A 144,179-nucleotide genomic window follows, 5' to 3' on the forward strand; every position below is an offset into this window, starting at 1 on the left:
ATATTATACAGATATTTTGCATTTATGTTTATTTCAATTGTGGAATTAATTCACAATGTTCTGTTTTAAAATGTATTTTTGTTGCACATTTGATTATATATTAAGGTACACTCACACATAAACATAAACATCAGAAGCATATTGGTTATGTATATCAAATTATAAAGCAATACAAGTTAATTCTGGAAACCTTGCAGCATATGTTAATCCTATGCATGCATTTTGGTTATGCAGGGTAGGGATGCTTATATGTTGTTCCTAATTTCTGTGGTGAATAGCAGCTGGAGCTGGCAGGCATAGGTATACTTATAAAACAGGCAAATCATTGAGCCTAGCTCTCCATCCTCTTTGCTGTCATTGTTACTAACCCAGTCACTTGTTATAGTGTCATGAGTTTAAAAAATTACATCTTAACAAAATGCATATTTCAAACATTTCAACATGAGGATAATAATAATAGCAACTACCGTTAATTGCTACCTACCATTTCATAAGTATCTACTATAAATAGACACAAAGGCTATTGATTTAGCCTTCTTCATTTCCAATTCTCACAGCAACTCTAGTAAAAAGGCATCAAATCCTCCAGCTTACATATGAAGATGTTTGGGTCCAGTGAGCATACTGGGGTGCCCACGTCATATCACAAGACATGGTGGAGTGTGGAGTCAAGATTTAAGTGTGATGTTTGGTGATGTCAAACTGTTTTTCATGAGTACAGACTGCCTCACCAATTTCGCCAATTTGTTGCTTGACAAAATAATGAAAATCATGTGACTATAATAAAAATTGTGGTTTTATTTTCCAAATTCAAACTTGAATACATAAAATGCAAAAAGAACAATAAAGACAAACAAAACCAATGAAAATGACACCCAGCTCATTGCTAAATAAATTAATGAATCAATAGTATTTTAGGCAAACCAATGGTAACTTGAGCAGGCCAATCCCTAGCCATCAAGGAAATGCAAATCAGACCATGATGAGGTTTCAACTCACTCCAATTAGAATGGTGCTCATTCAGAAATCAATACACCTTTTTTAAAAAAAATTTATTTGAGAGGTAGAGTTATAGACAATGAGAGAGAAAGAGAGAAAGGTCTTCCTTCTGTTGGTTCACTCCCCAAATGGCCGCTACAGCTGGCGCTGTGCCGATCTGAAGCTAGGAGTCAGGTACTTCTTCCTGGTCTCCCACGTCAGTGCAGGGGCCCAAGCACTTGGGCCATCCTCCACTGCCCTCCCGGCCACAGCAGAGAGCTGGACTGGAAGAGGAGCAACCGGGACTAGAACCCACGGTGCCAGTGCCACAGGCAGAGGATTAACCAAGTGAGCCACGGCACCAGGCCCAATACATCTTTTTTTAAGAGAAGTTTTATTTTCACAAAAAAACTGAGTAAAAAGAGATTTCTCAATATACTCCCTGCTCCTAAACACACACAAACTCTTCTGCCATCAACACCCTGCACCAGAGTTGCACACTGAGTATTCATGTTTTATTCAATCATAAGATGTCTCCATTGTTTGTGTGTAACTTGTGAGTTCTGGATCCAGTTTCCTTAAAAGTGGTTAAAACACATGGAAACTCTCATTCATTTACATACATGTTACCCAAATGTAACATGTAAGTAACATGAAACACTAGCCCATTCCTAGTGATTCAGAATAACCATAATGAAAGGTGGCATTTCCTGAATGTGCTTTGTGTATCAGGGCTTTTCTAAGCACTTGACTTATATGAAGTCACTTAGTCCTCAGAACAAGTAGTGAGGATGGATGAGTACATGTATTTTAATAAGCTATGAGATGTCTCTTTGCTCTCTATGGAATGTGTGGCATCTAGCAGATTCAGATTATGTATGCCAGAGCCTGAACAACAAATGCATCCTTGAAAGGCAGGAAGTTTTAACACTTCTCGACATACAGCCATTGCAAAACACAATATTCCTGTCATCAGGGAATCCTAGGGCTCAGTCTGCATACTGCATGTACACATGAGTTTCATTCCAAATGATTTAGACAAATGGGGAGTAGAAATTATTTAAACAGATTATATAAAATCAACTGGAAATATTGTTCATACCAAAACACACACAATTATGAGGAATCTTGACTGTTTTCACGACATAAATTAAAAAATGAGAAGGAAGAATGCTAATGTCAGGATTTGTATTCTAAAAGTGATTTCTGAGAAATTGTAGTGCTTTAACAGATTCCACTTAATCAAAGTCAGTCCACTTAATGATGGACTTATGGCAAAATGATCATTAAAGTCTGTGATTATGAGTTTGTGATCTGGCAAAATTCTCAAGTGGCTCTGAGTTGTTCTGTAAAAAAGATAAAATAGTATTCAGTATCTGTATAGAATTAAGAATGGCCTATTGTGTGAGTAATTTTTTCAAACAGGAAATTAATGACACAATTTTTTTCAAAGTTCTATAGTGCCCTCTACACTTTTAAGGCTGTATTTGTTGTGTTTTCTTTATGAGCAAAAGTATAGTGACAAAATTCCTAAGACTTATATTTTGTTAATTACAACTCTATCTGCATGTATATCTATGTTGGATTGAATATGTATATATTAAGGAAATTTTTTAAAAGATTTCTTTATTTTTGAAAGTCAAAGTTACACAGAGAAAGGAGAAACAGAGAGAGAGAGAGAGAGAGAGAGAGAGAGAGAGGTCCTCCATCCGATGGTTCACTCCCCAGTTGGCCGCAATGGCCAGAGCTGCACCAAGCCAAAGCCAGGAGCCAGGAGCTTCCTCCCGGTCTCCCATGTGGGTATAGGGGCCCAAGGACTTGGGCCATTTTTTACTGCCTTTCCAGGCCACTGCAGAAAGCTGGATGGGAAGTGGAGCAGCTGAGACTTGAACCAGCACCCATTTGGGATGCTGGGACCTCAGGCCAGGGCATAAACCCACTGCACCACAGAGCCGGCCCCATATTAAGGAAATTTTTGGTAATATATTTGCATATGTGAGAGCAGAAGAAAGAGAGTAAGACAGATTGATTTCACCTTGTCAATGCTTACTGAACATTTATGCCCATAGTGATAATATGGCATGTTCAGGACTTTAATGTGTTCATAGTTCAGACTTTTCTTTTTTTAACTTTTATTTAGTAAATATAAATTTCCAAATTACAGTTTATGGATTACAATGGCTTCCCCCCCCCCATAATTTCCCTCCCACTCGCACCACTCCCATCTCCCTCTCCCTCTCCCATTCCATTCACATCAAGTATTTTTAATTATACTTTAGTTCCCCCCAAACCAGCTAATTGCACAGAAACTTTCATGTAGTCAACATGTAAGGTGAATCCAACTAGCCCATTTCTAATCATTTCTGATAAATTAAAATCATAATTGACAATTGTTGAGTGGGTTTTATGTGTCTATGCTCTCTACTTGTATTAATTTGTCTAATACTTATAACTCTGTGGGTGTGGCCTTCTATTACCCTCCATATTACAGATAAGGAGACAATAATCCAAGGTTAAAGAACTTGTCCAACGTCATAAGTCTCAAAATCGCAAAATGAAAATTCAAACCCAGATAATCTGTCCTCATAACCGTTACCTGGTCTTCCTCACTGGGGCACTATGGTCACTTAGGGTAATATCGTACCCGTACTTAATTAGATGGAGCTGCCTGCACACTGCAGAACACTGAGGTTTCCTTCCCTTGTCCCATTTAATGCCAGTCATATCCCTAAGGCAATGTGACAAACAAGATGATTTCCAGCACCCAACATTTCAAAAAATCTGCTTGAGATAGAACTCATTCAGGTTAAAGATACCGCAAGTCGCTGTTGCAATGGGTAGGGCCAGTTCCTACAACACTGACATCCCATATCAGAGTGCCTGTTAGAATCCAGTTGCTCTGCTCCCAGTCCACATCCCTACTAATGTGCCTGCAAAAGCAGCAGATGAAGGCTCAGCTACTTGGGCTCCTAATACACCCAGCCCCGGCTGTAGCAACCACCTGGGAGAGTAAAGATCTTTCTCTCTTTCCCTCACTCTCTGTTATTGTGCCAGCTAAGTCAACAAAATAAATCCTTTTTAAAAAATGCTGCATATCTTACTCTCTGGGCAATACCATGATTCACCAAGATTCTGCACATGCTCCCATACACACACAGATGCTATCTAGTATAAAGACACATATCATATATTCCTACACAGCAAAGATTTGAAGTGAAAACAAAAGATAACTGTATTAGTTTAATATCTTCTTCCTCATTCTTGTCTTCCTCATCAGTGCCTTCTGTTTTTTAGCAGAAAGACATTTTGTTGAGGTATACTTTTTATAAAATAAAATATACATATTTGAAAAATGAAACTAAGTGAATTCTGATAAATATATATGATGAATATACATAACTTCAAAAAGTTTGTGGAAAATGGAAATAAGTTCATTTGGATCCAAAAACATTTTGAAACCCGTGTATAGCATTTTTACAATGGATTCATTTTCCACTAACTCTCCCATGCATGTTATATATATATATAATATATCTGTTTTTTATGTCTGAGATAACATATTTTTAATTTACATTTTGCCTCATCCCTTGATTCTGAAGGGCTCAGCCTGAGTAAAGGAGAAAAAAAAAGGAAAGAGAACAGAAAATACACAAATTAAAGATGAGAAGAAGAGGTAGTGACAACAGAAATCAAGTAGCTGCTCATAAGTCACCAAATAATATCAGTCAGAAAACCAAAACCAACACTTGTCTTGCCTCAAAACTCACGTATTATAGAGAACAATTGAGTTTCAGAATCCCCGTACAGTGTTTGTGACAGATGGTCATTCAGCCTCTGCCACATGTCATTTCCAAGGGCAGGCAGATCGTTAACTCTGTGTAGAAGGAATCCAGGTCTCTTCTGTTTAGTGCTGATTAGAAAGACATTCTCTTTTAGAACAGAAACCTGCTTCTCCTTGGCCTCAGTTCTAGCCTATGGAACCATATGGAATGACTTAAACCTTCTTCTATGTGATAACCCTTCAAAATGTTGAAGCAGTTATTATATTGCCCCAGGCCCCTATGACTCAAAATAAAAATGTGTGAAGCTATTATCTGTCCTTCAATAAGCAGTACAACTCATAGTAGGGCCATGGTGCTCAAAAGCCCCGTTCCATTTCTTCCTTAGTAGTAATTATTTTCTTATGGGCTCAAAGTCAGCAAAACTAGAGTGTTTTGTGTGGGTGTGCTCTATGAACAATGTGTATACAAATATGTACACGCAAACATAAACTACACATTGCGTTTGTATGTCTGTAAATGAATGTATAGACACATGTGTGCACATATGTAAAATATGCACGTTGTTCATGTTTGTTTCTTTCCCAAATTGCTCCATACAGTCCCAATAGATGGAAATAGTTCATTTATTTTTAGACTTATATCATCTCTGGAAATAAGGTGGGTTTTTGGAGCAATATTTATATTTCTTAGCTCAAACAGAATAGATACCTGCACATCCTGTCTTTTATAGGTCCATCCCTGAATGGTTAATCCTTAGCTTCAAGAGTAAGGAAAACATTGAGGCACTTTGCATCAGAAGAGTGGAGTAACTCTGAAAATATGTGATAATGTAAACAAAAGTTAGGACCTCTGATCACTGCAAGCCTGACACTCATCTGATCCCATTTTTCTTTTCCTCTTAGTTTCATTTCCAGTTAGGTTTATCCCATGCCCACTTCATATCTTATTTTCAGAGAGGAGGGAAAACTCTCCCTTTGATATTGAGGGAAATGTCTAAAGGGCCCTGAGTTCAAGTCTCTTTTATATGTCTCATGCAATCTGAATTTCATGGTTCAGTATTTTAGCAGGCCTCAAATGAAAGGGTTGTTTCCAGGTTATGATAACATAATTGGATCCAAAGTCATTGTCATCATGTCATCCTACAGAAAGTTATTTTGAACCTTCCCCTGGGGGCAGGAATTGAGTTGATAGGGGACAGGTTTGTTGGGTGGGGGGTTGGATATGAAACAGCTCTTTTTGAAAGGCTTTCATTTCATCCCACTTCTTCATAACACATGAAAAGTGCCCTCAAATGCTCAGCACAGTGTCTGCTGTCTGTTCCACCTACCACATTTTTTTCTGTTTTTTATATCCTGTCTCTTCTCTTTGCTTTATTAAAATAGAGATCATGAAGAAAACAAAGTTGTTTCAATGTAGGATGGACAAGAATAGGAAAAAGAGTCAAGACTGGCTGACATGACCTGTTCTGAGGGCATTGTTGGGGTAACACCTAGGATGGGTGTCACTGGGGCACCAGCAAGTTGGCCAAGCAGAGCTTCTTGGATCAGGACAGATGGTGGAGCACCAATGTGTAGGGTACTCTACACAGTTTTGCTCCAGCCAAGCCCTAGAGAAACTCAAGTCTTTGTTCTTTTAACCCAAGCCTTACATATGAATCACTGAAACTTCTACATGACTGATGTGAGAAAGCAGCTGAAGATTAATCCAGTTTCTACCGAAGGAGACAGAAGAAGGATTTCATATCATTACTAGTAGATTTTCAAAAAGCAAAGCTCTCACATACCTGAGGTGATTAAAGAGTGTCTCTTTCCAGTTAAACAAGCAAAAAAACTCAAGTACCTACTTCCTCTCTGCCCGTAGAATTGCTGCAACTCCTTTAGGCTTTGACAATTCCACTTCCTATAAGAAATATTACATGAGATGCCTCCCCTTTCCTTGCTTGTCAGAACTCGTCACTCTTTCTGCCTCCCTATCACCCTTTGTCACTCTGCCTCGTTGATGTTGGGGGACTATTCACCCAACCACTTGGTACTATTGTCATCAAATTAATTTACCTGGATTATATGCATTGATTTAGATGCCAATGGAAATCTTAAAGCTCTCATACTGTACTTACTCTTATTTTAAAGCAGCAGCACTTCTTTCTCTTCACCAACAGATATTCCAGACTTTACCAAGTGAATCAACCCACCTCCATACTGTTAAATAAAATTTATAGGAGGCCACTGATTGGCAATGAGATATTGTAGTAAATGGAATCAACCAAACCAAAATAGAGTCACTCATGTTAAAATTCCATGGCACCAAACTGAAACTAAGTTGTGTATTGGACCTTCCAAGACAGAAACAACAGTCAAGTCCCCAAACAGGGGGACTGGTGTCCTAAGGAAGATCCCTCTAGTTTTACCCTACAAAGAAAGCAACCTGAATTAACCCAAATATAACACATCCACATTTGAACTACATAGTTTCTTTACTCCTTCTCAAGCCACCTGATAAGAACCCACTGCACTGCATGCCCACTGATGCACTGTTTCTACATTTTGAAGGGCTGCCACCCCAAATCACACAGTGCTAATAAAAGTCAATTTAATCTTTAAACTAAATTTGTATGATTTTGTATTTTGACACCAAACACCCCTAAACCTTCACTGTTTATGATTGATCTACCTTGTACCTCTTCTAATAAAATCAAATGCCATAAGGCAAAAACCTCTGAACTTTCCATTATTTCCAGTCATCTTTATCTGCCCTGAAACAGGTGCAATTTCAAATAAAAGGTAACCCCCTTTTTCATCTAAAATAAATGATATAATCTACATGTACTTTTAAGTTCATTTCCCACTCTTCTGGGGCCTCATTTTTATCTGTTAACACTCTATCCTCTCTTTATCTTCAGTCTTATCACCTTTATGCCTTATTCTTCAAAAACATGTAGATCTTCTCTATCCATAAATGAAAATTCTGTGAAACTACTAAGATCCTTTTCACTTCAAAGTAAATTTGACAGTAAATGTCTTTTCTATGAGACATAGCTTATAAGAAAAAATATTCATTTATTGATAAAATTTACTTATAACAAAATTTTATCACAAAATTCTATAAAAAGCACTATAATGGAGACCATGCATTTTTTTCTCAATGATTCTGATGTCATCCTCATGAATGCAGACATTAGTTCTTGAGGAGCAAAAATTATTTTTAAAAAATATTTATTTATTTATTCAGTTATTTATTTTACAGGCAGAGAGACAGTGGGAGACATAGGGATGGACAGATCCAGAGTGAGATATCTCCCATCTCCTGGTTCATTTTTCAAATGCTTGCAACAAAGCCAGGAGCCCAAACTCATTCTAAGTGTTCCATGTGAGTGGCAAGGACCCATGTAATTTCATCAACTATTGAGGGTGCAGATTGGCAGGAAGCTAGAAAAGGGAGCTAGAACTTGAACCTAGACACTCTATGGAGGATCTCTGTTATAGGATGAAGTTTTTCTAGGTAGCATCTTAACCACCCTGGCACAGCAAGCACCCCACCCCCAAATTCCTAAACGTGGTTACAGCTCTCCAAATTTTAACCCTACTCAGAAAAATTGTATTTCTTAGTATTTAATGCCTCTTGCTTTAGGGAGAAGAACAATTTAATTTTTTTATTAGGGAGTGAGGTCCAATAATGAAACAAGTGATTGGGATACATTGATATAGTGGAACCAGAACACCTGGGTTCACAACCAGGATCTGCCTTGACTTTGCTGCTATCATTTCGCAGGGTACTTAACTTTGCAGTGCCTCCATCTCCTTATATGTAAAGTGGAGATAGTAGGTAGTATCTACTTCACATGGCTGAGCTTTTAAAAAGGCTTCATTAGCTTCTTGGTGGGCACATGGTGCAACCCCAAGTGGACATCTGCTGTGGGCTGAATTGAGAGTCTGTTATGAAAAAGAATCCAGGGGCTGCAACTGGGCATTTGCAGCCAGGAGCATAACTACAGTATCACTGTCCACACATGGTCATTGTGGAAAGACATCACATCAATGAGGGAACCTCAAAACGTTTGTGAAAAAATAGAAATAAAAAATAAGTATTTGGAGGAGACTCCAAGATGACAGAATAGGGAGGAAACTTACTGCTCTAGTCTAGGGGAAGATAGTTAAAAAAGCATAGTGCATTCAATCTCAGGGAAGAGTTAGGGAGAAAACTGTAGTGTAAACTCCACACAAGTCAGAGGGACACTGTGGATCTACATGGAGAGTGTGGATGCACAGCATGAACACAGACATAACACAGGAACACAGCAGCTGAGAGCCTCAGCACCAGCTTTGGAAAGTGAGGTGAGACCAGACTGCAGCAGCCCAAGCCACTGGTGATAAAGCTTCAGGGAGAATATGGAGTGAGTCCAACTTGGAACCCTGTGGGGGATAGTGCACCTGCCAATCCAGAAGAATAAAAGGGGCACATTTCTTTTTCCCCAACTACCCAACAATAGTGTCCTGTAACTAGCTGGGAGTGGCTAGGCACCATTTTTGACATACACAACAGCTGCGCCAGCTTGTGTCTGTGCACCCAGAAACTAGTTGCAATAAGACACCTGAGTCTGGCTGGGAGAATTGACAGGGTGCTTGGCACTGGTGATTATGGGAGACTTGTGTGCTGGGACTGTAAAAACACTGTGGCTATATGGGAGGGTGTGGCTGGGTCACTGGGCAGCTTTTGTGGGCAGCTTCACATGGTTGGGGCTCCCTGCTTGTCTGTTGAGGGCCATTGTTGTGAGATCTATGCTCACACTGAGGACTGCACAGATCCATTGTGTGATTTTGAATGAATATTGTACCAACTGGGTCTAGCATCCAGGTATTGGTCATCTTGGAGGTGAGGACGTAAGTGTGAGACTGTGCAAATGGAGCTTATCAACCCTCCCATCCAATAAAATAAAAAGAGAGGAAGAGAGAGATTTACCATGCCCAAAGCAGGTGTCACCTTGGACACTCCCTTCACCCTGGAGCATTGAACAGAGTTCCCTGGCCATAACCAGCAAGTGCCTCTGGGTATTCATCAAGAGAACAGACACTCCACTAATCCACAGAGGAATAGTCCAAAGATAAATGCCATCACAGGGGGAAAAAAAAGTATCTCCACAATTTCCTAAAAATAAATGCAGAAATTCGCGATTGAAGAAATGCCAGAAACAGAATTCAAAAGATTGATTATAGGATTACATAGAAGTAATCAGAACCAAATCCACAAATTAAAGAAATCCATAAATGACATGAATAAAAAATTTTCCCGTGAAATTGAGTTTAAAGAGAAATCAAAAGGAAATGTTAGAAATAAACAATTCAGTAGATCATACTAAAAAATGTGGTGGAAAGCCTTAACAACAGACTCAGTGAGGCAAAAGAAAGAATATCCAAGTTAGAAGACAAAAAAAAAGAAATTAAAAAATTAAAAACAGTCTAGATTTATGGGATAATATCAAATGACTCAACTATAGGTCTTAGGAGTGCTAGAAAGCATGGAAAGAGAGAACAGGTTAGAATGCCATTTTAGTGAAATAATTATTTCCCCAGTTTGGAGAAAGAAAGGGACATCCAAGTTGAGGAAGCACATAGAACTCCTAATAGATATGGTAAGAAAAGATCTTCACCATAATACACTGAAGTCTAACATGCCACAGTGAAACAGAAAGGACAGATTCTAAAATGTACTACTTTTAAGGGAGCTCCAATTAGATAATAGCTAACTTCTTATCAGAAACCCTATAGACTAGAACTTAATGGCAAGATACATTCCAAGTCTTAAAAGAAAAAAAAAAAAAAGCTGTCACCCCAGAATGTTGTACCCTGTAAAGCTCTCATTTATGAATGAAGGTAAAATAAAGACCTTCAAACAGAAATTGAAAGAATCTGTCACCACTTGTCCAGCTTTACAAGAGATGCCCAAAGATGTTCTACAAACAGAAACACAAAAACATGGTCATCACTATGAAGAAGGTGAAGACAGAAAATCTCCCAGTAAAAGTATAAAAGAAATCCAAAGTAAACAATATAAATATTTATGAAAAAATGACAGGGCCAAGTCATTACTTATCAATAGTAACCTTGAATGTAAATGGCCTCAACTCTCTAGTTAATAGATGCAGACTGGCTGAATGAAATAAATAACAAAACCTATCTATTTTCTGCCTACAAGAACACATTTCATCGACAAAGATACACACAGACTGAAAGTGAAAGGATGGAAAAAGATATTTCATGCTAACAGAAACCATAAAAGAGCTGGTGTAGCCATCCTAACACAAGACAAAATAGACTTTAACACAGAAACTGTTAAAAGAGACAAAGAAGAGCACTATGTAATGACTAAGGTATCAATTCAACAGGAACATGTGACTATAATAAACATCCATACATCCAATTACAGAGAACCTAACTATTTAAAAGAAATATTAATAAATCTGAAGGGAGAAATAGACTCCAATATAAAAGTAAAGGGAGACTTCAATACCCCATGTTCAGCAATGGACAGATCAATCAAACAGAAAATCAGCAAGGAAACAACAGTTAATCGACACTTCAGACAAAATGAACCTAAGGGATATTTGCAGAAATTATCATCCTACAGTTGCAGAGTAGGCATTCTTCTCACCAGTGAATGAAACATTCTCTAGGAAAGACCACATGCTAGGCCGTATTCAAAAAAATCAAAAATCAAACCATGCATCTTCTCAGACCACAATGGAATGAATCTGGAAATCAACAATTCAAGAATCTCTAAAACAAATGCAAACACATGGAGACCAAACAACATACTACTGAATGAACAGCTGGCCATGGAAGAAATCAAAAGAGAAATAAAAAATTTCTGGAGGGGTCACAACAGTGGCACAGTGGGCTAAGATTCCACCTGCAGCGCCACCATCTCATATGGGTACTGGTTCACTTCCTGGCCTATCCTCTTTTACTCTAGTTCTCTGCTATGGCGTGGGAAATCAGCGGAAGATTGCCCAAGTGCTGGGTTCTTGAAACCAAATAGGAGACCCAGAAGAAACTCTTGGCTCTTGGCTTCAGATTGGCTCAGTTCTGGCCCATTTGGGGAGTCAACCAGTAGATGTAATACCTTTTTCTCTTTCTCTCCCTTTTCTGTCTATAACTCTACCTCTCAAATAAATAAATAAAATATTTTAAAAATTTTTTCCCAGAAACAATTAAAGATGACAACACCACATATCAAAACTTATGGGATACAGCAAAAGCAGTATTAAGAAGAAAGTTATCAGCAGTTGATGGCTACATCAAGAAATTGGAAAGACACCAAATAAATGAGCTATCAGTGAATCTCAGGGACCTAGAAAAACAACAAGAAACCAAACCCAAAACTAGTAGGAGGAAAGAAATAATTAAAATTAGAAAATAAATAAACAAAATAGAAATGAAAAAACAATACAAATGATCAGCAAAACAAAGAGCCAGGTTTTTGAAAAAAATAGGCAAAATTGGTACATCATTGGCCCAACTGACCAAAAATAATTGGGAGAAAACACAAATTAGGGATGAAAAAAGAAACATAACAACAGATAAATAAAAAGAAACATCAGGAATTACTACCAAGAGCCGCATGCTAACAAATTGGGAAACCTGGAAAAAATGGCTAGATTACTGGACACCACACATACCAAAATTGAGGAAATCCCAGTGGCCAACAGACACATGAAAAATGCTCAGGTTCACTAGCCATCAGGGAAAAGCAAATCAAAGCCACAGTGAGGTTTTACCTCATCCCAGTTAGAATGGCTTTTTAAAAGAAATAAACACCAAATGCTGGTGAAGATATGGGGGAAATACACCCTAATTCACTGTAGGGGAGAATGTAAATTGGCACAGCCACTGTGGAATACGGTATGAAGATACCTCAGAAATCTAAATATATACCTACTATGTGACCCAGCCATCCCACTCCTGGAAATTTACACAAAGGAAATGAAATCAGCACATGAGGCTCAATCACAGTAGCTAAGATATGGTATCAGCACAAATGCCTGTCAACTGAAGATTAGTTGAAGAAATCATGGGATATGTACACCACAGAATACTATCCAACAATTAAAAAGAATGGAATCCTGTCTTTTGCAATAAAATGGATGTCACTGAAAACTATTATACTTAGTGAAATAAGCCCGTCCCAAAAAGACAAATACCATACATTGTCCATGATCTGTTATAACTAATGGAATACCTAAGTGGTAATTTATAGAAATGAAATTGACACTTTGAGATGAGATGACTTTGAACAGCTTTTGTCTCAACTGTTGAGGAACTTTTTTTATACTATTTATTGAACTCTGTGCTTAATGTAGGGTTAATCTTATGTGTATAAAGTTAATCAAAATGTATCTTAGTAAAACGTAAGAATAAGAATAGGAGAAAGAGGAGAAAGAAGAGTGGAAGTGTGGGTGGGAGGGAAGAATCAATATGTTCCTGAATTTGTATTTGTGAAATGCATGATTTTTGCATACCTTAGATAAAAGGTTTCTGGGGAAAGAAAAAACTATGCAGAAAAATCAGGAAAAAAAGAATGTGCGTATTTTGTTCTAAAAAAAATAAGTATTTGATTTCATTTTTTTTCTTGAAAGCCATGCACATTTTCTTTCTGGAACATGCATTTCCATGACTTTTCAAGACCCCATTATATAAGCTGGTGGAGGGCATGACACACTGCTCCAAAGACAACCATTGGCTCCTCTTCAGCAATCTGTGGGAACTTGTAGTCTGTGGTGATTGGGTGCCAAAGAAAAAATTCCATGTGCAGTAATAGACTCCCACTTCAGAGATTGACTATATATGCTTCCTCTGGAAATGAGGAGCTGTTTTTGTTTTGTTTTGTTTTGTTTTGTTTTGTTTTGTTTTGACAGGCAGAGTGGACAGTGAGAGAGAGACAGAGAGAAAGGTCTTCCTTTTGCCGTTGGTTCACCCTCCAATGGCCACCGCGGTAGGCGCGCTGCGGCTGGCGCACCGCGCTGATCCGATGGCAGGAGCCAGGGGATTCTCCTGGTCTCCCATGGGGTACAGGGCCCAAGCACTTGGGCCATCCTCCACTGCACTCCCTGGCCACAGCAGAGAGCTGGCCTGGAAGAGGGGCAACTGGGACAGAATCCGGCGCCCCGACCGGGACTAGAACCCGGTGTGCCGGCGCCGCAAGGTGGAGGATTAGCCTAGTGAGCCGCGGAGCTGTTTTAAAGGGAGAAGTTGTTGAGACAATAAGGAAAATTAAAGAGACAAACAACAACATTTGAAGCAACAGTGAGTGCCCTGAGATGATCTTAGCTGGAAGTGTGGATGAAGAAGAACAGCAAATTAGGTCTGAATCCTAAAAATCTTGCCTGCCTCTTCAAAGATGTTGGTGCAGTGGAGACCCCCACATGCATTAGTTACCAGAAGATCTCAACACACGCTGTGGTGAGCACAGGTGTGATAAGATAGTAAATGCATTTCACACTATGAGATTGCTTGTGTCTTCAGTGCACTGGAGTGATCCAAAGCCAAAAGATTTAAATTGCCAAGGACATGATTCCTCAGGTGCTCCTGCACATCATGAAGCTGTTCTCTCCCCCTAAAGAGAAAAGTAGAATCAGAAAAGCAGTGGAGCAAAAAATCGACCTACACCCTGATCTGACAAAATATGGAATTCTAGATAATGCAAGGAGACACCAGACTGAACTGCATATACATATAGGAGTCTCCATATTTGCCATCTCCTTCTTTAACTATCATCATTTCCAGTCCTGCTGGGGAAGTTCTCTTTAGAATGACCAGGCTGTAGATTTCAGAATCTGGATGTTGAGGCACTGGAACCAGTTAAGCTTCTCCCTCCATTGGAGTTCATTGGAACAGATGGAAGAGCTAGCCATTGCCTGTAGTACTTGATTCATTCTCACAAATTCAGTAAAGAGGTATTCTTAAAAATGGAGAGAGGGGACTACATGAGGCAATATACATAATGGTAAGGATTTTTATTAATACAACCAATTCAACCACATATGGAATAAATCTGCTATGAAATCTGATCCCTGTATACCTCTCCCAATTCATCTCCATTCATTTTGATGTCACTTTCTTCACCCCAATCACACTTGTATTTCTACCATTCCCTAAAATACCAGACTTGTTTGTAATTCAATGTCTTGGCTCTGTTTTCTTCATCTGAGAATTTTCCCCCCAATTTGTCTCATGGATCACTACCATTTTCTTACCCTACCACTTTTATTTTGTTCCAGCATATATCCATCATTATCTAAAGAAACACTTTCTTCTATCTGATAAAAATTTGGGGGACTAGATGTGTTGTTTCACACCATTATGAATATATTAAATATCACTGAATATTTAAATATTTAATTTGGGGCAGGTATTTGGCACAGTGATTAAGTTGCTGCTTTAGATGTCTGCTTCTAAAGATTTAGAATAAGAATTAACAAGAATTAGAATGCCTAATTTGCATCCTGGATACTCTATACTTCTGATCCTGCTTCCTGTTAATGCACATTCAGGGAGATATCAGATGATGAATCAACTCCTTGGATTGCTTCCACCTAGTTGGGAGATTTGGATGGAGTTCTAGACTTGTAGCTTCAGCTTGGTCCAGCTGTGGATGTTTCCAGCATTTGAAAGGTGAACCATGGATAAAGATCTCTCTCTCTCTCTCCCCCTCTCTCTCGCACGTACGCATGCTCTCTTCGTGTGTGTGTGTGTGTGCATGTGTGTCTGTCTCTTTAACACTTTGCATGTTTATCAAATAAAATGAAAATATATAAATAAATACATAATAAATAAAATAATTACTGTTAATTTTATATCATACGCATTTTGCTTTAATACAAAAAAGATTCTCCTAAAAGCCACCAATACATTCTTAACAGGCAAATCTAAAATTCTATTTTTAGAATATATTTTGTTTCATCTCTTAGAAACATCTGATCCAGTTGACCACTTCCTACTTTCTTCTCCATAGAATTTTGGAGCATTATTCTCTTCTACTCTTCTCTTCACTCTGCCCTTTCTCAATCTGACTTATGATAAACTTCTGTTCACTCCATGAGTTTGCAAGCATTTTCATTTTTTTTAAATTTTATTAGAGGTATAAAAATTTCATGTATTTCATATATGCAGATTCAGGAACATAGTGATACCTCCCACCCTACCCTCCCTCCCGTTCACACTCTCAACATTCTTCCTCCTCCTTCTCCTCTTCCCATTCTTGTTTTGTACCATATATATTTTTAGTTAACTTTATACTCATAAGATTAGCCATAAACTAAGTAAAGAGTTCAACAAGTAGTATGAAGAAAAAAACACTATCACTCAACAGTCGAGTCAAGGACTGTTCAAAATCATCACATCTCAAAGTGCCAATTTCACTTCTATAGATTATCTTTTAGGTACTCCATTAGTTACCACAGATCAGAAAGAACATATGGTATTGTCTTTTAGGGACTCGCTTATTTCACTAAGCATAATGGTTTCCAGTAGCATCCATTTTGTTGCAAAAGACATAATTTCATTTTTTATTCTGCTGTGTAGTATTCTGTAATGTATATATACCATAATTCCTTCATCCAGTCAACAGTTGATGGGCATCTGTGTTGATTCCATATCTTTCTAAGCTCCAAGCTAAGTTTTTTGATAGGATATTTTAAATCAAATACTTCATTAGAATCTCAAACTCATTATAGTCACACAGTCATCATTACCTCCCTACCCCACTCCCAAGATATTACTTGTACAGGCTTCCCCATCTCAGCAAAAAAACAGTGTTTTCAACATGCAGTTTTCCAAATAGTATCATTAGACTCACAAAGACCATTGTAAATTCAAATTTTGTTCTCCATTCCAGACCCACTCAATCAGAAACATTGGAGGTGGAACCCAAAAGAACTCTTGGTGCATCTGGTGCATGCTAAAGATGGAGCACTACTGGATAAATACTCAATATCCATCCAGTCACAAAAGTAGAAACCTAGATATCATCCTGTATTTGCTTTCTCACTCACTAAGAAATTCTGCTTAACCACCAAATGCCCCCATGTATTTAGTTGTTCCTGTCCCTACTGTTTTTGTGCTGTAGAAGCCCTCACCATGTTCTTGAAATCCCTGGAAGTATTTTTTTATTTAATGAATGCATTTTACATAGATACAACTTTAGGAATACAGTGGTTCTTTCTCTCATGCCCCCCACCCCACTCCCTTCCTGCCTCCCATCCCCTCTCCCATATCCTTCTTCATTATGGATCACTTTTAGTATGACTTTATATATTGAGGATCATCCCTATGCTAATCATAGATTTCAACAATTTTCCCCCACGCCCACACACAACATATAGAGTACAGTTTGGGGAGAGAATTTGCAGTCGATTCTCATACTGCAATTAAATAGGGACAGAGGTCCTACCTGGGGAGCAAGTGCACAGTGACTACTGTTGTTCCTTTAACAATTAACACTCTTTTTTTTATGACGTCAGTGATCATCCAAGGCTCTTCTTGTGAGCTGCCAGGGCTATGGAGGCCTTTTGTGACCATAGACTCCACCGTTATTTGGACAAGGCCATAAGCAAACAGGATGTTCTCCTCTCCCTTCAGAGAAGAGTGTCTCCTTCTTTGATGACCCTTCCTTTCCTCTGAGTTCTCTCAGAGATCCTCCGTGTAGGTTTTTTTCCACAGAGTCTTGTCTTTCCATGCCTGAGATGCTCTTGCAGGCCTTTCAGCCTGACCAGGAAGCCTCATAGGTTGATTCTGAGGACAGAGTGTTATTTATTGCGAAAGTCATTCTAGGAGTCTACTGTGTGGACTGCTCTGAAAGTATTTTACTCTGAGTAAAATTAGACTGAATTGAAGAAGAGCAACAAATAGGTAGAATTTGGACTAATTGCTCTCCAGGCCTGCAGGTTATCTAACAATCTATCCTCTCTCCAACCACCTGTTCTTCATCTAGAAACCTGAGTATCATACTCTAACTTCAAGAAACTTGTACCCCTTGAAAAATGTAACCCTAAAATCTTCAGCCCAGGCAACAACCTGTGCCTCATTGCTGGTGAGTTTATGGTAAAATCTGGTCATATCAAACAAATCCCAATTGTCCATCCATGTAATGACAGTGTCATTCTTCCTCAGTACTCTCAGTCTACTCTTCTCTCTGCCTTGACTACACTTCCTAAATTCCTCTCTCAGCATTCACTGCCAGGGAACTTTCCAAACACCCACCCCTTAAAAATAGCTGTTTTAATTTTCCCATTTTTGACAGTAATATGTTTGTTTCTGCCACTGATGCAGTGAGTCTCAACATGTGGTTCATGGTCTAAATCTATTAGAATCATACTTTCATTAAAAATCCAGATTTCTGGGTTTTATATCCAACTTCAGAATCTCAGAAGGTTCTTGAGCTACAAAAATGTTTAAAACAACTACTGTAAACTATGAACTTCAGCATCTTAGTTTTCCTAGATATTAACACAGAGCCTATTCTAGGACATGGTTGGTACTCAACAAATACTATTAAATGTATATATGGTTATGTAATAGGCAAATATTTCAAACGCAACATGTTTACATTTGAACATCCCTTTGCTACCATTGTTCCTCCTGCCCTTCCTGCCTCAATTACAGAAGCCCTTTATAGAGTCACTCTGAGCTATTTCCTCTTTCTATCCCCAAATTTATAGTTAACCAATACAAATACTCTGTTAATTTTCAATATGAGTGGCTGTCCTCCAGGGATCTTCTTATGTTCTTTAATAACTAGCACAGTTCTTTGTCCAAGGAATATGGTCTACTGATGTTTTACTTTAAAATTGATTAATTTTTATGAATCAATCTGCTAGGTTTTCTTTTTTAAAAGAGAAATTAGTGGCTAGGAACCCATAATGTACAAATTTTGCTTGGCTATATTCCTCAAAAATCAATGAAAACTAGGGTCTAAATGCCATAGGTTGTCTTCCAATGGCAGATTCTTTGTTTTCTTTAAACATGGGTTTAATTGATTATGATTTCCATCTAATATGTGGCACACTTTTCAAGAGTAAATGACTGTAGCAGTCCTCATTGTCTGGGTGTTAGAGAACAGGTCATTTCTGAGGCAGTGTCTAAAGCTTATTTTAAAAAAGGAAACATACACCAGTGCTTAAATGGCTGTCAGAAGTTGTATTCATGCATCTTTATTAGAAAATGTGGTTTGAATGGAATAATATCTCCATTTGGACTTTTATGCCACACATAATTTTTGCCAATAGCTTTTTAGATAATGATTTTCAATCTTTTTGTTGTTGTTGTTACTGGGTTGTTTCACAAGACAATGTTCACTTGTTGATTACAATTTATCTTTTATTCTCTGAGAGAATTTTTGAGGGAAAGTAGTCACACTAAATAAGTATGGTCATATTAAAATAAGAAAGCAGACCAATGTTAAGAAGATTTTCCTTTATGTTTTCTTCTAGCAGTTTTACCGATTCAGGTGCTATGTTTGCTTTTAATCAATTGTAACTTGATTTTATTCCTAAAATAAACAAGTAATCCTATTTATAGCAATGTCAAAAAATTGTTAAGAATAACTTTAACCATGGGTGATCAAAGATCTGTACACTAAAAAAAACGAAACATTGATGAGAAAAATTGAAGGCACAAGCAGTTGGAAAGATATTTTGTGTTTATGGATCAGGAGAACTAATATGTTAAAATTTCTATACCACTTAAAGTGTTCTACAGATTCAGTATAATTTACATGAAAGTTTCAATAGTATTTTTTAACCAAAATAGAAAAAAAATCCTAAAATTCAAATCACAAAAGATTCCGGGTTCTTGAAAAAGAACAAAACTAAATACAACACACTACCTGATTTCAAAATATACTACAAAATTATCATAATCAAAATACTATAATGTTGTCATAAAAACTGACATACTGACTAGTGGAACAAAACTGAGAATCCAAAATAAATCCACGCATTTATAATCAGTTGATCTTTGATAAAGGTGCCAAGAACATGCGAAGGGTAAAGCATGGTTAGTCCGTAAACAGTCCATAAAACAGTCCATAACTGCAGGAAACTGGATATCTAATGCAGAAGAATGAATTTCATTTTATATTTTTAAAATATTTATTTGCTCATTTAGGCAGAGTGACAGAGAGAGAAAGGGAGGGAGGGAGAGATTTCTTATCCTCTGGCTCATTCCTCAAACAGCTACAACAGCTGGGGCCAGGTTGGGTCCAAGCCAGAAGCCAGGAGCTCCATCTTGGTCTCCCATCCCTATGGAAGGCACACAAGTACTTGGCCTATATTCTGTTGCTTTCCCAGTTGCATTTTCAGGAAGCTGCATTGGAAGTGTAGTAGAAAATACTCAAACTGGCACACAGATATGGATTGCTGGCATTTCAAGCTGTGAGTTAACTCACTGTGCTACAATACTTGACCCTTAGTCTCAATTTAAATTTTTACTTCTACTTTGCATTGGGTAGAGATGTGAAACATCAAATGTGTTCAGAAAAGAGATTTTTAAAAAAGAATTGTTTATAGCTGTGTATAGGTACTACATCCCTGAAGATCCATAGTGTTCAACCTATAGTGTTGCTTATAAGCAACTTCTCCTTGAAGAAGCTGGAAGATTCCCCTAGAAGATTTCATTCATAGGTGACATTCATGGTGACAGTCATCCATGCTCGTATGGCTATTAGTGACCAAGTCAGTATTTTAGAACAGGTCTGACTACCAATCTGCTTCTCCTTTCCTAGGGGACTTGGTCAAAGTTTCTTTTTCACTTTTATGTACTTTCCATGTCTCATTCTGAATCATATGTTAGATGGACTGAAGCCAGAGTTAATAAGTTGCTTTGCTCATGGTAGGTAGGCTAAGATTCCTGTTTAATTTTCCCAGCATTTTCTTTCCTTTTGTAAATAATTGTGTTTTGATTAGTAAGGACAAACCAGAGATAAATAAGTAAATTATTGACATTAAATAAAATGAATATACAAAAGTAAAAATATATGAGAGTACTTTCAAAAATTTATGGAAAGAAAAGTTTATTTTTTGCAAAAAGAATGAAATCCATGGATGTGAGGAGACTTAAAAAAATTCATGAAAATATATATTAATAAAAGTTTCACAAATTTCAAAAAAATTTTCCCACAAAATAAGCTCATCTTTGAATTTCATTATCAACAAATTTTGTGAAGCCTCTCACATTTCAAATAGTATTTTAAATCTGTCCAGTATATTAAGGATATAACAAGTATTGACTTACCAGGCCGGCGCTGTGGCTCACTTGGTTAATCCTCTGCCTGCCGTGCCAGCATCCCATATGGGTTCCGGGTTCTAGTCCTGGTTGCTCCTCTTCCAGTCCAGCTCTCTGCTGTGGCCCAGGAAGGCAGTGGAGGATATCCCAAGTACTTGGGCCCTGCACCCACATGGGAGACCAGGAAGAAGCACCTGGCTCCTGGCTTCAGATCGGCACAGCGCGCCAGCCATAGTGGTCATTTGGGGAGTGAATCAAAGGAAGGAAGACCTTTCCCTCTGTCTCTCTCTCTCACTGTCTAATTCTACCTGTCCAAAAAAAAAAAAAAAAGTATTGACTTATCTAGCAACAGTTTGAATAATTCCAATTGCCATTTCAGGTAGGAACACAGATAAGACTTGAAGCTTATCTAGTAAAATAAGGACTTAGACCATCTTCTGCTGATTTCCTAGGCACATTAGCAAGGAATTTGATCAGAAGTGGAGCCACCAGGACTGGAACTGGCACCCATTTGAGATGCCGGCACTGCAGGCACAGGCTTAACTTTCCACACCACAGTCAGCCACTTTTTATACCACAGTCAGCCCCAGTGTTTTGTCATGTCTAAAATAGTATTGGAGGGGGCTGACATTGTGGCACAGTAGGTTAAACCCCCTGTCTGTGACACCGGCATCCTATATGAACACTGATTCAAGTCATGGCTACTCTATTTCTTTTTTTTTTTTTAAGATTATTTATTTATTTGAAAGTCAAAGTTACGGAGAGAGAGAGAGAGAAAGAGAGAGAGAAAAATATTCCATCCGCTGGTTCACTCCCAAATTGGCCACGACTGAAGCTGTGCTCATCTGAAGCCAGGAGTCAGGAGCCAGGAGCCAGGAGCCAGGAGCTTGGGCCATCTTCTACTGCTTTCCCAGGCCACAGCAGAGAGCCGGATAGGAAGTGGAGCAGCCGGGACTCGAACCTGTGCCCATATGGGATGCTGGCACTGCAGGCGGTGGCTTTACTCACTACGCCACAGCACAGGCCCGTACTCTATTTCTAATCCAACTTCCTACTAATGTGCCTTGGAAAGCAGTAGGAGATGGTGTAAGTGTTTGAAACCCTGCCACCCATGTGGAGACCCAGATGGAGTTCCAGGCTCCTGGCTTTGGCTTGGCCAGTCCTCGCTGTTTGGACATTTGGGAAGTGAGCCAGAGGATGGAAGATTTCTTTCTCTCTCTCTCTCTCTCTCTCTCTCTGTAACTGTGTCTTTCAAAATAAATTTTAAGGGCCGGCGCCATGGCTTAACAGGCTAATCCTCCACCTTGCGGCACTGGCACATGGGGTTCTAGTCCCGGTTTGGGCGCCAGATTCTATCCCGGTTGCCCCTCTTCCAGGCCAGCTCTCTGCTATGGCCCGGGAAGGCAGTGGAGGATGGCCCAAGTCCTTGGGCCCTGCACCCGCATGGGAGACCAGGAGAAGCACCTGGCTCCTGGCTTCGGATCAGCGCGATGACTGGCAGCAGCGGCCATTGGAGGGTGAACCAACGGCAAAAAGGAAGACCTTTCTCTCTGTCTCTCTCTCTCTCACTATCCACTCTGCCTGTCAAAAAAATTTTTTTTAAAACAAATCTTAAAAAAACCCATCTTAAGTAGGATTGTAATGCAAACTATTTACTCTTGTTATTAGAAAAATTCTCATTTTTTTTCTGGAATATGAATCATAAATAGTTTTGCTATTTGTTATGTTGATGGTGTTCTACTAGTAGAATTACAGGGTCATATGGGAAGAGACAATGTCAACTACTTTGTTTTGGGCACATATGTTCTCAGTAAAGAAATATTATTGACTGAATCTGTAATCTGAGATATAGGGTTGCAAAGAATAAACTAAAATTTTCATATGTACTTCTTTCTCTACTGCCCAAATCAAGTTAGTCATGAGTTTTTTTATTTGATTTGGGGGAAGAACTGATATGTTGCCTCCCACATATACCCACACACTTATCACAACAAGGTATTAACACAAATATCAATGGTAGTAGCTATCATTTATAAGATATAATAAATATAAAAAGATCTTTACATTATTTTCTCTAATCTTCACATCAATCTTTAAGGATGAAATTATTTTCTTTTTTATTGCTCAGTAACCACATCAAATTCCCTAACCTGTAAGGTCATACAACTAGCCAGTGTTGTGCAATATTTAAGCATGTGGGTTATGATGTCATAGAGTTGTGTATTCAAAAATCCATCTTCAATTTTTACTGCAAGTTGCTCTGCCTTTCCAAGTCTTCATTTCCTGACTATAAAATGAGAATTATAATTTTTATCTTTTCATTGTATTACCATGTGAATTAAATGATATGCTCAATAAAAAATGCTTAGCAAAGCTTAATACATATTGGAAACATACACACACACACACACACACATACAGACATGCAAGCTAACACCAAGCTTGTGTTTCCAGTCATGCTGGTTCTTAAAAACTCAAGCTTCCCCTTAGGTACTATGCTCTGTCTTCATCTCTAGAGTTTTCCTCATTTATCTGCCTTTCATAATCTGATTAATGTTTGTTCCCTCAGACCACCATTTGAGCAAACACCATTGGATTCTGATTCATTCTTCAAGTCCATGGATCGCTGCTTTAAACATCATCTGTACCTCCCAAAACTAAGCTATATCCCTGTAGAGTCCTATATATTCTTTCTCTAGGGTTATTTGTTGCATATTATAATATACAATATATGCCTAACTATCCACGTCCACCAATAAAGCACAAAAGCTATGTTCTTTTACTCAATATCCCTCCATATTCAACACAGGGCCTGAGACATGGAACATGCTCAACAGATATTGGGGATAACAAATGAATTGAGGCAAGGATGCATGGAGGAAATTGCTGAGCCACCAGTTCTGTCATCCGAATGGATATTCCAAGTCATAGTATGCAGGCACTCTGTAGAAAGGAGAGTCAGGTACTCAAGAAACATACTACCATAGCTCTGTTTACCGGGGTTCTCTCTCATGAAACAATGTACGAACTTAAATGTTGAAAGTTGAAGAAAGCATTGAGTTGGAATAAAAAATTCCACATTTGCCCTTATTTTCCACCCAAGTCTTCAGGAGTCTCAGTTTATCCTAGGCTTTGTCAACAACAGACTCATAAATGGCAGCACAATCTGCAGATCACTCAAGGTTCCTCGAAGCACATTGCTCCTGAGGACAGTCTTTATCACTTGCAACATTATATTGTATGTTCTAATTCAGTAATCCTTGGAGTGTATCATTTTTACCAGGTTTTACTCCATATGGGAAATAATCCCACAAAATTTGTAGGTCGTATTAGAATCCTCCAGAAAAACAGAACCAAAAGGATGGATAGATAGATAGATAGATAGATAGATGAGAGGGGATACATTAGGGGAACTGGCTCTCATGATTATGAAGAATGAGAAGTCCTACAATATGCTGAAGAACTAGGAAGTCAATAGCACAGCTCAATCCAATTCCAAAGGCCTGAGAACCAGGAAACCAATAATGTGATTCTCAGTCTGAAGCCAAAGGTTTGAGAATCTGAGGCCACTGATACAAGTCACAGAGTCCAGAGGCCAGAGAACCTGGAGTCCAAATGGCCAAGGGCAGGAGAAGATGAATGTCTCAACTCTGGAAGACAGAGAGCAAATTCACCTTTCCTCTGTCTCTGTGTTCCATCTGGGCCCTCACACACACTGGGTAAAGGAGGACCTTCCTTACTTGGTGGACTAATTCAAATGCTAATCTCTCCAGGAAACCCTCACAGATGCACCCCATATCAGCTATCTGGGTACCCCTTCAGAAGTCAAGTTGATACCTAAAACTAACCATCAAATGGGCACTGTTTGAAAGTTCCCCTTCATCTCCCCAAGTAAAATGGACGACACATCTCATCCTAGACCAGTGTGTTTCAACTCTGGCCATCCTTTAGAAAGACCTGGAAAACTTTTAAAGCATACAAGAGCAGACAAACTGTCAATTCCACCTCCTCCATCAATTAATCAGAGCTCAAGGGGCCCTTCCATTAAGTGACTGTAATGTAAAGTCTGCATGGGAACCACTATGCTACCAGTTTACCAGCATCAGTCAAAAGTTGGTCCAAGTAATGCAGAAATGTTCAAACTGTTTGTTACAGGCCCATGCCGAGTTAAGTACTGAAACTGAGAGGAAGTACCTCTTACTTTGTTTGAAGAGCTGGAATAAACACTATAGTCTGAGGGATTTATAAAATACAGAAAGTCTATTCCTCACAGTCCTAGAGACTGGTATGCCAAGATCATGGTACTGGCAGGTTTGGCGTCTGGTGAGGGCCCTATCCTGGTTGATAGAAGGTGTTCCCCAGTGTGCCCTTAGTTGGTGGAAAGGACAAGCTAGCTCCTAGGTCCTCTTTTACAAGGACCATGAATCCCATCCCTCAGTAATCCATCCACATAATCTAATCACCTCTCAAATGCCTCCCACTGGTGATTACACCATTACACTGGTGATTGGATTTGCAAGCAATATGTTTGGAGGAGACACATTCAGACCACAGCAAAATGTATGGGAATTTTTACAGCAACGTGACAAGTAAGTTTATGTCTGTTGAATCTAGTTTTAAAAATAGATGAAGTAATGCCAAAAACATTCCAAAGAAACATTTTGATCTCCCCCCACCCCACAAAAAATACCTCTGAATAATTACGTGTCCACCTCGGGGAACAAGGGCACACTGGTCTCCTTCTTTGAGCCACTAGCTTTGCAAGCTGAACACCAAGGCCAGTAATTAATTGTTCAGGCAGAGCTTTCTGAGCACCAGGGCACAAGAGGGTTAATGAGTAGGAGTGGGGAAGGTGGGGTTACAAACCAGGAACACATGCCCTCCAAGTTAGATTTCTTTCTGTTTAATTGCCCTTAAAACACACCCACTCTCACATAACACGGAAGGTGAGAGCTGAATGAAGTTTTCTGGGTAATGGCTTGAAATGTTTTCCTTATGAGAAGTGGTGTTGAGTTACAGCGTGCAGACCGAGAACGGGGAGGAGAGAAGCATCAGCCCCAACCAGCCCCCCCTTTTCTTGGGCTTGTAGGAAGGTGGGCAAGGGTTCACGGAGAAAACACAAGTGATAGGTTGAACTATCTAGTGGCTGGAATCGACTGCTCTTGGAATGACCTAAGGGCAGTGTTTACCAGAGTTTAGCCAGGACCAGCTGAGCAGGCACAGATGCTCCACTGTGAAATGCCACGCAGGCAGAGACTGACAAGCAGTAGGAGCTGAGCTTTTCCCTCCGACTGCTGTTTCCTGCTGTGTTCAGGGGAGGGGGTGCTCTCTGGCAACTCTGCTGCTGCTACTTCTACTACTTCGGCTTCCTCTCCACTCAAGGTAAGCAGGCTCCAAGGGAGGGCAAGCTGCAAGGGAAGACTTTGCATCATGAACAAGATCCGAAAGTTTTTCCGAGGAAGTGGGCGAGTCTTGGCATTTATATTTGTAGCTTCTGTCATCTGGCTGCTCTTTGACATGGCAGCTCTCCGCCTCTCATTCAGTGAGATCAACACTCGGGTCCTCAAGGAAGACATTGTGAGGAGGGAGCAGATAGGATTCAGGGCTCAGCCCGACCAAATGAAGATCCTTTACAGCAGCCATAAAGAAGTAAAGCCTCCACTGAGAGGACACGGGAAGGGGGCGTGGGACAAAGAGCACTTCAGACAGACTGAGGAGAGAGTGCTCAAGGGTGAGAAGGACTTGCACCAAACCCAGCCAGAAAGGAAAATGCAAAATGCCCTGGAAGGGGGCAAAGTTTTGCCTTTGTGGCATCCTGCCCAACTGCAGACCCACCCAGTGACTCCTACCAATCAGAAGACAGAAGGGAGACTCATCAGACCTGAAGCCTCCTCCCGCCAGGTGGCAACAAAGGAAACCGCAGCTCAAGGGGCTCAGAAAACCCCATTCAGAGCAGCCGGAGGAGCTCCGTTGAACAGAACATCAGTACCCACAGGACCTGTTGATATAAAACAGGAGGACCTAAAGAGTCCCAGTCCCAGCAGTGACACATCAAAACAAGCAGCTGAAAAAGACCTGAATGGGACCATCGGCCTTGCAACTGACCTGTCAAAGCAGCAGTCACAGGCTGTGGCAAATGAGAGGACACACCCTGTCAGCCCACCCGTGCCAAAATCCAGTGAAGCCATAACCTTAAGGAAAACTGAGACTCAGAGTAAGGAACTAAAGGCAAATAAACACAAAGCCAGTAAGGGTCTTCCTTTTTCCAAGTTCCTTGCCAATTCCAATCTCCTAAAGAAACAATCTATTAATGAGACACAGTTGGGAATCTTGCCAAAGGATGATGGGACTGAAGTGGCTCGTGCAAAGAAACTCAATTTCTCTGAAAGCCGTGTTGTGATTATAACCAAGGAGGAGGAGCTGAAGACAGATACCAAACAAGTCCCCAACTCTAAAACCAAAATTTTGTTTCCTAAAGTCCTGGGTGCAATCCAAAGTAAACACATTCCCAGGAGTAGAAGTCAGGCATCTTTTCCTTTACTCGCTTCACAGAGAGCCACTGTGTCTCAAACCAACCAAGCCTTAGCTAAAGGGACAGCACCAGCAAAAATCAACTTCACTGCCCAGGCCCAGCCTGCAGGACACAATCAAAGTCGAATAGAAGCCCTTTCACCAGAGGACAGTGGGATGCACCAAGTGTTGAGAATTGATGTGACACTTTCTCCAAGGGACCCCAAAGCCCCAGGTCAGTTCGGACTGCCTGTAGTTGTTCCCCATGGAAAGGAGAAAGAGGCAAAAAGAAGATGGAAAGAAGGAAACTTCAACGTCTACCTTAGTGATTTGATCCCAGTGGACAGAGCCATTGAAGACACAAGACCAGCTGGGTAAGATCCATTTCTCTTCTTTCTTCAACCCCAAGTACTTTGGCTTTTTTGTAGAGAGGGTTTATTTCTAGATAATTAAGGATGGTTTTGGTCACTTAGACAATTAAAGCAATATTAATCACTAGATGCCTTTCCAATCTGACTTCAGCATACTCATTGCGTTCTTTCTGTAGTAATTTCTCTGAGACTTTGACCTTCACACTGTTTGGCTCCTTTTCCATTTCCTTCACTGTTTAAAACCTGTTGAAATGATTAGATGAATTTAATCCACAATAAGGTATATTGGAATGGTAGAACTTAAAGGGAAATTTTGTTATAACAGTGACAATGAAATGAATCCCCAGTTTTGGAACTTTTCATTTTTAGCAAGTTTGTATGAACATATTTGAGAACAGAGAAGGAGTCTTCTAGGCATCCCTGGAGTATCTTTTTGAGCAGAATTCTGCCTAGTGATAAGTAGTGATAGCCGTAACAACAAAGGAAGAAGCAACTATACTCCCTAAAATTTAGTGTGTATGTAGGAATGGAAATCATTTCAGAAATTTCTCATACACAGCAATAAGAACATTGGAAAAAAATCTGCCAATAACTAGCAAACACCTGCAGGAGGTCCAAGAGTACAATAATAATGACTTATATTTGTGGCATGTCACTATTTACAAAAAGTCTGAGTGCATTTGGAAAACTTCATAGGAGCCCTGAAAAGGAGGTGGCAGTTATGTTTCAAATTAACAGATGAGGGTGCTCAGAAATTTTGTCATTTTGCTAGAGGCAGGGCAGCTATAAATGGGCCTGCATTAATTAGTTCTTGAAAGAAGCAAATTCCTAGAACTCTATCACCAAAGGTGGATCAAATAATAGACAACTGTTTTGATCCAAAAACAACTGAGTTCCTGGCTCTTTTTGATCCACTTTTAAGTGTGGGTACTTTGTAGCCATATAAGGAGGGTTCAATAGGTTCACAGAAAAATAAAATTAAACAATAAGTTTATTATGTTACATTGGGAAAATATTCGAAGTACACACAAATGAAGTATCTTTTTAAAAATTCATGGAAATGCATATTATGTAAAAAAATTGCAAGAATTTCAATTTTTTTGCAAAAAAATGTTCAAATAGTAGTTATAGGAATCTAACTCTTTGAAGAGCTAATTCATAAAGGACCATTTAGAGTGGCACAACCTTAGGAAAGTTACGTAACTCCTGAGCATCCTCATCTTTCGATTCCAACCACAGTGCCAGCCACCAAACCTAAAATGACCTTATCTTTTAATTCCACCTTCCCAAGATTTTTTTGAAGTACCCTCATATATGCTCAGTATGTCTGAATGTGTATACAGCTTCAAGTGTGCCTTGATATTCAGTTCCATGAGCTGTACAATGTTATTCTGGGGCCTGGAATATAGGAATATCAAGGTTGAGACTTAACACATGTGGTATATAAACAGTGGCCTTGCTTGACTTCTGTAGAAAATTTTCCTTTGTAATCTAGGTAGCCAGTAGCGGTTTAGTCAGTATTGCCAGGAGGAAGGCAAATATGCATGTACCTTTATTCTTGTAAGACGAAACTCTTCATTGTGATGTCAACTACAATCAATCCCTTAGTCACTGGCAAATGACGATCACCCGGTTACTAACTGCCTGTTTATACCAAGCACTGTAGCATTTTTATTCCTCACTGTAGTGATACTGTTAGCCTTTAGGAGAATTCAAAATTATTCAAAGATGAGGAAACTGAGAAAAGTGGGCCTAGATGAATAAGTACTTTGAAGAATTCATTCCCTATAACTACATCACCTGGTGGATCAAATCAGATGTATTAATTTGATTCAAATACAATGAGGTTCCTGTGATCATGAAGCTAGTAATTGCATAGAAAGGATAAAAATCACTCCCCAAATTATGTTGTACTATCTTCCATCTCTTGCTGATTACCCCTGCCCCAAATCCTTAAAAATCATGCTGGACCCACTCTAACTGGAGAGCCTGTTTATTGGAATATCACATATGCCAACTTTGAATGCAAAATGCAGAGGCATGAAACAGCTGTGACACAGCTGCCTTTTCACAGGCCCTTAGTGTCACGGAAGACTGCTCTGGAATCAGACAGTGCACAGGAGCATGAGCTCCAGTTCTAAGCCAGAAAAAAGGAAGTGCGCAAGCATCATAAGCGAGTAATAATGATGTTATTGGCCGGCGCCGTGGCTCAACAGGCTAATCCTCTGCCTAGCGGCGCCGGCACACCAGGTTCTAGTCCCGGTGGGGGCGCCGGATTCTGTCCCAGTTGCCCTTCTTCCAGGCCAGCTCTCTGCTGTGGCCCGGGAAGGCAGTGGAGGATGGCCCAAGTCCTTGGGCCCTGTACCCGCATGGGAGACCAGGAGGAGCACCTGGCTCCTGGCTTCGGATCAGTGCGGTGCGCCGGCCACAGCGGGCCGGCCGCGGCGGCCATTGGAGGGTGAACCAACGGCAAAGGAAGACCTTTCTCTCTGTCTCTCTCTCTCACTGTCCACTCTGCCTGTCAAAAAAAAAAAAAAAAAAATGATGATGTTATCATCTATGTGATTTATGGAAGGTGTGGTGTCTCCTAGGGCTTGTTAGTTTCTGTAGTTCCTTCTGTGATGTTTAGCCTGGCAGTCCAGGAAAGTTAGAATCAGGCTATGTCTGCCTAAGGAGGCTATCCAACCGCACAAAAAACTGACACGTGTGCATGAATGATGAGTCAAAGGGCGTGTGACCTGGCCCCCTCCCTCTTATCACACAACCCACCTTGGCTAAATATAGGCGGCTCAGCAAGCTGCAGGACTGATCATCTGCTCCACAAACAGGATGGAGGAGACTGTCCAGCCATCAGAGAGCCTGCACTTGGGTCCTTACCCTTAGTATTTACAGCCCTTCTGTGCTACTACTCTTCCTTGAAAGAGGATCAATTAATCTGCTTTTTATCTACCCATTCTGACAATGAACATATGTAAATGATGTATTCTTTAAAGAAAACACCAATGAAAAGCATTTGATTCATAGGGTTGATAAGATTTGAAGTGACTTTTTTCAGTTTAATTTTATTTATTTTCACCTTTGCTCAAAAAGTATTTGCAATAGCATACAAGAATGCATCACATACTAAGATTTGCTTAAATAATCAATATTAAAAATCATCATAAAGGAACATCTGTTGTAAAATATAATAAGAAAATATGTGTGTTGGGGAGGGCAGATACACAGAGAGATCTTTCATAAGGACACAGGAGGTCTAGCCTTAAAATTAGCTATAGTACCAGTCCATTGGGGTCTTTAAATTTCAAACTTGATGGAGATCCCTCCCTTATTGCCTTTTCATTTCCCGCAATCCACTGCTATAAATTAACACAGTAGCTGACATCTCATAATTGCTCACTGAATAAAGTTGCACCACAAAAAGGATAAAGTCCATACATTTATTATATTCACTTACATTCAATTCCTCTCAGCAAAGATCATAAATAGTGGCTAATTATTATTGCCTTATGAATGAACAACTGATATACTAGGATAAGATTAAAATTAGGAAGTAGTGAAGTTATACATACTCTAACTCCATTTATATGAATTATAAAACAAGAAAAGGCAATCTTTCCTGGTAGCAATTAGAATGGTGATTTCTTATGTGAGATATAGAATCAGTGATAAAGAGTGTAAGGGAATTTTGGGGGTAATGAGAATGTCCAATAGTTTGACAACAATTGTGATTGCACAGCTGCATATATTTATCCCAATGAGTTGAGTTGTTCACTTCCAGTCTGTACATTACATTGTATATAAATATTACATCAATAAAATACCGTCACATTGCTCACTCAGACATAAAAAACAAAGCAACGGAGACAAGACAGTTTTCCAAGACAACTTTCCCTACTCCAGTTCTGCATCAGGCTCCTTTTTTTTCCAGACCTGTAATTCCATAGTTTCCCGTATGAGTCTCAAAGAACTATTCCATGATGCAGTCCCACCATGTTTTCCAAAAGCACATGAACTCCTTTCTGCGGTGTTGCTCACCATGTCGTTTTCAGAGCTACCTGTGTTTTCCATCCCTGTGTCATAGCCATAGACATAGTGTCCAAGGTGGCCCCTCTGCATAATGATCCTTTGCATACATTGTGCTAATTGCCAGGCTCTGGCATTTTATTAAATCGTTCCTTTTCAAGACTCCCTCTGTCCTTGCCTTGCCTGGTACCCACATTCAGATGCAACATTGCTCGACATCCAGCTGTAGCCTTCTTCCACCTGGACTGTGACAAAGCTGTGACCTCCAAGTTCCTGTGAGCTATAGTACATAGCCCTCTTTACTGAAACGTTCTTTGTTCTGAGCTCTTCAATATCTGGAGGCTTCAGCATCTGTTTTGCTTTCTTGTTGAAAGTATAAATTTCTGAAAGAAACTCTGTCTTGAGCTTTATTTCATATTCCCTTAGCACTGAGCATAGTGCTATGCACTCAGTGACACAGGTTACACGGTATGGGTTTTGAAGGTGTGCTTTCAGAAACTGATTTTACTTTAAAAAGTAAATGAGAAAAAAAAAGTAAATGAGAGGTAGCAATTCAAATGAAGTTTACAATAAATCTTCTGATGAAGATACAATATTCATTTTGAATACATGGAGTATATTCTATCTAGTAAATACATCTTGTTTAATACTATGATCCATTAATTAATTTTTATTTAATTCATTAGTCCAAATATTTATTGTTTTGATTTTTATTTTAATGTTTTGAATTTCAAGAGAGGAAATTTCATTATTTTATTTATAAGAATGTTTCATGTCAATTAATAAAATATAATTTCATTTTTCCCAGAATTTTTGTTTCTAAAATATACCTAAAATGCTCTTTTGTCAGTCATTTTAAAGTTCCATATACAAACTTTGTTTATAAAAAAGCTAACCCTGGGCTGGCACCATGGCTCATTTGGCTAATCCTCCACCTGCGGCACGGGCACCCAGGGTTCTAGTCCCGGTCAGGATGTTGGGTTCTAGTCCCAGTTGCTCCTCTTCCAATCCAGCTCTCTGCTGTGGCCTGAAAGGGCAGTGGAGGATGGTCCAAGTGCTTGGGTCCCTGCACCCGCATGGGGGACCAGGAGGAACCACCCAGCTCCTGGCTTTGGATCGGCGCAGCGCCTGCCGTAGCGGCCATTAGGGGAGTGAACCAACAGAAGGAAGACCTTTCTCTCTGTCTCTCTCTCACTGTCTATAACTCTCTCTGTCTCTCTCTCTCACTGTCTAACTCTGCCTGGCAAAAATAAATAAATAAATAAATAAATAATTTATAAAAAGAAGGCTAACCCTGGGATTTGTTACTTACAATCTTTGGAATTTGCCCATCAGCAGTAATCAATACACATGCACACCCATATGCAGATTTTGCTGAAATGTGGTCCAATCTGCTGAAAACTCAGGACAATTCTACTTGGAGAAATCTCTCTTTTGGCCCGCAGCTATAGTTAAGGTGAAACTCCAAAAGTGAACTCTTCCTGATCTGAATTTAGAGAAAAATGAGTCAGAGGGATATTTGCTGTTAGCATTCAGTTTTAACTTACAAAAAGAGTTACAGCATGCTTGTTTACCACCACTATGCCATCATAGCCCCACTCAATTGGTTAATTTAATGCTTTTCCTGTAGAATTCTGCCAAGCCTCTCAATGAAGCATTTAAAAAAAAATGGGTCTTTATTCTGTTACTCCAGAACAGGGAATGTCAACCAATAATTTGATTTCTTCCTACACAGCTAAAGAGAGTTTTCTTTGAACACATATGAAAAGCAAAAGATAGCACTGTGCATTTACCACAAACCCATCTAAATTACAGAGGGGAGAGGAAAACTGTCTGGAACCTTAATTTTGACTCTAGTAAGGTCAAAAACTATAACTGAGTTATGAGAGAATAAAGGAGGAAGATATGCATGGGGAGGAAGGAGAGAGCACCTATGCTATCAAACTTTGGTCTTCTAAAAGATGATCAGGCTGGGAGAAAGAGAAACTTTAAATGAAGCTTGAATTTTTATTTTTATGTGCTATGAGTATTTTAATTGATGTAATTAGAATGCTTTTGTGAGTAATAGTGACTGGAGAACACTATCTAAAATGGATTACATAAGTGGTTGGTTTCTCTCTGAAACACCAGCCAGGAGTGGGGACACATCTCACAAGATGAGTTTGAAAGGGCTGCTTCTTGCTTTCACTCTTCCAATGGATGACAACAACACAATGACATCTGTTACATAGTGTGTGTGTGTGTGTGTGTGTGTGTTTGCAGGTGTGCATCAGTGAGCTCATGCGTATTTGTGTGTCAGGGCACGATGCTCTATTTCACTGAAAAATCAGGTAAAAGAGCAGGAAATAAGAGGAAAATTTGTTTAAAAGGTCCAAGTTAGCCTACAAGAACAAAAGTTAAATATGTACAAGAGATGGTTACTGAGCCTTTGTATGTTTTTATTTAATACACTCTCCCCATAACTAGGGCAATAATAAGGAGAAAAATGATCATAGATGAAGGCGAAACACATTTCTACTACTAACTCAAGGAGAAGAAAACAGTTGCACAATGCCTAATTAATGTTAAACTGAGAAATGTTAAAGCAAATCAGTGACTTATTCTTCCTAAATACTGTCAAAGACCTAGAAATACTCCTGAAAGAGAGTAATTAGCAAATGTAGGAATTCAGCCTGTGTATACTGCTTTTTCACACCTAACCCAGGGCCCAATTTAACCACCAGCCTTATTTTACCTGGTTCCTTTTGTAATAATGCAATGGCTATTCCTGCCCAGAATGTCACTTCCTGTTTGGCTTTCCTAGTGACCCATTGAAAACAGAAATTCTGAATAGGGGAACATTTTTTTTTGTTTGTTTAAGGCTCAGAAAATTAAGGGCAAATAGCAAGGTTTAGAAGCTCTACTTTGTTTAGTTTGCTTTTTTTTTTTTTTTTTTTTTTTTTTTTTTTTTTTTTTGACAGGCAGAGTGGACAGTGAGAGAGAGACAGAGAGGAAGGTCTTCCTTTTGCCATTGGTTCACCCTCCAATGGCCGCCGCGGTAGCGCGCTGCGGCCAGCGCACCACGCTGTTCCGATGGCAGGAGCCAGGTGCTTCTCCTGGTCTCCCATGGGGTGCAGGGCCCAAGCACTTGGGCCATCCTCCACTGCACTCCCTGGCCACAGCAGAGAGCTGGCCTGGAAGAGGGGCAACCGGGACAGGATCGGTGCCCCGACCGGGACTAGAACCCGGTGTGCCGGCGCCGCAAGGCGGAGGATTAGCCTGTTGAGCTACGGCGCCGGCCTAGTTTGCTTTTAAGACAGAGTTCTTTAGAGTCCCTAAGAGGGGAAAAAATCTTTATTATTCCAAATTCAGGTACTTTATAAATGGGTCATGCTTTTAAATTGTTGGTATATGGACAGATGTGAGAAGTAATATTATATAGAAAATGAGCGCTTACAAAGGCCTTTACTACCTGCTTTCTCATTAAAACCAATCCCTGAAATGAATGCCATCATCATCCCAGGTTTACCCATAGAAGAGGCAAGACATACAGAAGAAGCTGAAGTTTCAGTTTGTGGCAGACAATGCAGCAGGTGGCAGCGTGTTTCATTCCATGTGGCATTTGCTCCCTGTTTATCTTGAGCCCACACACCATGCCAGGCAGCTGGGCCTTTCATCTTTCATGTATGTCATTGCCTTTGATCCCCGAAATAGCCTTGTCAGGTTGATCAAGTTCATAAAACAGATGAAAACAAAAACAAAAACAAAAACAAAAAAAAGGTGAGCAAGGAAAAGCAAAGTGACTTACCTAAGTGCCCACAGGACACAAGTGGCCAAATTTGTTCCAATAATGTCTTTTGATTCTTCTTCATCCAGAATCATTCTACTATACTGGACTGATGTCTCCCTGCCCCCTGCCACTCTCCCTTCATAGCAGCTATCACCACCTGTCACCTTGCCACAGCTCTCTGCACCTAGGGAAATCCACCCCTTGCTGAGCTTCACATGTACAACCATGCTTATTATGTTTTAGCAGTAATGTGTATCTGTGTTATATGCATGTGTATGTGTGTGTGTTTGTGTCTGTGAGCATTTTTATTCAAATCATCCTCACAATGGGACTATGAAACAGAACTCTCATGTGCTTTACAGATGAAAAAAGTGAGTCCGCTACAGGACAAATAATATATGTGCTGTCCCAGTAAGCTAATAGCAGATTTGGGATTCACAGGAAAACTTCCCAACTTCAAATTTCAATACTCTTTCCACAGGATACAGTTCCTTCTTCCTTTGTTTGCTTATAGTCATATGATTTTGGCATAACTTTCTTCCTGATACATAGCTCAGAGGTGCATGAGGGTAATTAGTTTTGCATGATATGTAAGTAGTCATAGAAAAATATATAGGAATAATTTTCTATACAGGAATAAGCAATGGATTTTCTTTAAAACTGCCCTATTACCAGAGTCCATGAATGAACAGATATCTCTGGGCTACTACTGCATGGTGCAGCATCAGAACATGGTCCCTGGCTTCAAGGTCCCATGGCTTCATGTATAGCAAAATGCCACACTGAAGCACAGGGTACTGCTAGAGGAAGGTAGGGAAAGGCTGGATTGGGCCTGCAAAAGAGAAGAAGCAACTGAGCTTTAACAAGAAAAGGAAGAAAGTTGGAGACGTTGGGGAAGGGAATAAAAAGGCAGATTGGGATCCTGAACGAAGTCTGCCATTTGGTGGAGGAGATTGATGAGAACATAAATAAAGCCATAGGAGTAAGCAGAGTCCAGATCACTCAGGACTTTGTTAAGGTTCTTCAAATGACCATGGGAGAAAAGTTAAAAGTTGTTTTTAAGGCTTCATTTATTTGAGAGGCAGAATGAGAGAGAGAGAAAGAGATCTTCCATCTGCTGGTACAGTGTTTCACTTCTAAAATAGCCACAAAGGCCAGGGATGAGCCATGCCAAACCCAGGAACCAGGAACCCCATTCTGGTCTCCTGCATGAGTGGCAGGTACCCATTCTGCTGCTTTTCCAGGTGCCTCAGCAGGGAGCCTGATCTGAGGCTGAGCACCCACTGAATGGTGCCCTGATTTGCTTTGATATTGATATGCTAAACTGTTGTATCACAAAGCTGGCCCCAAGTTAAAGATTTTAAAGACACAGAAGGAACTACTTAATTTGCCTTTTCTTGGTAATCACAAACCTAGATGACAGGGCTTACAGGAAAATACAGCTAAAGTTTGTGTAGAAAATCAACACGGTATGTTGATATCGCATGAAGACTCGAAAGTGCTATCACCGAGTCCTTTATATTACAGAGAAAATATGAAGAGAAAGCGACTTGCCCAAGGTCCCACACAGCAGGAGAGATAGAACTAGCCCAGGGTGCCCTATCTCTAGCCAGTAATATTTCTGCCAACACCCTCTTCTGAGCTTCTCCCTCCCATCTCAAGGTCACTCTGGCAGCTGCTTGCTCAAAATAGACTGTTCATGGGTAAGTGCTGATGGGGTGGTTCATATTTCCAAGCCCAAGTTCCATTGCTGTGATGGATCCAAGGGTACCTCAGGAAGCACACTTCTGGTGGACAAGGCCTCTGGAATAGAGGTGATTTGTGTGACTTAACACCTAGAAATTAGTAACCAGGTGATTCTGACTGAATGTCAGGGACATTCTTCTGCCCAAAGAAGAACAGAACAGAAAAATAAAGTGAATTTTTATAGCATTATAATCTTATCAGTGAGAGGAAAAAAAGCTCCAGTAATGCTAAGGTCCTGGGGAAAAGAATATAATTTCAGGCAGAGCTCCTCAGATGGATGCTTGATTCTCTTTCTGATGCTTCCAAAGATACCAGAGCTCAGGGACTGAAGGCCCCTGTAGGCTCACATGAAGACTGTAGTTGAATTGCAAATAGAAGCTGAGAAAATATTCTCCTCGACCTTCTGTTCAAAGCCGTGAAGATTGAGACTTGGCCCACATAGTGCATTTTGACTCTCTTGAAATGAAATGAAAAATTCATAGAGATGAGAGAATGTTATCGTTCCTTCAATCTCCAGATCCGAGACTGTCTTTATTTGATAGACTACACTAAGTTCCAGTTAGAGGAAGGGCATTCAGCACACGGAAGCCCAAAGGGCAAAACACATCACTTTCTGAGTCTCCTGATAGAGGACTGAGCACCTGATAGATTCAAACTAAAGGACGGTCTGGGAAGAGGGTAGAATGCCCAGCCAAGATGTGTGTATTTGCATTGTGGATAATCACAGGTTCTCACAGGGGTTGTTCATCACAAAACTTACCAAGTGTTCAAATTACCTCAACAAATCTTCACAGTCATTCTGTGATGAGGACCTTGTAATCCTCAACCTACAAATGAGGAAACTGAGTCTCTGGATGGTTAAGTGATTTGGCCATGGTCATGCAGCCAAAAAGTAGCAGAAAGGATTCAAAACTTCAGTACACTCACCATCTTTCTTAAGACGAGAATCTTTTTGTCCTGCCACAGTAACATATCAGCTACCTGCACCATGGTCAAATTCTTCATGCTAGAGTCTCCAGTTGTCTGGAGTGCTTCGATTGGTTACAGTAACCTAAGCCTAGACTTCTTTCAAGCAAAATAGATTGGATTAATTTTTAAAAGACTGTTATAGCAAGATATATTTCTTTGAAAGGCAGAGCTACAGGGAGGGGCAGAGAGAGAAAGAGAGAGAGAGAGAGAGAGAGAGAGAGAGAGGGGAAGGAGAGTGTTTTTCCATCTGTTGGTTCATTCCCCAAAAAATAGCAATGGCCTGGGCTGCAAAGTCTGGGGCTGTGCCAGCCTAAAGCCAGGAGTCTGGAACTCCATCCAGGGATCCCACCTGAGTAGCAGTTACCTGAGTACTTCAGCCAACCTCTACTGCTTTCCCAGTTGCATTAGCAAGGAGCTGAGTCAGAGATGGAGCAGCTGGGACTCAAATCAGCACCTTATGGAGGTGGTGGCTCAACCCAATATGCCACAATGCCAGACCCTTGAGATTTATTTATTTGAGTGACAGCCAGGCAGAGAGAAAGATTTTCCATTCATTGGTTCACTCCCCACATGGCTGAAATAGCCAGGGCTGGGAGAGGTTGAAGCCAGGAGTCAAGAACTCCAACTGTATCTCCCACATGGTTGACAGGGACCCAAATACTTGAACCATCTCCTGCTGCCTTCCAAGACACATTAGAAGGCAGTTTCATCAGAATCAGAGCAGCTGAGACTTCAACCAGCACTCTGACGTGGGATTCCAGTGTCACAGCACTGGCTTAACTCTCTGTGCTGCAACACAGACCTCTAGATTGGGTTAATTTTTAACTAAAGCATGGGGCTTTTAGATTCAAAATACCAATTTGTATAAAAAATAAAAATATGATTTCTTAACCTCAGAAAAGTTTACAAACCCAAAAATATATTGCATTTAAAGTTTACTAGAGTTGTCATTCCTCCTCTTAAAGAAATCAATGTTTATAATGGGAAAACAAGAACAGAGGAAATTTACTTCAGCTGGGTCATTGTAGGACACCAGGACAATTGGAAATGGTTTTCTAATAAGTGTAAATGATTGTCAGCATATGAAACTGGGTACACGAGTTAATGGAGCTGAAAGGCTAACTGGTCTACCCACTGTGTCTTTGAAGAAAACAACCATACTGGTTTGTCAACATGTGGAAAAACATGTCTAGCCTGTTTTATAACTCTACAGGCCTGGCCCCAATAAATACTGGAGTGGCCTGAAATATCAGTCACCTAAACTAAAACGCATTCTACTTCCTTTCCCCCATTCCACATCCTTTAATATTGTCTTTTATCTGGATCCAACATGATCAATAGCACGTAACTTTTCAGAGTCTTCTTCAGTGTGGTTCCTTCAACACATCTAAAAGCATATGTTGTTTGTAATTGGCAGAAGTACCATTCCAGGTTGTTGGCATCTAGGGGAATCCTTCGTGATTTACCCTTTTGGGGTTCAATTGGTGAAATTAGGCACCATGACATGTTGAGTGGGAAATAGAGAATCAGGTTTTGGTGAAGATGCCTGAAATTCTTGAGAGCTTTTCTTACTTTCAATTTCTGAGTGGCTAGAAAACAGATCAAAAGCTACTGATTTATAAGATGAACCCATCACTTGCATGAGCCTGCCTGGTCAACTCTTCCCAGTCCATTTCCATTTGCCACTGGATGTTTCTAAAGCCAATCAAATTTTAGCCCTAAAGTAACATGCAGGACTTCACAGTGAGGCTTATTGGTTCTTGCAGAATGTGTGTTGTTCACCTGCACTTTTTAGAGCTGATTTATTTTTTTTTTTACTCCAGATGTTAGAAAGGATACTTAAGTGTGAACTATACATTTTCCTTTAATTTACTTTGTAGAATTAGAGATAAAAAAATCATAGGAAGCCATGGTTGTACTTTTGCACCCCACCTTTCACTCAGGCTATTAAATTCCTTTGAGCTTTATTTCCTCTTTCTAAACTTGGAGTCCATTAAGGAGGATTTAACCACTTCATATCCATCCCCTCAAAATCCTCTACCACTTTTATTTCTACCCCATTTGCTCTGGTGACTCCCAGACTTGGGTTTATTTAACAATTTGCTTTATCTCATCCTACACTCGATGCTTAGCACTGGAGGTAATCACACATTTGTATTTTGACAGCAACTTCAGAAGAGTGCTCAATGCACCTCAGAAACCATTTCACTTGTAGCTTTCTGGCACTCTTTCCCATTGCCCATCATGGTCATCCTAAATATTCTCCATTCTTCTTGAGTCTCCTACCCCATCATAATAGCAAATAAATTTTCCTCCAGTTTGAGCTGCAATTTTTTCAACACGTCACCCTATAAGGATAAACTTATCTATATACATTGCCACTCTTTTTCTTTCCTGTCTCAAAGAGAGCCATCTCTTCTATTCCTAAAGTTTAAATTTTAAGCTCCAGCCCATCTTCTTTCACCTATCCATCCAATCAATGCATTTCATCAAGTTTAATTATATGCAACAATGTAGAGGTTCACGCAAGGCAGATTTCCCCTCTTGGGAAATTCTAGAAACAGAGGACGAGGAAATAAAACTGATAAATTAATGTTATGACAGGAACACACATGGCTATAATACAGAATAGAATAATAGCTAAATTGTGATAGGGAAGTCCGAGAAGGTGTCTTTGTGAGGGCAATATTTAAGCTAAGATCTTAATGAACAGAAGAAATCAGCCATGAAGGCAGGAGGGTAGCAATAGTGATAAAAACTAAAGACACAACAAATGTTGTATATTTAATATGCTTCAAAGAACTGAGAGAAAGCAAAGGTACGGCCGGTGCTGTGGCTCAATAGGCTGATCCTCCGCCTGCGGCGCCGGCACCCCGGGTTCTAGTCCTGGTCGGGGTGCCGGATTCTGTCCCAGTTGCTCCTCTTCCAGTCCAGCTCTCTGCTGTGGCCCAGGAAGGCAGTGGAGAATGGCCCAAGTCCTTGGGCCCTGCACCCCATGGGAAACCAGGTGGAAGCACCTGGCTCCTGGCTTCGGATCAGCGTGGTGCGCCGGCTGCAGTGATCATTGGGGGGTGAACCAATGGAAAAGGAAGACCTTTCTCTCTGTCTCTCTCTCTCACTAACTCTGCCTGTCAAAAAAAAAAAAAAAAGAAAGAAAGAAAGAAAGAAAGTAAGCAAGCAAAGGTGCATGGGAGGAGTGAGTGAGGGGATCTTGGAATTGGAAAGATGAGGAGAGGTCCTTTGGCTAGGATAAAGAATTCAGATTTTTTTTTCTTTGTCCCATAGGAATTGACTGAAGGATTTTAAACAGGAGAATGGTGTGGGTCCAGCAGAGAGTGAAAAAAGAGATTCTATTAGGAGACTTCAGCAAATATCCTAGAGAAGGATTGTGGAAACTCAAGACATAGGAGTGGCATCTCTGGGGGTAGGAGTTGAGTTAATTTTGGCAACACAATAGGCAGTAGTTTGTGGGTTGACTTTGTTCACCATAAGGAAGAGGGAGAAGTCTAGAATGTTCTCCATATTTCTGCAACAAGATATGATGATGTCATACTAATTAAGAGAGGGAATGCAAAAGAAATGGTTGGATTGAATGGGGTGAAATCAAGATTTTCATTTCAGACACGTTGTATGTACTGTGCCTTTGCAGCATGCAGGGAAATTGCCAAGTAGCTAGGTCGATGTAAGAGTCTGGAATTCAGAGGAAAAATCTAACCTGGATCTAAATTTGGAAGATATTATCACACTTAAAATTATAAGTATGGATTGGATCACACAGTGACATACAACATAGAAGACAATGAAGTGCAGGACCTGGCTCTAAGAATCTTCTGTTTAAAGAGTAAGAAGAGAAGGACGAGGGTAAGAAGAAGACTGAAGGGAAACAGCCAGTGAGTGATGGATGAAAAGCACAAGAATGTAGTATCTCATTGGACAAGCAAACAGACAAAAAACTGAGTGCAAAGGAGGAGAGCTAGACTTGTCCACTTAGTCAACACTAATTTAAGTTTCATCAGGTCAGCAGACCTCATTACCCCCTCATCTATCTTTTTTTTTTTTTAAATCAATTATTTATTTGGGTAACAAGTTGGTTATGTTCACTGCATTGTATGAAACATCACAATATCATACTGGAAAGATATTAGCAGTACAGATTTGGATCAGAGTGGACAGTTTGAACAATAAACCATTTTGCATTTTTCATTCCCTATCTTTTAACAACCCCCTAAAGCCCAGTAAAGGGACAAATAGCTCTTAACATCATTATGTAAAGCACTTTAACTTACAAGGCTAAAATCTGAGAAAAAATATATTGTGGCAATAATTCTTTTTAGACCAAAAATCAGGTGCACAATAAATCAAACAATCAGGAAAGCTGCCGGTGTTCTAACGTGTGGCTCTCCAGAAACAGCTTCAGGAAAATGTTACAGAAAATACCATGAATTCCATTTCACACAGGACCAAGGCGATGACTCATTTTAGCTATACACAAGGGCAATTACATCCTGCTGCAACACAACTGAAACATATAGGAAAATGTTTACAAAAGCATCCACAACATGTAAACCATGTACAAATGGATACATTCATTACTTCTCTTAGCCCAGTTACTTCTTAGAGATAAATACTTTATACGATTCATGTTCAGCATCGACTGGATTTAATCATGCAAAACTCAAAAGAATTCTATCTTTTCTTTAAAGATTTATTTATTTATTTGAAAGTCTGATTGACACACAGAGAGAAGAAGAGGGAGGGAGAGAGAGAGAGAGAGAGAGAGAGAGAGAGAGAGGTCTTCCATCCACTGGTTCACTCCCCAATTGGCTGCAACAGCCGGAGCTGTGCTAACCTGTAGCCAGGAGCCAGGAGTTTCTTCTAGGTCTCCCACGTGGTTGCAGGGACCCAAGGACTTAGGCCATCCTCTACTGCTTTCCCAGGCCATAGCAGAGAGCTGGATTGGAAGTGGAGCATCTGGGACACAAACCAGTGCCTATATGGGATGCTGGCACTACACGCAGAGGCTTTACCTGTTACGCCAAATTGCCGGCCCCCCTCATCTATCTTTGATTATATGCTTCATTGTTCTCTAAGCTCACCATTCCCTCCTAGCCTTTTGGATGATAGCAGCCAGAGATTCTGAGAATTGGAGTCTTATATTAGAGTTATTTTTTTTCTTTTGTTAAAGAAATTTCAGAGTTTAACATTTATCTTTTTCCAACATTGACTTTCATATGTGGGAATTGTTCATATTTATGTAACTAAATCTGACAATTTTTAATTTAGTGCTTAAAAATCTATCAATTTATAGCCTCTCTTCTCTTTCTAATTATTTTATTTTCTAAATTGGATGTTCAAAACTATAATTCATAAATTCATAATTTGGTATCACAAATTAAATCTTTCATGAATTTTAAATTCCTATGCTTCAAATGTAAAAAAGTATGATTGCTAGTTATGTAGATTTAAGGTAAATTCACCTTTTGTTTAGGGGTATGGAAGTTATTCAACCATTCAAAGAAATAGTAGATTCATCTCTTTCTTAAAAAAAGAAAAACACCATATTTGTTACTTTGATTTATTAAGCCCTGTGGTAGACAGAAAGAAATGATCTTACAAAAATACATATATTTAATTCCTAATTGTCAGAACCTGTAACTGTTTTGTGTTTAAGAGTGAATATTACCTTATGTGACAAATGATGTAGCTAAGTTAAGGATCTTGAAAAGAAGGAATATATTGTGAGTTATCTAAATAAGCCTTAAATGGCCTAAATTTAGGGCTAGCCAGGTTTGAATCTATAAGTGTTCTTATAAAAGAGAACCACACAAAAGTTGGACATGAGGATATGGAGAGGAATGTAAAGACAGGCAAAGATTTGAGTGATGCAGCCCCATGTCAAGCAATGACAACAGAAATGGGAGGAGAGAAGGGACAGAATCTAGCCAAGAGCCTCTGGAGGGAGTGTGGCCTACTGACCCTTTGGTGTTTGGACTTCTGGCCTCCAGACCTTTGAGAGGGTGAGGATCTATTGTGTTCAGCCACCAGGTTTGTGCTGTGGTAACTTCTTACGGTGACCACAGGGAAGTAATGCAGATCTGGGTATCAGGAAGTGGAATACTGCTGTAAGAAATTCTTCAATCTATGGAAGCATTACCCAAGGGGTTGGATAACGAGGAGAGGCTGGCAAGATTTTGAGAAGCATGATAGAGGAAGCCTCCGTGACCTTGAAGAGATCGTTGGCGGATTCCATCATCTTTGAGAATACATATGTTTTCTTGAACAGACTATTGGTCAAAATAAAAGCCTTACAAGTGCTTCTTGTGAGGACTCAGGAAAATGCAGAGCACTTTGTTAGGAGGAGAGGTACTATGGTATGGTAATATGGAGGAGAGGTAACGTGTTGTGTAGTCATAGCAAACTTGTGTGTTGGGTCATGTGAAAATCAGCAGAATTTGTGAGTGAGGAAATTGAATACTGTCAAGGAACATGTTGAAGGTGCAGCCTGCTATCTGTTTTCTGACATAATAAATGTAAGAAGAAATAGATAAATTGAGGAAAGAACTGCTAAGCAGAATTTGGGGGAATTTATTATGGCAGCATAGGAAACTAATACAGCCCATGTGTGTAGTGAGGAATACATAATTTCTCAGAAACGTTAAGTCATGGATTTTCATGTAGAGTAAAATGAGTTTAGGCAGCTGCTACTAAACCATAATACCCAATCAAAACATGCTATTTTGATTGTACTTCACTTGTGAACTCAAGACATACTTCTATCAGCCTTTAATTTGCTTAACATTATCACTAATAATAAGGGAAATAAATTAACTTGGTCTTAGAGTTCATATTTCCAGACTGGCCTATAAACTTGAGTCATTTGTTTTGTTTGCTTGTTTTTGAAGCTTCAGATTCTCAGGACCTCTGCAAACTCTCTGAATGTGATATTCTGGGGCTGAGGATCAGATATGTATTTTTTCAGGCTTTATAGGTTATTATGATAACCAACCATTTTAGGGAGCTATTGAAATCACAGATTATACCTGATTTGTGGCCATTTCCTAAGTAGTTCCCATGCGTCATACATACACCAGGTGGGTCTTACATAACATTTGTATGCAATCTTATAACAAGTAATCTCTGTTTTTTTAGTTGATCAATTGAGGTTCAAAGAAATTCTACAACTTCTCCAAATCAGTAATTAGGGGAATTGACATTTAAAAACCTGTGTATCTGATTCTAAAATCCATTATCTTAGTGTAGTAGGGTAAAAACTGTACTTGTTCACATTCCCATATAAATCCTCTCTAGGTGAATGGTGTTGCGTGAGTTATTTAACTTCTCAAGATTCAATTTGCTCCATCTGAAGAAGTGTATAATATCTCTCAAGAAGTTGCTATGAATATTAAAATAAATTATCTACATAATAATGTCACCAACTGTAAATAAAGTTGCATGCAGATATGGACTGGATGGTTTGTCTATGGCTTTTACTTATATATGTGTGTGTGTGTGTGTGTGTCTTATCTATGGAATAAGTAAAATGAACCCATATTACTTGGCTCTCAGAAAATGCCACATCTTCTGCCAGCCTCTTTAATTCTCGTGGACTTGAAACTTCCTGAATGATTACTTCTGGAGCCAGATGGGACCAGAGCTTAGTCTCAGCTCTGGCATTTACGGACAGTATAATCATGGACTGGTTCTCCACGATTTCCATCATTCATCTACAAAGAGGAAAAGAGATGCTATTGGTGTGAGGTTTAAATTGAAATAATGTAGAGTGCTTATGATGCATATTTATGATCATTGTCATCATTAACTATCACATTACTAAAAGTAGCTTTGTTAGCAGGATAGCAATTGTTATTTTTTGATGTTCCACTGGGCACCACCCTGTAAATAGCAACATGGGCAGGAGATGAAGGAATGCCTATGGTGAGAAAGTATGAACAGCAGGGCATGGACAAAAATCAAGACCCACTTAACCTTGTTCTCTTTTCTGGCAAGGAAATGATTCCCAACATGTCTACTCTCCAGCAGAGTCTCAGCAAGAATCCCCAGATAAGAAAGCTGAAGGGAATTTATTTATTGGCACATATACTTACATTGTCCAGCAAATACACTCACACACAGGATGGGGAAAAGAATATATCCTTTGATGCTTGGCAGATGGCAAATGGAAAGGACAGTCATAAAGTACTTGGCAACAATAAATATCTCAGAGGGCTCTCTTCTGGTATGTAATGTAATACCAACAACAAAGGCTATCACTTAGTGAATTCCTGGGCCAGGGATTACGCTAGACATTGTATGTGTTTTTCACTTAGTGGCAAAGATACACTCTTTCCAAATTTCCTAATTGCTTCTCGGATGTTTTGCAATTAAGTTTCACACACTGCGTTTGATTAATTGTGGGGTGATGTTTTGATCCATGAATATCCTGTTCCTTCACAACAATTTTAACTCATGAGTTAGCATCCATATTGAATAAAAGCCATAACCACATTGTGCAAATAGGTAAACTGAGACACAGGTAGAGTAAGAAAAGTGTCAATGGTTGAAGTATTTGTAGGATTCAAAACAGAGTCTAACCACCTGCCAAGCACACATCCTTTCTACTGCAGCTTGGTGCTTCCCCAGGGAGACTTCAAGTTCTAGTTCTAACAACTACTGTCACTGGTTAATCTTCTGCTCTTTTGTTTTGCATTTCCCTCTCCTCAAGAAAAAGTACCTGATATCACAATGAAATCATCACTAGCATATACATGTATCACAAGGTGATAGAGGATACAGCGACTGTGTGCATGCACACAGTCACACTCTGAGACTTCAGAAGCTGCCTTGTGGATCTCATTAGCACATCTCTTGTGCTCTGCTTATATCCTGGCCCAGGTGTGCAGAACAGCTCGTTCACAACAACCTCCCAACCACCAGTGTCATCATGTGTTTTGTGGATGAGGTGTGGTCCACTCTCCTGAGATCTGTGCATAGTGTCCTCAACCGCTCTCCTCCACATCTCATCAAGGAAATTCTGCTGGTGGATGACTGCAGCACCAAAGGTATGAAAATCACACAAGCTCTCTCCTTAAAAGTCAAAGTTTAGTGTGAAGCAATACCAAATTGGGGGCCAATGCTGCAGAGTAGGAGGTAAAGCCACCACCTGCAGTGCTGGCATCTCATATGGGTGCCGGTTCCAGTCCTGGCTACTCCACTTCCAATCCAGCTCTCTACTATGGACTGGGAAATCAGCAGAGGATGGTCCAAGTCCTTGGGTCCTTGCACCCATGTATGAGGCCTGGAAGAAGCTCCTCCCTTCTGGCTTTGGATCCACTCAGCTCCAGCCATTGTGGCCATTTGGGGATGGAAGACCTCTTTCTCTCTCTGCCTCTCTTTCTTTATTTTTGTTTTTACATTTTAAGCTTTTATTTAGTGTGAAAGATGCATAGGAGAGTGAGAGCTTTATTTAAGAGGGAGAGGTAAATCTGAGTTCATACCATGCACCAGGAACCAGCCACGTGGAGGAGCATCTAGGCCAGGAAGTCTAGGGCGAGTGGCCCGAAGCCCACATGCCCCGGAGGTGCAAGGCTATAGTCAGCCCCTCCTAGTAAGAGGTTTCTGATTGGCTTATAGAAATAGTCAGGCATGTCTTTCACATTCACCTGTGAACTTTTTTTTAAAGATTTATTTATTTATTTGAAAGTCAGAGTTACACAGAGAGAGGAGAGGCAGAGAGAGAGAGAGGTCTTCCATCCGATGGTTCACTCCCCAACTGGCCTCAAAGGCCGGAGCTGCCCTGATCCGAAGCCAGGAGCCAGGAGTTCCTCTGGGTCTCCCATGCGGGTGCAGGGGCCCAATGACTTGGGCCATCTTCCACTGTTTTCCCAGGCCATATCAGAGAGCTGGATCAGAAGAAGAGCAGCCAGGACTAGAACCGAAGCCCACATGGGATGCTTGCGCTTCAGGCCAGGGTGTTAACCCGCTTAACCACAGTGCCAGCCCCATCACCTGTAAAGGCTTAAGAGGTAGAAGTTTAATCCTAATTTCAAGGAGGTAGTCAGCCTCAATAGCACCTGGTAAGGTCCCTTTCAGTTAAGCTAAAACTGATCTGAAGAGGATCATCTTATGAATGGCTTGTTCAGGAATTTCTAATGTTGGAATTTTTGTTAAAATCTCTTTGATTCCTTGGAACACCTTTCGTAGCTCCCCTGTCCAGCACAGTGTTTCTGTTTCAGGGGCTTTTAAGCAAACACAAGGCTTAGAATCCAATTCCTGGAATCCATAACAACTTTTGTAACTACGCTTTTCAGTACAGAGTCTGCATCACGGCGTCTTTAAAGCTATGTACAGAAGCTTGGAATCCAAATTTTGGAATTCAAATTCCATAGAATCCTGTCATCAGAAATTCCCAATACTGGAGCTTTAGTTAGAAGCTCCTTAGTTCGCTGGAACAACTTTTGCAGCTACCCTTTTCAGTACAGAATCTGCATCAGGGCATCTTTAAAGCTACACACAAAAGCTCGGAATCCAAATCTTGGAATCCAAAGTCCACAGAACTTTGCCATTCTCAGAAATCTCCTCAGCAGCCTTTAAATATCTGACCCTAAAACATACGGGATAGGAGTTTTACAGAGAGACGTGTATCCAAGATTGTACATTTGAGGCACGTACTAAACCTTAAATAAATACCTAAAAACACAGGCAATGTAGTTCGACACTTAGACATAACTAGAACTTATGATGCATAATATCACACAATAGAACAAAGTAAATCTTTGGGATTAAGTTTTACCATTAAAGTTAATACTGTAGCTCTTTGAGAACAGAGGTCCTGCCTGGGAAGTTAGTACACAGTGACTCTTGTTAATTTAACAATTAACACTCTTACGTATGACATCAGTTATCACCCGAGGCTCTTGACATGAGCTGCCTAGGCCATGGAAGCCTTTTGAGTTCCACAAACTCCATCAGTATTCAGACAAGGAGTCCCCTCCTCCCTCTGGAGAAAAGTATATCCTTATTTGATGGCCACTCTTTTCCACTGGGGTCTCACCCAGGGAGGTTTTCCATGTAGGGACACTTTTTCCACAAGTGTCCTGGCTTTCCACACCTGAAATAGTCTTGTAAGCTTTTTAGCCAGACCAAAATGCCTTTAGGGCTGATTTTGAGGTCACTGAGTGCTACTTAAAGCAACTGCCACTCTATGAGTCTGCTGTAAGGACTCCTTCCCATGTTGAAGCATTTACTCCTCTTTAACTTTATTAGTAGTAGCAGTAAACACTTAATCCTATTGACATGATCACTTTAACACTTAATCCCAGCTATATGACCACTTTAAAACTTAAAATGTTACCATTACTGAAATAGGACAAGACCCCCTAAAATTCACACTAAAATGTGGCCCCTTAAAGTTCCCTAGAAATGCTATCCGGGGTGCCACATGCACTACTGGAATTTGGGGTGCCTTACGATTTCAACACGGGCTTATTACTAAATCCTCAATATTAATAAGCCCGAGAGGGTTCTTGCCTAATATTTAGAGAAGAATTCTAAATACTGGCACAGATAAACGAAGCAGCATGGTACGTTTTAAGCTTTTATTTAGTGAGAAAGATGCATAGGAGAGTGAGAGCTTTATTTAGGGGAGAGAGAAGTGAATGGGGGTTCATACCGAGCACCAGGAACCAGCCACGTGGATGAGCATCTAGGCCAGGAAGCCTAGAGCACATGGCCCCGAAAGCCATGCACCCTGGAGGCATGGGGCTACAGCAAGCCCCTTCCTAGCAAGAGGTCAGGGAAAAAGAGCAGGCCGGGCCACGCTGTGGCCAGGCTTTTAACACACTTCCAAAAGGAGTGGCTAATTAACCTGATTGGCTGGTGGGCACCCTGGTGTGGCCAGGTAGGGGCATGAGGTCACACAAGGGCGTGGTCTTCCAGTTCACAAACCTAATCGATTTTAACCTATATGCCTGCCCACTTCATTACCATCTAGCCCAAGGGGATTTGCCATCCCATAGCATGTTTTAAACTGTACCTTAAGAAATAAGTCCGTAGGAATGCATGCAGAGCTATACAGCTTTACAGTCTTCATGAGCTTAATATTTTTAAGCATTTTACATGGATACATTGTATTAGCTATAATTTCTTAATCCCATCTAGTCGAAGGGTCTCCCAATTATTATCTATAGATCTTTATTAACTGTAGATCTACCCCGTGGAGAGACAGGGAGTAAATAGGGCTAAGCTTTGGCCCAGTTATATCTAACCTAACATCCCAGAGCTACTATACCTATTATAGGGCTTAATGTATATATATATCATACCCAGGAAATATAAACCACCCAGTCTGAGGAACGCCATTCCAGACTGTTAGAGGCGAAACAAAGGAAATATAAACCACCCAGTCTTAGAGAAACCATCAGAGACTGTTCCACTTGGAGGCAAAACAAAAAAAGCCCATCCAGTCTGAGAAACACCATTTCAGACTGTTAAAAATCCTGCTTCAGAGATGAAAATAATAAATTAAAATAATAAAAACATGCTTTAATATACATTGCTCTATTAATCAGGCATGTAGCATGTGGTGGGCCATGGGGGCTGCCATCTTGGGGCAGAAATCCCACCCTTCAGGACAGGAAGTAGAGTGTCCTCCATGTTTAAAGCTCCTCCTCCCTGATGCTAACATGTTTCTAAGCAACCAGACCAGTTCTCCAACTCGAAATTAGCAATTGAAAGCTTGTATGATAAGGCTCAGGGACAAAGAGAAATGCTTTAGAACTTTTTTTTTTTTTTTTTTTTAGCTGCTGGTACTAGTTAAAAACTTAACCTTAGAAAAACATGTAAATTGTCTTTGAAATACACTACAGCCAATCTAGAATCCTTAGGAGTTTTTAACCATGTAAATCTGTTTTGTCTCTCTTATTACATTGTACTAGTAACAACACCAAAGTCCTTGAACTCAGAAACCGTGAAAAAAAAAAAAAAAAAAAACACCAATCCATGCCTTCCTTTTTGAAAACTACAGGGCAGGGTGTTTCTGGCCTCATGCCACGTGGTCAACTACCACACTATGCTCCTCTCCCCACACAGATCTCAGCCCACTTTGAGCATGTTCACTGGCTGCCCAGGAGGGCTGCCATGCGCTCATGCAGGGCAGGGCTAGCTTGAGATATGGGTGGAGGTGCAGCTCCCTGTGGGTCACCCTCCTGCGGACCCAAAACTGGGACTCACAGCCAGCACCAGGGCAGAAGAGAGTGAAGCACCCTTCACCCACAAAGTCCATGCACACATCCCCACCAGGGCGGGTGCTTTGGAGTCCTGCATTCCCATGGCTGGGCGCACAGGGAAAGCACCAGCCCTGATGGTGGAGGAAAAGGGTGCAGGCAGAAAGATAGGGCCAAAAGCCACAGGAAGTCCACTCCCACTATGCTGCCTAGCTTTAAAATTTATTAAAAAATTTAAATTTCACATGTTATAAGTCTCTCCTTAAAAATTTTATATGTTAGAAGTCCCTTCATGGTTGCCATATATCTGAAATGACCCCCTAAAATCTGTATGAAAATGTGGCCCCTTAAAGTTCCCCAGAAGTCCCATCTGGGGTGCTACATATGCTATGGAAATTTGGGGTACCATACGATATCGCCATATGCTTATTAATAAATACCCAGTATTAATAAGCCCGAGAGGGTTCTTGCCTAATATTTAGAGAAGAATTCTAAATACCGGCATAAATAAATGAGTCAGCATGGTACATTTTAAGCTTTTATTTAGTGCGAAGATGCATAGGAGAGTGAGAGCTTTATTTAAGAGAGAGAGGTAAATCTGGGTTCATACCAGGAACCAGGAACCAGCCACGTGGAAGAGCATCTAGGCCTGGAAACCTAGGGCAGGTGGCCTGAAGGCCACGTACCCCGGAGGCGCAGGGCTACAGCCATCCCCCTCCTGGCAAGAGGCTCGGAAAAGAGGAAAAGAGCTCTGCCTTTCAAACAAATAAATAAATCTTAAAAACATATACCAAATTGGTGGTAAAGTTACAGCCTAGTTTGATGAGGTGCAAATATTTTACAAATGCTAAATCATTATTTCCTGTGGAGATACGGAGGTATAAGTCTCACGAGACTTACGGAATATTTTTTAAATATTTTATTAATTTGAGAGGTAGTTACAGAGATAAGAAGAGATAGAGAGAAAGGTCCTCCATCCACTGGTTCACTCCCCAAGTGGCCACAACAGCCAGAGCTGAGTTGATCCGAAACCAGGAGCTGGAAGCTTCTTCTGGGTCTCCCACATGAGTGCAGGGGCTCAATGACTTGGGCCATCTTCTGCAACTCTTCTAGGCCATAGCAGAGAGCTGGATCGGAAGAGGAGCTGCTGGGACTCGAACCAGTGCCCATATAGGAATACTGCTACAGGCGCCACAGAGCCAGCCCTAAGACTTATGGAATATTTAAAATAACCAACCTAGGGCTCTGGTAAACTACCTGTCTCAGGCTTCCCTGGAGCTGTGACCCTCCTGTCTTGTAGGAGTCATTTGCTAACTACACCTATTTGGAAATGGATACTGTGAACATCAGAATCCAGAAGATGTTCTGTACAACCACCCAAATCTGCAATTGCCCCACAACAAATGGGATGCCTTTCCTCTGGTGATAACTAGAGTTTGGTTTAAGCTCCATGGAAAGCAAAGAAAGGGAAGTCCTACAGCTTCTTCCTCAAAGGCAAGGCATATTATGTGTTCAGTCAAGTGTTGGACAGACAAATTGCCCATCCAAACCAGAAAGATGTGGCTCTAACTACGTTCAAAGGCAGCATTGACCATGTTCTTTAAGTATATTTTTATTACAGGAAAGGATTTCACTGAGTTGTCAGAAAGCTTGTTTACTGGATTGTCCCAAGTGCCATGACTGATACATTATAGATTCCCCAAATGCAGCCCATTTCAGAAACTTTTAGAAAACAGTAAAGGGATGACAATGTTAAAGGAAGAGCTAAGCCTTCATTTGTGACACGTGATATAAGCAGTTTCTTTAGCCCAAGAGATTCTACCATAACTACAATGAGCTTGAAAAGTAGGGAGATGCCAGACGAAAACTGGTTGAAAACTTTAAATGGCCCTGAAAGCATCAACAGACATAATAGACATTTACTAAGCAGATAAAAGTGTTTTAATGAGGGGGCAGAGCCAGATTTTGTTGGACCTGAAGCTTATACACTTTTCAGAGTCCTCTCTAAGGAAAATAACATGAAATTAGTAGGAAAGCTGCAAAAGTCTTCCAGGAATTCATTCTTGCTTGGAGCAGCTGTCAGTAGCTGAATTAAAGTACAAAAAAGTGTCTATGAGCCACTCAACACACCTCATAAAGCACTGGAAAACCTCCCTTTGGCTGGATCACACTCTGGCCATTCAGAAACAGAGGAAAGGTGTGGTGGAGAGGATATCAAAGTAGGACATAACAGTGATCTCAACCATCTATGGTTGCACCAGCTTTTATTATTTTATTTTACGAATTTTACATTTTGAACACATTGCTTAACCTCTTTCCTGGGTCTTGGAAGGGACATTTGCAAACGGGCAGAGGAAGAAGTTGTACAAAAGCCCGAGCTTCATTTATTTTAAGGTAAATCTACCGTGTCTTGATAAATATGCAGAAAAGGTGAGCCCTCTGCTGTGTTATTTTGCAACACTAAAAAGAAGGACTTGGAGTTTGAGAAATCCAACAGCTGGGAATATTAAGCTGAGACAAAACCCTTCCAAGAAAATGACGTCAGGAAATAAAATTGTGGTGCAAGGAATAAAATTTATGAACATAGTAGTAACATAGTTTTTGGAATTTGACATTGTAATGGCACTTTTCTAGTCTATCCAGACAGTTAATGAAAGTGTTTTCTTGTTTATCCTTATTCTGATACAGACTACCTAAAAGATAATTTGGATAAATACATGTCTCAGTTTCCAAAGGTTCGGATTCTTCGCCTCAAAGAGAGACATGGCTTAATAAGAGCCAGGTTGGCAGGGGCACAAAATGCAACAGGTAACAAGCAATTTGTTCTTTGTTTTGGTTACATTTTTGTTTTAACTTAAAATGTTTTCAAACAGAGCAAATTTGAAAAAGTAGTACAGCGAACTAGTACTAGTGGAGAAGTAGAGTATCCGTGAACTAATTCCACTGTTTTTAACCTTTTGCAATATGTGTTTCATCACACAAATTCGTAGAAACCTGTTTATATGCACACATACTCCCGCCCCCAAACATAGTAAGGGAATTTACAGATTTCATGACCCAGTAGGCTAAGTACTGCAGTAGACATCTCTAAATAATGGGGTTATTCCCTTAAACAAGCACAGCTTTCATACCTAAATATCGCAATGAGACACTCTTCAAATTTCCTAATTGCTCCCTACATGTTGTTTTAATTAAGTTTCACACACTGCATTTGATTAATTTTCATCCATGGTATATTCTGTTTCCTCACAACATTTTTATCCCATGAAAATTTTATCCGTAATGATCCTTGCTTGAATTAAGCCAGAACTGTAAAATCATTTTTCTATCATTCTTTCTTCTCTCTTTTTGATTGACATTCATTCATACCAAGTACTACTCTATTTGCTTTCTCTACTAACTCATTTAATCTTTATAAAAACTCTATAAGTAAAAGCATTTCCCTGTTTTATAGATGAGATCCTAGAGACACAGAGAAGTTATGAGTTTTTTAAGTTGTTGCAGCTAGTTTAATGCTAAAGACACCATGGTGGCCACACCCACTGCTGCCAGAGTCTATACTCTCACCTGCTTCCCTTTGCTGCCTCTAGGTGTTTAACCACCACCCTACCCTGTAGGCCCCAGCATCGCAGACCTCTATCATCTTGAACTCAACCATGTTCTGATGGGGAATTGCTGATTTGAGTTTAACTTCCATCTAACTTGACCTCAGATTTGGAGACCTTATCTCATTGGTTTGCTAATGAATTTCTTCTGTTTGTAATGGAAATTTTAAGTGATCAATAAATAAATCACACTAAAATTGGAATTGCAGTGACATCTAAGTTTCTTAGTCAAAAAGTACATTCAGAAAAAAAAAATTCCACAGGAACCATTTATTAAGGTATAAAATCTTCAAGTGTTCCATAAATACAACTTTAGGAACATAGTGATAGTGATTCTTCCTATGGTACCCACTCTCCCACCCTCACTCCTACCCTTCTTCCTCCTTCCTCTCCTATTCTCATTTTTTTTAAGATCTATTTTCAATTAACTTTATACACAGAAGATTAAACTAAGAGTTCAATGAGCAGTATTAAAAAAAAAAACTATTCCTCAACAGTTTTTGATTTCTCCTTTGATTTCTTCTATGACCCACTGTTCATTCAGGAGTATGTTGTTCAGTGTCCATGTATTGCATATTTTCTAGAGATTCTTGAGTTGTTGATTTCCAGCTTCATTCCATTGTGGTCAGAGAAGATGCATGGTATGATTTCAATATTTTTGAATTTGCTGAGACTTCATTTATGTTCTGGCTGTGTCTTCCCTAGATAAAGTTTCATGTATTAATGAGAAGAATGTGTATTCTACAACTGTAGTATGAAAAGATCTGTAGATATCCATTAGGTCCATTTGGTCTATAGCAGCAGTTAACCGTTGTTTCCTTGCCGATTTTCTGTTTGGTTGATCGGTCCATTGCTGAAAGTGGAATATTGAAGTCTCCCATTGCTATTATATGGGAGTCTATGTCTCCCTTTAGATCCATTAACATTTCTTTTAAATAGCCAGGTGACCTATAGTTAGGTGTGTATACATTTATTATAGTCATATTTTCCTGTTGAATTGAACCCTTAAACATTGCATTCTTTGTCTCTTTTAACAGTTTTTGTGATAAAGTCTATCTTGTCTAATATTAGGATGGCTACACTAGCTCTCTTTTTATTTAAATTTTTATTTATATAAATAGAACAAATTTCATGTATGTTGTACATGCAGTTTTAAGTGATACCCCCCCACCTCATCCTCCCCCTCCTCACTCCAACCCTTCCCCCTTTCTTTCTTATTTTTCTTTTAATTTTTGCTATAATATACTTTGTTATTTGAGAACAAGGTTTATCATTAATTGAAGAAGCACCTAAGGAAACCAAGGAATGGAGTTGGGCACTTGTTAACTTAACAATTTTTTTAAACTTTTATTTAATGAATATAAATTTCCAATGTACAGCTTATGGATTACAATGGTTTCCTCCCCATAACTTCCCTCGCACCCACAACCCTCCCCTCTCCCACTCCCTCTCCCCTTCCATTCACATCAAGATTCATTTTCAATTCTCTTTATATACAGAAGATCAATTTAGTATATATTAAGTAAAGATTTTAACAGTTTGCACCCACATAGAAACACAAAGTGAAAAATACTGTTTGAGTACTAGTTATAGCATTAAATCACAATGTACAGCACATTATGGACAGAGATCCTACATGAGGAGTAAGTGCACAGTGACTCCTGTTGTTGACTTAACAAATTGACACTCTTGTTTATGGCATCAGTAATCACCCTAGGCTCTAGTCATGAGTTGCCAAGGCTATGGAGGCCTTTTGAGTTCGCCCACTCTGATCATATTTAGACAAGGTCATAGTCAAAGTGGAAGTTCTCTCCTCCCTTCAGAGAAAGGTACCTCCTTCTTTGATGACCTGTTCTTTCCACTGGGATCTCACTCATGGAGATCTTTCATTTAAGTCATTTTTTTTTTTTTGTAAGAGTGTTTTGGCTTTTCATGCCTGAAATACTCTCATGGGCTTTTCAGCCAGATCCAAATGCCTTAAGAGCTGATTCTGAGGCCAGAGTGCTGTTTAGGACATCCGCCATTCTATGAGTCTGCTGTGTATCCCACTTCCCATGTTAGATCGTTCTCTCCCTTTTTATATTCTATCGGTTAGTATTTTCAGACACTAGTCTTGTTTATGTGATCCCTTTGACTCTTAGTCTTATCATTATGATCAATTGTGAACAGAAATTGATCACTTGGACTAGTGAGATGGCATTGGTACATGCACCTTGATGGGTTTGAATTGGAATCCCCTGGTATGTTTCTAACTCTACCATTTGGGGCAAGTCCGATTGAGCATGTCCCAAATTGTACATCTCTTCCCTCTCTTATTCCCACTCTTATTTTTTTTTAATTTAACTTTTATTTAATGAATATAAATTTCCAAAGTACAGCTTATGGGTTACAATGGCTTCCCCCTCCCAAAACTTCCCTCCCACCAACAACCCTCCCCTTTCCCGCTACCTCTCCCCTTCCAATCACATCATGATTCATTTTCAATTCTCTTTATGTACAGAAGATCAGTTTAGTATATATTAGATAACGATTTCAACAGTTTGCCCCCATATAGCAACACAAAGTGAAAAAAAAAATACTGTTGGAGTACTAGTTATAGCATTAAATAAGAGTGTACAGCACATTAAAGACAGAGATCCTACATAATATATTTTTTTAAATTAATTAACTTTCTATGCCATTTCCAATTTAACACCAGGTTTGTTTTTTTCATTTCCAATTATCTTTATATACAGAAGATCGATTCAGTATATAATTAGTAAAGATCTCATCAGTTTGCACCCACACAGAAACACAAAGTGTAAAAATACTGTTTCAGTACTAGTTATAGCATCACTGCACATTAGACAACACATTAAGGAGAGATCCCACATGGGATGTAAGTACACAGTGACTCCTGTTGCTGACTTAACAATTTGACACTCCTGTTCATGGCATCAGTAATCTCCCTAGGCTCTAGTCATGAGTTGCCAGGGCTATGGAAGCCTTTAGAGTTCGCTGACTTTGATCTTATTCCGATAGGGTCATAGTCAAAGTGGAAGTTCTCTCCTCCCTTCAGAGAAAGGTACCTCCTTCTTTGATGGCCCCATTCTTTCCACTGGGATCTCACTCACAGAGATCTTTCTTTTAGGTCTTCTTCTTTTTTTTCTTTTCCATGGTATCTTGGTTTTCCATGCCTACAATATTCTCATGGGCTCTTGAGCCAGATCCGAATGCCTTAAGGGCTGATTCTGAGGGCAGAGTGTTGTTTAGGACGTCTGCCATTCTATGAGTCTGCTGTGTATCCCACTTCCCATGTTGGATCTTTCTCTCCCTTTTTGATTCTATCAGTTAGTATTAGCAGACACTTGTCTTGTTTGTGTGATCCCTTTGATTCTTAGACCTATCAGAGCCATCGAATGTGAACTGAAATTGATCACTTGGACTATTTAGATGGTATTGGTACATGCCACCTTGATGGGATTGTATTGGAATCCCCTGGCACATTTCTAACTCCATCATTTAGGGCAAGTCTGATTGTGCATGTCCCAAATTGTACATCTCCTCCCTCTCTTTTTCCACTCTGAAATTTAACAGGGATCACTTTTCAGTTAAAATTTAAACACCTAAGAATAATTGTGTGTTAATTACAGAGTTCAACCACTAGTACTAGAACAGCAACAACAACAAATACTAAAAAGGATAAAGTATTACATTGTACATCTAGAGTCAGTACAAGAGCTGATCAGTTCATTGTTTCTTATAGTGTCCATTTCACTTCAACAGGTTTCCCCTTTGGTGCTCAGTTGTCGCCGATCAGGGAAAACAAATGATATTTGTCTCTTTGGGACTGGCTTAATTCACTCAGCATGATGTTTTCCAGATTCCTCCATCTTGTTGCAAATGACTGGGTTTCATTGTTCCTTACTGCTGTATAGTATTCTATGGAGTACATGTCCCATAATTTCTTTATCCAGTCTACTGTTGATGGGCATTTGGGTTGGTTCCAGGTCTTAGCTATTGTGAATTGAGCTGCAATAAACATTAATGTGCAGATGGCTTTTTTATTAGCCAAATTAATTTCCTTTGGGTAAATTCCAAGGAGTGGGATGGCTGGGTTGTATGGTAGGGTTATGTTCAGGTTTCTGAGGAATCTCCAGACTGACTTCCATAGTGGCTTAACCAGTTTGCATTCCCACCAACAGTGGGTTAGTGTCCCTTTTTCCCCACATCCTTGCCAGCATCTATTGTTGGTAGATTTCTGAATGTGAGCCATTCTCACCGGGGTGAGGTGAAACCTCATTGTGGTTTTGATTTGCATTTCTCTGATTGCTAGTGATCTTGAACATTTTTTCATGTGCCTGTTGGCCACTTGGATATCCTCTTTTGAAAAATGTCTTTTGAGGTCCTTGGCCCATCTCTTAAGTGGGTTGTTTGTTATGTTGTTGTGGAGTTTCTTGATTTCTTTGTAGATTCTGGTTATTAACCCTTTATCTGTTGCATAGTTTGCAAATATTTTTTCCCATTTTTTCGGTTGCCTCTTCACTGTCCTGACTGTTTCTTTTGTAGTTCAGAAACTTCTCAATTTGATGCAATGCCAATAGTTAATTTTGGCTTTGACTGCCTGTGCCTCCAGGGTCTTTTTCAAGAAGTCAGCCTGTGCCATAATCTTGCAGGGTTTCTCCAATGTTCTCTAATAATTTGATGGTGTCGGGTAGTAGATTTAGGTCTTTAATCCATGTTGAGTGGATTTTTGTGTAAGGTGTAATATAGGGGTCTTGCTTCATGCTTCTGCATGTGGAAATCCAATTTTCCCAGCACCATTTATTGAATAGACTGTCCTTGCTCCAGGGATTGGTTTTAGATCCTTGATCAAATATCAGTTGGCTGTAGATGTTTGGGTTGATTTCTGGTGTTTCTAATCTGTTCCATTGGTCTATCTATCTGTTTTTGTACCAGTACCATGCTGTTTTGATAACAACTGCCCTGTAGTATGTCCTGAAATATGGTATTGTGATGCCTTCAGCTTTGTTTTTGTTATACAAGTTTGCTTTAGCAATTCGAGGTCTCCTGCGTCTCCGTATGAATTTCAGCATCATTTTTTCCAGATCTGAGAAGAATGCCTTTGGTATCTTGATTGGTATTGCATTGAATGTATAAATTGCTTTTGGGTGAATGGACATTTTGATGATGTTGATTTTTCCAATCCATGAGCATGAAAGATTTTTCCATTTTTTGGTATCCTCTTCTATTTCTTTCTCTTATATATGACATCAGTGATCATCTGAGGCTCTTGACATGAACAGCCTAGGCTATGGAAGCCTTTGAAATCCAGAAACTCAGTCAGTATTTAGACAAATCTATAAGCAAAGTAGAAATTCTCTCCTCCCTTCAGAGAAAAGTATATCCTTCTTTGATGACCATTTCTTACCACCGGGATCTCACCCATAGAGATCCTTCATGTAGGACACTTTTGCCACAGTGTCTTGGCTTTCCATGCCTGAAATGCTCTTGTGAGCTTTTCAGCCAGACCAGAACACCTTAAGGGCTCATTCTGAAATCAGAGTGCTACTGAGGTCAGAGTGCTACTTCAAGCAATTGTCTTTCTGGGTCTGCTGTATAGACTGCTTCCCAGGTTGGAGCATTCATACTTTTTTTTTTTTTTTTTTTTTTTTTTGACAGGCAGAGTGGATAGTGAGAGAGAGAGACAGAGAGAAAGGTCTTCCTTTTTGCCGTTGGTTCACCCTCCAATGGCTGCTGCAGCTGGCGCATCTCGCTGATCAGAAGCCAGGAGCCAGGTGCTTCTCCTGGTCTCCCATGCAGGTGCAGGGCCCAAGGACTTGAGCCATCCTCCACTGCCTTCTCGGGCCATAGCAGAGAGCTGGCCTGGAAGAGGGGTAACCAGGATAGAATCCTGCACCCCAACCGGGACTAGAACCCTGTGTGCTGGCGCCGCAAGGTGGAGGATTAGCCTGCTAAGCCACGGCACCGGCCATTCATACCTTTTTAATTCTATCTATTATTATTATTACCAAACAACCCTATTTGTATGATTACTTTAACGCTTAATTCTATCCTATGATCATTTTAACACTTAAAATGCCTTTTTTTACCACCCGGCTTATGGGGATTTGAGGTCCGATGGCAAGTTTTTAAATTGTACCCTTAGAAGTAAGTCCTTAGGAATGTATGCAGAACAATACAGCTTTACAATTACAAGCTTCATACATTTCATAATTACAACTGTAGGAATATGGTGATTCTTCCCACTGTGCCCATCCATACTCCCCATCCATACTCTCCCATCCATACTTCCAGCCCCTTTCTCCTCCCTCTCTCATTCCCACTCTTGTTTTTTACTAAGATCTATTTTTAATTAACTTTCTATACATATGGTTAACTCTATGTTAAATAAAGAGTTCAACAAATAGTATGAAAAAAAAAAAACTGTTCCTCAATAGTCAAGACAAGGGCTGTTCAAATTCATTGCTTCTCAAAGTGTCAATTTCACTTCTACAAATTGCCTTTTAGGTGCTCTATTTGTTACCACAGTTCAGGTAGAACATATGGTATTTGTACCTTTGGGACTGGCTTATTTCACTAAGTATGATGTTTTCAAGTTTCATCCATTTTATTGCAAATGAACAGATTTCATTTTATTTTACTGTTGTGTAGTATTCCACGGTATATATATCCCATAATTTATTTATCCGTTCTTCAGTTGATGGGCATTTGGGTTGATTCCATGCCTTAGCTATTGTGAATTGAGCTGCAATAAACCTGGAGTACAGATAACTCTCACATATTCTTATTTCATTTCCCTTGGGTAAATTCCCAGGAGTGGGGTGGCTGGTCATACAGTAGGTGTATATTCAGATTTCTGAGGAATCTCCATACTGTCCTCCATAATGGCTTTACCAGTTTACATTCCCACCAACAGTAGATTAATATATCTTTTTCCCCACATCCTTCCCAACATTTGTTGTTTGTTGATTTCTGTATGAAAGCCATTCTAATGGGAATAAGGTGAAATCTCTTTGTGATTTTGATTTGCATTTCCCTGATGGTAGTGATCTTGAGCATTTTTTCATGTCTCTGCTGGCCATTTAGATTTCCTCTTTTGAAAAATGTCTGTTTAAATCCTTTGCCTTTCTTTACTGGATTTCTTGTTCTGTTGTTGTGTTTCTTCATTTCTTTATATATTCTGATTATTAATCCTTTATCAGTTGTATAGTTTGCAAATAATTTCTCCCATTCTGTCGGTTGCCTCTTTGCTGTGTGTTTCTTTTGCAGTACAGAAGCTTCTCACTTTGATGTTAATCCCATTTGTCAATTTTGGCTTTGATTGCCTGTGCCTCTGGGGTTTTTTTCCAAGAACTCAGCCTGCGCCATAATCTTGCAGGGTTTCCTCAATGTTCTCTAATAATTTGATGGTATTGTGTCATAGATTTAGGTATTTAATTCATGTTGAGTTTTCATAATGAAAGGCTGTTGTATTTTATGAAATTCTTTCTCTGAATCTACTGAGATAATCACATGGTTTTTGTTCTTCAGTTTGTTAATGTGATGTATCATGTTTATTGATTTGCAAATATGTAACCATCCTTGCCTGCATACCAGGGATAAATCTCACTTGGTCTGGGTGAATGATCTTTTTGATGTGTTCTTAGATTCAATTAGCTAATATTTTGTTGATGATTTTTGCATCAAGGATATTGGTCTATAGTTGTCTTTCTCTGTTGTAACTTTTTCTGGCTTTTTCTGGCTTTATAGAAAGAATTTAGGAGGATCCCCTCCCTTTCAATTCTTTTGAAGAGCTTGGGAATAATTGGAGTCAGTTCTTATTTAAATATCTGGTAGACTTCAGCCTATCCTGGCCTGGGCTTTTCTTTGTTGGGAGGGTCTTTATTACTGATTCAATTTGTCTTGTTTATGGGTCTGTTTAGGTTTTCTATGTATTCATGTCTCAATTTATGTAGGTTGTATGTGTCCAGGAATCTATCCATTTCTTCTAGGTTTCCCAGTTTGTTGCCATACATCTCTGTAGTAATGTCTGATGATTCCTTTTATTTCTGTTGTGTGTTGTTATATTTCCTTTTTCATCTCAATTTTATTGATTTAGATCTTCTCCCTCTTTTTGTATGGGGTATTGATTTTATTTATTTTTTCAAAAAAACAGCTTTTATTTCACTGATGTTCAACAACTAAGTACAACTGATATGCATTATGAAATCTTAACTGGTGACTATTTACAGAACAATATTACAGAGGTGAAAGAGGGAGGAGGCTATTACAGTGGGTTCCACACCCACATCCACAGAGGCTACCTTTGCAGTTCAAGAAAGAGTAGATGGAAATATTTAGGTGAAAAATTGCATCTATTCTGAATACATACCAACTGTGTTGCCTTGTCATTATTCCCTAAACAGCTATGTATGCTGCATTCACAGGTATTATAAGTAATCTAGGGATGGTTTAGTTATGGATTGCTTTAGCTTGTGACTGGAAGGATTGCATATATGGTATAAAAATAGTATGCCATTATTTTATGAGGGGTTTAAGCATCTGTGGATTTTGTTATCTGTAGGGTGTCCTGGAACCAATATCCCATGGATACCAAGGAAAAACTTTATATAAACAATAAATAAACAATAAATTCATAACTTACTCTGGAAAATTCATATAGCATTACAAAATATTTGTTCTCAATTTCCATTCCTGTCTCTCTATGGATGTCAGGGTCTGTGGCCTATACTAGGGACATCAGTCTTTGCCTGAGAGTTTGGAGAGAAGTAGAAAGATGTGTCTTGATGTGGTTAGTAAGAGCCTTACCTAAAAATACCAAAGTGTGCCTGACCCTTTGGAGAACTTAAGGAAATTCAGAGTTCTCTACAGGCTTTAATTGATGTTACAATTTAAGGACTAGCAGTGAGGTAGGGCTATCTGGGCTGGTTGTTCCCCAAACTTCTGAAGTAGAGATAGGTAGGAGACCACTTAGGGCCTGAAATATCCCATAAATCAGATTAGCAAAAATACAGGACAGATATATTCCCCAGAAATTCTTGTCTAAACTGAGAGATTAAAGAGAGGAATCTGAGTGTAGAATCTGAAAGATCTTTGACAGCTACTGTTCCATAAAGATTTACCTTGTAGGATGCAAAGAAAATGGAAGCAATAAGCAAAGAAGAGAGTTAATCTGAAATCCAAGAACATGCAGAAACAGAAGTCAACTGGCCCATTTTGGTCCCAGGGTATTATAAGCCTCTGAGGAAACTGGAAAGATTCATCTACAAGATAACAGACAGCCAAGCAGTAATATTAATGATTATCAAGGTACACAGTGCCTTCATGTTTCATGATGTTAGGTTATTCCTAGGAATCTGATTCAGGCGAAATATCAGGTTCAATCTGTTGCTTGCTGTGAATGAGGAAGCTGAAAGGCCCAGGTAGGTTTTAAAAGTATGACAGGTAGGCTAGGACTAAAGGATCTGTAAGAATCGTTTGCTATAGGAAGGCATACAGTGGGAAAGATTCACTACCAAGCACTAACAATCAGATTCTTACCTCCTTCTCAACACAACATTTAATGATGTTCTCAACAATGCCATGAGTGTTGGAAAGACTCTGCAGGCTAACTGTAAGTAACTGGTCAAGAAGGGACATTTAATTCCTGACCAATTCCAAGGTCTCCTGAAAAGCAACCATGGGCAGACTTCGGTAAACTCACACAACTTCTATCTGTAGTAGGTAAAACAGGTGACTTTCTTAGCATAACATATAAGTCACAATGTAAAATTAAATGGCAAGCCAGGCCTACATCTTCCCAGGAACCCTAAACATAACATTCTAGCATGAATTGGTGCTGACAGAATTAATCCAAGTTGGTCTACTAAGTGTGAAAGTAGGTCTCTGCTCAACAAAGAGCCAAAGCCATTTGGCACATTTGTTGACCAAAGCTATTTGGCACATTTGGTTGGCCAAAAAAAAAAAAAAAAAAAAGAAAGAAAAAAAATTATATGTACTATGTACTACAATACTAGGACCTAATATTAGGAACCAAGAAAGTCCTGCCATCCCAGGGTTGTATTAATTATTGTGATCTTCAGTTTAAATATTCACTGAAAAATAGTAAATAGTATTAGATATCTATTAAGAGGTTAGGTTTAGAGAGGACTTAGAAAGGTAACCATAAAGTAAGGCTCAGAAAGTTTAAGTAACTTATTCAACATGTTAAGGAAGAACACAATTGGAGTTAAAGGAACTTGTGTATAACTTCAATACTATGTTCATTTCACTGTCTCTGCATAAGGAACAGTATATACAATGTCCCTAGACAATATCCACCCGAATTGGAAATCCTGCCAAGATTCAGTTGCTCAGAGCTCCATGTTTTCTTATCTACTACAACCCTGGGATCTTATTTTTAATTAAAACGCTTTAAAGTAGAACAAAGACATTTATGCATAGGAAGATTCTTCTCTCCCCTCAAATAAAACAATATAAAACACCAGACAGCTTCAGGCAGATTCTGCTTCCGTCACTTCCTGGCAACAAGTACATGAGAAATCTTTATGGAGCTGTGGCCCACTACCATTTGGGGACCCACTCTGCTGCCACTGAAACAGAGGACATTGATCCAGGCCCATCTGACCCTACAGGCTTGCAATAGGCACAGGGATACATAATAGAGCATAGTATAGTAGAGAAGATTTTAATGGATTTTAATGGATTTTAATGGAGTGCTAGTGTGAGTAGTAAGAGAAAACCACTGTATTTAACTCATACTATCCCACTAACCAAATGGACCTTGCAAACCACGCCATATGCCCTACACTCCTAGATGGCCCATGAGCCTTCCCATAACAGGGAAGAAAGCTGTACCAGGGTACATCTTTGGAGGATGTTTTAGTCCATTTACAATGCTGTAACAAACCATATTATCATTGTGTAGTTTATAAACAGTATACATGCATGTACTGCTCACACTTCTGAGGTGAGGAATCCCCAGACCAAGGCACTAGCAAATTCAGCATCTGGAGAGGGCTTGTCTCTGCTTCAAAGATGGTGCCTTGTTGCTGGAAGCTCACATGGCAGAAAGGCAAAAGGGAGTAATTAAGAAGGATATCAATCCCATCCAGGAGGGCTCTGCCCTCATGATCACCCTCCCACTTCTCAACATCTCACAGGGGACTAGGCTTCAGCAATAACATTTGGACAGGACACATACAAGGAGTCTTCAAAAATTTCATGGAAAATGCACTTTATGGATAAACTTCAGGGATTTCAAAAATTTCTACATCAAAATAAAGCTATTTTTAATTCTAATTTTCCATGAACATTTTGAGGTACCTTCAAAAATGAAGACCAAAGCAGGGAACAATGTCTTCTCATTACCAGCCAAGCTATAAACCCCTAAAAATTGGACTCATCTATCATGAATAGGAGATGTGACTGCTATCCCCAAAGTAGGAGACTGCGGAGGGTGCAGTATTCTGCTGGTTCTGTCTGAAGAGGCTTCTGAAGCAAACTTGCCTCCAAGACCTTGGCCTAAGTGGCCCCTTTATCCTCACACAAAAATTCCACTGCTGACCAGTAATTTATACAATTCTGAATTTCAATACTTGAGAGATAGTTTACAGATTTCAACAGTGATCTCTCATTTAGGTAGGTATTCTCATTTTTTCTTTAATACTTTTTCTTTTCATACTAAAGGCTCTGATGTTTTCTGTTTTTTTTTTTTCTTTTAAGAATATGGACAATGGAGTGAATTGCCTATTTGATAATATCACATTGCCATGAACTAGCTGTGTGACTTTGGAAAGATTATCTAAATTCTTTGTTCATCTGTTTCTTCTTCTAACAATTAGGCCTATCTTGCACATTTTTGGTAGGACTGTATAAGACAAACATGTAGAATGCCTACAATGGAGTTTGGCAGAGAACCAGCACTTAATCAATGATATCTAGTGTCACAATGGGCTTATTAAGAGCTGAGCTGAGCAGTCAACTATTGGAGTGGTCAATTAAAGCCACAAGCCAAAAGGAAATAGTCAAGCCTTAATCACTCACTGCGATAGTATCAATGAGAAGCCTAACAGAGAGAGTGCTTGCTCATTCATTGTTGAACTTTTCCTGGTGAAATGGAGCTGAGTGGTGGCACAGAGCAGAGGAGCTGTAAGGATCTCCCCAGGGGCCTGTGCTGTGGTGCAGTAGGTTAATCCTCTACCTGTGGCACCAGAATCCATATGGGTACCGGTTCTGGTCCCAGCTGTTCCGCTTCCAATCTGGCTCTCTGCTATGGCCTGGGAAAGCAGTGGAAGATGGCCCAGGTCCTTGGGTCCCTGCACCCACCTGTGAGACCAGGAAGAAGCGCCTGACTCCTGGCTTTGGACCAGCATAGCTCTGGCCATTGAGGCCATCTGGGGAGTGAACCAGTGGAAGGAAGACCTCTTTCTCTCTCTCTCCCTCTCACTGTCTGTAACTCTACCTCTCAAATAAATAAATCTTTTAAAAAAAAATAATATTCCAGCTGCTGGGGGAGCCCAGAACAAAAAGCTCCTTCTCTTACCTGGTTCCAGGGGACACGGGGAGAGGGGTAGAATGGACAAACACTGAATAACTATGTCATCCTGGAGGAAAACAATCTTCTAAATCCCCCCTTGGAAATGGCAGACTACTGATGGGGCACCCAGTTGGAAAGCGAGAGCACTCACTCTCACAAGGTCTGTATCATGTGACCATAAAACCGCACATAAAGGGCCAATGCTCTGATACAGTGAGCCGGCATCCCATATGGGTGCCTGTTCCAGTCCTGGCTGCTCCACTTCTGATCCAGCTCCCTGCTAATGCTCCTGGGAAAGCATTGAAAGATTACTCAAGTCCTTGGGTCCCTGCACCCAGTGTGGGACCTGGATGAAGCTCCTGGTTTCTGGCCGTGTGGGAAGTGAACCAGTGGATGGAAGAATTCTGTCTCCCTCTGCCTCTCCCTGTCTCTCTGTAACTCTTTCAAATTTGTAAATAAATCTTAAAAAAAAATAAGATTTGGGCCAAGGTCTAATTCCCCTTGTTATTTGTTGTTAATCATACACACACATAATCAATCTACTTGTATATAATTACTTGGAACAATGTAAATGCTACTGATATTTCACTGGGTAGAAGGAACATGTGTGAACTTCATCCAAATAACAACAACAACAAAAGGAGTTCTCAGTAAGCATTTGTGGATTCCAAGTTTCTTTTTCTTTTTTTCACTTGTATTTTTTTCATGTTGGGAGGCTAGACATTTGGCAGAGCAATGGAGGTACTGATTGGAACGCCCACATTTCATACCAGAGAACCAAGATTTCAGCACTACCTCTGCTTCTGATCCCAGGTTTCAGCTAATGCACACCCCCAGGAAGCAGCAGAGGACAGTTCAAGTGCTTTGTTCTCTGCCACTCACAGAGGAGATTCAGATTGAGTTCCCAGCTCCTGGCTTTGGCCTGATCAGCCTGGGCTGTTGCACACCTTAGAAGAATGAATCAGAGGATGGGGTCTTGTTCTGTCTGTCTCTGTCTCTCTGCCAGTCAAGTAAATAAGTAACAAAAAAGAATTGCTTATAATAACATAACATAAAATTTATTTCCTTATCATTTTTTAAGTGGACTGTTTGGTAGTTTGCAATACATCCACAGTATTTTGCAACCTAGCTCTAGGCCTCTTCCTCTTGCACAGAAATGCCAAGAACTTTCCAAACTCAACAATTAACACCCTATCCCTCTCAACCCTGTCCTGTGACATTTTCCCTTAACACTATCTCCTATTCTTAAAGGTTCCTCCACTCTCTTTTCACCCCTATTATGTGTAACAATTTTGTCTCTTCATTGTCACTAAGGCCAAACTGTAGTCTCATTGTCTCTCTGGTCTTCTGAAAAACAAAGTCCCTCATCCCCTTATCTCCAGAGTTAATGGGATCCACCTTCCTTAGAAGGGACTGCAGCAACTGCTTTTAATGCTAAATATTCCCTTTGCTGTCCTGCTTTTCCAAACATAAATGATGCTTACCACACAAGAGCCTAGGAACAGCATCCCTTCCATATTATTATAGAATGAAATTACAGGGACCACGCATTTGGTAAGAAGAAAAGGCTACTTCTTTTACAACCACCTTTCTGCAGCAATCCTCAACACAGTTCAACATGCAGTGTGTACACCCAATCAAGCATATTTTCAGGTGATTTTTGTTCCCTTTTGGCTCCTCAGGCGATGTGCTGACATTCTTGGATTCTCATGTGGAATGCAATGTTGGGTGGTTGGAACCACTTCTGGAAAGGGTTTATTTAAGTAGAAAGAAAGTGGCCTGTCCAGTAATTGAAGTCATCAATGACAAAGACATGAGGTAAGATTGCCACATTCCGTAAGATACTGCTAAGACTGCAATCACAATAGCACCAAGTGCTAGACACATTCCTAATATGTTCAAAATATATAGTTTATTCATTTAAATAAATGGAAATGCATGATAAATATCTTGGAATCAGAACCCATTAGTTCAATAACATATTTGGTCTTCACAAATTCTTAGCCATACATGTCAATAAATTGCAATGACCATTGATTGCTTGCTTCTTTCCACTTTATATTCAACTAACCCCTAAAATGCCTATTTTCTAAAGTTTAGGTTTATTTTGTGAGAAACATCTGTGTGCTTCTATGTTGTAGTTTCCTCAAAACTAGCCAGAACATTATGAGAGGTGTTCAAAAAGTTCATGGAAAATGCACGTTATAAAATACACAATGCATGGATTTCAAAAAGGTTTTATACCAAAATCAGCAAATCTTTAAATTCCATTTTTCCACAAAATTTTTGAAATAGCTTCATATTAAAAGATGAGTATGTTAAAGGAAGCAATTCAACCAATTGGTCATTAAATGCCAGCTGTTCTTATAAATTTTTTTGAACTGTTATATAAAGGAGATGATTTAAAATCTTCTGAAAAAGAACTTCCTTCATGCATTGGAATAAGTGGAATAAGTGGAGCCAAGTTGATGAGGTCTTACAAAAATATGTGTACTCTCCGGTAACACTTTGTTTCCTTTCCTGGATTAGTTACATGACAGTGGACAACTTTCAAAGAGGCATCTTTTTGTGGCCCATGAACTTTGGTTGGAAAACAATTCCTCCAGATGTCGTTGCAAAGAACAAAATTAAAGAAACAGATATAATAAGGTAAGTATTTGAAACTTAAGTCTGGGAAGCAGTCATGGGTCTTTTTGTAAAAGTGTGGAAATGAATTCACAAAAGAGCTAACACATCAAGGATTACAAATCTAGCTAACAGATTGCCAAAGCAAATAAAGGTTTCCTGATAAATTAGTTCCTCGCTACTAAAACTCATTTTTTCTTAAAAATATTATTTATATATATTTGAAAGGCAGAAAGAGAGAGAGAGAGAATGAGGAAGAAGAGAGATCTTTCTGTTGGTTTAATTGTCAAATACTTACAACAGCCAAGGCTAGGCCAGGCTGAAGCCAGAAACCTAGAAATTAGTTCAGGTCACCCACTTGGGTAGCAGAAACCTAAAGTACTTGAGGCATCACCTGCTGCTTTCCAGGGAAGGAAGCTGGAACTGAAAATACAGCTGGGATTCTGATGTGGAATACAGCATCTTAACCATTGAAGCAAACGTCACCCACCCCCCAAAAAAAACTCATTTAAAAATGGTCAGTTGCACTCTATGCATCCCTCATTCCAATCAATATCTTTTTTTTTCTTTCTTAAAGATTTATTTATTCATTTGAAAGTCAGAGTTACACAGAGAGAAAGAGAGACAGAGAGAGAAAAAGGTCTTCCATGTGCTGGTTCATTCCCTAATTGGCAGCAATGGCTGGAGCTACGCCGATCTGAAGCCAGGAGCCAGGAGCTTCCTCCAGGTCTTCCAACACAGGTGCAGGGGCCCAAGGACTTAGGCATCTTCTACTGTTTCCCCAGGCAATAGCAGAGAGCTGTATCAGAAGTGGAGTATCCAGGACTTGAACTGGCACCCATATGGGATGCTGGCACTGTAGGCTGCGGCCTTACCTGCGGCCACAGTACTGACCCCTCTATCAATTTCTTTCAGCCTGAGCCATAGAACTCACCAGTTCAGTGCTGTTTCTATCCTACCACCCCTCAACCCTGCCCCAGAAGCTGTCATTGAAATGCTTCCCAACTCCCACTCAAATATTCACATGAACAACTAGAAATGTTGAGCTCCCATGAGATGCATGGTTAATAAACAAACTCTTGTTTTTGTAGGTGTCCTGTCATGGCAGGTGGATTATTTTCTATTGACAAGAATTATTTTTTTGAACTTGGAACATATGACCCTGGCCTTGATGTCTGGGGTGGGGAAAATATGGAGCTGTCATTCAAGGTATGACCAAGTGTTTCTCGAGTCTTCTGTATAATTAAGAGCTCATCAGTTTTAAATGGCTTCACTTTACTACAACAACAAAATATGCCACTAGCATGAAGAAGTTTCACAGAAATTTTAGGACCTCTAGATTAGTTTCTTTATATTCCAGATAGGACTTGAAGAATCATTGCTATTCAATTCATTAGAGTTTCCTAAAAAGCTACTGCACCACTTCTGCACCTACATGGAGGAACGGCTGTCCTCCATTCAGTGTAAGTGTGTGTGTTTCCAACTCCATACAAAATAACATCTCTGAAACACATCTCTACTTATTCAAAGCAATGGAACCACTCAGTGCTGGATCATCTTGGAGAATACAAACAAGATATATAGGAGGACTGTAAGGCAGGCCAGCCACAAGCCCACTGGTACTCTGGAGGACACCACAGCCCCAAGGGTCTCCCCAGGGTGAGAGCAGCAAAAAGTGAAAAATGAGTATTTGTACTCCTTTCCCTGATATGAACAAAACATTAACCCATTTCATAGATTTTAGATGTTGGAATGCTGGGAACATTTCTGTAGAAGTAAAATATCCAAGACATTTCATGATAGGAAAGGAAAATTACATTTCATTTATCCAAAAATGGACCCCAGAGATATATAGCATTAAATAACGTTGCTGGATTCCGTTTTCTACAAGAGTGTTTCAGAATTTCAGAGTACGACTTCAAGCAGGGAGAAGCAGCTACCAGGTGGTTTCATGTCATTGTTCCTTGCTTAGGAGTTACACAGAATCATGTGCAAACTGATGCTTAACATCCAATCGTTCCAGGTGTGGATGTGCGGTGGTGAAATTGAGATCATTCCCTGTTCTCGTGTGGGCCACATCTTCAGAAACGACAACCCGTATTCCTTCCCCAAAGACCGGATGAAGACCGTGGAGAGGAACTTGGTGCGAGTTGCCGAGGTCTGGCTGGATGAGTACAAGGAGCTCTTCTACGGCCACGGCGACCACCTCATAGAGCAAGGGTTGGACGTCGGCAACCTCACCCAGCAAAGGGAACTTCGGAAGAAACTGAAATGCAAAAGTTTCAAGTGGTATTTGGAGAATGTCTTTCCCGACTTGAAAGCTCCCCTTGTGAGAGCTGGTGGTGTGGTGAGTTCAAGTGCCAAGTGAAACAAGGCCACAGTGGGGAGTGCTTCCACACGGGAGCACTTAGGAGAGCCTCTCTAAAAAGGGGACCTTGAAACCCCAAACGGGTCAGGCAAGCTCTAGAGAAGGGAATACTGGGCAGAGGATGCAACTCCTGCAGAACAGCACTGGTGGGAGGCACTCAGGAACTGGGAAGAAGATGGATACTGCTGTCAGGGTGTGACAGAGGGGAACAGCAGCAGGTGAAGGTGGCAAGGGAGGCATCAGATTGCACAGCTCCTTGTAGACACAGTAAGGGCTGTCTCTCCCCTTCCTTCCTTCCTTCCTTCCTTCCTTCCTTCCTTCCTTCCTTCCTTCCTTCCTTCCTTCCTTCCTTCCTTCCTCCCCTCCCTCTCTCCCTCCTTCCCGCCTCTCTCTCTCTCCAATTTTTCTCTCCTTTCTTCCTCCCTTTTTCTGAGTGTAATGGGAAATGACTGAGCGAAGTTTAGCAGTAGGATGACAAGATTTCATTAGGAATGTCTAAAGATTCAAAGAAGAAATGGAAATAACAGAAACTGTCAGACAGTAAAAAGTAAAGTCACAGGGCATGAGGGAGGGCACCAAAGGCGCACAGAGAGATTTGGTGGAGTATGCAGCTGAGTCCACAGGGCAGAGGAGACCTGGAGGACAGCAGTGTCAGCCCCTTCGCAGGAGTGATGCTTCATTTGAAGAGAATGGCAAGATGTGAGGATGCATCCCACAGGAAGGTCCATTCAGGCTCCACCAGAAGCTTCCTGCTCATGTTCATTGCTAGCCTCTTTTATTTCTAGTTTAATTTTGACTTAGGAATATTCCCAGTGCTCTTTTGTTTTCTTTTGTATTTTCCTTTTTCCTCATTCACAGCAAACTGCTCTTCTGGGCCACATTTCTCAGTTCTCCCTAGAAACAGGATGACACAATCTAACCACTCCCCATGCCGTGCCAGACTCTTGTGATCATGGACTTTAGTGAAGCTCGCCCCCCTGTATTACAGAAATACAGGAAGAGTGAAAAATAGGAAACTAGTGTGGCAGTTTATTCTTCTTTATAAAATTCCACAGACAAATAAGTGTTATGTAACCTGTTTTTATGTAACATAATTTTTATGAAGTTTCCCTGTTTATACATCAAGATAGATAGCAGGGGCCGGTGCTGTGGTGTAGTCAGTTAAGCCACTGCCTGCAGTGCCGGCATCCCATATGGGTGCCGGCTCAAGACCCAGCTGCTCCACTTCCTGTCCAGCTCTCTGCTATAGTCTGGGGAAGGAGTAGAAGATGGCCTGAGACCTTGGGCCCCTGCACCCATGTGGGAGGCCTGGAAGAAGCTCCTGGCTCCTGGCTTCGGATCAGCGCAGCTCTGGCCATTGCGGCCATCTGGGGAGTGAACCAGCAGGTGGAAGACTCTCTCTCTCTCTCTCTCTCTCTCTCTCTCTCTCTCTCTCTCTCTCTCTCCTTCTCTCGCTCACTCTCTCTGCCTCTCCTTCTCTCTGTAACTCTTTCAAATAAATTAAATAAATCTTTAAAAAAAACTTTCTCTCTCTCCCCTCACTCTGTATCTGCTTTTCACATAAATAAATCTTCTAAAAATCAATAAAACACCAATATATTTTTTTTAAAAAAGAATAGCAGCAGTTTCAGGTGTCTCAAATATTTTTATCTAGGATAAATCAGAAAAAAACACCCTGATTTATATACATGATTCAAATGGTAACAGCTCAAATATATCTGTAAAATAAATTCAGTCTTTATTTTCATTCCTCAAGCAGGAGGGAAAAAATGAAGCTCTTGCCATAGTAATTTTTTCTTACCCTAACAGTGCAGAATCTCAGTGAGTGTATTACTAAACTGTAACCACCAGAGGGCACTAAAAACTAGTTTTTAAACTTGTATGTTAAGCTCCCACAAAATTTTTGACCAGCATTTTTGAAGAAATAGTCTTCTGCTGATGCCCGAACTACAGCAAATACTTTTTAAAATATTTTTTTAAATTTTGTATTTATCTAAACAGCAGAAGAAGAGAGACAGATATAGAGAGACAGATAAGGAGAGAGAAAACTTACAGTCACTGGTTCATTCTCCAGATGCCTGCAGTGGTAGGACCAGCCATAGGCAGGAGCCAGGAACCCAGGCCACGTCTCTCAAGTTGGTGGGAGGGACCCAAGTCTTTAAATCATCAGCTGCCGCCTCTCAGGGTACACATGAGCAGGAAGTTTGAATCAAAAGCAGAACTAGGACTCAAACCTAGGCACTCTGATGTGGTATTCAGGTGTCCAAAGTGGAATCTTAACCACTGCAGCAGATGTTTGCCCCTAAAAAGTGATTTTAAACAAATTCCCTTTTCTATTTGCCTCACTGTTTATTGCTTTCCTTGGACAGATTTTAATAATTTTATCATTTACTCCCTTTGAAACAACCAGAATGGAGTGTTATTTCTAGTCTACAAAATCTTGGGACTTTCTCCAGAGAATTCCAAATATTTTCAAGAAAATAAACTCAACCCCTTCTTTACTCATGTTTTGCCATCTTTCAAGCTAAATACACAGAAAATTTTTTAAATGTTATTTATTTAGTTATTTGAAAGGCAGATGAACAGAAAGAGGCAAAGAAAGAGAGAGGTGTTCCATTGCTGGTTCACTCCCCCGATGACCACAATGGCTGGAGCTGGGCTGGTCCGAAGCCAGGAGGCAGGAGCTTCTTCTGGGTCTCCCATGTGGGTGCAGGTGCCCAAATATTTGGGCTATCCTCCACTGCTTCCCAAAGCACATTAGCCAGGAGCTGGATCAGAAGTGGAGCAGCCAGGATTTGAACCAGGGCCCATATGGGATGCCAGCGTCATAGGAGGTGGCTTAACTTCCTTTGCCAAAATGCCAGCCCCTGGACATAATTCCTTAAAATAAAATGCTTTAAAACAGTAAGAATTAGGCCTGCGCCATGGCTCACTTGGCTAATGTTCCACCTGCGGCGCCGGCACCCCAGGTTCTAGTACCGGTTGGGGCACCGAATCCTGTCCTGGTTGCTCCTCTTCCAGTCCAGCTCTCTGCTCCGGGAGTGCAGTGGAGGATGGTCCTAGTGCTTGCCCTGCACCTGCATGGGAGACCAGGAGGAAGCACCTGGTCCCTGACTTCGAATTGGAGCAGCGCGCCGGCCGTAGCAGCCATTTGGGGAGTGAACCAACGGAAAAGGAAGACCTTTCTCTCCGTCTCTCTCTTTCTCACTGTCTAACTGCCTGTCCAAAAAAAAAAAAAAAAGTAAGAATTAAGTGAAGACTAACAATTTCTTAGCATTTCAATTTCATAATATGTTTTTATATGAAGGAAAGGGGCATCTCCAGTAATTTCTGATAAGAAGGAAGGGAAAAGTTATTGAGATGAACTGGAGGAGGGAGACAAAAGGAACAGAAAGTTCTTTGTTTCCTTCCAATGCTTGGAGGAAGAAATTGAATTGTGGGGAAAAAAAACACAAAGAAGTCCATGAAACTGAGTGTTCCCATACCCTGTGCTGAGCAACGTTACTGATGCTGCCACTGGGTTCCATGGTCATGTAGATTTGAGAAACACATACACTCTGAGCAGCAAGCTGAGCATTAGCATCCCGAGGATCCTGGTGAATCCTGGTTAGAACAACCTTTTCAGCTGTGTTGAGACACAACCTTTCCAAATTTGTTTAAAGATGGATTCTGCGTAATCCACAAACACAGGAGCTAAACACATTGCTGCTAAGATCTAAAGAACAACTGGGCACAGCTCCCTTTATATTCAAGGATTATTTCATTTTATGCATTTCTGCTCCCTTCCCTGAAGTTCACAGTCATTAAATCTGTGTCTGCTTTGTAACTACACCTAGTAGTTGACAGTGGATGGACCCCTCTCCTGTTTGCTATTTTAAATCGCAAATGGAGCTTTCATGGAGGAATGTTGTTGGAGTTTATCCTTCTAGGACTGCTTTTTGCTGTTCAGTGCCACAAACCTTGGAAGTTCTCATCCTAATACTGTTTTATTTAATCTTATTTTACTTATTTGAGAGGCAGAGGGAGCAGGAGAAAGATTCACTTCCTGAATGCCAACAATAGCCAGAACTGGGATGAGGCTGAAGCCAGGAGCCAGGATCTCGTGTGGATGACAGAAACCCAAATACCCTTGAACCATCACTGTTGCTTTCCAGGATCTGCATTAGCAGGAAGCTTGAGTCAGGAGCCAGAGTCAGGAATCTAACCCAAACATTCTCAGTCGGATGTGGACATACTAACCAATGTCGACTTCTAAGCTAAATGCCTGCCCCAATCTGGTACAATTTTTAATACTTGTTTCTATTCTCTGAAGGTTGTTAAAGGTTGCCACACAAGTGTTAAAATTTTACCTCAAACCCAAATGAAAGTCAGTGTAGGGGTTCAGAATCCCAGGGAAAACCTAGCTTCCCTGTTGGCTCCATGTGTTAATGAATAAATCATTTTTCCTAGTGCACTCTCCATCAAAAGTCTAACTCTTTAGCTTTCCATTTTTATGTGGAAGCCAAAACTCCAACCGTCTGACTTATCCATGCCCAAGTTTTTCTCCCAACCTTAAGAGAAGACAACATTTGCTATTTCCCCTCCAGCTTTTAGTTTCTTCTACATTTTTTCTTCCCTGAAGATGCCCCTTACTTTCTTGCAAGCTGAACTATGCATGTGAAGATGGTCACCAATCACTGCTGCACTGATGCACCAGCTGAGGCACTTCTCTGTGTGAGGCTCCATGGAACTGGGAGGGGCACAAATAGTACCCCTGGCAACAAAAACCTCACCACCACCACCTCCACCCCCAACACACACACACACCCAGTTCAGGAGGCCTTACTGGTATATGGAGTATAGATGTGACACTATACAGCTCCTCCAGGGATCTGCTAATCCTATATTTCCCTACTAGCCTGCCATCTCATTAGCTCTGTCCAGGGGTTCAAAGAGGGTAAATGAATCAACATGTTTCTACAGTAAATGGTGACTTATAGAAAGCTACCTCCATATTTGACCTTGTGAATCCATTACAGAGCTGGGAGGCTGTCAGAAGTGCCTTTATGCTTGGCTGTATGTTAGCTTTCTTGACGCCTGTGAATTGCAGCTTGCTTGAGTCAATAGGAAGATCTTGACAGGGAATCAGCTGGAATCTGCTGTTCTTTGAAGGATTCAATTCTCTATGATTCAGAATCTAAGCAGTCAAACAGCTTGCAAGGGTCGGGCAGGGACCACAGCCCATTATTCTTGATTTGATGAAATTTCAGATATGTGTATTGACTTTTTTTTTTTTTGACAGGCAGAGTGGACAGGGAGAGAGAGAGAAATATCTTCCTTTTGCCATTGGTTCACCCTCCAATGGCCGCCTCAGCTGGCGCGCTGCGGCCGGCGCACCGTGCTGATCCCATGGCAGGAGCCAGGTGCTTCTCCTGGTCTCCCATGGGGTGCAGGGCCCAAGCACTTGGGCCATCCTCCACTGCACTCCCTGGCCACAGCAGAGAGCTGGCCTGGAAGAGGGGCAACCGGAACAGAATCTGGCGCCCTGACCAGGACTAGAACCCGGTGTGCCGGCGCCACAAGGCTGAGGATTAGCCTGTTGAGCCACGGCACCAGCCATGCATTGACTTTTAATATATGCATTAGATAATCTTGAGACAAGAAGCAGTTACTTTTTATCCCACCTTTTGCTCATTTGCTATTTAATATTCCAGGCAAGGGTTAATTAAAAGCTTCTGTTTGTTGGCTCTGTGGCTGAATCATAGGCCTAAATTGACAGATTGAAGCTGTACTTTAGCAAGATTACATTATGTTTCTGTTAGAGCTAGCAACCAATAAAATCCTATAGTGCTAAGTAATGTGGAGCTATTAACTATCTTTTAACCTTATTATGCTTTTATATTCTGTGTTTTCTAAATGTGTCTGGATGTCTTGTTCTACAATATGTCTTTCCTTAATTCATGTTTTGTATTTTGCTTCCTAGCTTATTAATGTGGCCTTGGGGAAATGCATTTCCATTGAAAACACCACAGCCATCCTGGCAGACTGTGATGGGAGCAGTAAGGTAAGCTAAACTGGGGTTTTCTAACTCCAGGTAGTTGAGACGATGAGTATGTGACACATTCAGTGCTCACTTGAGGAATTCACTTTTGCCCAATAAAACTTGTGGTTAATATCTAAGTGTCTAGCTATTTACAAGGAAGTAATAAAATGTTCTACCACTAAACGCAAAGACAGAGACTAAAGAAATAAAATGTAGAAAGAGAAGTCAACCCACTAGCATCAGGATGGATCCAGTCCTGGCTCCTTATTTTGAAAAAGTGTGTTAACTTTCACAAATCCCTTAGCCTTTGGTAAATGGTAGTGATATTAGTACCTACTGTTAGGATTGGTGTGATGGTAGAATTAGGTAACATACATAAAGTGTATAGAAAAATATATCATGCCTAGTGCTCTGTAAATGTTTGCTACATTGATAATAAGACAACATGTAGAAAATATAAAGGTAAAATAATGAATAAAGAGAACACATTTGTAGATAATTTAAACTAGGGAACAATTTTATTCTCTGATTCCAACCCCTTTCCTTCCCCCCCCCCCACACATACCCTGTTCTCTTGTATCTTAATATAGTGATGGAAACCATAGAATCCATGAGCCATGGAAGACAACTCTGCAGTAAGACTCCCATAAATTCAGAGCACAATGATTAGGAGAGGGAGTAAAACCAGGGAGAGCAGAACAGGGACCCCTTCCACTGTGCTGGAGGTGAGCTCTGAGTGATCACATTTCCCTCTCCAATGTATGTTCCTTCACAATTCTTTATTCTGTGGGAACAGTTATCTGGTTTGGGTGCCAAATAGGACTCATAGGAATGTTGACATGCCACTAGAAATTGATGTCCCTAAATTGCAGATCACTCGGGTAGACAAGTATTTTGTGAAGATAACATTGGCTTGCTGAGTCTTACTTCCTTGCTTTGACTTACTGATACTGCTTACATTTTCAAGCACATTCCATCTGTCCCTCTAAATTCAAAGCAGCTACTAGAAGAAAAGACATCTTTAATGCTAAAATTCAGCTATGGATTGTAAACATGAAGCCAAAGTAATGCTTTCTTAATTAGGAAAGAGAGGAGACAGGAAAGTGATTGTGTTAAACAATAAATTGAAGAAAATGATCTTCACTTATTAACAATTCATAGAGAAACTAATGTCACAAATTATAAAACAAAACCACAATTAATCCTAATTATTTGAAAAAATAAATAATGCCATCCTTCAAGGCTATATTTATAGGAAATTTTTGTACCTGAGTAACCAATATTTCACCTGAAAATCCAAACTCTGTTCTTGATAACCACAGAGTCTCTCCAGGGAATGCTAGGGAGCAAACGTGAATTATGCAACCTGTACATTCCACATAACTCCATCTCTCTCCCCTCTCGCTCTCTCTGTCTGTCATATTGCTCATTTTTAGCTTCCATCTATTGCAATTTGTTTGAATAATAGAAAAACAAAGAAATATAGAGGAAAATAACTTGTTTTAGCAGAATTAATGAGGCTTAATGCAAAGCCAGGGACTATAGCATTCATGCGAAAAAGCTCAAAAGGAATAAAGTCCATGGATTGAAGCTGTCTCCCTCACCCTACCTAATACATCTCCTGAGTTACTAACTGCTAAAGCAATTGAGAATTCCCTTTTCAAGGTAATATCTAACATCTCTTAGTACCCACACAACCTTTTAACAGTATGCCATTCAACCATGATACTCAAATTTACATGGGCACACCAATCACCTGGGGAGATTGTTATCACACAGATTCTGATTCCATAAACCTATGGTGAGGTTGAGATTCAGAATTTTTAACCAGCTCCCAGGTGATGCTAATGCTGTTCCAGTGACTATCATTTATGTGCCAAGGGGCAGTACAATGATTTCAATTTAACCTGATAATCTACATGAAATTTGAATTAGATTAAAAGTGTTTCATTAAGTAAAAGCATTTAGACAGATTTTACCAGTAGTCTACTTTTTTCATAGACTTGTGCATTAGTATAAAACATCAAACTTCTTATGACCCAGAGTCTTAGAATAAATTTGCCAAATAGCCAATAAGTAATGTAAAAGTAATAGCCAAAGTCTGTAAACAACTAGAGAAAATATTTTGTAGGATTGAAAATATTATTCCATTGCCTGAATTTATATTTACACTAGAAACTTCCCCAAACCAGATTTCTCCAAGAATAGTTCTTGTGAACCATGATTCCTGGAGGTATCATCGTGGAAAGAGTTTAACCTTTCCTAAAATAAAACAAAGCCTCTAAGAGTCCAAGTGTCTATACAGTCTTAAGCAAGGAAGCAGAATAATTTCCACCAAAGAAATTTAAGACTGTAACTTGGATCTCCTGGAATTCCTTCTTGAGTTGGAACCTAAATCAATTGGTACTTTGAACATTTTAATACTGTAAGCACTAAGGGTTGTCTGGGATTGAGAACATCTGAAATGACACCACATGCATATTTACTGATTGTACTAAATGATTTCTATTACGTTTATTGAAGGTTTAGTGTAAAACATTTTGCAGTCATTACCCCAACTCTGAGATAAATACTTTCTTAAAAATAAGAAAAATGAAGGGGCAGACATTGTGGCTTAAAGGGTTAAATTGCCACCTGCAATGCCAGCATCCCATATGGGCACTGGTTCAAGTCCGGGATGCTCCACTTCTGATCCAGTTCTGTGCTAATGACCTAGGAAAGCAGCAGAGAATGGAGGAAGTCCCTGGGCTCCTGCACCCATGTGGGAGATCAGCCATTTTTAGAGTGAAGCAATAGATGGAAGATTCTCTCTCTCTCTCTCTCTCTCTCTCTCTCTCTCTCTCTCGTGTGTGTGTGTGTGTGCGTGTGCGTGTGTGTGTGTGTGACTCTACTTTCAAATACATAAAATACATCTTTAACAAAAGAGAAAGAGAAAAATGTGAGCAGATACAGTAAGGGCCTATGCTAATCACCATGGGAAGTGGGAGATCTGAGTGCCAGATCTCACATGCCAGATCTGAGCGCCCATATTCTGAACTATTGCTAACAAAAAGGTAAGACAAAGTCCCTACCTTTGTTTGCTGCCTGGAGTGACCTTCTCTTTATTCATTTTCCTTGTAGCTTCAACAATTTAATTATACCTGGTTAAGATTTATCAAGCACGGAGGATTGTGCCTAGCCTCCATTCCTGACAAAGGAGTCCTAACCCTGAACCGTTGTGATAGTAGAAGCCAAGGGGTGAAATGGCTGCATAAATCAGCGTCAGCCTTACACCCAAAACTGGTAAGCAAATTCAACTCTCAATCCACTGGGAGAGAAAACCCTCAATGTCAGTTTCTGAGTGAGGAAGCTTTAAATGTGTTGATGACAGTCAAGACCATGTAAAAGCTCACCCAGAGAGATAAACAGATTTTTTTTTTTTTGGTAAATTGCTAAATTTTCTTCTACAAAGTTTATTTCATATCAGATATTTTAAATAGTAGTCAGAAGATTCTTATGATTAGATGACAATCATTATATTTGTTTCTCAATCATTTTTAAGGATTTATTATTATAATCCTTAGAGAACCCAACTTTTTAAAAATTGTTATTTATTTATTTATTTATTTGACAGATAGAGTTAGATAGTGAAAGAGAGAGAAAGAGAGAAAAGTCTTCCTTCCATTGGTTCACCCCCCCAAATGGCTGTTACTGCCGGAGCTACGCCTATCCGAAGCCAGGAGCCAGGCCCTTCCTCCTGGTCTCCCATGCGGGTACAGGGCCCAAGGACTTGGGCCATCCTCCACTGCACTCCCAGGCCACAGCAGAGAGCTGGACTGGAAGAGGGGCAACCAGGACTAGAACCCAGTGCCCATATGGGATGCCGGCGCCGCAGGCGGAAGATTAACCAAGTGAGCCATGGCGCCGGCCCCTCTCAATCATTTGTTTCAGTCAATTAACAATACCAAAAATAAGGTTTATAGGCTAGAATTGGTTATCATTAGTTATCAGAAAAGCTTATCAGGTTAATATGTGGAGAAAGCAAGAAGCAGTGTGCAACCCACAAGCTCTACTCTTTAGAACAAGTCTGCTTCTGCCTTCCTCCCCCTTTCCATATAAGAAGACTTTTTCTCATCCCCTGTGATTCCCAGAGACCTGGGTTCTCCTGGATACACAGGAGCCAGCTCTCACTTGCATTCAGGAGCTGTGTGCATATCTTACCAACTTTGCATTCAATGACATCAAATTGGTAGCTTTGAAACCATCTGTTGTGGGAATATTTACACCCACAGAAATCAGCAAATGCTACTGAATCAGGGTATATTTATCCAGAGGTCTAGCTATTAATATTGACCAAATACTGCTGGTCCACTGTATCCTTTCTCAAAATTAAGAAATTAACTAATTATTTCTATCATGGTATGTCTTTTTTCTTTATTGCTCTCAATCCATCAAATATAATAGATGATACCTAATTTTTTTTCTTTTAAATAACAGTTACCAGCCATATCATTATAACACTCATTTTTCCTTCCTGGAGAATTAAGTCTTGTAGCTTGAAGAGGCAAGATAACTTAGTTTGAGACAAAGACAAACAATCCTTTCCCAAGGCTATGTATATGTTATTAATTCACTTCAGGAGAATTCCTAAGGAACCAAAAACTTCGATTGCTGCACACTTTTTTATTTATTTATTCTTTCAGTTGTCAAATGGAGGCTGTGGTTAATTCTCAGATTCTCTTTCTCACTAGGTGAATCACATTATTTTTGAAAACTATCAGCAGTTGTTATGCTTAGAAGCAAATTTTTCTCAGAAGACCCTGAATGTAGCTGCTTGTGATGCAATGAAGCCACATCAAAAGTGGAAATTTGAAAAGTATTTTGAAGACTGAAGAGGAATCAATACTTTTATCTAATAATTCTGTTAGATACTGTGAAAATAGCAATGGACTTGGTGACTGTATTTCTCCAGGGTTGTTTAAATTTTTAATTTTAGCAGCATTTGAATGGAAGAGTTGGAATTACAAGAGGTGACTCAGGGAAGCAGTCCATCATTGGACTGGAGTCCTTCTACAGCAAAATGTGGCCTGTTAAATTGCCACTTTCCCACCCTGTGTGGGCACTGGTTCTGCAAGTTGCTCCCTCTGTGATTGCAGGGAACCAGGAATGAAGGCAGGCCACTTGAAGAAGCTCACAATGATACTCACAATGATTGTGTTTGATAACAGCCAGTTCTTTTGACCCACAAGTAGGTATAATCAATGAGAACTTGGTCTTTGATTTGCCATTTTTAAAATACAGCCAAAACGGCTTGAGTTTATATAGAAAGCAAACTTTGGAAAGATAACACATCTGTCACCCTGAGTACATCTATCCAGACTACATGCTTGTTTTCCTGATTGTTTGAAATAATATCGACCAACTATTAAAGACCCTCCTTGATCTAGATTACCAAATAATGCTTTTTCACAGCCTGAGGAGGTGTAAAACTTTTTGCAGAAGGAAGAGTCTTCGAATATTATTCAGTGCTAGGTATGGGCATTGTTTTAACTCATTTTGTGCTTTTAAAGCTATACTTTAAAAAAATTGTCATACAAGTAACTTCCTAGACTTACATGAGTGTTAAAAAAAGGCAAATATGGAGAAGCAGAGACACAACTCACCATAATAACCAAAACATTTACTCACAGAACACCTTGTAAGTATGGAACAAGTGGAAGGAGTTGAAGTTACTAAAGCCAAAACAGAGTGATGAAAAATATTATTTCTTTGATATGGAAATAACAATATACTTTAGATTTAGCAACATTCACAATGATGAAGTATGCAAAAAAAATGGACTCTAGCAGATTTAAAAGAACAAATAAAATGTTGGAAATGTAATGAAAGGGAAAGAGAAAGAGGTAAACAACTCTTTGGGAGAGAGTCAAGGAAAAATTTCCCTGGACTTGGCCAAAGGAGAAGGGAGATCTTGTACCACCAGCAAGAATTAAACAGCAAATCCCTCAGTGTTGACACAATGACACATGGACAAATTTGGAGGAAAATTCAATATTTCTTTGATCCAAATTGAGCCTCTAATCTTAAGCATACCAATATTTAGACATGCCAAAGAAATCTGAGAATTTAGGATGTTATTTACAATTGCTTTATTAATGGTAAATTGATGCCCAAAAGACAAATTACTTGTCTAAAAATCCCAAGCAACTTAGTAAGAGAATCAAGATTAGAATTCAAATCTCCAGATAGGGGTCATTGTCCTGCCTCAGATCATTGAACTTAGACACATGTGCCTGCATGGTACTAGAAAGACACACAACCCTCTTTCCTGGATCTTTTCCTGAATCTCTGGAGGAAGCTCTATTCTTGCTAATATTAAAATTTTTTTAACCTCTGTTAAGTTCAGATGGTGGTAAAACTGTTCATATTTAGTTCTGACTTCCTATTTCACATTTAGTTTTAATTCCAAACTAATTAGTAAAAAGTAGAGCTATAACTAAGAATGGGAAAAAGAAACATTTTTGCACATTTGTGATGTGCTTAAGATATTTTATTCAAATAACTGATTATTGCTGCTGAGATTGGAGAGTAGATGATGAGATAATTCTTTTTAAAAATAGCCCTATGAAATAAAAAACACATCAGTAACCGGTTGAATTATTGACCAAGATGAATACTTTGTGTACCTGTCTAATTCTTCAAACCACTAAAAACATGATATGCCTTTCCTCAGGTCTAGTGACTCTTGTTATCCAAAAGCAGTTTTCAGGAAGAAAAATCAACTCCTCTCAGAAAATGATAATTCATGTTTTGGGTACACTTACCTTTGGGTATACCAGCTGAGAAACTTGAATGCTTTTCTCAAAAGACTATATAGTCTATTCAACGTGTGTTCTTCCTAACTTTGACATACTCATTATATGAAGCTATATTTAAATCTATGTTATCGATATAAAAAAGGATTATTTTCAGACATGATATATTTGTTTTGGGTAAAGTTTTAAGCTGTTGTTACCATGTAATTGCTCAGTTACTCCAACATGCAAGGAACCAATCCCTAGTTGGTCATCAGCATGAGCCTAACCCTGAGGATATGCACTCATTTTGAAACCTACTACCAATATTTTTTTCTGAACATTACCCCATAAATTTTGTTTTCAGAAGACTGAGATTAAAGTTAAATGCTAGAAGTTCTCTGGTATTTCTTTTTTTAAAAGGTTTATTTATTTATTTGAAAGTCAGAATTACACACAGAGAGGAGAGACAGAGAGAGAGAGAGAGGTATTTTTTTTTTCCCCAAATGGTTCACTCTGATGCTGGCCGCAACACCTGGAGCTGCGCCATCTGAAGCCAGGAGCCAAGAGCTTCTTCTGGGTCTCCCACGCAGGTATAGGGGCCCAAGGACTTGGGCCATCTTCCATTGCTTTCCTAGGCCATTTCAGAGAGCTGGATTCAAAGTGGAGCAGCCTGGGTCTCAAATCGGCGCCCATATGTGATGGTGGCACTGCTGGCGGCAGCTTTACCTGCTTTGCCGTAGCACTGGCCCCGGGTCTCTGGTATTTCTAATGATAAACTCTTGAATGGGACATATTAGAGACCTAATAAGCACTGATTTGTTCAGAAGAGGCTGTGCTATTGGGCCTTCAGAGCTTTCTTTGGATTGGCTTAGGTTATTTTTTTTTTCTCAAAAAAAAAAAAATCTACAATTTGAACACAAGGGTAGCCTTGGTGAATATTTAACAGGATTTGTTTGATCCAAAAATGAGTTTGCCAAACCCTCTAAGTGCTTCTGCATCTTTCAACAAAATTCCTTTCTCTTTTTCAGCAGTTACCTAGGTCTTTCACCCTACTTTCCTGTAGGATGTCACAGATGCTGTTGGTAAAACCATATTTTGTCACCAGCATCAAATTTGCTCAATTCTGCTTGCTGACATTCAATCAGCTGTCATTCACAGGGCTGCAAGTCACCATGTGCCACGATCACAATGTATCATTAGCTTTGCTGCACTCATTTGGAAACATTCTCTTAGATATTAAAACTCCTTAATTCTAGCATTGCCTTAGGGATGATAGAAAGGCAAAGGTACACATAGCAGTCGGTGAGAATTTAGTATTCCCAGTCAATCTTGATTTCGTGAATGGCTTATAATGATTGTCAGGGATTCTTATGCAAGAGAATGGAGTTGAGGCACACCAGATAGCACCATCTTTATTTGTTCTAACATTTCTAATTTAACTTTCACATTCAGAACACAGGCAAGAAATTATACCTCAGAAGAGAGCCTGAACATCTTAGATTTTTAAAAAGGCACTTCAAGGGGTGAAGAGAAAAGAAAGAGGAACTAATTCTCATTGCGTACTCACTGTGTGCTGGGCACTGTATGTGCTCTGTCTCATGATGTGCCTAATACAGTAAGGTGGCTCTCATTCTCCTCATTACACAGACAAGGAAGTTGACTTCCCATAAACTGATGAGGCATTTGATCTTTCCACTATCAAGACATAAAATGGAGCATCCATTCTATCTGGCTTGAAAAAATAGTTTGTTCCACTTTGCCATGCAGCATTAATTCTTCTTTTTCCTTTTTTTAATGGGACAGCCAATATAGATGGGCTTAGTTACAAAATTCCTTAGCTGCAGAGTATTGATGGCATGAATGATGGAATGAGGTGGAGTCAAATCTCTGTGGTCTCTCTTGGGTGTTGAGTAGAGAGGAAACAGAAGCTGGGCTTCTCTCTTTGGTAAACAACTGACATGTAGGTGTAAGTGGCTACTCTAACATGATTTTCTATGATCTATCTCCTTAACTTCATGTGGAACCTGTCCTTTTGCATCTCCTAGACTGAACATGAGACAGGGAAATTAACATGTAGAGAGTTTCTTCTCTGTGAATATTCCCCCAACTTTTAAGCAAAGCTGACAGATCTCTCAATTTGAACAGAGATAGGACATAAAAAATTGGAGTCCTTCAATTTAAAATATATACCATATTTCTACTCATTGCATAGATTGTCATTTTTAATCAACATTGTCAGAGTTACTCAAAAATAGCTAAAAGCTAAAATGCCTTGAAAAGAAACACTAACCAATGCTATTATAAAAACATTTATTTTATGACAGAGAACCATTCCATGGACAGATTTGAATAAGTGATGTGTAATGATATATATCTCTGATGAGGTCTAGTGGATGGTATTCCTGGGGTGGATGGTGCCTGTATCTTAAAGAATGAAGTAAATCTGTAGAATTTGGTGGATTTCATGTCTCTATTTTCAACCTAATTGGTCAACTAATGGTTACTATTCCAATGAGGCTCCCTTTGCAATTTTATACATTGCTTTGCAAAAAAACACAAACACTAATGAAAATTCTGGTTTGCCATCACTTAAAGCAAATTCTACTATGCTGATTTCCTCATGGTGATTTTTGCCTGTTGCCATCAAATTAAAAATTAATTTACTTGAAATCAGAAGATTTCTATTTTATTATTGACAGATACTGTCAGCTTAAGAATAGTGACTGTAATTATCTCTATAAATCAAGCCTTTATATTAGATGTTGAGATTAAGAATTTTGATATCATGAATAGTCCTTTATCTTACCACTCAAAAATATTAATTTTTATAAATAAAAGATCATTCAAAAAGATTGTGCAAGACAAGTATTAAGAAAATTGTATGCCTGGATATAAAAATTTTGTACCAAAATTAGCTTCTCTTTTCATTCAATGCTCCACAAACTTTCTGAAGCAAACTTCAGTATCTGTGTGGTTACACATATGTTATGTGTGTGGGTGTCTCTGCCTGATTTTTGAATTGGGAAAAAATAAAACAATGAATTATAACATAATGAAAATGTTGAACTCTCTTTTAGGGGAATATATATATATATTATATATATTATATATGTATTATATGTAGTATATAATATATATATATATATATATATATGACTTTGTCCACAACTGACCTTCTGAACAAAAGTATCTAAACTGGACTTTCACTCTGGATACTGTTTTCCAGACTTGAAAGAGTAATCAAACCAAACCAAATTACTCAGTTTAGCATTGTCCATATGCCCCAATTCCTCTTCTTCAAACAACTGTCCAAAAGATGATAGTAGCTAAAGGAAATCGGTTTTAAAATAAGAGATTGCCAAATTAGTGAATTTTGTTATTGTACCTGAAAACCATTGTAGGTGAACAAGATTGAAACTGTGGCATATAAAAGATTTTGGAGTGAAATTGGACTTTTTTCCTTTTTTAAAATTTATGCAAAGGGAACAAATTTAGTGTGTGTCATATAAAGTATCTGGTTTTTGCCACTGACCAATTGAAATATAAAGAATCAAGTATAGAATTTTAAATTTCCAGGTAAAAGTCCAAAGTAGTTTCAGAATCCATTTCTGCATTTCTCCTGAGCTGGTAGTTAGATGCTAGATGTCATCATTCAGTTTTGTGGTTTGCCATGCATATGGGTGATTTCTTCTGCCCATTACTGTCCATGCTATGCTGCTTGTGTTGTATGGCCCAATCATCTCATTTTCTTCATGAACTCTACACACATTGTCATGTTCATTTTTATTGTGTTATGTTACTGTCTGATATTTTAATATTGGTAATTATAACCTTTGGCATTTTTTATAGCACTCTTGTTTTTATGGTGCAGTGAAAGTTTATATTTTAAGGAATGTGGTTGCCTTCCTCAAATGGTCAAACATTTCTTCTTTATGGTACTCTGTATTTCATCCTTTTCCATAATTCTCTATTATTACTTACATGTTAAATGTTTTCTCTGTTGTTTTGAAAAACGTAAACATCCATTCTCCACTTGAAAATGTGCCAAAAGTACTACCCCATGTAAATATGCAGAAACAATTACTATGAAAATGTCCACATAGTTGCAATGAATTATCTTGATGACTACAAAGATAATTATATGTTTTCTCAAGTTGTTGGCATTAATATACAACTAAAACAATGTGCTTCTTTAAAAATTATAGAAATTTTCCATCTATGTTACATATTTTCCACTAGAAATTCTGTATCCAATTTCATATACAATCATTTTAAGACCTTTTTGAAATAAATAATATTCATGAATTAAAATAAGATCTTTTGTGATTTATGAAAAAGCATTTATTGATAGCCTTAATTGCTGTTGATATGCAAGGGCTTTCTCAAAACTTTAAAAGGCAGTTAAAGAAAATGAAGTCTTGAAACAGAAACAAAGACACAAACTTTCATTGAGAACAAATGAAACACAGCAGTGCTTTATTTAAAGTGTTAATAGATAGTTGATACATTCTGGTAAATTCTGAGTCTTCAAATGTAACATTGTATGAAAGACACATTTTGAATTTGCAGAGGTATTATTAATTCCTGTTCATCCAACAACAAAGGAAAAGAAAATTCACGTAAGAAATGACACATTTACACAGGAAATCAATTTTCTCTCCCTTCACTAGCCAGGGTTCTTGCCAGCCCTGAATCTTGAACACAAAAGCTCAGGTACCCTTTCATGTATAGTTACAAATTCATATTCTGAACCATGTCCCATCTGTGTTTCCAATATGTTAAATATTCACCATGCAATCTGAACCAGACCTTTGGCTTTCCTAGGCTACCAAGATTCAAGCAGACACCCATCACCAGATTGTTATTTAAGGCTACTTAACTCCGTGGTCTTTCTGTAAAATGGCAGTAGAGGGCAATGCACACCAGTGCAAAAGAACACTTTCAGTGATCTCTTGCAGCTACCTTGTCTCAAACATGAACTTGAAGCAATTAAACACAACCATCAGTAGTTTTGTTTACAGAATGTTTTATGCTTGGTTAATTGGTGAGAACACAAAGCTGAATAAACTAGGGCTACTATACAGTGTCACCCATGAGGGCTAGTTGCTTGACCATGTCACACAGCCATAGACCTCCCACCTCACTTCAGTTCCACAAGAAGTCATTACCTCTGTTGGAGTATATCAGATTACATGATAGAGAACACAACACTGTGCTTTCAAGTAAAGAGAACATTCTAGGGGTTAGCAGTAAAACAGAAAAGAAAATAGGTGGTCCAGGTGGAAATACTTAGAAGATATAAATGAAACAGGAAATTGTCCTCATGCATCAACTTTCTACCTAACATTATCAATAATCCTACTTTCCCTCACTTTATTCTACAAATTGACACTCATGTTGGTTCCATAGATTAAGGGTAATCGCACTTGAAATGGTCATGTGGTCAAACATTCCTTTGAAAGAATAAAAGGAGCACTTCAATTCTAAATTCAGAATTGAGCCTTGTAAACATTAGACAATAGTGTATTATACCATGAATATATTGCATGATCAGCAAGAATTAAAGAAGTTGCCATTAGAGTGTGTGGGATTTGTTACACATAAATAAGCGATACTCTAAGAAGTACTAACCCAGAGTTTTTCACCAAATGAGGCAGAAATAAACAAAGGATTGAATAGCACAATGAAGACTGTATTACATCTAGACAATAAGGTATTGTCCTTTTCTTTGAAGCGCTAAAAGATATCTTTATCTGTGATAACAGAAAGTTCAGGGTAATATATATGGAAGCAAGAAGTGAAAATTGTGGAACAAACTATCAAAGAGTATAAATATAGACACTCTCTTTTCATAAATATTCAATACATTATTTGACACATTGGTTTGAGTGAAGCTCCACAAGCACAATTTTAAGCATCTTGATTTGGGCTGAGGTCCAGTAAATTATGTATTCCTAACAACTATCAGAGCTTTCTCACTAAAAATACATACTCACAATCCACTTTGAAAATATTCTAAGATAATTATTTCCATTTTCATAGAAACTAGTACAGTTATGACTAGCGTTGTCTCAGGTTTATAAGGGGAGAAAATTATTCTGAGATACTGTTAATAAGAGAAACTGTGGTAATAGAGGGACATTTTCTTAAAATTGTGCTAAAGCTGTCATTTTTATTCTTAATGACTTTAACTGCGCTAGACAAGATGTTATTTTAAGTCACAGGAAAAAAAAAAAGTATCCAATATAACTCTTTAGCCTATTGCCCACCAATCTTCTACCCCCTCCCTCCATCAACATCACAATGGGTTGAATTCAGTTTGAAAGCATAAAGCCAACATTTAGCAAACAAAATTCTCCTGACAGACAGTTGCTCATTCCCTCTAGTGAGAAAGTACAGAGAACTGTAACACCTACAAAGGAGATTTATAGAATCTTCACTCTGCATGTGCCATGGAAAACCACTTACAATTTCTTTGAGGGATAATAGGAAAAGTAAATAATTTTGAAAATGGATTTTTCAGAGTCTACAAAACCATGCTTAAAAGTAAAAGAGGTTTAATATTGGACTTTCCATAATCCTGATGTAGAAGAAGAAAGACACACGCAAAAAATATAGGAATCATTTCAACCGTCCTTCTTTCATTTGATGACTCTCTTTCTCAGCATTGCTTCTTTTAAAGCTAAATCAGGCCAGATTCCCTAGTGGGGACTAGTTGTTTAGTGCTTACCACACAATGCTGTATTAGTGATGTTTTAAAAAGCAAATATCCAAGAACAAATCTAAATCTTTGTGATTTGAAGTTAGCAGACTGGATTTTAAGTTGTTCCATATTATTCTACAGGGAAAAAGAAAGTAAGCTTGCACATCTTTCATGTGGGTAACTCAAATAAGGAGTAGAAAGATGCATCTCAGGACAATAGGATTAGCTTCTGCTTTAGTGGGTGTGAGCATTTCTCAGTTCCAGTTAGTTTATAAATGCATCATAGACTCAAACTCATCAATTCTTTGCTTTGTGTTCCCTTTCCTGATTTTCCGATAGGATATTGTATTGTATCTTGAGTAAGCATTTCGGGAGATATCACTCTTCTTTCCTAAGGTTGGCTGCTCATCGGGTGTCACAGGTTGGGAACCAGGACTGCTCAGTGGGGTGTCCTCATTTACATCACCTTCCTCCTTAAATTGAGAACCCTCTTCATATTTTTTCTTAAATTCTATCACTCGAACTTCATCTTCACCATCATTGCAATCATCATCATCATTATTAATTTCTTCCTCCCACACCTCTTGCTCCTGGTCATGTTTAGAATGCAACATGTCAGCTTGGGTGGGCTTCCGAAATCCTAACCATTCAATTTCAGTTGCCTCATAAGCTTTGTTCTTATCCACATCTTCTCTCCCTTCCCAAGGTCGTTCCACAATCCTTTCTTGTCTACTTATTTCTTGGTTACTGCTGCTCAGAGGAATCTTCTCCCATTGATGTCCTGTGGGAAGCACAATACCCAGCTGTCATTTTGTTATCTCTAAATGAATTTTCTGGACAATCATTTCCCAACATGTGTTTGCTGAGATATAATTCTATGGGTTACTGAAAGTTTTCTACAAGCAGGCTACACAGTAAAATCAGTTTGGAAAACACTGGATTAAATATAGTCAAATAAGCTTCTTCAGAATTTACTCAAGCCAATGAATGTTGTACATCTCCAAGAAACAACTTATTTGACTATGGAACTGTGTTGCTGGATACTACTGAATTTAGCAAGAATGGAATTTTCTGAAACACACTTAAACATCTTTTCTAGAGTCTACCAACTGGATATATGAATATACAAAGTAAAATTTTGGATCTCTCTCTCTCTCTCTCTTTCTCTCTCTCTACCATACACACACACACACACATATCCTTCAAGGAAAGTTAGACAAATACCTCAAGGGAAAAAAGTTATCTTTCAAAAGTAAAAACACTGACAGCCCATGTCTTGTCACAGTCATTAGAATAGCACAATTTCTACTTGACATGTGAGTTGACTTAAAACAGCCATGTAGAAAAGGAGGAGTGGAGGCCCTTAGATTTTCAAGAATCATGCCCTGGTCTAACCTAGGCATCAAGTCCAAAATGATCTGATAACAATCTGCCATTGATTTCTTGAGCCAAGATTTAAAAATCATAGTGAGGTCATAACCACATAATGCTAGATAAGTTTGTAGTTTTAGGCATGTTTCTAATGACAATTAATTTGTTCAAGTTCTTTGGTATCCTGCAATTCCTTTTACCTGGCTTAACTTACTGCAGTCATGACCACTCACACAGCTAGATCATATCAGTATACCATCAACAATATTTACTGATCATGCTAAGAATTGATTATAAAGAAGAAGAAGTAGTTTCCACCCCTAAGGGGCTTTTGTGAGAAGCCTCAATTTATAATGTATGCTACTCAGAAATGCTGTCTGGTTACCTTGCTTTCCAGATCTGGGTTCCCCACTCCCTATAGGCCCATAAGAGTGTGTAAATGAGGTGAGAGGTAATCCTCCTCTTTGTCCTTTCCTTTCACAATTCTCTACTTTTTTCTGAAAGGTGTCCACAACTTGTTTATTTTCATCCATGATTTTAAATCTTATTTTCCTCTTTTTCTGTTTTCCTGTTTTAAGATCAAATTGTAAGCTTAAAGAGATATATAAAAATGAATTATTATCCATAACAAGAAATAAAACATATAGCTACTGTCAGCTGTTTCCAGTCAATGTTCTATATATTATAATATGCGTTAGAATGTTGCAGTGATTTTAAATTTTGCTTCATTTTTTGCATTTTTCCACAAGAACAAAGAATTGGATCTTTTTGTTCATATTCATGAGTCAAGCATATGATTGTCATGTATGAAATTATTCTCTGAATTTAAACTATAGTTTTTCTTCAATATATTTAGCATCTTTATATTTTTCAGTCTAGGAGATTGAAGGTTTTATAACTGGTTGTCATTGTGGAAATAAAATTTGTGCCTCTGTCATAGAGGGAAAACAAATGAATCCCCCACCAAACACCCAAGGATTCATTCAGGGAAAAAATCACCACCGAGACTGTCTAGTTTAAAAATACAAACTGCTTTCATTCTTCATCTGATCAAAATGAATGATCCTAGAAAACTGTTGTTGCAGTGGATCTTCTGATAAGAATGAAAGGAATTCCAGATAGAAGATGAATCTCCCTGCTTCTGAAGCCCTGGCACATTAGAAGCAGAAAGGTGAGGGCAAAGAAGTTATTCCATTCATTGTTAGGGAACCAAGTCCTATGAATTATCTCTGGTACTGCATCAGCTTGACAATGGCTAATATTTCTTGCTATAATTTTCCTTAAATATATACAGTTGGTCCATAGAAACAGTTTAAGAGGTGTCCAGCCAAATGGATCAAACCCAGGAAAAGGGTTTGCCAGTCATACCTGACTCCCTTGGCATCTACTAATATTATAATCAATGATGTCTTCAATATTTGGATAGTTAAGGTCCTAAGTATGCTAACCTGGTTAAGTTTAACAAGCTGACTTTAATTGAGATACATTGTTTATGGCTACAAGTGATGAAAGGAATGATGAGTTCATAGGCTTTACCCAGTTCTTTTTTTTGGAAACTACTTGAATGTAGATGTCTCAGAAGAAAAATGTAAAGGATTTTGTGTTTATTTATCTATTGAGTTTATTTGAAATTTCATAAGAGGTTCTTGTTATCACCATTTTCTTGAAGAACATAATCAAAATTAACTTAATCACCTCAGGAGCATTCTTTGACAAGAAATAGTTAACCATTTTGTACTTAGAGCAGTGGCCTAGAATTTTCTTATATAGTAAGTCAAATTATAAACTAAATGTCACTAGTATTCTCCTAGGATTAGCCTTTTTTTTTTAAACATTCATATTTTACAAGATTCCTGACAGATTTGGAAACATAATCAAAAGGAAAGTTGATTTAGTGGACTAACTTATTGAGAGACAGATGTCATACCAATCAGCTCAGCCAGTCCAGGAGTGCAGACCTTGAATTGTATGCAATGCTTTCCAAGGTGCAATCCACAGCTAACTCAAGACTCTGTTATCTGCCTGTAACAACTTTGAGAGTTTGAATCATTGCCTTGATTGATTTTTCAACCCCAGATTCAGGCAGCATTCCATGTAAAAACTGACTTTCACATTCAAATAATTTCTGTATACTAAAGTATTATTGCTGTTACCTTCTCTGAATGTCATTTCATCAGCACTTGTTTCCTGAAGAGAAATGTCTGTGATAGCCTTATGAACAATAAAGAGGTTCTCTTCTGGGTTTTCTGGGGGAAAATGTATGGTTAGTATTTTAACATTTAAAATATACATAGTTCATGGGGTAACAAATTATCAACTAGATCAATTTCTTCAAGTTTAATTATGACCACTAAAAGTTCTTTTTTGACTCTTGATTCAGATTTTTATTGATCCCTCTTAACAATTATTTAATGTGTTTGTTGATAATCTCCCTTTGATATCTATACAAAATGTGGAACCACAAATTCATCCTCAGGTATATTTAGGAAGAAATTTTAAAATTCTGAATTCTCTTTGTTCAACTAATAATGGAGCTATCAACAACAATAATAAATAATAGTTGTTAACAATAGTTGCTAACCAATTAACCAGCAACACTGTAAAAGTAGGTACTATTATTCTGCCTTCTACCAAAACAACTTGAGCTTCAGGAGACAAGGAAAATTGTACAATGCCTATAACTCTCCTTGAAAATCCTGAGTTTATTCTTTGTGCTGTGAAGTCCTAGTAGAATAAGAGGCTACCTTTTGGGGATATTCAGCTCATTCTTGTCTTAACAGTGCATGAAAAAATCCTAAGTGAGTTTATAAATCAAAACAAGCAAATTTAGGAGAAGGGAACTACTTTACCTTTTGGAATATGTTCATCGGTGGACCAGTTGAGCAGCACATTCCCTTGTGACTTTCCACTTTCCTGCTGATTTCCTTCTGGGGGTAAATCTTCCAGACTGGGTTCTTCCCTGCAGAATGGCAGAGTACTGTTCACATCAGTTGGTTCTTCATTGGTTTTAGGGATTGCTTGTTGGCCATTTTCAGGTGGTTTTTCCCCATTACATGCAACCTGACTTAATATTGCTGGAACATCCGTCATAATGTACAATTCAGTCCAATAACAGATCTTTGGTAAGCTATCTTCTCTTGCCTTCAAGTCCAGTAGTTCCAACTCCTACTCTAACAGTCCAAATATTTCACTTTGCACAAATGAAGATTCTTTTCGTAAAGGTGTTCAGACAGAGCTTGGAACAAATGCAACAGGATTTGTCAGATTTCAGGAGCCCATGAGCAAGAACCAGCCAATCATTATCTTCTTTGTAGGTCAGCAGCCTCAGTTGGGGGAATTAATGGCACCCTTTCGATTTACATAAACAAACAATCTGAAGAAATCAGGCTTTTGTGCTGGCATGTGGAGGGGGACTTTCAGCTTGTCAGTCCCCTCTGGGAACAGAGTTTTTTGTCCCTTTTCATAATGGCTCATTGTAATTTTCCTTGTAACAGGAGCCACGATTGTTCCACAGCTTTAATCCAGAGAGAATGACCATCTTGAGGCATATTAGTTCTGTGTAACCAGCTTAACATTTCCAAACAGATTTTGTTCAAGTAAAACCTCAGCTATTTTGTAAAGGACAATAGCATCATTTCGTATTTATTAAAGAATAAAAACAGCTTATCAAACCACCTGTATACAGGACAATTTTATTGTAAATACTTCTGGCAGCAGATTTGACAGTTTTTTTCAGGAGACCAAGGAAGGGTCTTAACACTAATGACTTTATAGCAATACCAAAACTTTCAAATTTTTGAGCAATTCATTTAGCCAACAGGTTCTTAAATTTGTTTATTTATAACAACTAATGCTCAACCCTTACTTTAAAACCCTCAAGTAATTTTTCCCATAAATTTTTCACTTCTCACAATCAGAATTATTCTTTGTATTCCATATTGATAACACATGATGTAGATACAATCGTATAGCACAAATGTAGCCTGCCTTGGCGGCAAAGATTGATTATGTAAAGCATTTCCTATTGACTATCGTTTCCTTTTTAAAGGAACAAATTAACTCTTTTTATATTTTTGTGTTCTCTTATGGTACATAATGATTCCCAAGTCTTTGCCCTTGTTGTCTCATCTTTGAAATGCCCGTCTCTTCCTCAAAACCAAGTCCTGGATATGGTCAGCACTTCTGAGTTCTCAAATCTTATACTTTAATATCTTCTCCCTTATGACATCATCTCTGACCCATTGGATTAAGATGGCACTCCTGTTATCCATTATCATTGCCCTTCAACTGTGATTGCACAATTGTCTACATAGTGTCTCATTCACTAACTGGAATATAAGCTTGCTGGGGGCAGGAACCATTTTTATGTTTGCATGGGGTCTCACATCTGTCTTGGCCTAAGTAGGTGCTCATAAAACTGTATATATTTGAATATGTGTGTGTGTGTATTTGAATCAATGAATGCATTTTACTCCAAACAAATATATTTGACACCTTTTCTGTAAGAGGAGAGGAAGAATAGAAGTTGAAGTGTAATTGTATATTTTTCACCCTTAAAAGTGTGCCCAGGGCTTGGCCCAGTAGAGACAATCAACATCAGGGAACTGTGGTATCATCCCTACTCCCATGACCTTGGAAGACACCTCTGATATATCCTAGGACTTCCTCCTTTGTCATCACAAGCATGTCTGTATCCAGCACACTGCTTCTTTGTTTTTTATTTCTTTTCATAGCACTTATATGCCACACACTGTTCTAATTATGTTACAAATAGTAATACATTTAACCTTTAGAACTGTCCTGTGCGGTGTGTGCTATTAATATTCCCATTTTACTGACTAGAAAAAGGAAGCACAGATTTAAGAACTTGGTCAAGGTCACACAGCCAGAAACCCTACTGACATGTATACACAATGTTGATGAAGCCAAGTGCCATCTCTGATATGCATGTCTACGTATCACGTATCTTTGAATCAAGTATTCCTCAGGGATTCAGACTTTTTAAAAATATTTATTTTATTTATTTGAAGGGCAGAGTTGCAGAGAGAGAAGGAAAGGAAGAGAGAGAGAAAGAGGTCTTCCATCCACTGGTTCACTCCTCAGATGACCACAACAGCCCCAAATGGCCATAATGGCCAGTGTTTGGCCAGGACAAAGTCAGGAGCCAGAAGTTTCATCCAGGTCTCTCACATAGCTACAACAGCCCAAGTGTTTGGGTCATCTTCCACTGCTTTCCCAGGAGCATTAGTAAGGAGCTGGGTAGGAAGTAGAGCAGCCGGAATTCCAACCGGCACCCATATGGGATGCTGGTGTTACAGGTAGCAGCTCAACCTGTTACACCAAAATGCAGGCCCCAAGGGATTCAGAACTAACTGTTGTGGCAGCATAGGTGGCTGTAGCTGTAAATGGGCAGCAGAGGTCCCAAGGAAGTATCAAGAAAACAATTGCTGACAGTGTTGAATGACACCCTCTGCAGGAAAACCAACTAGGGAGCCCACTATCGAAAAAATTGTCAATGGCATCAGACGGGGGCATGTGGAAACTAAGATCAAAGCTTAAAAACAAACAGGCACATACTAGATTATGAAATCCCTTCAGGCAAGAAGTGATACTAACAGCTGAACACCCGCAAGTGGGCATAGAAATGTAGAAATACTTAGATTTGCTTCAAAGGAACTGTCTTCAATTATTCCCTGTTCCTTTTAAACCATCAAGTACCAAAATTCAGGAACACAGCAAAGCTTAGGGATTTTAGGTTCGTTCTCCTCCTACCCCTGGATTTCTCTTACCCTATAGCAACATGTAGCTCTTACCTATATCCTAGATTTTATGAGAATTTACTCATTTAGTTAGTTTGAGATTGTCTTTTTTAAATGCTGTACTTTGACTTTATGACATTAGAAATTTTTCAGATCTAGAAAGATAAAACAATGATACAGAGCTCTGTCAACCTCAGCTACCCAGTGTGCTCAGTTCCATAAAATTTTGTTTTTTATGTAGCCCTACAGAACAATGGAGATTAGGTATATGGTGTATAACTTTTTTATATAAAAAAAAAAAGATGGCAAAATGAAACACATTTAACACCAAGATGAATCTATCTTCTAAATAGAATACAGTGTACTTTGTCCAGAAGGAGGTAAATTGTCAACCAAGACTTAGAAAATGTGCTGGAACTGCACTAATGACTCTTAATTAAACACTGCTTCATAATGAATCATAGCTGTTCATTTCACATAGCTCACTGAAGTATTTGGCTCTTTCTATCATTTATTATTCTTAATGGTAAAGGACAGCATAAAAAAGTAAGGGCTATCAAGTCTGTAGCAAAATATGGTCATGAAAGGGTCATGTGAATATCCACGTTCCCTTTGTCAAGTGATAAACACTTAATGTTGGCTACATTAGGTCCAGAAGCCATATTTGGAGAAACATCATAAACATTGTTCTCTAATGATGTGTGAAAGGCCAAACCACAAATTAATGTTGTGGCTAAGAGAGGCCCAGTACACAGTGGATAAAAACAAGATGTAAAAGATAATTTTTCCTCTTGACCACTTAGAGTCAATTCATTTTGTATTTTTAATGTACACATTTCAATGTATTTATTCTTTTATACATTATTTAAAATGCATAATAAAATAATTTTCATAATATGTATAAACTTCTAGGCTAAAATATTTTTAAATAATTTTAATTTAAAAATATACCATATGTATAAAGTTGCACATATTTATTGCTCACCTTGTGATGTTTCATTACATGTATACATTGTGTAATTCCCAGAGTGAATATTTTTATCCTTTCAAGCATTTATCATTTCTTTAGACTGAAAAGATTCAAAAATCTTATCTTGTAGTTATTTAAGAGAGAAATATACAATCAATTAATATTATCTATTTTCACCGTATCGTGCAATAGAACCCTAAAACTTCTTATTCCTATAAAGCTATAGCCTAGTACCTGCCAATCAATATTCCCCATCTAACCCTCTCCACTTCCCTCCCCAGCCATTTTACACAAACACACACACACACATTATATAATTTTTAACTTTATTTAAGGTATACAAATTTCATGTATTTTATACATACATATTCAGGAACACAGTGATACTTTCCAACTTACCCTCCCTCTTGCCCACTCTCTCACCCTTCTTCATCCTCCCTTGCCTATTTCTATTCTTATTTTTTTTTACAAAGATCTATTTTCAGTTAATTTTGTACTCATAAGATTAACTCTACACTAAATAAAGAGTTCAACAAATAGTATGAAAAAAACCCACTATTCCTCAACAATAGAAACAGAGCTGTAAACAATCATCAAACCTTAAAGTGTCAGTTTCATTATTTTTAACTACTATAAGAATACTTTTATTTTTAGACTCCACATATGACTAAGATCATGTGATATATATCTCCATGTTTGGATTACTTCATTTGACATAATGAACTCCAGTTCCATCCATGTTGTTGCAAATAATAAGATTTTATCTTTTTTATTGCTCAGTAATATTCTATTGTATATATGAACCACATTTTCTTTTTCCATTCACCAGTTGAAGAACACTGAGTTTGCTTCCATTTCCTGGATATTGTGAATAGAGCTGTAATACACAGGGGAGTGCAGATGTCTCTGATAGATGGATTTCATTTCCCTTGGACATATACTCAGGAGGGGGATTACTGGGTCATATGGTAAACCTCTTTTTAGATTTGACTGTACTAATTTATATTTCCACCAACAATGCATAAGAGTTTCCTTTCTTCACATCCTCATCAATGCTTCTTATCTTTTATCTTTTTAATAATAGCCAATCTTAGTGGAACGACATGATATCTTATTATGGTTTCTGTTTGTAGCTTTCTGATTGTTAGTGATGTTAATCACTTTTTCATGTACCTATTGGCTATTTGAATGTCTTCTTTTGAGAAATGTCTGTTTAAATCTGTGGCACATTTTTAAATTGGATCATATGTTTTGCTGCTATTGATTTTGAGTTCCTTATATTTTTCTGGATATTTCCCCCTTATTAGTTGTGTAGCTTGAAAATATTTTCTCCCATTCTGTAAGTTTTCTCTTGGCTCTTTGATCATTTCCTTTGTCATACAAAAATCTCTTTAACTTAATGAAATCCTATTTGTTGATTTTTGCTTCATAAAAGGCTGTTCCTTAACAGTCAAGAGAAGAGCTGTTCGAAGTCATTGCTTTTCAAAGTGTCACTTACATTTCTACATGCTGCTTTTAGGTACTCTGTTAGTTATCACAGGTCAGGAAAAACATTGAATTTGTCAGTTTGGGACTGGCTTATTTCAATAAATATGATGTTTTCCAGTTTCAACCATTTAATTGTAAATTACTGGACTTTTATTTTTTTACTGCTGTGTAGTATTCCATTGTGTACATATCCCATAATTTCTTTATCTAGTCTTCAGTTGAAAGGCATTCGTGTTGATTCCATGTCTTTGCTATTGTGAATTGAGTAGTGATAAACATGGGGGTACAGATAGTTTTTCATATGCAGATTTCATTTCCCTTGGGTATATTCACAGGATTGGGATGGCTGGGTCATATGGTAGGTCTATTTTTATATTCTGCCCTCTGAGGTCTCTGAACACTGTCTTCCATAGTAGCTTTACTAGTTTACATTCTCAGCAATAGTGGATTAGGTTATCTTTTTTCCCCACATCTTGATCAGCATTTGTTGTTTGTTGATTTCTGTATGAAAACCATTCTAACAGGGAGGAGGTGAAACCTCATTGTTGTTTTTATCTGCATTTTAGGTCATTAATTCATTTTGAGTGGATTTTAATGAGAAGTGTCAGGTAAAGGTCTTGCTTCATACTTCTACATGTGGTGATACAGTTTTCCTAGCACCATTTGTTGAAGAAATTGTTCTTGCTCCAGGAATAGATTTTAGCTCCTTTGTCAAAGATCGTTGATTGTAGATGCTTGGATTGATTTCATGTGTTTCTATTCTGTTCCATTGGTCTATCCATCAGTTTCTGTACCAGTACCAGGTTGTTTTTATTATAACTGCCCTATAGTATATCTTGAAATCTGGTGTATTGCAATGCCTTTGGCTTCGTTTTTGTTGTGTAAGATTGCTTTAGCTATTTGGGATCTCTTGTATTTCCATATGAATTTCAATATCATTTTTCCTATATCTGAGAAGAATGTCTTTGGTATTTCGATTGGTACTGCATTGACTTTGTAAATTCCTTTTGATAATATGGACATTTTGATGATATTGATTCTTCCAACCCATGACCATGGAAGATTTTTCCATTTTTTTGTATCTTCTATTTCTTTTCAAGATCTCTTTTGGCTAGTCAGGGTCTTTTGTGGTTGCAAATAAATTTTAGTATGCTCTTTCCAGTTGTGTGAAAAATGTTATCGGGATTTTGATGGGAATTGCATTGAATCTGTAAATTGCTTTGGATAGTATGCACATTTTGATGACATAAGTTCTTCCAATCTATGGATATGGCATGATTTTCCATTTCTTTTTTTATCTCTTCAATTTATTTCTTCAATGATTTATAGTTTTCATTGTGACTATCTTTCAACTCCAGTTATATTTATTTATATGTATTTTATTTTTTGAACCTGTTAGAAATGGGAATGCATTCTTGATTTCTTTTTCAGTGGATATACCATTAGTGTATAACAATGCTACGGGTATTAATACATTGACTTTGTACACTGCAAGTATAATGAATTTTTTATTAGTTGTAACAATTTTAACAGATTTCTTGTGGAATCTTTGGGATTTTCTATATATAAGATCATGTTATCTGCAAATAGTGACAGATGGAGCTTCTCCTTTCCAATTTGAATGTGCTTTATTTCTTTCCTTTGCCTAATTGCTCTAACAAGAATCTTCAATACCCTATGGAATAATTGTGGTGAAGATGGGCATCTTTATCTTGTTTCCAGTCTTTGGAAGTCTTCAACTTGGTGCTGGCACTTTGGAGTAGTGGACTAAGCCTCCAGCATCCCATATGTGCACCCTGGCTGCTCCTCTTCCAATCCAGCTCTCTGCTAAGGCCTGAGAAAGCAGTAGCAGATGGCTCAACTGCTTGGACCTCTGCATCCATGTGGGAGATCCAAAGAGGCTCCTGGCTCCTGGATTTGGATCAGCTCTGGCCATTGAGGCCATCTGCGAGGTGAACCAGCAGATGGTAGACATTTCTCTCTCTCCCTCTTTCTGTCTGCAGCTTTACTTCCCAAGAAAAATAAGCTAAATCTTTTTTAAAAAGTCATTAAATTTTTCCAATTCAAAATTATGTTAGCTGTTGTCTTTTTGTATATGGCCTTCATTATGTTGAACTATGTTCCTTCTAAACCTGATTTGGTCAGTTTTTATAAGGCAGGAATTTTCTGCATCTATTGAGATGATAATTTGAAACTTGTCCTTTGTTTTGTTGATGAGGCATATCACATTTATTGATTTGTGTATGCTGAACCACCCTTGCAACACTGAGAAGAATCCCGCTTGATTATGGTGAATGATCTTTTAAATATGCTATTGGATTTGACTTGCTGTATTTCACTGAGGATTTTTGCATCTCTGTTCATGATGGATATTGGCTTGCAGTTTCTTTTTTATTGTTGTTTTTGTGTCCTTTGCTGGTTTTAGTATCAAGTTAATACTGGTCTCGAAAAATGAATTTGGAAGAACTCCCTTCCTCTCTCTGTTTGGAAATAATTTAAGAAAAATTGCTGTTTTTTTTTTTTAAGTGTTTGTTAGAATTCAACAGCAAAGCCCTTTGTTCCTAGATGTCTTTGATAGAAGATATTTTTGTTGCTGATTCAATCTCAGTACTTGTTACTTGTCTGTTATGTATTCTATTTCCTCATCATTCAATCTAGTACGGTGTATGTGCCCAAGAATTTGTCCATTTCTTTGAGTTTATGGATTTTGTTGCCACATATTTTTTCATAGTTATCTTTAACAACCCTTTGTATTCCTTGTTGTCAGTAGCAATGTCTCCATTTCCATCTCTAATTCTATTTTTGAAACTGTTTTTTTTCTTGGTTAGTCTATCTCAGGGGTTTCAATTTTGTTATCTTTTTAAAGAATCAGGTCTGTTTTATTGAATTCAGTATTGTTTTTAATCTCTATGTAATTTATTTGTGCTATGAGTTTTATTTCTTTTGTTCTAAAATTTTACAAGTAATTTTTTTCTGGTTTCTCAAATTGTGATGATATGCTGTTTATTTGAGATCTTGTTGGATTGTTCTTTTGTGTTTTTTTTTTTTAACTTTTATTTAGCAAATACAATTTCCAAAGTACAGTTTATGGATTACAATGGCTTTTCCGCCCCGCAACTTCCCCCACCCCACCCCTCCTATCTCCCACTCCCTCTCCCATTCCATTCACATCAAGATTCATTTTCAATTCTCTTTATATACAGAAGATCAATTTAGTATATATTAAGTAAAGATTTCAACAGTTTGCACCCACACAGAAACGCAAAGTGTAAAATACTGTTTGAGTACTAGTTATAGCGTTAATTCACATTGGACAACACATTAAGGACAGAGATCCTACATGAGCAGTAAGTGCACAGTGACTCCTGTTGTTGACATAGCAAATTGACACTCTTGTTTATGGCGTCAGTAATCTCCCTAGGCTCTAGTCATGAGTTGCCAAGGCTATGGAAGCCTTTTGAGTTCGCCAACTCCAATATTATTTAGAAAAGGTCATAGTCAAAGTGGAAGTTCTCTCCTCCCTTCAGAGAAAGGTACGTCCTTCTTGATGGCCCCGTTCTTTCCACTGGGATCTCACTCACAGAGATCTTTCATTTAGGTTTTTTTTTTTTTTTTTTTTTTTTTTTTTTTTTTTTTTTTTTTTGACAGAGTGTCTAGGCTTTCCATGCCTAAAATACTCTCATGGGCTTTTCAGCCAGATCCGAATGCCTTAAGGGCTAATTCTGAGGCCAGAGTGCTATATAGGACATCCGCCATTCTATGAGTCTGCTATGTATCCCACTTCCCATGATGGATCATTCTCTCCTTCTTAATTCTATCAGATAGTATTAGCAGACACTAGTCTTGACTCTTAGACCTATCAGTATGATCAATTGTGAACTGAAATTGATCACTTGGACTAGTGAGAAGGCATTGCTACATGCCACCTTGATGGGATTGGATTGGAATCCCTTGGCACGTTTCTAACTCTACCGTTTGGGGCAAGTCAGATTGAACATGTCCCAAATTGTATATCTCCTCCCTCTCTTATTCCCACTCTTATATTTAACAGAGATCACTTTTCAGTTAAATTTAAACACCTAAGAATAATTGTGTGTTAATTACAGAATTCAACCAATAGCAGCACTAAGTAGGACAAAAAAATACTAAAAGGGATAAAGTATTAATCTGGGTTTTTTTTTTTTTTATGCAGGCATTGATTCTTATAAACTCTCCTTTTGTTACTGCTTCTGCTCTATCCTGAATGCTTAGTATGTCATATTTGCATTTTCAGTCATTCTAAGAAATGTCTTAATTTCCCTGTTGATTTCTTCCTTGATTCATTGGTTATTCAGAAGGATGTTGTTTAATTTCCATGTGTAATTTACAATATTTTTCTAGTTATTGATTCGGGTTATTGAATTGTGGTCAGTAAAGATATTTTCATGATTTCTATTTCTTTAAATTTGTTGAGATTTGTTTTGTGACATGTCATGTGATCTATCCTGGAAAAATGCTCCATGTTTTGCTGAAAAGCATATGTATTATGCAGTTGTTGGGTGGAAAGTTCTGTAGATGTCTTCTAGGTCCAACTGATCTCAGGTGTAATTTCACTCTTCTGTTTATTTGTAGATTTTCTGTCTAGATGATCTGTTCATTTCCAAAAGTAGTGCACTAAAGTCCCTTAGTATCACTTTGTTGGAGTCTATCTCACCCTTTGGTCTATTAATATTTGCTTTATATATTTGGGTGCCCCAATATTCGATTTAGATATATTTGCAAGTATTAACACCTCTTGCTCTATTAAACACTTTATTATTATATAATCACCTTCCTGGTCCCTTTTTATTACTTTAAATTAAAATTTGTTTCCTATGATAGATGTATGGCTGTTCCTGTTTTCTTTTGGGTTCCATTTGCATGGATTATCTTGTTCAATCCTTTGAGTTTCACTCCATGTGTGTCCTTGTAGATGATGAGTATCTTATAAGCAACTTAATTTGGTCCTGTTTTTAAATCCTTTGGGTCACTCTATGTTTTTTAATTGGAGAATTTAGTCCATTGACATTGAAAGTAGTTATTGATTGATAAGGTCTTACTAGTGCCATTTTGATACTTTTTTGTATTTTTACTGTAATTCTTTTCTTTGTGACTAAATCTTCATTATAGTTAAGCGATTTTCTCTTGTGGTGCACTTTGATTCTTTGCTAATTATTTTTGGCAAGTCTATGTGTAGGGTTCATTTTATGGTTAGCTTAAGGCTTTCAAGAACTTCTTTTGGTAAAGCAGGCTACCTTGAATTAATAATATTGATTTTAGGACTTGGAAAAGAGACAAACAGAAAACATAGAGATAAAAAATCCCAATAAAACACTCTAAATTTGTACTGTGTTTCTCTTCACATTTGGAAGGGAAATAGTGATTAGTATGTCTCTAAAGACAAAGCCTTTTTTTAAAAAAAAAAAAGACTTATATATTTATTTAAAACACTAGAGAGAGAGAGAAAGAGAGAGAGCGATCTTCTATTTGCTGGTTCACTCCACAAATAGCTGCACAGGCTGTGGCTGAAACAGACTGAAGCAGCATCCTGGGACTCCTAGGCGGGTGTCAGCGGCCCAAATACTTGTGCCATATTTCATTTCTTTCCCAGGCACATTAGCAGGAAACTACATCAGAAGTGAAGAAGCTAAAACTCAAACTGGCACTTAAAAGGGATGCTGAAATTGCAAGCAGAGCCTTTACTTGCTACACCACAATATGCGCCCTGACAAAGTCTTTCTTATATCCCAGGAAATCTGTATTTCTGTGTGGTACTAGAATCTGGAGCCTGACCTTCCACTGAATAGTTGTACAAAACTTTAAAGAAAACTTCTGCAATACATAGGGTAGGTATTTGGTGAAAATTAGAGGAGGGTGTGGTCCTGAACGGAGCCGCATATAGATCTCTGTGGCCAAAATAGACAGAAATATAGGAGAAGGAGGTACAGCATTAGCTGAGTATTAAGTTTCCTTCAATTAGAGGACAAATGAAATTTCTCACCATGAGCCCTAGAGTGGTCAAGAGGAAGGACTGAGCCTGCTCCTTTGTAACCTTAGGCAAGTGTACAAATCAGACCTGTTTGGGTAGAAGATTATAGAAACTCATTTCAAAGAATCTTAAACTCTGTGAATTTAATAGCTCATTTAACTGGTAAATCCAGAATTGGCTTCAATACTTGTTATTGGTAACCCTGATCCTAAGGAAAGCATTTGTTTGCAAATACTTACATGTACCTTGGGGTCCAGTTTCTCTCAAGGTCCGCCATCACTTCTAGCTGCAGGTCATAGGCTCAGTAAAGACCACCCACACATTCTGACATCCTAATCCTCAGAATCTATTAGTTAATAACTTACATGGTAAAAAGGACTTTGAGGAAGTGATTGAGCTAGGGATTTTGTGATGAGCAGATTATTTTTGGATTAGTTTATTAGATCCAATGAAATAATCACACGAGGTAAGCATAAAAGTTAAAGGGAGGAGTAAGAAATATGACCCAAAGGAAAACACTGGAGGCAGGAATATGAGGAAGGGATCATGAGCCCGTGAACTTGGGGTACCCTCTAGGAACTAAAGAAGACAAGGAAATGGATTCTCCTTTGAAGTCTGCAAATGAAACATAGTTCTGGGAAGACCTTGATTTTAAACATTTCTCATCTCCACAACCGGATGAGAATAAATTTAACCCACAAAATTTGTGGAAATTTGTTGCATCAGTAATAGGAATCTTTTTTTTTTTTTTTTTTTTTTTTGACAGGCAGAGTGGATAGTGAGAGAGAGAGACAGAGAGAAAGGTCTTCCTTTTTGCCGTTGGTTCACCCTCCAATGGCCGCTGCAGCAGGCACATCGTGCTGATCCGAAGCCAGGAGCCAGAGTAATAGGAATCTAACACAATGAGCTTCCTGATCCTCTGCCTTTATTTTCACAGAGTAGCTAGGGTTAGAAAATTCGTCTTTTCTGATCATTTGCAAGATATATATTTTTAAATCTCAGTAAGTTAGGATTACTTCCTGTTGTCCTCAAAGACCTCTGTAAACAAGGATGTATTTTCTTTTCTCTTGGCTCTCCAATAGACCTTGATGTGACGGAAATTTGTGGAAGTTTGATAAAAGCTACAAAAATTCACAAGTTCTCCAGCACACTGATATTTTTCCTACAAGTCTCTTAAAATTCAATCTTCAGCAGAAAATAGGCTAAGTCAAAATTTAATGGAACAGTTTACAGCAGTGATGGTCAGCTTCCTGATTAAGGATGGGTGAATTCTCAGTTTCTCATTTCCTCTAGAGATCCAGTCACATTCTTGGTATCCATGTATTTTGTATAAAGTGTTTCATTAGCTGAAAGCAAAAGGGATTCAACCAAAATAGAATCAACAGAAATGTATCTTTTTCAGGCTTTGGGGGGAGTTCTCTCTCTGCCTCCTCACCTCTATTCTTTCTTATTACTCCCATTGTTCTACTTTACTCTATATTGTATTTTTCTCAAACAGTTTCTCATTAGTCATGGCAAATAGTCCTTTGGAAACTCTAACCTTACATTATCAAGATCATTAGTGATGGGAAAACAGAGAGCAATTCTTTCCCAAAAATTCTGCCAACATTTCTGGGAAGGCTTTGATGGACTAGTTTGGGATGCATATTATTTCCTGAATCAACTGTTAAAAACTACAGGGAATAGAATATTTCTATTTGCCAGGTATGGGATGAATATCCAACCCAAGTAGAAACAAAGACATAAACAATGTGAAAACCTGTAGGAAAAACAAGCAAAACAAAAGACAAAAATGTTGCAGATGTCTACCACATTAGGAGACTCAGACCTGTCATCTACTGGAGGTATATTAATAACATAATACACTTCTTAGGAGTGTTGTGAAAAATAAGTGAATTAATCCAAGGAAATCGTTTAGCATAATGTGGTATAGAGTTATACTACTATTATTAGTAATTCTCTACTAGCCCTGTGGCTTTCTAAAAGTCACATAACCTTGCTGTGCCCATTTCTTCATCTTTGAATATAGATTATGACACATAACTTGCAGGAAGACAAAGAAATTTAATGTGTAGCATGCAGCAATTACATGGTGGAGATCCATGAATATTAGTATTTATATTGTTATTTGAGAAGGAAAGTCTTCTGGAGGCAAAGGATTCACATATCACATTTATATGTGCAAGGACTATTTTTACAAGCCAGCCTCTGAGATTCGACCTCTATGGTGAGTTGCAGTTAGATTACTGAAGGGTCCTTTATTCAGTTGGAGTCAGGGTAGATGCTAAGATATTCCTCCTCCCAAGACTTTCTCATAGATATGGAGTCCAGCTCTAATGTGACTTCAGTTCTATTCCTACCTAAATTCCTGGGGAAGGCTTCTGTCATTTACACTCTTTATGATAGCTTTTCTAGGTTGTCATCGCAAATAATGGCTTTCATTCTAAGAACACACACCCAGTCAAGTAACACACTCTCCTTGTTTTTGATTGAGATTCATTTATGAGCACCAGCCTATGGTCACTACAAGCAACATAGTGCTCTGATTTGCAAAAACTGACCCTAAGAGAGTATGAAGTAACAGGGTGACTCCATACCTTGACATATAGTTCTCCCTTGAACAAGTCAATGAATTCTATTTAAACTGTTTCACAACAACTATATAGGTAAAGAAGAGGTAAATTCCCATAAAATAAAGACATTTCACTCTCTTGGCTATAATTTTAAGTATAGCATATGTAGGGAGTGTTCTCAATGGACAAGACACCCTGGAGCTTTTAGCTAAGCAATGACAATTCTGTTTTACATACAGTGGGATTTTTAATTGGAAAGATAGTAGTTTTATTTGCACAGACTATATAAGTATTAAATGGATAGAAATGAAATTTTGTGAGTATTGATAAAACTATACAAAGACAATTTTGAAGTGTGTATAGACACACTCTTTGGTAGTTTGAAAGCATTTTTGTAATTCCCCTAGGGAAGCAAAGATGAAAGTAAAATTGCCATCAGCATCACCTCTCTCAAACTATTTTGAATATCACTAGGAATTAAGGTATCATGTTGTTTTTCAGAGGGTGGAGGGGAAGAAATTAATTACAAAGATTATATTACACGCTATAATACATATGATCGATCGCCTGGCACAGTGTCCACAACCTAGTGAAAGCTGAATAATAGTACAATGCTATTTAATAGTATATTTTAATGTTCTGGCAGACATTGTGTGATTAATTTTTCCTTTTCTACATAAACAACCAAAGCACTTGGTTCATGGTTTGTCATGCAAATATGCATTGAGTTGGCAATAACCAGAGGTTTCCAGCCTCAGAATGTGACTTTGAATTTGTTTGAACCTGTCCTTGGCCCCTGTATAAATCTGTATAAATTCTATCTGTGTCAATTAAATACTAGGGACTCAGGATCTAAGCAATGGACTTTCTGCTCTGTAGGATGCGCTGTGGATTTAAAACACGCCATCTACTGGCAGACAGAGTTTAAGTTGGAAAATGAGGACACATACCTGACCAAATGACCCCACAGAAAATGGTCCACCTAGCCTTCTTACCTTCCTCCATCCTCCTAGTTGTTTACTGAGCAGACTTGGACTCACAGTTAGCCAACACAGTCTCATTAGAGGTTGATAAATTTTCTCCAACTGATTTTCCAGAGCAGAAAGCCTCATCAGAGGAGGAGCTTATGTTAAAATAAATGCAAAATGTGTGACATGTTTAAAAACACCACAATCTGGCCCAGTTCCATCTCCCAATTCCATCCCTGATGTGACTCTCACCACCAGATGTTGGGGAAATCATTTAACTCAGGAACTGAAGAAACCACAATTCCTAAACTGAAAAACAGTTCATGGTAGAACCTGCCCTCAGAGGCCTCTTTTGAGAATTTAATAAAATCTTTACCAAACAGCTCAGTAGCTAGTGTATAATATATGTTTTAGAACTTAAATAATAATCTCATAGCTAGATTCACTTCGCCATCAGCGAAGTATACAGTAAGTACAAAAAACTTCCCTTTCAGACCAAAGGGAAAGAAAGTTTTAAAGTGAGAATATAATTTTCCTCATGGGCATTGTCTACCTTAGAAAAACTACCTACAGAACATGCCTGTGACTATAGACTTGTAGTTCAGGCCACTGAAGATTAGAGATGGGACTTGGGCACTCCCTTGACTTGCATCCTCTGGTCTGCTTTAACACAAACCAGGAGGAAAAGAAAGCTCGGCATCAGAAGCAATGGGTGGCAGGCCTATTAATGGCTGATCTGTACAGTGATCTGCCCTCAAGGAGACCCAACAGGCCAGTCCACTGCAGTGGCTTTCAGTGTGGTAAGCCTGGGCTTCAGCAGAAGTCAGCTTGTGAAGAGCCCTGGCAGCTCTGCCAAGAGTTGGATCACTGGAAATGGACCTGCCCTGGAGTCGAAGGATGCCCAGGTCAGAGCCACAGATCTTATTGGCTCTAAGCTGAAAAGCCCTTCACTCAGCCCAACTTCCAAAGTGACCACTGCAGCTGAGGGGATGGTCAAGTAGGGTCAGCAACATTGCAGGCAGAACTGTAAATTTCTTGTTAGAGATGCCCCCTGCCTTTACCTGGCCAGCTCTCCTCCCAGGCCAGCCAAGTCATGAAAGTCAACAGAGTGCCTTCCCCTAGGAGGTTCACACCTCCCTTAGGATATACCCCATGGGAAGAGATAGATAGGTCTGGGCCTCTGAATTTACAAGGCCTAAAGCCCACCAGATTATTATCAAGCCCCTTCTATCAGGTTCTATTTGCCTCTCAATCAGAAAAATTACTTGTAGCTTAGACAGCACCTTTCTTAGCTCCTCTAATAATGACTCTGTCCTTTGTTCTAGGCCCTGTCTAGTGCACTTGGGCCTCATTCCTTTGTAATCATAACCTCTACTCTACCACCAATGGCTCTACTCCCAACCTGTGTGTACTGATGGTCCTCTTCCCTCTTAATGCTGTATAATTGTTCAAACCTGGTAAATGCCACTCTTAGGATCATTGGTTACTATCCTCACTCTGTCTTTTATGACCTTGTCTAAATATGATCAGAGTCGGCAAACTTGGAAGGCTTCCATAGCCTTGGCAATTCATGACAACAGCCTAGGATGGTTACTGGTGCCATAAACTAGAGTGTCAATTTGTTGGGTCAACAACAGGAGTCACTGTGCACTTGCTCCTGATGTGGAATCTCTGTCCTTAATGTGCTGTACATTTTGATTTAATGCTATAACTAGTACTCAAACAGTATGTTTCACTTTGTGTTTCTATGTGGGTGCAAACTGTTGAAATCTTTATACTTAATTGATCTTCTGTATATAAAGAGAATTGAAAATGAATCTTGATGCAAATGGAAGGGGAGAGGGAGCGGGAGAGGGGAGGGTTGCGGGTGGGAGGTAAGTTATGGGAGGGGGAAGCCATTGTAATCCATAAGCTGTACACTGGAAATTTATATTCATTAAATAAAAGTTAAAGAAAAGAAATTAACCTGTTGCATAAGCAAGATCAAGTACCGTGTTTGCTTCACTCAGTGGCCCTCAGTTCCAGTGCACCTCAAAATCCTCGAGACTCCTGGTATTCGTTTCTACTCCAGATATTCAGAGTAGAAGAGAATATGCATTATAAACAGGGTGATCCTGGCACACTTTATAATAAGTGATACCATACTTTATGACTTCCAAGCCACACACAAACAAGGAAGAATTAATAGCAGGAACACTCCTGAAGGACGAAACTTTCATTCATATGAGTTAAGAATTCAAAGCCTTGGAGCAAGCGAACTTTGGGGAATAACAATAATAATAATAATAATAATAACCCACACTCATCTAGCACATACTATGTGTCAATCACTTGTCTATGTGCTTTTTGTGTGCTAGCCTTTGATCTCCACAACTCTTTGAAGCAGATGCTCTTGTTTTCAGAACTTTATAAGGGAGAAAATTGAGGTACAGAAAGCTTCTGTGGGAAATCACTTCTGTGGGAATATTAAGGGGCAGAGTCAAGATCAAACTAAGAAGTTTATGCTCCTAAGGTCAAATCGGTGCTTCATTAAAAATATAGCAAAATTCACTGGCCACCCAAAGGGACATCTTCAAAGCAAAGGGCCAACCAGGTTTTCTGTAACACTTATCTATTTAATAGTGACCCTAGTAACATACTCTATTATTATGTTGTGGGGAATGGTGGGGTGTGGTGGATGTGTATTTTACTTTATCTGACTTAGGATGGTCTCTGCTTTTTCCTTTATGATATCCCAATGTTGGGTTCATATTGTTAACAGTTCTTTACTCTGGTCTCATGTCCAAAGATCTTTATACTTATTTAATTTCCATATTAGTCACTGCTGCATAATGAAAGCAATCCATCCTTTCTAAAAGACAACAGTTGGTAAGACCAAAGGGATGAAATCACAGGCAACCTCTATAAAAGGCCAGTTTTAAGGGAAATTTTTAATGTGCACCAGAAAGCCTGAAGGTTATGACTACTTTTTCCCATCTGCAGTAAGAGACATAATTTAATGGATAGTCTCTCTCAGGCTATGTTCTCATGAGATTTTATTCTTGAGAATGAAATTCATGCCTAAGGCGGGTCTTTGTAACCAATTTTAAGGAGCAACTTGCTGTTTCTTCCACTGAAAATCCTGAGGGAGAAGAGGAAACCCAGTAAGAGAATGACAGGCATCAGAACTCACAGTTGTCCTTCAGGGGAAATTGGTAGCAATTCAACATTGATTTGTGTTCTTTCTCATGTCTAACCCCTCCTGCTCTTTCTTCACAGACTGGTGGGTGATAGTATGCATATGATAGATGATGGTTCCAGTTCACCATCCTTTCACAAGCAGTCAGTCATTTGCTGTGATTGAAGAAATCATTTTCAGCATAGTACAATGTAGGTTTTTTCAAAAGCAACCCCTGGCAGCCCAGGACTACAGACATCTTCTCACTGAATTTACTGGGGCTTTGACAACCCATGTTTGCATCACTCAGAGGGAGCTAGCACAGTGCCTGCTACCAAGTACACGCTGCATACATGTTCCTAGAATGAATAAACGAGGTACTGTACCAAGCTATCTCCTCTTAAAGATGAAAAACCTGAACTTCGCAGAGGTTGGAAGTTTTATGAGGCAGAAGTGAAGTTGTGAGACAGAGTCAGCAAAAATAAACAAGAACATCTTTCTGCCCAACTCCCTCTTTTTATCCACCTCTGTCACCTTTCTTTCTCTGTAATGTCTCTGAATGTTTCTCATGCTCCTTTGATTATACTTCACTAAATTAACTGCATTTCATATGTCAGATATGTTTGTGTGCTGATTAAAGAAAATTATCACTAAACAAATCTTCAAAAAGAAGATGACCTCAGGCTTGAGTTGCTCTGCACTTTGCTGCGACAGTGAACTGTTTTCTTTATCTTTCTTTAAGTTGGTAACCCTTGAAGGTGAAAAGTTCTCAATTCACTAGTAGTTTATCTTGGTTGTTATTTATGTAGTTCCCTGCTCTCATTTTATCAAGGATACAGCTGGGAATAAACCTGATATAATGTATATAATTAGCTCATGGAAATGACAGATTACTACTGCGTACTCTTGCCTCTTGGTCATAGAACCACAGATGCCCAGGATGAAGATACCTTCAATTGAATCTGTGAAACTGGCATTGCCTTCATTGTGTCTCCTCTACAATACCCACTCTAGGCATTTGAATATCGTCTTTTTGAACATCTTCAAATAGTGGAGAATTCAGTACTATATAGGGGCAGCCATTCTTTGAAGTGTTCTGAGTTCTTAAAACTTTTCCTAATCCAGAGCTGAATTTCCTTGCCCTAGAGTTTTCTCATGTTCCTTGGTCTTGGTTGAACCCTTGGCAACATATACAATAAATCAATTCTGTCACCTGATAATTCTTCAGGTATTTGAAGAACAGCATTCCCCCAACTTTTCCTCTTTCTGGAATAACTATTTGCTGAATATTGAGTACTTATACCCTGTGAGCTGTTCTTCTCTGAACATTTTCTCTTTTACCTTTGTGCAGGAGTGAAAGGGAGAAAGCACACAGAAACACACATACATTGCACTGCAACACTGAAATCGATTCAGTGCAGCTGATACAAAGGCATGGTCCTAAATCCTTCACTGGATGCCCACATTGAAGTTACAGCATAAGACACACCTGACATAAATTGACCAATAACCAAGGGTCGGTCCTTCTTGGTAGATAAGTTACCGTTTTGATTGCTAAATGACTAAATCATGCCAATTGATAAGGATGTTAAATAGTGCCCACTCCAGAAATTTTTATAACATTTTAAAATGTTATTTATGCATTGTCATTTTATTTGAAAGGGATGGGGGAGGGGGGAGAGAGAGCGATCTTCCCTCTACTATCTTACTCTCCAAATGCCCACAACAGCCAGAGCTAGGCCAGGCCAAATCCCGGAGCCAAGAACACTATCTGAGTTTCCCCCATGAGTGACAGAGGCCCAAGCACTAGAGCCATTACTTTCTGCATCCCAGGGTTCCCATTAGCAGGAGGCTGGACTAGCAATGCACTAGTCAGGGGCAAAAACCATAACTCCAAAATGGAATACAGGCCCCAAGTTGCATCTTAGTCACTGGCAAATGTCTGTCCACAAAAAATAAATTAAAAAAATGTAACACTCAGCATGTCCCATGTGCCCAGCATTATGGCAATATTTTTTACACATTATTTGCATTTAATTTTGAAGTAGAAATACATAACTTGTATTCTATAAGTGATAAAACTGGGATTCTCAGAGGTTATACATCTTGTCCAGTGTTCACTATTATTAAGTGTCAGAGAGAGAATCCAAAAGACAGATGCATGGCAAAATAAATTTAGGAAATTCTGCAAGTTCTTCATATTTTTGGAAAATTGTGATGAACTCAAGCCCATTAAAGACTTAAATTCTACAGTAAAAAAGAAGTTCAATTCACTGTATTTGAGGTTTGATCTTTTTCTTACTAAACCTCTGTCATTGTTTTGGTGAACTAATGTTTTAGTTATTTTGGAAGTTTATCCTCACTGTTGACACATGACTCAAGATACCTTTTCCATGGATGTGATTGTTAAGGATAACCTCATATTTCTTATCCTTGAAAAAAATTGTTTTGAGCCTGAGGGCAGAAATTTAAATCCATCCCTTCTTATGATACCTTTGATTAAATGGATGCCAATGAGTTGATATCATGACTCAGGCACATTATGTAATCGCCATTCCTTTTTGTTTATTTTATCATCAGGTTGGCTGACTATGTTCTTCACACCTTTATCTAGCTTGAAAATTATAGCTGTTAAATAGAGAATAATTTGGGACTTCCTGGTTTCAGGTCTGATATGTGACAAGGTTGGAAGTCATCATTTCCATCCTGAAAGTGAAAATGAAAGTCAATGGCAATTTTTGATGGCAATTTTTTGGAACTACATATTCTTAGGAACACTAACATAGACGTCTTGACAAAATGCTAGAGTTTGAGAGTATGCTAATTGAGAGGGGAAATTTGAGGGGGTAACCCTGCACACTGGTGAACTTTGCCTCCACAAATGTAACCAGGTTCACCTGGTAAACTCCTGAGGAAGGACCCTTCCTGCCTCCTATAGGAAAAGAGACTTATTGTTTACTCTGCAGTACCCGGAGTCTACTTCAGCAAAAGACTTTCCAGAGGGAAGACCTTGCTGAGCCTTATTCTGATGAGGGAAAAGGCATTCCTCTCAGCTTCCTCCAGTCTTCCTGTCTCATCTACAGGGCAGCTTAAAAGCTGTGCCACTGAAGAAACACTTGTGAATGTGACAACAAAGACACAAGCCTCCAGAGACCACAGTTTGATAAAATTATTGAATACTGTCCCTCCCCCGTACCTTCTCACCACAGCAAGAGGGGTCACTTGTATTAACAGTGAATTACAGCTGAAAATTCTCCAAGAGAGATATTGCTTCTGAAAATTACTTAGGGAAGCCAAAGTCAAGAGAGAGAAAAAAAAAATCAAAGAAAGATTTGAAAACTCTAACAGCTATACCAATAGCAAAAAAATAGCCCTTGTAGGGGGTCGGCACTGTGATGTAGAGGGTAAAGATACTAGCTCCAGTGCCGGTATCCCACATGGGCACCAGTCCCGGCTACTCCACTTCCTATCCAGCTCTCTGCTATGGCCCAGGAAAGCAGTAGAAGATGGCCCAAAACCTTGGGTCCCTGCACCCGTATGGGAGACATGGAGGAGGCTCCTGACTCTAATGGCTTTGGATCAGTACAGCTCCAGTCGTTGCAGCCAATTGGTGAATGAACTAGCAGATGGAAGACCTCTCTCTCTGCCTCTCCTTCTCTCTCTGTGACTCTTTCAAATACATGAATAAATCTTTTTAAAAAATAGCCCATGTAATAGATTAACATAAATCCTGACACTAAAGTCCTATTTAGCTATTTAACTCTTCACCTGTCTTTCAACAAATAACAAAGTATGCCGACCTTAAAAATACAAAACAAACACATACATATAATACAAAGGCACAAAGCAATAACCAGAAGTCAGACTCAGATATTACATAGGTATTGAATTGATCATACAGGGAATTTATATTATAGTAACTATAATTAATGTGCTAAAAGCTTTAAGGAAAAAAGGAGAAAATAAGCAAGAATAGATGAGTAAGGTAAGCAGAGAGAGAGAAACTCAAAGTATCAAAATTATATGATCAAATGAAAACAGCATTGGAAAAGAAATGAACAACACTTTTGATGGGCTCTTTTATAGACTCAACATAGCTGAGGAGAGAATCAGTGAGCTTGAAGACTGGTCAATAACAGTTTCCCAGAAATGAAATGCAAGAGAAAAAACACTGAAAAAAAAATCCAGAACATCTAAAATTGTTGGCCAATTTCAAAAGGTGTAACACACATGCAATTGGAATACCAATAGGAGGGAGGTGGAAGAAGAGACAGAGAGGGAGGGAGAGAGAGAGGGAGAAAAAGAATAAACAATCAAAAGAATAATGGCATAGAACTTTCCAAAATTAGTGACAGACAAGAAACCATAATCCAGGATACAAGCAGGAGAAATACGCAAAACAAAACAAAGCACTTAGTCAAATCATACTCAATTTGCAAAAAAGTCAAGCATAAAAAGAGGAAAAAAGGCAAAGAGGAAAAATACCTTACCTACAAGGAATAAGAATGAGACTTAGGACAGACTTCCTATCAAAAATCACACAAGCAAGCCGGCGCCGCGGCTCACTAGGCTAATCCTCCGCCTTGCGGCGCTGGCACACCGGGTTCTAGTCCTGGTCGGGGCGCCGGTTCTGTCCCGGCTGCCCCTCTTCCAGGCCAGCTCTCTGCTGTGGCCAGGGAGTGCAGTGGAGGATGGCTCAAGTGCTTGGGTCCTGCACCCCATGGGAGACCAGGATAAGCACCTGGCTCCTGCCATCGGATCAGCGCAGTGCGCCGGCCACAGCGCGCCTACCGCGGCGGCCATTGGAGGGTGAACCAACGGCCAAGGAAGACCTTTCTCTCTGTCTCTCTCTCTCTCACTGTCCACTCTGCCTGTCAAAAAATAATAATAAAAAAAAAATCACACAAGCAAGGAGACAGTAGAGTAAGTTGTTTTCAGTGTTAAAAGAAAAAAAAAGCCATCAACCTAGAATTCAGTACCTGGTGAAAGTATCCTTCAAAAGTAAAGGCAAAATGAAGATTTTCTCACAAACAAAAACCAAGAGAATTCATCATTAGGTGACCCAGCTTGCACCAAATGTTAAGAGTGAGAGAATCCTGGGAAGTAATAATAAGAAACTCTTCTTTAGGCGACATCTTTTTGAAAATCAGCCATTGTTTAAAGTGCAAACCAACTTTCATTTGGGTATTGGTCACTGCAATAAATTTACTGTTCTTCAGCATTTCCCCAGAAATTTCCTAAAAGAACTCCCAACATAACTATGTTGTATTTGATACATAATTCAACAAGCAATATTTCCTGATAGAGAACAAAATGATGATACAACTTTTTTATTGATCCTAGTGAACATTCACTGGATACCCTTCTAGATTTTTATGAATTATCTGTTTAATAACTCATGTGGATCCTTGCCCAGGGTTAATTTAAAGCTCACTATTCTGGAATGGCAGAATATGTATATTTTTATATGCTATATAAAATGTATTTATGTATATATATAATACCCCTCTTTTTAAAATGTAAATCTACATTTGAATTTTCCTATCTTCCATTTTTTCTTTATCTTCCAAACTTCTTCACCTGTAGCTATCTTCAGTTGCACCCCAGAATAGCAATTTCTGGGGATTAATTTACCTATAAAAGCAAATTTGAGCCCCTTTTTAGCAGTAGGATTTTCTAATAATATACTATCCTGTCTTCATCTTCTAGTCCTCATTATCAATGTTTATTCTTCACAGTTTAGTGCAGAAGTCAGTCTTGCTCACAAAAAAAGCACAGCAGAATAAGAATTAAAGATTTCTATTCTCCTGTATCAGCCATAGACTTTACACCTTGAACCATGAACTTTGAGACCTTTCCTTTGATCATCTTACTCTTAAATGTAGCTAAGGGGGCTGGTGCTGTGGTTTAGCGGGTAAAGCCGCCACCTGCAATGCCGACATCCCATATGGACACCAATTCATGCCCCAGCTGCTCCACTTCCTATCCAGTTCTCCAATATGGCCTGGGAAATCAGTGGAGGATGGCCCAAGTCCTTGAGCCCCTGCAACCACGTGGGAGACCTGGAAGAAGCTCCTGGCTCCTGGCTTCAGATTGGTGCAGCTCTGGCCATTGTGGCCATCTGTAGAATGAACTAACAGATACAAGACATCTCTCACTCTCCCTGCCTCTGCTTCTCTGTAACTCTACCTTTCAAATAAATAAATAAATCTTTTTTAAAAATGTAGCGAACATGTCTTGGTTATCTTTGGCTGTATCAAAAGGTGTAACCCATTTTGGATCTCAGTCTTTCTAAATCTGATTTGAGATCTTCATTTCCCGCATTTATATCACCTTATCTTATTCAATGATAGGAAATCTCATTTTCATTGCTTTTTAATCTGATGTCATTGTTAATTCCAGGACATTTTCTACACTGCCTCCTGAGGTCAAACCTCTTCCCTTTCCATAGACTTACTACTGTAGGTACAAAGGCAAAAGGATACAATAGATCCTTTTTGAAACAAATCAGTAGCAGAGTCTGACTGTTTCTCTAATTAATAAAATGCAAAAAAATTTACTTCTGTATCTCAATTTAAAAATACTTGATTATTTCTTTTTTTCCTTTTTTCATTTATTTATTTATTTCCTGTATTTTTTTTAAACTTTTATTTAATGAATATAAATTTCCAATGTACAGCTTATGGATTACAATGGCTTCCCCCTCCCATAACTTACCTCCCACCCGCAACCCTCCCCTCTCCCGCTCCCTCTCCCCTTCCATTCACATCAAGATTCATTTTCAATTATCTTTATATACAGAAGATCAATTTAGTATAAAGATTTCAACAGTTTGCACCCACATAGAAACACAAAGTGAAACATACTGTTTGAATACTAGTTATAGCATTAAATCAAAATATACAGCACATTAAGGACAGAGATCCCACATGAGGAGCAAGTGCACAGTGACTCCTGTTGTTGACCCAACAAATTGACACTCTAGTTTATGGCGCCAGTAACCACCCTAGGCTCTCATCATGAGTTGCCAAGGCTATGGAAGCCTTCCAAGTTTGCCGACTCTGATCATATTTAGACAAGGTCATAAAAGACAGGGTGAGGATAGTAACCAATGATCCTAAGAGTGGCATTATCTAGGTTTTTTAAATTTTTTTTTTAATTTTATTTTTTTGACAGGCAGAGTGGATAGTGAGAGAGAGAGACAGAGAGAAAGGTCTTCCTTTGCCGTTGGTTCACCCTCCAATGGCCACTGCGGCCGGCGCGCTGCAGTTGGCGCACCGCGCTGATCCAAAGCCAGGAGCCAGGTGCTTCTCCTGGTCTCCCATGCAGGTGCAGGGCCCAAGCACTTGGGCCATCCTCCACTGCACTCCCAGGCCATAGCAGACAGCTGGCCTGGAAGAGGGGCAACCGGGACAGAATCTAGCACCCTGACCGGGACTAGAACCCGGTGTGCTATGCCGACGCTGCAAGGCTGAGGATTAGCCTGTTGAGCCACGGCACCGGCCAATACTTGATTATTTCTATTCACCTACTTCTAGTGATATTTAATAATGAATGAGCTTGGTTCCGGTGTTGTGGTGAAGCAGGTTCAACTGCCACCTGCAATGCCAGCATCCCATATTGGGGCACTGATTCAAGTCCCAGCTTCTCCACTTCCCATAAAGCTCCCTGCTAATGTGCCTGGGAAAGTAACAGAGAATGTCCCTGGACTCACTTGGGAGACCCAAATGAAGCTATTGGCTCCTAGTTTTGACTTGACCCAGCCCCGGCTGTTAGTAAAATGGTGCAGTCTTATTATGGTGCCATCTATGCCCTGGACACCATCCTGGGCCCTGGCCCCCACTGCCATTGCTGGAAATCAGGTGACCAGATGGCCCAGCCACATGTGTCAGCTCCACCCCCACCCTAGTGGGATTTGCTGCTCCTTTTTTTTTTAACTTTTATTTAATGAATATAAATTTCCAGTATACAGCTTATGGATTACAATGGCTTCCCCTTCCCATAATTTCCCTCCCACCCGCAACCCTCCCCTCTCCCGCTCCCTCTCCCTTTCCATTCACATCAAGATTCATTTTCAATTCTCTTTATATACAGAAGATCAATTTAGTATAAATACTTCAACAGTTTGCACCCACATAGAAACACAAAGTGAAACATACTGTTTGAGTACTAGTTATAGCATTAAATCAAAATATACAGTACATTAAGGACAGAGATCCCACATCAGGAGCAAGCGCACAGTGGCTCCTGTTGTTGACCCAACAAATTGACACTCTAGTTTATGGCGCCAGTAACCATCCTAGGCTGTCGTCATGAGTTGCCAAGGCTATGGAAGCCTTCCAAGTTCCCCGACTCTGATCATATTTAGACAAGGTCATAAAAGACAGGTTGAGGATAGTAACCAATGATCCTAAGAGTGGCCTTAACCAGGTCTGAACAATTATACAGCATTAAGTGGGGAAGAGGACCATCAGTACACACAGGTTGGGAATAGAGCCATTGGTGGTAGAGTAGAGGTTATGATTACAAAGGAATGAGGCCCAAGTGCACTAGACAGGGCCTAGAACAAAGGACAGAGTCATTATTAGAGGAGCTAAGAAAGGTGCTGTCTAAGCTACAAGTAATTTTTCTGATTGAGAGGCAAATAGAACCTGATTTGCTGCTCCTACTTCCCTACCTGTCCCTGCCAAGGGTTTAACAGGACCTGTTCCTGAACAGGTGCTCTCTCTCTCTCTCTTGTTCTCTTACCCTCTCTTACTCTCTCACCATCTCCCCTGGTCTGTCTGGCTTCCCACACCTGACAATAAACCTTTCCTCTAACCCTGGTGTTTGGTGTGTTTCGTGGTGGTCTTACACCAGTTATAGTAGCCATTTGGGGAATGGATGGCAGATCTTTCTCTGTCTCTCTCTCTAGCTCTGCCTTTCAAATAAATAAAAATAAATCTGAAAAAATTAAAGTTTGAAATAATAATTGTTTAATGTACATATTACAGTGATGTACAACAATGATATAATAAAAAGGATATAATGTGTAATGAAAAGAGCTTTTGTTCCTCAAAAACTGGATTTGTGTCTGTATCTCACACTGACTGCTAACAGGGGGATGTTTTCATCTGTTTCTTCATCTGTGAAATTGGATTGATGAATGAGCTGTGAGTCTTATAGGGCCATACAAAAATCAAATACATGAACTTGACCTTGGAACCCTCAAGACATCGAATTCCAAAAATGGGAGCATAATGCTTCTAGATGATGCTGGACATGAATGAAACAACATTAAATCATATAGTAAGAAAAGTATCTTAACTTTTTTAATCCTTCTAATTATGTAAAGAAGAAAATCACTGTTCTTTCCACACCTGTCTACCACTTTGCAATTCTCTCTTTTAAGCAAAGGGAGAGCAGATCACAGTCCTCCCTTCAACAAGCAACATGAATTTCCTTGAACTAATTTAATCATTTGTTTAACTGTACTTATTTTTACAGTTATGTTCAATTATGGCAAGCAAAATTTTTTGAAGTTATTTCTTTTTCAAATAAACTAATGTAAATGAAAAGGAATTTGATTTGTTTTAAATAATAAAGGTAGGGGCTGGTGCTGTGGCACAGTGGGTTAACACCCTGGCCTGAAGCGCCGGCATCCCATATGGGTTCTGGTTCTAGTCCCAGCAGCTCCACTTCCAATCCGGCTCTCTGCTATGGCCTGGGAAAGCAGTGGAAGATGGCCCAAGTCCTTGGGCCCCTGCACCCTCATGGGAAACCCAGAGGAGGCTCCTGTCTCCTGGCTTCAGATAGTCATGGCTCCGGCTGTTGCAGCCAATTGGGGAATGAACCATTGGATGGAGGACCTTTCTCTCTCTCTGCCTCTCCTCCCTGTGTGTAACTCTTTCAAAAAAAATAAATAAATCTTTAAAATAAATAAATAAATAAATAAATAATAAAGCTAGCATGCCTTGGTGGGAGGTTTAGTCAAAAATCATGAAGTTAATATATGAAAGATTGACAAGGTATACATTATTAAATACATGACACTGACATTATCAATGAAGTCTTTGTTCTTTGAAGTCTAAAATCTCTGAAAAAATGTTGCTTGGTACAGATGCCTAGGCTTATTCCTGAATTTTACACAAAAACTTTAAAGGCTTCATTAGCAAATAATAAAAATAAATTTACATTTGATGTTTGACTTCTGTCTCCTTTAAGACAAGGGTAATTAATTTCCTCCATCATATATCCTAGAGCACCTATCAGAGTCCTGAGTGCATAGTATTACTGATGAAATATTCAAATGTGTCAAATCCACATTTAGGTATATCAAGTCTGTTTGTTTGATATAACTGAGTTTCCTCAACTTTTCTCAAAGTACTTCCAAGCATTAACATTCTCGGGCCAATTTTCAGAACAAATTTCCAAACAAACTTCCACTCTTAACTTTGAAGTTATAACTCAGATAATGTAGAGACCAGTCATGGAATCTTTAATTAGATGACATTTCAAAACATCTGTCAGAACTCTGTAAGCAGGCTGTGATGCTGAGGACAATACCAAGGATATTCATTTTCCTCCATAGCTAATACATGCTAAGCCTCTGTATCATTATACAATGTCTGCTCTAGTCCCTTCTTTGTTGCCCCTGCTCCCTATCACCACAACACAGATACTACAAAGATTTATCAACACAGTCATCAGGTAGGACATTGTGACATTCCTCTTCTGAAATGTTATCCACTTCCATGTTTTCTTCTTGTGGATAGCTGATATTCTAAAGTCTGAAAGACATAAATCTTGTATAACTAATAAGAAAGTGCTCAAAGCCCTAAGCCAAAAATAAAATGCAAGAAGTTTTCAGAAGCTTCATTCTTGAGTAAGAAATTTCAATATTCCTGGGACATATTATTTACCATTAAAATTAATCAGTTCTGTTTTTTGATCCACCTGTGTGTTTTCTTTCTTGGTACTTTTGTCTAATTTTTTAATATCCAGCACAAGAGGGTCTTACTAACAGTACTTTCCATGGAATAGCACCAGCTGGAAATGTAATAAGCATGAACAGTCCACAAATAACCTTCTCCCATGTATGATTGACTAAGCCTCAGGGAAATACTGTGATCTCTTCAGCTTTCACCAATAAGATAAGCTTTTACCTAGAGAAAATCAAGGCTTAGAGCAACTGTCTGCCACTAGAAGCTTACAAACAGAAGTCTGTGTTTCTAAGTTTTCTGACCAGTAATGTATGTTGGCATCTATTTATTGCAAATGGAAGCAGCCCAGGGTATATGAATTTTAGACCTGTGTTATTCTTTTCTTCATATTGTAGAATGGTGTTTCATTCCTTCACAGTATCTTTGCGTCCACTGCACTGAACAGTAAGAGTTAATCTTCTAAAAGCACTCTATTACATTATTCAGCCTAACTTGATTGGTTCAGAACCATTTTGTATATAATATCATTTAATTTCTACAATTGTCAACAAGCATTGTTGGTATCTCTAAATTACAGATAAGGAACCCAAGCACTCATTACTTAGGTACCTTGCTCATTACCTTTGTGACAGTCCTGAACTTGGCTTTAAACCCATTCTTTATTTGTATAAATCAGATGTTCACTTCTAAAACAAAAATCTAGGACAAGCTACTCATGAAGGAAGATAGTTTACTTCAGTTCATGTTGTGGAGATTCACAGTCTGCAGTTGGGTGGTCCCATTGGCTTAGCATCTGATAAGGTGGCAGACGTCAAGGACAGGACATCAACAGCAGAAAGATCACATAGTGAGCCAGGAAGCAGAGAGGATGACTTGCCCAAACTCAAGCTTTTATAATCAACCCTCTGGGAGAACTGTCTTCTGAGAGCAGGACCCCAGTGACCTAAAGCTTTTTCACAAGGAGCTCCAACTCTAATCATCATAATTGGATTTTTCCTACCTTCTTAATACAGCTTTCTTATGACTTTGGGGCTTAATATTCAGATGAGTTCAGAGTCCAATCTTGTTCAAACCATAGCTTCACTCTTCTCAGCTCTATATTGCTTGGGACTGTATTTCCTAAACTTCTGTGTCAACTGAAATATTCAAATGAGAGACCACTGGAATATCAAGAATGAAAAAAAAAAAAAGACAAGCAAACATGGTATTTTCCCTCATAGACTCTGTCTAGCATCTCCAGAATAAGTTCTATTCCCTGTGGGCCTCAGTTCCTGACAAAGAAATCTAATGATGTTTCAGCTTCTGTCTCATGGCTCTGGCTGCTGGATTTGGGGCTCCCAATGATAATGGCTTCTTGATATTACTCATCTCTGGGTTAACTCATCAGGCCCTATTGGTCCCTCAGTTCTTCCATTGCCTTTGTGACCAAATTCCTAAAATAACTTACCTCTGCATTAAAAATTCCCCAGGTTCTATTTGGCTGGCTGGGCCCTGACTGGGAGAATGCCATAGTTAATAAGAAGCAAGATTGAGGATGTAGACTCCGAAAACTATCTTCTTTATACCAAGAAACAGGAGACACACTTGTGATGATAAGGAAATCCCCACCCCTTCAGATACATATACAACCCTTAACTAGCTAACTTTTGGTCTAGTACTGGTTATCCTCTTAGCAATCATTCTGGTCTAATGACCTCATTTTACAAATAAGAAGACTGAGCCAAGAATTACTGAGAGACTTGCCAGAATCACCTAGATGGAACATGGCGTATCATAACATGAACACAAATCTTTTGAGTCATATAAAAATAAATGTATTTTATTAAGCTATTAATTACCATATTATGTCACAGCAAGAGATACTTCTGGGAACAGGTGGAAGAAGACTGAGGTCATTGTGAGAAGATGGGAATAACCAGGTAACAGGTCTGTAATTTACAGAGGAAATTAGGAACAAATAGGAGTACTAAAATGTTATCTTCCCCCAAATTTTCCAATATGATTCAACCACACACCAGATATTTCTCAAAACAATGTCTTTGGTTCCATCACTGTGGTGCAGCATGTTAAGCCACTGCCTGCAATGCCAGCATCCCACCACTGGGTGGAGTCCGGCTGCTCCACTTCCAATCCGATTCCTTGCTAACGCACCTGAGAAGGTAGCAGAAAATGGCCCAGGTAGTGAGCCCCTGCCACTCGCACAGGAGATGCACATGGTGTTTCCAGCTCCTAGCTTCCGCCTGGCCCAGCCTCAGGTATTTCTGCCATTTGGGAAATAAATCAGCAGATGGAAGATCTCTCTCTCTCTCTTACACACACACACACACACAAACACACAGTGCCTTTCAAATAAATAAATCCTAAAAAAAAAGTCATTCATAAGACTGAAAAGGTAAAATATTGATTCCTTCTTTAAGACTGAGGAGACAAGTTTGCTTTGAAGTCTTAAAGGAGATGTAAAGACATGAAAGCATAGGAATACTGATTTCTTATCCAGATTTGAATAGGATCATGATCACTTGCAACCACCACTTAGCAGGTGTATGCATAATGTGTGTACAATAATAGTCTGCAGGGCAGCAACACCTTGGTTGAAGATTCCCCAGAGAGGAAGAAATACTCAGTGAATACTGAATAATAACTCAGTTATTTCAAGAATTCTACTGATACATATGAATTCCTAATGTAAAATTTTCTGTACACTATTAGCAAAAAAAAAGGTAATCAGAAAGTTAAGTAAAATTATCCTAATAATTATCAAAGGATTAAGAACCGCTATTTTAAAACAAATGTGTCATTGTGGCCACATTGCCTCTAGCCATTAGCCCCCTTTCTTCCCTGGCTTACTCATTTCTGGGTCACAGTACTTCACAGCTGAGAGAAGCATTTGGGGCATTCTTGAGACACCTGGGTGGAGAGACACAGGAGAGCCAGGGTTACTTTGTCTAAAGAGAGTCCACCAAAACAGAAAAGTGGCAGATACAGCCCTAATATCTGTCTCATTTTCATGTATTTCTTTAATTCTTCTTTCACTTTCAACCACAGGCAAAATAGAAAGACACCAAAGAAACCTTGAAAAATCTTTTCAAATATCAGCCAGGATGAATTTGAGATGGTATTCTCATTTGGAACTTTAGTGTATTGTAAACAGTGTTCATTTCTGTAGGCAAGAACTGCGTGTCTAATTTAAAGTTTGGGTTGAGACCATCAAAGGCAGTCTGAAAACTGATTGATTTAACTCACAAGAGTAAGAAAAGGGATAGAGAATGGGAACAATCCATGGTGTATGGCAAGAAGGCCAAGGTCAGCGTGCTTGGCAGGAATTCTCGAGAAACAACTGTTGAACTGAATTTTATGAAAACCAGCTGACAAAGTAGAGTTTCAAAATGATATTTGAATAGAAGACTAAAATTATTCTAGATAAAAGTGCATACTGTGAAGAGTAAAGAACCATAGAAAAGAAAAAGACTGATAATTCTATTGAAAAATGAAAAGGACATGAACAATTTTGTGGACTTAGATGATTAAATGTAACAGTATGTCATAAGAATCATAAATATGGAGAACTACAAAACTTAAAAGAGAATAACAAAAAGAAGCATTGTTTGAGTTTTTTCTATAGGTCAAGCATTGAGAGGGGTGCTTCAGATAATCACTTCTCTACTATTCATCCCACCATGTGGATTAGGAGGCTATGATTCATAAAGATTCATAATACACTTGACATCACAAAGGTATATGTGTTCCTGCAAATGTTATTAGGTTAAAAAGGGTTTCTTGGTTAAAAAAAAAAATTGTAAGAAACAGCATTTACTATTTCTTCTAGATATTAGGGTCTGAGTATCATGTGCTGTTAAGTCTTTTAACCTTTTTTTTGGGGGGGGCAGAGTTAGAGGGATGCAGAGACAGAGAAAGAGGTCTTCCATTCTCTTGTTCACTCCCCAAATGGCTGCAATGGCTGGAGCTGGCCTGATCCAAAGCCAGGACCCAGGAGCTTCTTCTGGGACTCCGCTGTGCTGGCAAGGGCCCAAACACTTGGGCCATAGCAGAAAGCTGGATCGGAAGTGAAGCAGCTGGGTCTCAAGTTAGTGGCCATATGAGTGCTAGCAGTGCAGATGGTGGCTGTACCCACTATGCCACAGTGCTTTTCATCCCCCTCTTAACCATTCTTAAACCCAGAACTTCTCAAACGTAAATCATTATGAAAAAACTTGTGTATGTGTGTATCACATATGTGTGTATGTGTGTGTATTATATGTGTGTATGTGAATACATGCACACATGCCATTGCTACCTTTGTGAGCACATGGATGTTTCACAAAATAATGTTGGAAGAGACAGCAAGAAGCAATAATAGAGGTAAATCAAGACTAAAATTGATGAAAGTAAATTTAAATGTGGCATTGATATTTTAAAATTCTTATTATACAAGAACAAAATTCAGGCCAATAATGCCCAGTGAAATTCCTGGTAGGAGGAGTACCATGAACCAAAATATGATGACAAAGCTTCAACTTAATGCAATCTTAGGCTACGTTCACTGAAGTATACTAGTATAATATTTACAACAAGGACAGTGAAGATGTAGGTGTGGCTTTGAAGGGAACTTTTAAACAGTGTATTGGATAATTTAAAGAGAAGAACAATGAAATTGAAATTTCAGAGAACTGTCACACATAATATTACTAGAGATTTTGGAAATATTTTAGCTGATAAAAATATACAGTTAGAAGTTAGAGGCTTAGTGATGTTTCTGCAATTAACAGTTGTCATAAAGATAAATCATGTGAACCTAGTCAGTGTTTTCTAGAGTCCTAGACTAGAAACAATAGGCTTACCATAAATAAAATGGTTCAACAGCTGTTTCAGAAGAAAATGAGATAATGAAAAATCAGTTACCAAGGAATAGAGGCGTTGTCCAGTTTCTTTACTTCTTAGATTGCCCTCTGGAAATTGATTTGTGAAAAACAAATTCTTGGAAATCTCATAGTTATGTTTAAGGAAGAAATGGAATGTTATTTATTGATATCCAAAATTTGATATTGCATCTTTGGTTATCAAAGAACTGCTCTGTTCACTCAACAGCGTTGACCATGCCTGTGACCTCACTTATCCTTTTCTGATCTAGCTGATTTACCTACACCACACGACAACCAACTGATTTCTTTCCTTCAAGTGGCTTCTCCTTCTCACGACTTCTTATGCTTCGAGGCCTCTCCTGACTCATGCCTTCTTGCTAGTTTCTTTCTCTGGTGCTAGACTTCTGACATTCCTGCTATCTGATAATTCTCTCTATGACCTGTTTTAAAACCTCCTAGGAGAAAATCTAATTAGATGTCCTGTCACCATCCAATGCAGTTAATCATTGTTAGATATCTGTCCCAGGCCATCCTACAGATTTCTTTCTCTAAATAGCTGCCTTTAATCAGTTCAGACGTGACTAGGGTGATAGAGTTTCCAGAGAGAAAATCCTGCAAACTATAGAAAAGACATTCTTAAAAGAAGATAGAAATGACTCACACTTGAATCGGACTATCCAGCGCTACTATCTCATAGCAGTATGGTAGAACATGATTCTGGGGGGCCGGCGCCGTGGACCAGTAGGTTAATACTCCTCCTGTGGTGCCAGCATCCCAGATGGGTGCCGGTTCCAGTCCCCTCTGCCCCTCTTCCAATCCCACTCTCTGCTATGGCCTGGAAAAGCAATGGAAGATGGCCCAAGTCCTTGGGCCCCTGCACCCGCGTGGGAGACTTGGAGGAAGCACCTGGCTCCTAGCTTCAGATCAGCGCAGCTCCAGTCATTGTGGCCATCTGGGGAGTGAACCAGAGGAGGGAAGATGTTTCTCTCTGTCTATCTCTTTCACTGTCTGTAACTACCTCTCAAATAAATAAATAAAATCTTTAAAAAAATTTAAAGACATGTATTATGTTATAAAAATGAACATGATTCTGTTTTGTATTACAGGTTAAATAACATTTCCTTTATAGTTCCTTCCAACTATTATTCTATTACATTATTTTAAAACTCATTGTTTTCCTTCGTATTAATAAACTAAATCTTAGGTGTTACAGAAATGGTAGGTTTACTGCTACTATATTTCATACAAAGCATAATTGAACAATATTACTTCCTTCAACAGAAGGAAGACTCAAATATGTATTTTACATTTCCCACCCTGGTTCTTACTTGCTGAAGGTCTGTAAATCTTTTTATCTCTCTGGGACTCAGTTTCTTTCCTAATTTGAAAAATTGATAGACTGTCACTTGGCTCCTCAAAGTGTGGAAACTGAATTTCATAAGTGTGATAATTCTTTATAAATTGCAAAATATCTATAGCACTCTTAACCAACAATCATTAAATGGCAAAATAAGTACTTTCAAAAAACAGTATTTTGTTTCCATCAGTATGCCCAGTTAGCAAAATATGTTCTTTCAAGCAACTGTACAGCACATATTTAGTGCACAGAAATAAAGAAGATGCATTTGGAATTTTCAAGGGGAAAAATATTCAGGATCAGCCTTACTAACTTACTACTAGCAGCAGTTCTGCAATGGCCTTCCCCCACTTCACTATCATTTGATTTTCTTTAATAATATATAAGCACAGAACCATCAACTGTTTTCTACATCACAGTAAGCCCTGGACACCAAATTGAGCTACAATCTATATAATAAACCTTAGAGGAAAGACCCAAGAGACTGCCTTGACACATTTTTTATCCCTTAATATAAGAAGAGATAATAATTAAGATCATATGACAAGTCGCCCTAAAAATAGATTTCACATGTGGTTTTTGTCATACACACATCAAAATTTTTTGTGTGTTTATTCTAAAGTGCTGTACATTTAGCCAGTGAGAATAATTTCACTGAGTAGCTAAGAAACTACAGTAAACTTTTGGTGTGTAAAATGACATGTGAATGGGTTATTTAAATGTCCCTACGTTCATGACAGTTGTTTCACTTGAGACAAATCTTCCTGCTGTGGCTAACTCACAATGAACTTGAGAATCCATACATCTTTCTTTTCCCTTCAGTATGTAGCTTTCTTTGGTTATGCATTAATTCAACAAACATTTATTGGGCATTTACACCATTTCAGGTACTATTCACAGGGCTGAAGATACTGCAGTCACCAAGGTAGGATATCTTACTCCCAAAAAACTTATATTTCATGAAGGCAGACAACAAACAAGGAAGTAAAGTAGTAGAGAGATATAAGTGTTATATGTAAAATACACTGGATAGTACAATAAGAAAAATCAACAGACATGAAAAAGAAAATTTCTATAAGAAATGAAGAGTTGGGGTCAAGTGTTATTTCTCAGTGGGTTCAACCACAGCCTGGGATGCCCACATTCCTTATCGGAGTGCCAGGCACCAGATTCCAACCTTGGATTCAAATCCAGCTTCCTCCTAATGCACATTAGTAAGCATCAGTTGTTGGATCAAATATTTGGGTCAGCTGCATCCAGATGAGAGACCCAGATAGAATTCCTGGCTCCTGGCTCCTGGCTCCAGCCTGACACAGCTGTGGCTGTCACAGGTATTCATGGAGTAAACCAGTAGATGGAAGATACCGCCCTCTCGCTCTTCCTCCTCCCCTATCACTCCCCCTCTGCATTTCCAATAAAATAAAAACTTTTTTAAAAAGAAGTGCAAATGTGAATTATTAAAATCCTGCCAATCCAGCACTGGAAGAAAGAATGGTTAAAATGGTTAAGGACAAGGGAACCACACTGATAAGCATGTCATATCTGGGGAAGGGATACCAGTGTGGTTGATGCACAGAAAGAAGAGTGTGGTTGACCTTACGCTCATTGTGGTAGGAAAGAGACAGACCATGCAAGGACATGTGCACCATGATAAGGGAATTGGTTCTATTCCAAGTTTCATGGGAAGCAATTGGACAGTTTGAAGCAATGGATTGATATGATCTTATTTACATTTGTGAAGCTTATTCTGGTTGTGTAAAAAAGGGAAACCATTTAGGCATTTGAAACATTCAGTAGTCCAAACCAAAAATAAAGCTGATGGCTTGGTTACTGTTGCAGGTGGGTGGGAAACAAAAGTTGTGACTTTAAACAAAGATCAAATTCAGTTATATTTTGGAGATAAAGCCAGTATGATCTTTTTCATGTGTTACAGGAAATTAAGAACAAGCAAGTAATTTTTTTTTTAATTTCTCAGTGTATTTAAGCTGTTCCCTGCATTGCATAGCAGGAGTCCAAAGTTGATATTAAAAATAGTGAATAGCCACATAACAGGGGCTTGGGAATGAGGAAGGGTTGACCAGATCATAGAGAATTCAGAGAACTGCTTGTGAGATCTCTGTAGAAACAAGCAGTAAACATTCTCTCTAGTATTCACAATCAGTAGAAATACCAGGAATCATGAGTTCGTAGAATTCTCCTTCTTGTTCCTTTTTTTTAAGATTTATTTTATTTTATTTGAAAGTCTGAGTTACATACAAAGAGAAGGAGAGGCAGGGAGGGAGGAAGGGAGGGAGAGAGAGACAGAAAGAGAGAGAGAGAAAGAAAGAGAGAAAGAGGTGTCATCCATCCACTGGTTCACTTCTCAATTAGCCACAATGGCCAGAGCTGCACCAATCCAAAGCAGGGAGCCACGAGCTTCTTCCTGGTCTCCCACATGGGTGAAGGGGCCCAAGGTCTTGGGGCATCTTCTACTGCTTTCCCAGGCTATAGCAGAGAGTTGGATCGAAAGAGGAGCAGCAGGACTCGAACCGTTGCCCATATGGGATGCTGGCACTTCAGGAGGTAGCTTTACCTGCTGCTACGCCACAGCACCAGCCCCCTCCTTCTTATTCTTATATATCATAATAGGCTATTCTTCTTCTGTCACAACATTTCACACAAGGGTATGAATTCTGCACAGTGTTTCATTAGGGCCCACTGCCATACTATTAGATCTTAATTGAACTTGATCAACATTGATGTGGACAATGCAAAGAAAATCTAATAAATACGAAAAATACTTTAAAATAAAAGAAAGTGAAAAAAATAGAGGGAAGTCTGAAAAATGCCTGGGAAATGCAAAGAAAGTTCACTTCCAATCATCAGCCCCTGTGTACTTTTGAACTGAGGAAGTTTTGAGCTAAATGAGTTCAAAAGGTGGCCAAGACTGATGAAGTGTCTGTGTTAATAGAAAAATTTAAACTGAGTCTCTCAAGAGAGGCAAATTTAGAAGCCCTCTAATGAGTTTCTCAGTGGGAAAAAAAGTGAGCCTAATCTTTTGGTTCAATAAGTTAGTTCTTTGAGTGAAAGAAGAGCCAAGTGAGCCAACTTTTATGAACTACAGAACAAAAATCCCTACAGAGAATGGAGTCTCAAAATCATTGCATTTCAGGCCTTTCCCCCTTTCATTCTCTTTGTTGGTTAATCTAGGAAGGGTTCACCAGGAAACAGAAAGGTCTAAACATTTCGTGCAGAAAATTTGAAACAATCACATTTCATTTGGCCAAGGTTTGTATTTGTAGAGGTGAGCAGTAACAAACAAAAATAAAGTCTGCAAACTGTTTGTGTCACAAGGATAATATTCAGCGTTCTTGTATTTAGTGGAGTAAGACTTTGGGATCTCAGGCTGTCCTTGAAGTACAAATATGATTGCAAAAGGTTTCCCATGGAAAGCTTCTGCCTCAAATGTAATGGCTCTTGGTATTTTGGTAAGTCTAGATTTACAGCCTTATAAATGATGCAAGAGAATTTCAATAACAGTGTCATGAAAGTAGACTTGGATTGTAGAAAATCTTATAAAGCTTTATTTCTGTAAGTCTCAATGTAATTGTAAACATCCAATTTTACCACCTCATTGCATTTGGGAAAAATTCAGCTTCTTTTAGCCACAGCATAAGGAGTGAAAAAAAATCTAAAAATTCTAAGTTCTAAACTCCTTTGGCTCATTTTTAAAAGTTGTTACAGAAGATATTTTGTCAACACAAATAAACAATAATGGTATTTGTGTTGAAATTGTAGGTATTGCCTCACTAAATAAGCATTTTGTATTTTGTTTTTTTATTTGAAAGAGAGAGAATGAGAGTGAGAGAGAGAAAGTGAGAGAGAGAGAGAACCCTCATTTGCTGATTCACTCCCCAAATGTCTACAATAGCTGGGTGGCAAAGACAGAAGTCAGGAACATTATTCAGGTCTCCCACGTGGGTGGCAGGAATACAATTACTTGAGCAGTTACTGCTTCCTCCCATAGTCTGTATGAGCAGGAAGCTGGAGTCCGGAGCCAGAGATGGGTATTGAACTCAAGCACTCTAGAATGGAATGTGGGTGCCTTAACAACCATATGAAAGCACTCCCCTATACACACTGCCAAATAAGTATTTGTATAGAATGTTTGATGGTGAAACAAGCAAGGTAAATTGGACAATGGGGTTGGGGGTGGAAGACCACCTTTTTTCATTGAACAGTAATGAATAGTGTTTCATTTTCATTAGCAAGTCCTAATGCACCATTCTGGTAGCAATATTTTTCATCAATGAGAAAAAATAGCTAATACATAAAGCAAGTTAAGGGAATCTGAAAGAAAGTATCAAAGAAAAACCATGCTATATGCTTAATCCATGTAACCAGGCTATTTGGTTGGAAATCCATATGGCATTGAGAAAACAGTGTAGAGTATCTAGTAAGAAAGACAGTTTTAAGCTCTTACTCTGTCACTTATTAGCCAGATGACTTCTGGCCAGGTACTTTACATTTCTGGGACTCAGTATCCTTCACTAAAAAATAAAGATACAAAACCATCTCATGGGGCTGTTTTAAGAAATAAATGAGATATAACCTGAAAAGCACTTGCCCCATGATAGACAATGCCAAGAACATCTTCACATCTAATTCATGGAGTCTTCATTGGAATAGGTAGCAAGACCATATCTATTTGTATTTAAAGAAAATCAGCATGTATTCAGGAAATAAGAAAACCACAAGAATTCCATCTTTCTGTTTTCCTTTAAAATATTGCATCTTCTTCTAATTGTGTCTGGAGCATTTATTAGTGAAAATGAATTCACCACTGTTTATACAAATATGCTTCTTCCTATTACCCTAGAAACTCAGGATGGAGGACAATTGGAAATTTCCCTCTTGTATAGGCCTAAGGAGAAGAGGTTAAAATATAAGGTTAATAAAGACAGTTTCTTTTCCCTAAGATACTTTTAGAGAAAATATTAGAGTTTCCAGAGAATGGCATCAAATGTGGATTTATCTAAAGTACAATTTATCACTGGACAATATTGATCTGAGCTATAGGAACTCAAGTAGGTTTACCTACTAATAAAGAAAAATTCTACAGTCATAAGAAGAATTTCTTGACTTCCATCCTAAGAGAGATGGGAAGACATATTAACATGTGTTTCAAATACAATTCACATCTACTGGATCTTTATTATGGACCAGGATCCATACTGAGAGCTTACATTAAAGATCTTATTCAATCATCCAACAACTCTGTTTCTATAACTTTAATAACATCTTTATCTCTGTTTATAAAATGAAGAAACTGGCCAAGGTCATACAACTACAAGACAAAGAATTATCATCTGATTCCAAAGTCCAAGTTCTCAACCATTTCACTGTACTCTTTGATGACACTGATAAGTGTCATGAGCTTCTTTACCAATCACAGTCTCCTGGTATTCAACCCTACTTTGGGAGATCAGAATCTTGTAAAGGAATAATGTGAACAAGAAGCAGTTTGACAATTTGTTGTCATTTTCTTAAAGATTCCATGAAAGTCTGCTTTTTTACAGAAACTTATAAACAAAGCTATCAAATTTCGCTTTTATTTTGCAAGTATCACTAGGTACCAATTTCAGTAAACTCTGATTGTCAGATTTGTCTGCAGAAATCCTTCCTCTGATAAAAACTTCCTAATTTCTATGGCAAAATAAATTATTTATCTTTTTTATAACTCTTGCATTCAGCGTTTACTGAGTGCCAAAAATCGTGCTAATTTCTATTTATAACATCCCATTTCATCTTTACAAATTCCAAAAGAAACTACTATTATCTCCATGTTACAGCCAAGGAAACAAGCTCAACGAAATATCTTGGCTAACATCGTAAAGCTAGCAAAAGAGGGAAAATATTACAGAGCTACATGACTATATACCCAAGCTTTTTTTTTTTCATTTATTAAACTTTTATTTAATGAATATAAATTTCCAAAGTACAGCTTATGGGTTACAATGGCTTCCTCCCTCCCATAACTTCCCTCCCGCCCGCAACCCTCCCCTTTCCCGCTCCCTCTCCCCTTCCATTCACCATCAAGATTCATTTTCAATTCTCTTTATATACAGAAGATCAGTTTAGTATATATTAGGTAAAGATTTCAACAGTTTGCCCCATATAGCAACACAAAGTGAAAAAACTACCGTTGGAGTACTAGTTATAGCATTAAATAACAGTGCACAGCACATTAAAGATCCTACATAATATTTTTTAAAAATTAATTAATTTTCTATGCCATTTCCAATTTAACATCAGGTTGTTTTTTTTTTTTCATTTCCAATTATCTTTATATACAGAAGATCAATTCAGTACCATCAAATTATTAGAGAGCATTGGAGAAACCCTGCAAGATATGGGTACTGGCAAAGACTTCTTGGAAAATACTCCAGCAGCACAGGCAGTCAAAACCAAAATTAACATTTGGGATTACATCAAATTGAGAAGTTTCTGTACTTCAAAAGAAACAGTCAGGAAAGTGAAGAGGCAACCAACAGAATGGGAAAAAATATTTGCAAACTATACTATAGATAAAGGGTTGATAACCAGAATCTACAAAGAAATCAAGAAAATCCACAACAACAAAACAAACAACCCACTTAAGAGATGGGCCAAGGACCTCAATAGACATTTTTCAAAAGAGGAAATCCAAATGGCCAACAGGCACATGAAAAAATGTTCAAGATCACTAGCAATCACAGAAATGCAAATCAAAACCACAATGAGGTTCCATCTCACCCCGGTGAGAATGGCTCACATTCAGAAATCTACCAACAGCAGATGCTGGAGAGGATGTGGGGAAAAAGGGACACTAACCCACTGTTGGTGGGAATGCAAACTGGTTAAGCCACTATGGAAGCCTGTCTGGAGATTCCTCAGAAACCTGAACATAACCCTACCATATATACCCAAGCTTTTAATGATTGTGAAATTGGGCTACCATCACAGTTTACTAGTCTACCTTATCTTATTTGTCTACCTTGGTCAAGATATGTGACCTTGATGAAGCACACTCTGTGTATGAAAATAAGAATTAAATGGGGCTTGCGCTGTGGCACAGTGGGTTGAAGCCTTGGCCTGAAGCTCCAGCATCCCATATGGATGCCAGTTCTAGTCCTGGCTGTGCCTCTTCTGATCCAGCTCTCTGCTATGGCCTGGGAAAGCAGTAGATGTCCCAAGTTCTTGGGCCCCTGCACTCATGTGGGAGACCAGGAAGAAGTTCCTGGCTCCTGGCTTTGGATTGGCGCAGCTCCAGCCGTTACAGCCATCTGGGGAGTGAACTAGTGGATGGAAGACCTCTCTCTCTGCCTCTACCTCTCTCAGTAACTCTGTCTTTCAAATAAATAAAATAAATCTTTAAAAAAAATGAAAAGAATGATAATGTAATAGGCTGCAAGAGGAAGATGAGCAGAAATGACATAATGTATGTATAAGTGTTTAAAGATTGTTAGAGTGCACACAGCAAACACGAAATAGATGCTGACTAAATTTCATGTTTGCCCAACAAGGTAATTAGAACAGAAATGATAAACTCTATATAAGCGTACTTGAGTACACTTAGGTCTCGTGGAGCACCAAGTTGTAATGATGACGGAACAGAGAAGTTTCCTGAAAAGAACTTACACTGATAAGATACTGTTAAAAAGCTACTGTTACCATTGTTGGTGGCTACTCTTACTTGAGTTTTCTTTTCTCTCAAACCCCACCCACAATGTGAACTACTTTTTCTTAGTTCTATGAAGATGAGAAACTATTTTGCTCAAAAATATTGATGAGACTCTGGTGTATAGAAATGGGAATACAAGGTGTCACTTTTTTATTATTAAAATAACATGGAGGAAATGAATTCTCCTAAAATATTTATTCTGGGAAGAAGTTGAAAGTATATACATGGCTTCTTTTGCTCTGCTACTCAGGTTGACCACTAAGTAGCTAACTTCTCATATCATACCATACCAAAAGACTATGTTGAGGGTTTATATTGAAGAAGAGAGAGACTGGGCCATCTCTTTAGCACTATTCTTATAAAATTATTCAGTGTCAAATTTAAAGAAAATGTATCAGATTGAAGTTATATTTATAATATATTCTACCTTAAATATAGCAAAAGCAACAGCAAAAAATTTTAAAATACCAGAAAATGTGGGTATTTGACCCAGGTTCTAAGGTGCCCAAATTTTATACTAGAGTACCTGTTCAATTCTCATCTCTGGCTTCTTATTCCAACCTGCTGTATGTTCCTGCATCCCAGTTTTGAACGGATCCAGTCCTGGCCATTACAGCATTTGGGGGATGAAGCAGCAGCTGGGAACTCTCTTACTCTCCATTTGTTTGTGTATGTCTCTCTAATTAATTAACTAGTTAATTAATGAAAAATAGGACTAATTGTTAGATCTACCCATTCACAAGTACAAAACAAACATGAAAAAAGTGGCATGTACATGCACATGCACACACACACACACACCAATCTACTAATTTCAGTGAAATATGGATCAAAAAGAGGGAAAAAATAACATACTAAAATATCTTAAAGTATGACAGAGGGTTTCTAAAGACCCATACAATGACATTTGCTATAAATAAGTAGGAATGTAAGGACATGTACAGTCCAAAAAAAATCAGGGGACAGACCTAAGAATGTCCAAGTCAACACTGCAAATAGCGTAGGAGAAACTGCCACTGGGGCTGTGATACTCATCCTCAAAAAACCATCTGGGGGTGATACAAGCAGGACAAGCATAATAAGAGGGAAACAAAGGGCAGATTGGCAGTTAAAAGCAAGTGCAGCTGAGCAGAAGTAAATCCAGAATGGTCATTTCCAAAAGCCTGGTAAGCCAAGAGGACTACTGAAACCTAAGATAATTTCTCACTAGTTCACCTGTCCCACACGGAAAACAACACTGAGCTGATGAAATGGAACAGCATTCCTCGTCTGAAGCTTTGCACAGCCCTAGATCAGTTCAATGGTGCTTTAACATACTACTCTGCACATTAATTTCTCCCATTCAAAGAAGAGTAACAACCATAAATGTATCAACATGAGACTCTCAACGAGAAGCTACACAAAATTTAAAAATCAACAAAAGGACAAGAACAAAAAAAAAATCAAAAGAGTACACTAAAACACAGAAGAAACTAAAACAATCAGCTTTACGTAATTCTGAAGCCAAACCTTAAAGAATATACATTTGATCAAATATACATGGAATAAGAATAAAAAGCGACCACTTAGGGGATGGAACTGTGGCACAGTGGGTTAAGCTGCCGCCTATAGCAGGGGTATCCCATATGGTTACTGGCTCAAGTGCCAGCTGCTCCACTTCTGACTCAGCTCCCTGCTAATGTACCTCCTGGCTTCAGCCTGGCCCAGCCCATTTGAGGAGTGAATCAGCAGATGGAAATTTCCTCTCTCTTTCTCCTCCTCCTCCCCCCTCTCCCTTCTTCCTCTTCCTCTATAACTCTGCCTTTAAAATAAGTAAATAAATATATTTTTATAGTGACCATGTAACAAGCAAAAAGCAAATATTAACTAATTTTAGGCAATATATATCCTGCAATCCACATTTTGTGTACTACAGTTCATTAAGAAACAAATAACACAAATAAGTAAAATAAAATATCCCACCTATTTGGAAATATAAGACAAACCTCTATATAGCTTAGTTTTTAAATAAGTGATCATAATGCAAATTTAAAATATTTAGAACTGAACAATAATAAAAATACTACATTATTAAATATTTTGTCATAAGCCTTGGCATGTATGTAACCTACTATTTGAAAGCAAGTTATAGCCTTAAACAATTACTTTATTTTATTTTATTTTTTGACAGGCAGAGTGGATAGTGAGAGAGAGACAGAGAGAAAGGTCTTCCTTTTTGCCGTTGGTTCACCCTCCAATGGCCGCTGCGGCCGGCGCATCGCGCTGATCCAAAGGCAGGAGCCAGGTGCTTCTCCTGGTCTCCCATGCGGGTGCAGGGCCCAAGCACTTGGGCCATCCTCCACTGCCTTCCCGGGCCATACCAGAGAGCTGGCCTGGAAGAGGGTCAACCGGGATAGAATCTGGCACCCCAACCAGGACTAGAACCCGGTGTGCTGGCGCCGCAAGGCGGAGGATTAGCCTGTTAAGCCACGGCGCCGGCCAACAATTACTTTAGAATATAAGAGTTCCTATCAGAGCCATCAATTGTGAATTGAAATTGATCACTTGGACTAGTGAGATGGCATTGGTACATGCCACCTTGATGGGATTGTATTGGAATCCCCTGGCAGTTTCTAACTCCACCATTTGGGGCAAGTCCGATTGAGCATGTCCCAAATTGTATATCTCCTCCCTCTCTTTTTCCACTCTTAAATTTAACAGGGATCACTTTTCAGTTAAAATTTAGACACCTAAGATAATTGTGTGTTAATTACAGAGTTCAACCACTGGTACTAGAACAACAACAACAACAAATACTAAAAATGATAAAGTATTTCATTGTACATCTAGAGTCAGTACAAGAGCTGATCAGGTCATTGTTTCTTATAGTGTCCATTTCACTTCAACGGTTTAAGTGATCAATTTCAGTTCACAATTGATGGCTCTGATAGTGTCTGCTAATACTAACTGATAGAATCAAAAAGGGAGAGAAGGATCCAACATGGGAAGCGGGATACACAGCAGACTCATAGAATGGCAGATGTCCTAAACAACACTCTGGCCTCAGAATTAGCCCTTAAGGCATTCGGATCTGGCTCAAGAGCCCATGAGAGTATTGTAGGCATGGAAAGCCAAGATACCATGGAAAAGAAAAAAAAGAAGAAGACCTAAATGAAAGATCTCTGCGAGTGAGATCCCAGTGGGAAGAATGGGGCCATCAAAGATGGAGGTACCTTTCTCCGAAGGGAGGAGAGAACTTCCACTTTGACTATGACCCTATCGGAATAAGATCAAAGTCGGTGAACTCTAAAGGCTTCCATAGCCTTGGCAACTCATGACTAGAGCCTAGGGAGATTACTGACGCCATAAACAAGAGTGTCAAATTGTTAAGTCAGCAACAGGAGTCACTGTGTACTTACATCTCATGTGGGATCTGTCCTTAATGTGTTGTCTACTGTGCAGTGATGCTATAACTAGTACTGAAACAGTATTTTTACACTTTGTGTTTCTGTGTGGGTGCAAACTGATGAAATCTTTACTAATTATATACTGAATTGATCTTCTGTATATCAAGATAATTGGAAATGAAAAAAAAAAAACCTGGTGTTAAATTGGAAATTGCATAGAAAATTAATTAATTTTTAAAAAAATATTATGTAGGATCTCTGCCTTTAATGTGCTGTACACTGTTATTTAATGCTATAACTAGTTCTCCAACAGTATTTTTTTTTCACTTTGTGTTGCTATATGGGGGCAAACTGGTGAAATCTTTACTTAATATATACTAAACTGATCTTCTGTATATAAAGAGAATTGAAAATGAATCTTGATGCGAATGGAAAGGGAGAGGGAGTGGGAAAGGGGAGGGTTGCGGGTGGGGGGGAAGTTATGGGAGGGGGGAAGCCATTGTAACCCATAAGCTGTACTTTGGAAATTTATATTCATTAAATAAAAGTTTAATAAATGAAAAAAAATCCAGAAAAAAAAGGAATATAAGAGTTCCCCTTAAGGAATTAGAAATATAACAGTATCATAAATTTGAAGAAAGTAGTAGGGAGAAGAAAATTAAGGAAGATATTTTAAAAGATAAATGATATTAACCTTTTAAAAATATAACGCACTAAATATTTAACAGACTGTATAAAAAATTGGATACTGCAAAGAATATTATGGTAAATGTTTTGAAAAGTTATGCATGAAGAGAGTCCTATAAATTAACTATGTCGGCCGGTGCCGTGGCTTAACAGGCTAATCCTCCGCCTTGCGGCGCCAGCACACCGGGTTCTAGTCCCGGTTGCCCCTCTTCTAGGCCAGCTCTCTGCTATGGCCCAGGAAGGCAGTGGAGGATGGCCCAAGTCCTTGGGCCCTGCACCCCATGGGAGACCAGGAGAAGCACCTGGCTCCTGCCTTTGGATCAGCGCGATGCGCCGGCCGCAGCGGCCATTGGAGGGTGAACCAACGGCAAAAAGAAAGACCTTTCTCTCTGTCTCTCTCTCTCACTATCCACTCTGTCTGTCAATAAATAAATAAATAAATAAATAAATAAAAATAAAAATAAATAAATTAACTATGTCAATAAGAAATGGAATTCATAAATAATCCTATAATTATTAGACAATCAAATTAACTTTTAAATATCATTATATAAAATAAATAGTAGACCCTAATAATTACAGTTCTATCAATCCTTCAATCAATCATATATAAGTCCTACAAGAAAAAAAACAAGCTTTACTTCACACCGGAAGGCTAGTATCATCCTCATAGTTCATACTGCTATAATAAAAA

The 144,179-nt window shown here is 38.9% G+C and overlaps 2 protein-coding genes across 3 annotated transcripts; one reads left to right on the forward strand and one right to left on the reverse strand.

The window, feature by feature from the left end:
• Positions 1-26,049: 26,049 nt before the first annotated feature.
• GALNT5 (polypeptide N-acetylgalactosaminyltransferase 5) lies at positions 26,050-85,766 on the forward strand. Its single transcript, XM_062199840.1, has 10 exons — positions 26,050-27,915; positions 47,312-47,478; positions 54,328-54,447; positions 69,468-69,603; positions 70,315-70,434; positions 71,502-71,619; positions 72,434-72,757; positions 78,741-78,821; positions 81,921-82,082; positions 83,531-85,766. The coding sequence occupies exons 1-10, from the start codon at positions 26,462-26,464 to the stop codon at positions 83,669-83,671; spliced, it is 2,823 nt and encodes a 940-aa protein (XP_062055824.1). The 5' UTR covers positions 26,050-26,461; the 3' UTR covers positions 83,672-85,766.
• Positions 85,767-92,548: 6,782 nt separating this feature from the next.
• Positions 92,549-96,740, reverse strand: ERMN (ermin). Of its 2 annotated transcripts, none has more exons than XM_062199864.1 (3): positions 96,500-96,740; positions 95,804-95,851; positions 92,549-93,060 (listed from the first exon to the last, which is right to left on the reverse strand). In XM_062199864.1, the coding sequence occupies exons 1-3, from the start codon at positions 96,738-96,740 to the stop codon at positions 92,549-92,551; spliced, it is 801 nt and encodes a 266-aa protein (XP_062055848.1). The 2 variants fall into 2 exon arrangements, with proteins under 2 accessions (XP_062055848.1, XP_062055838.1); XM_062199854.1 differs by having other exon boundaries at positions 95,804-95,896.
• Between the last annotated feature and the right edge of the window lie 47,439 nt (positions 96,741-144,179).

Source organism: Lepus europaeus, chromosome 1 (genome assembly GCF_033115175.1).
Source record: "Lepus europaeus isolate LE1 chromosome 1, mLepTim1.pri, whole genome shotgun sequence".
Classification (NCBI taxonomy): domain Eukaryota; kingdom Metazoa; phylum Chordata; class Mammalia; order Lagomorpha; family Leporidae; genus Lepus; species Lepus europaeus.

Excerpts from the sequence above, each read along its gene's own strand:
- GALNT5 (XM_062199840.1), top strand. The coding sequence starts at position 26,462 with ATGAACAAGATCCGAAAGTTTTTCCGAGGAAGTGGGCGAGTCTTGGCA. Across the intron at positions 72,758-78,740 it reads TTGTGAGAGCTGGTGGTGTG|CTTATTAATGTGGCCTTGGG; the intron begins GTGAGTTCAAGT and ends TTTGCTTCCTAG. Across the intron at positions 82,083-83,530 it reads CAGCCTTACACCCAAAACTG|GTGAATCACATTATTTTTGA; the intron begins GTAAGCAAATTC and ends CTTTCTCACTAG.
- ERMN (XM_062199854.1), bottom strand. The coding sequence starts at position 96,740 with ATGACGGATGTTCCAGCAATATTAAGTCAGGTTGCATGTAATGGGGAA. Across the intron at positions 95,897-96,499 it reads CGATGAACATATTCCAAAAG|AAAACCCAGAAGAGAACCTC; the intron begins GTAAAGTAGTTC and ends ATTTTCCCCCAG. Across the intron at positions 93,061-95,803 it reads TGAAATGACATTCAGAGAAG|GACATCAATGGGAGAAGATT; the intron begins GTAACAGCAATA and ends TGCTTCCCACAG.